Source organism: Prunus avium, chromosome 5, assembly GCF_965620075.1.
Source record: "Prunus avium chromosome 5, drPruAviu1.hap1.1, whole genome shotgun sequence".
Taxonomy (NCBI): Eukaryota; Viridiplantae; Streptophyta; class Magnoliopsida; order Rosales; family Rosaceae; genus Prunus; species Prunus avium.
The window spans coordinates 21121102-21260419 of NC_142288.1; the positions used below are offsets into that span (position 1 = coordinate 21121102).

General features: G+C 36.7%; 14 protein-coding genes, 3 long non-coding RNA genes and 4 pseudogenes across 36 annotated transcripts; 11 read left to right on the plus strand and 10 right to left on the minus strand.

Annotated features, from left to right (window-relative positions):
* The first annotated feature begins 1127 nt into the window (after nt 1-1127).
* Nucleotides 1128-3715, plus strand: LOC110753255 (cytochrome P450 87A3-like). The gene is made up of 9 exons (XM_021954120.2): nt 1128-1344; nt 1450-1771; nt 1863-2012; nt 2185-2436; nt 2513-2602; nt 2693-2771; nt 2859-2965; nt 3060-3187; nt 3290-3715. Exons 1-9 carry the CDS (start codon nt 1151-1153, stop codon nt 3414-3416), a joined length of 1449 nt encoding a protein of 482 aa, XP_021809812.2. The 5' UTR covers nt 1128-1150; the 3' UTR covers nt 3417-3715.
* On the minus strand, nt 3590-11026 carry LOC110753280 (uncharacterized; annotated as a pseudogene).
* A 3573-nt stretch (nt 11027-14599) lies between these two features.
* On the minus strand, nt 14600-22391 carry HAP2 (hapless 2). Its single transcript, XM_021954148.2, has 18 exons — nt 21962-22391; nt 21734-21877; nt 21554-21642; nt 20620-20659; nt 20133-20190; nt 19974-20034; nt 19361-19439; nt 18904-19038; nt 18313-18507; nt 17814-17894; nt 17632-17732; nt 16843-16960; nt 16495-16527; nt 16325-16418; nt 16154-16242; nt 15818-15933; nt 15389-15489; nt 14600-15299 (listed from the first exon to the last, which is right to left on the minus strand). Exons 1-18 carry the CDS (start codon nt 22160-22162, stop codon nt 14902-14904), a joined length of 2133 nt encoding a protein of 710 aa, XP_021809840.1. The 5' UTR covers nt 22163-22391; the 3' UTR covers nt 14600-14901.
* Nucleotides 22392-22747: 356 nt separating this feature from the next.
* On the plus strand, nt 22748-27788 carry LOC110753269 (PAS domain-containing protein tyrosine kinase family protein). Of its 3 annotated transcripts, XM_088252963.1 has the most exons (14): nt 22748-23172; nt 23739-24132; nt 24220-24339; nt 24438-24924; nt 25263-25303; nt 25411-25479; nt 25571-25671; nt 25923-26001; nt 26290-26388; nt 26466-26534; nt 26725-26774; nt 26927-27008; nt 27109-27203; nt 27287-27788. In XM_088252963.1, exons 1-14 carry the CDS (start codon nt 22880-22882, stop codon nt 27387-27389), a joined length of 2082 nt encoding a protein of 693 aa, XP_088109089.1. In that variant the 5' UTR covers nt 22748-22879; the 3' UTR covers nt 27390-27788. The 3 variants fall into 3 exon arrangements, 1 of the variants encoding a protein (XP_088109089.1); XR_015835751.1 differs by lacking the exons at nt 27109-27203; nt 27287-27788 and having other exon boundaries at nt 26446-26534; nt 26927-26998; XR_015835750.1 differs by lacking the exons at nt 26927-27008; nt 27109-27203; nt 27287-27788 and having other exon boundaries at nt 26466-26625; nt 26725-26773.
* Nucleotides 27789-32290: 4502 nt separating this feature from the next.
* IQD22 (IQ-domain 22) lies at nt 32291-36245 on the plus strand. The gene is made up of 4 exons (XM_021954144.2): nt 32291-32901; nt 34339-34539; nt 35179-35256; nt 35337-36245. The coding sequence occupies exons 1-4, from the start codon at nt 32479-32481 to the stop codon at nt 35967-35969; spliced, it is 1335 nt and encodes a 444-aa protein (XP_021809836.2). The 5' UTR covers nt 32291-32478; the 3' UTR covers nt 35970-36245.
* Nucleotides 36246-37333: 1088 nt separating this feature from the next.
* RBL7 (RHOMBOID-like protein 7) lies at nt 37334-40426 on the minus strand. The gene is made up of 5 exons (XM_021954145.2): nt 39821-40426; nt 38831-38994; nt 38257-38420; nt 37865-38115; nt 37334-37678 (listed from the first exon to the last, which is right to left on the minus strand). The coding sequence occupies exons 1-5, from the start codon at nt 40096-40098 to the stop codon at nt 37567-37569; spliced, it is 969 nt and encodes a 322-aa protein (XP_021809837.1). The 5' UTR covers nt 40099-40426; the 3' UTR covers nt 37334-37566.
* Nucleotides 40427-46002: 5576 nt separating this feature from the next.
* On the minus strand, nt 46003-47164 carry LOC110753270 (large ribosomal subunit protein eL24-like). The gene is made up of 3 exons (XM_021954136.2): nt 46854-47164; nt 46612-46760; nt 46003-46319 (listed from the first exon to the last, which is right to left on the minus strand). Exons 1-3 carry the CDS (start codon nt 47040-47042, stop codon nt 46166-46168), a joined length of 492 nt encoding a protein of 163 aa, XP_021809828.1. The 5' UTR covers nt 47043-47164; the 3' UTR covers nt 46003-46165.
* Nucleotides 47165-48424: 1260 nt separating this feature from the next.
* On the plus strand, nt 48425-52282 carry LOC110753282 (E3 ubiquitin-protein ligase At1g12760). Of its 4 annotated transcripts, none has more exons than XM_021954153.2 (5): nt 48425-49243; nt 49790-49909; nt 50000-50132; nt 51156-51314; nt 51524-52282. In XM_021954153.2, exons 1-5 carry the CDS (start codon nt 48672-48674, stop codon nt 51695-51697), a joined length of 1158 nt encoding a protein of 385 aa, XP_021809845.2. In that variant the 5' UTR covers nt 48425-48671; the 3' UTR covers nt 51698-52282. The 4 variants fall into 4 exon arrangements, with proteins under 4 accessions (XP_021809845.2, XP_021809843.2, XP_021809844.2 ...); XM_021954151.2 differs by having other exon boundaries at nt 48426-49243; nt 49787-49909; XM_021954152.2 differs by having other exon boundaries at nt 48426-49243; nt 49787-49909; nt 51159-51314.
* A 939-nt stretch (nt 52283-53221) lies between these two features.
* Nucleotides 53222-66708, plus strand: LOC110753294 (DNA topoisomerase 4 subunit B (DUF810)). 5 transcript variants are annotated; one of them, XM_021954168.2, is made up of 26 exons: nt 53222-53582; nt 53672-53736; nt 54129-54399; nt 54649-54715; nt 54890-55040; nt 55725-55892; nt 56590-56688; nt 56816-57022; nt 57125-57226; nt 57637-57867; nt 58189-58269; nt 58431-58517; nt 58601-58786; nt 58878-59018; nt 59794-59886; nt 60604-60675; nt 61000-61117; nt 61783-61955; nt 62859-62943; nt 63499-63621; nt 64257-64363; nt 64482-64559; nt 64639-64734; nt 65126-65221; nt 65312-65495; nt 66176-66708. In XM_021954168.2, the coding sequence occupies exons 1-26, from the start codon at nt 53402-53404 to the stop codon at nt 66343-66345; spliced, it is 3432 nt and encodes a 1143-aa protein (XP_021809860.2). In that variant the 5' UTR covers nt 53222-53401; the 3' UTR covers nt 66346-66708. The 5 variants fall into 5 exon arrangements, 2 of the variants coding, with proteins under 2 accessions (XP_021809860.2, XP_021809865.2); XR_002526120.2 differs by lacking the exon at nt 66176-66708 and having other exon boundaries at nt 65139-65221; nt 65312-65449; XR_015835979.1 differs by lacking the exon at nt 66176-66708 and having other exon boundaries at nt 64643-64734; nt 65312-65356.
* A 1088-nt stretch (nt 66709-67796) lies between these two features.
* LOC110753289 (uncharacterized) lies at nt 67797-68992 on the minus strand (annotated as a pseudogene).
* Nucleotides 68993-71836: 2844 nt separating this feature from the next.
* AT-HSFB2B (winged-helix DNA-binding transcription factor family protein) lies at nt 71837-74000 on the minus strand. 3 transcript variants are annotated; one of them, XM_021954143.2, is made up of 3 exons: nt 73645-74000; nt 73119-73422; nt 71837-73013 (listed from the first exon to the last, which is right to left on the minus strand). In XM_021954143.2, the coding sequence occupies exons 2-3, from the start codon at nt 73386-73388 to the stop codon at nt 72282-72284; spliced, it is 1002 nt and encodes a 333-aa protein (XP_021809835.2). In that variant the 5' UTR covers nt 73389-73422; nt 73645-74000; the 3' UTR covers nt 71837-72281. The 3 variants fall into 3 exon arrangements, with proteins under 3 accessions (XP_021809835.2, XP_021809833.2, XP_021809834.2); XM_021954141.2 differs by having other exon boundaries at nt 73119-73432; nt 73645-73998; XM_021954142.2 differs by having other exon boundaries at nt 73119-73452; nt 73645-73998.
* Nucleotides 74001-77073: 3073 nt separating this feature from the next.
* On the minus strand, nt 77074-80325 carry LOC110753272 (bifunctional UDP-glucose 4-epimerase and UDP-xylose 4-epimerase 1). Its single transcript, XM_021954140.2, has 9 exons — nt 79857-80325; nt 79386-79435; nt 79167-79302; nt 78613-78714; nt 78228-78455; nt 77887-77968; nt 77689-77771; nt 77506-77597; nt 77074-77387 (listed from the first exon to the last, which is right to left on the minus strand). Exons 1-9 carry the CDS (start codon nt 80049-80051, stop codon nt 77303-77305), a joined length of 1053 nt encoding a protein of 350 aa, XP_021809832.1. The 5' UTR covers nt 80052-80325; the 3' UTR covers nt 77074-77302.
* Nucleotides 80326-81110: 785 nt separating this feature from the next.
* On the minus strand, nt 81111-84384 carry LOC110753271 (transcription factor MYB3R-1-like). 5 transcript variants are annotated; one of them, XM_021954138.2, is made up of 8 exons: nt 84023-84380; nt 83441-83607; nt 83185-83236; nt 82923-82980; nt 82721-82815; nt 82505-82608; nt 82222-82350; nt 81111-81829 (listed from the first exon to the last, which is right to left on the minus strand). In XM_021954138.2, the coding sequence occupies exons 2-8, from the start codon at nt 83575-83577 to the stop codon at nt 81112-81114; spliced, it is 1293 nt and encodes a 430-aa protein (XP_021809830.2). In that variant the 5' UTR covers nt 83578-83607; nt 84023-84380; the 3' UTR covers nt 81111. The 5 variants fall into 5 exon arrangements, with proteins under 5 accessions (XP_021809830.2, XP_021809829.2, XP_021809831.2 ...); XM_021954137.2 differs by having other exon boundaries at nt 83993-84377; XM_021954139.2 differs by lacking the exon at nt 84023-84380 and adding an exon at nt 83712-83986.
* LOC148294496 (G-type lectin S-receptor-like serine/threonine-protein kinase At1g61400) lies at nt 81629-86391 on the plus strand. The gene is made up of 6 exons (XM_088252992.1): nt 81629-81764; nt 82427-82535; nt 84604-84812; nt 85065-85178; nt 85322-85452; nt 85563-86391. Exons 3-6 carry the CDS (start codon nt 84794-84796, stop codon nt 85620-85622), a joined length of 324 nt encoding a protein of 107 aa, XP_088109118.1. The 5' UTR covers nt 81629-81764; nt 82427-82535; nt 84604-84793; the 3' UTR covers nt 85623-86391.
* Nucleotides 85646-87074, plus strand: LOC148294497 (uncharacterized). The gene is made up of 2 exons (XM_088253780.1): nt 85646-85650; nt 86337-87074. Exons 1-2 carry the CDS (start codon nt 85646-85648, stop codon nt 86944-86946), a joined length of 615 nt encoding a protein of 204 aa, XP_088109906.1. The 3' UTR covers nt 86947-87074.
* Nucleotides 87075-88137: 1063 nt separating this feature from the next.
* LOC110753268 (uncharacterized) lies at nt 88138-91746 on the plus strand. Of its 3 annotated transcripts, XR_015835938.1 has the most exons (5): nt 88138-88605; nt 88784-88900; nt 89208-89382; nt 89665-89749; nt 90059-91746. It is a non-coding gene; the product is annotated as an uncharacterized LOC110753268 (long non-coding RNA). The 3 variants fall into 3 exon arrangements; XR_015835937.1 differs by having other exon boundaries at nt 88138-88900; nt 90059-91745; XR_015835936.1 differs by lacking the exon at nt 88784-88900 and having other exon boundaries at nt 88139-88605; nt 90059-91744.
* Nucleotides 91747-91951: 205 nt separating this feature from the next.
* LOC148294498 (uncharacterized) lies at nt 91952-94840 on the minus strand. The gene is made up of 3 exons (XR_015835939.1): nt 94310-94840; nt 92655-93085; nt 91952-92227 (listed from the first exon to the last, which is right to left on the minus strand). It is a non-coding gene; the product is annotated as an uncharacterized LOC148294498 (long non-coding RNA).
* A 3667-nt stretch (nt 94841-98507) lies between these two features.
* Nucleotides 98508-101052, minus strand: LOC148294499 (uncharacterized). 3 transcript variants are annotated; one of them, XM_088252823.1, is made up of 4 exons: nt 99754-101052; nt 99506-99646; nt 99307-99353; nt 98508-98712 (listed from the first exon to the last, which is right to left on the minus strand). In XM_088252823.1, the coding sequence occupies exons 1-3, from the start codon at nt 99868-99870 to the stop codon at nt 99342-99344; spliced, it is 270 nt and encodes an 89-aa protein (XP_088108949.1). In that variant the 5' UTR covers nt 99871-101052; the 3' UTR covers nt 98508-98712; nt 99307-99341. The 3 variants fall into 3 exon arrangements, with proteins under 3 accessions (XP_088108949.1, XP_088108950.1, XP_088108948.1); XM_088252824.1 differs by having other exon boundaries at nt 98508-98715; XM_088252822.1 differs by lacking the exon at nt 99307-99353 and having other exon boundaries at nt 99754-101049.
* A 7283-nt stretch (nt 101053-108335) lies between these two features.
* On the plus strand, nt 108336-109231 carry LOC148294500 (protein P21 pseudogene; annotated as a pseudogene).
* A 12779-nt stretch (nt 109232-122010) lies between these two features.
* Nucleotides 122011-122745, plus strand: LOC148294501 (uncharacterized). Its single transcript, XR_015835839.1, has 2 exons — nt 122011-122351; nt 122498-122745. It is a non-coding gene; the product is annotated as an uncharacterized LOC148294501 (long non-coding RNA).
* A 14875-nt stretch (nt 122746-137620) lies between these two features.
* LOC110748313 (protein P21 pseudogene) lies at nt 137621-138530 on the plus strand (annotated as a pseudogene).
* The last annotated feature ends 788 nt before the right edge of the window (nt 138531-139318 follow it).

Below are 139318 nucleotides of genomic sequence, written 5' to 3' on the forward strand. Positions count from 1 at the left end.
GTCTTAGGCTAGGTGAGTCATCAAGTTAGAAGAGAGTGATGATACAATGAATGGGGAGGAAGAGAATAAGAAAAAATCTTAGACTAGGTGACTCATCACTTTAGACTAGGTGACTCACCTCCAATAGATGAACAACTCATCCCAATTTGGGATAAAAATCAGATTTTTTGAAAAGAAAATAAGAGGGAAAGGGGGAAGAATGGGAGGATGATGGTTTGATGCCCTCCACGTTTCATTTTTTTCTTTGCCTACAAGGGTATTTTGGTAACTATCCACACATAGGGGTATTTTGGTCATGTTTGTCCAACTTGAAATTAAACACACTTAATTTAATAATCTCAATCCAAAATCACTTGATAAAAATATCATAATCATTCTCCACCATTATATTATTTTTCACTAAAATATGAAAATCCACCTTGAATTTTTTAGGGTATTACATGTATTATGCAATTTAATAAAACAAAAAATAAATAAATATGGGCATACAAAGTTTCATGCTCAATCTTTAATTATCTCCATGTAAAGGTGGAAGCAGAAAAAAGCGTACATGTTAAAGGAATGCATAAAATATCCAACATGTTAAACAATGTAAAGTCCCACATCGCAAATTTGACAAAAATATATAATGAGTGGTTCCACTACTTTACTAGGCTTAAAATTTTGTGTGAAAATGTTTCAGCATCATCTTTCAATTTTTTATTTAAAATGTTGCAAGCTAAGTATTCCACTAACATCAAAGAAATGGAAAGATCTTTACATTTAGAATGTGTTGTAAATGAGCACAACGTTTCTCAGAAGAGATTGGAGAATATGGCAGAATAGTTTTCTCCTTACTTGGGTAAAAAAGTTAACTATACTAATTAGTCAGCTAAATAGGATCTAGATCAAAAGAAGTTTCACATAAAGTCTATAATGCTATAAATAAGCCACTAACATTAGTCAGCTAACATTTCCTTCTCAATGGTAAATAGATAACAAGAACAGTTCTTTTGTGCCTATGCTACGAGTTTGAGGCATAAACAAAACAAATTTAAGCCATGATGTGACATTAGTTTGGTCTGGCCTGTCTATTTAACCTCTTCTCGTCTTGTAACATAATATTCAGTAAAAGATCTCCTCCGAAACTTAGACTGACACTTTGTTAAAAATGTGGGCTCTGTGCATGGCAGCATTAGCTATTATAAGCATCACACATTGGGTTTACAGGTGGAGAAATCCCAAATGCCACGGCAAGCTTCCACCGGGATCAATGGGATTGCCACTGCTAGGCGAGACCATACAGTTCTTCACTGCCAACACCTCTTCTGATATTCCTCCTTTCATCAAAAAAAGGATGGAAAAGTGAAGTTTCTGATACTATATATAACAGCTACTTCTTTGTCAATTTTTCAAGCATACTTGTTTTTAATATTCCTTACTAGTATCCTGCATTTTTGGACTTTGCAGATACGGACCAATATTCAGGACTAATTTGGTGGGAAGCCCGATTATTTTTTCGACAGACCCGGATCTGAATTACTTTGTGTTCCAACAAGAGGGAAACTTGTTTCAAAGTTGGTACCCAGATACCTTTATAGAGATTTTTGGCAGGCAAAATGTTAGTAACATGCATGGGGTCATGTACAAATACCTCAAAAACATGGCGCTGCATCTCGTTGGACCTGAAAGCCTTAAAAATATGATCCCTGAAGTTGAACAAGCAGCTCTCAGCAAATTACAACAATGGTCATGTCAGGACACTACAGAATTAAAAGATGCAACTGCAAGTGTAATTTTCAGCCTCACCTTTTCTTCTCTTTAACAAAATATCACTAAAAATTGATATCTTGTTTGAAGTCTGATTAATTTGGTCTTTGCAGATGATATTTGATCTCACTGCAAAGAAACTTATCAGCTATGATTCGAGTAAGTCCTCGGAGAATTTAAGGGACAACTTTGTTGCATTCATACAAGGATTGATCTCCTTTCCTTTGGACATCCCTGGAACAGCTTATCACAAATGTTTGCAGGTAAATGTAAATCAACACTTGTCTCTTTCTTTCACAAGGTCATATTTCTCCATGGATAGGCAAAAGCTCAAAGAGGCATTGAATTAGATCCTCAAAGCTGACTTTAAAACTAAAAAGTTCTGAGAATGTAGTCTCTCCTCTTGGTCTCAATCACTTTCAAATTTTTATGCAGGGAAGGAAAAGGGCGATAGGAATGCTGAAAGACATGCTACAGGAAAGACGAGGAAAGTCCCGAGATCAGCCAAACGACTTTTTCGATTACGTGATTGAAGAACTTAAGAAAGAGGGAACAATCTTGACAGAGGAGATTTCTCTGGACTTAATGTTTGCGCTGCTTTTTGCGAGCTTTGAAACAACTTCAATTGCTATGACTTTAGCCATCAAGTTTCTATCAGACCATCCTCTGGCGCTAAAGCAATTAATGGTCTGAACTCTCAAAGTGTTACCAAACAGTTTATAATATATATATAACCTTATAAACATTTTCTATCTTATGCCAGGAAGAGCACGAAATGATTCTAAAACAAAGGAAAAATGCTGATTCAGGACTTACATGGAAAGAATATAAATCAATGACATTCACATTTCAGGTGAATCTTGACATTTTCATTTTCAGTTCTTGAAAGGAAATCCACTCTATTCAGAGCTCTGTTTTACAAACTGAAATTTTCAACTTGCAGTTCATCAACGAAACGGTTAGACTGGCAAACATTGCTCCATGCATCTTTCGAAAAGCGCTAAGGGAAATCAATTTCAAGGGTATGTAGGAATGACATAGAGTATTGTTTTCCTGTTATAGGAAATCATTCTAATTTGACATATTATTACCATTTGGTGTGGGTCTAGGATATACCATTCCAGCAGGTTGGGGAGTTATGGTTAGTACCACAACGGTACACTTAAACCCAGAAAAATATGACGATCCTGTGGCCTTCAATCCATGGAGATGGGAGGTAGGTTGAATATCTGAGAATGTATTGTTCTAGCTAATCTACCATTTATTCTCAGTCCAAAACTGCAGTGAAAGATGGTTTGATTAATTTAAAGGGAATGGAAACAAATAGCGCATCCAAAGATTTCATGGCTTTTGGCGGCGGACAGAGACTCTGCGTAGGAGCAGACTTTGCTAAAGTGGAGATGGCTGTGTTTCTCCATTGCTTAGTCACAAAGTACAGGTAAGAAAGAACTAATGTCCTGTAATCACAGAGAGAGAGAGAGAGAGAGAGAGAGAGAGAGAGAGAGAGAGAGAGTAACATGTTCACATCCAAAATTTTCAGGTGGGAAGCAATCAGAGGAGGAAATATAGTCCGAACTCCTGGGCTACAATTTCCGGAAGGTTTCCACATTCGTATCCTGGAGAAAGATACAAGTAACAGGAAACAGCCTATAACTCCTGATACTTGAACCAGAAATGTCTGAGAGGGTAGAGCCACCATATGTGCTTTTAGATTGTGAAGCATGGACCATTGAGCTCGCCATTCCCTCAGTTTAAATATTTTCTAAAATAAGAAGCAATTTTCATGGTTAGATTGGTTAGGATTCGGAATTCCTCTGAATGTTCCGGGTTCAGACCACTATTATGAAATGTACTCTGTAATACAATAAAGCCAAAGAAAAAAGATTGGCATGCTTCTACCTAGATCTTTCTCAATGTTTAATGATCTCCATGTAAAGGTGGAAGCAGAAAAGAGAATCGGTTAAAGGAATACAAAAGATATCTAACATTTAAAACTTTGGGCTACTTTATCATTTGTCTGACTGAACCATGTCTCATCTTACCTGCACAAACATATTTTGCAGCTTGATCAGTTGCTGGGTAAAGTTTGAAGGCTCGAGTTGTTGTTTCTTTTGGCTTCATAATAAGGAATTGTTCCTGAAAAACAGTATCATTTGTTAAAATATAATCATCATGTTCAAAACTCAATACATGAGCAGTAGGGAAGAAAGTACCTCCATGAGGGTGACATCACTAGGGCAATCAAACTGCAATACGGGAAAATTCATCACATCTGAAACTACAAATTGCAACAGCCATTCACTGAAGTTGTAGACAAAAATACTTCATGTGCAATAATCACAATCAAATTTAAGCATTAACCCTGTCTCTAAGTTCATTTGCAGCTTCAATAACAATACAAACTGTCACAACATCTATAGTGAATAGACCAACAGTTTTCCATTTTATAAAAAGAGCATGTTAACTCTAGGATCTTAAGTTGGACCAAATCGACTGCTCTGCCCTTTCTCCAAACCTGTGCATAAAGACACCCAGCTTAGTTGACACGCACCTTAACAAGAACCATCAAAGAACTAGTACCTATCAAGAATCAAGATAGTAAAGTGATAGCCCCCTTTGCCCAAGATCTGATAATAACTCTAGCTATTAGTCAACACTATGCAACTTACTTAATTCAGCAATTCATATCCCAAAAACCACCCCAAAAAAAAAAGCATTTATCAAGAACTACAACTAGACTTACATGCCTGTTGGCGAGGATCCAACTCAATTGCCTTATCAAATTCTGCTACATACCCTGAAACATCACCCTTAACAAATAACAAAGTTGTAAACTTTTAAAGCCAAACTATAAGAACATGTCAAATGTGCAGAGAAATTTAGAAAACAGCATTGAATGTAACAAGGAGCAGATTTTACCTGCCTAAAGAGTACCATTCCACGTCGAATTGCGGCAATGGCTTCGCGGGCATTGTTACCACTAGTTAAGGCATCCCAGATGCCAGAAACTGAAGGGAGCGGTGGCTAGTTTCTGTAGTTGTGAATTGTTGAAGTAATTGTGCCAAAGAAGAGGGAGCTGTTCCGGGTTTTGAATAAAACTGAAGGGGAGGCTAGGAATGGTGTCATATACGGTTTTTCTATTTAATTTTTTTCAATAAATAGTACCGCCGCGCGGCTATACTATTTAAACAAAAACAATTAAAAAAACACGAGTTTAGCCGAACGGCTATACTATTATCGAAAACAAAAGGGGGGCCCAAGTGTCAAAATGGGTATCGCCGGGCGGCTATACTATTTTTTGGGAAATAAAATACCATCGTAACGCCGCGCAGCTATACTTTTTAAAATAAAATATTTTTAAAAACCCCGTATAGCCACACTGCCATACTATTTATAGAAAAAAGGGACCCACCTAGTGCCTAGGTACCCACGTGTCAAAATACATATAGCCGAGCGGCTATACTATTTGTTTAATAATAAAACAATATCCGGGTATAGCCAGGCGGCTATACTATTTATAGAAAAAAAGGGACCCGCCTAGGAGGCACCCACGTGTAAAAATCAGTATATTTGATAAATTACCGTAGTAAAGCCGCTCGGCTATACGATTTATAGAGAAAAAAAAGGACCGCCTAGTGTTATGTGGCCACGTGTCAAAATAAGTATAGCCGCGCGGCTATACTATTTAAAAAATAAATTACCGTTGTAAAGCCGAGCGGCTGTAAAAAATAAAAACCCGGGTATAGCCGTGCAGCTATACTATACTGGGGCCATTACCTAAGAGTAGTTTAGAGCATTGTCCATTACTACTACTAGGCCATTACCTAAGTCTCTATTATCCCTTTTTGATTTTTTACGTTCCTAGAGTTATTACCCGTATAAAGAATTTAGCATTTTCTCGTTTAATATTCGTATTATACACATACGTACATATTTTTCAATAATACTTCCATTTTCCTTACACGTCTTAAAGGCTGGGTAAAATACACGTTTAAAAAAAAAAAAAAAAACTTACAATACACGTATTGTACACGTACATACGTATTTTTCATGTTTAATACACGTGTCTTCTACAAAATTGTTAACCCCACCTGCCTCCTTACTTGAATATAGATATCAAATACACGCCTTCCTAGACTTTGCGAAGTTTGTGTATTGCGGCAAGCAAAAACCGTTTCTGCAAATTGCAATGTTACAGTATAAGGTCCATTCTGAAGACCCAGGCCGTAGTATCTCAGTGAACCTGGGGACACTCTTGAAGTCTCGAAAAGCTCTGGTGTCAAATCTGCACCGGAGACTTGCGTAAGGGTGGCTTCCACAAATGATTGATTCAAATTATCAGAAAAACCCGCATTGCTAACAGCCCATTTCTGTGTACTGGTTACATTAAATGTTGCTGGGCCAAGAGCTGAGTCTTCAGCCTCATACAATATGCCATCATTTCCTCTCATTTGTGGTCCTCCACACTTGATTGAGAAGTTTGTATCTGTACAATTCAATGTAATAGCACAAGCTATGATTAGTGAAAAAACTTCAAACTGATGTAATAGCACAAGAGATGCTTACTAGATTTATCAAGACATTCCTGCAATATGTATACATAATGAGATAAGCAATGCCTATTGCTGTAACATGATCTTGCATTAAAGAAATAAATGCTAGTGAAATATAGAAGAAGATTACATCATGAGGTATTTCGATTGCATGGAAAATTCCTCTGGAGGCAATTCAATCCAGGAAGACTGTAAACACAGAGAACAATTATTATTTATAATAATTAAACAGTAGTGGAAGAATCCATTAAACTGCAAAAGTGTAATAGCAATCACTTTATGTTTGAACTATCCGTCTAAAAAAAAAGGTATTTCGATTCAACTCACGTTATGTTTGAACTGTCGAATGTGAAGTTGTTGACCACTAAATTCCTGCATAAAATCATTAATCAATCCACATATGAAGATGAAAATTTCGTGTTCAAGATCTCAACATATCAGTACTTCAAATCCATCCCTTCTAATTTATTGAATTTCATTCATGTGGTATTATATATGCACAATGAAGGTGATTTGGACCATAAATATGAAGGTGAAAGATAAAAAGGAGACATACAGTTGCGATATTGTGGTTACCCATGGGGGAAAGCTTCCTGAGAAATAGTTGTAAGACAAATCTCTGCACATAACAATACAGAATGAGAAGGCACAAAAATACACGAAAGTTCAAAGGAATTTAAGTAAGAAAAAGGCTGCCAGAATGCGCGCGCACACACACAGTACTGGTTTCATTGCCAGTGCATATAGCATACTTTTATGACATTAGGACTTACGTAGTCTGAAGATGATTGCTCTTTTGGCTTGGAAGAGGTCCAGACAGACTATTGTTTTGCAAGAAATCTGGCCATATATCAATTATAGGAGGCACCCAGAAGAAAAAAAAAAAGAAAAAAAAAAAAAGAAGAAGAAGAAACAAAGAAACAAGAAAAAGGTCAGATGAACGACCAAGTTTCTGAGCAGGAAATTCAATGGCATAAGTACAGAAAAGGGGAATAATGAAGGCAAGCCTTATTACAAATATGTAAGAGAACTTATGAAGAACTTGGGAGTTCGCCTGTTAAATTGTTGAAACCCAGATCGCTGCAACATGAGTGATAAGTTGGAGGAACAATTAGAATGATAAGAAAATTAATTGGTATCTTTGGGATTCAAGCTTATATATCTGCTGGAACGTACAGTATCTGTAAACGTTGATATTCTCCAAAATCAGTAGGGATGCTACCATTGATTAATGTATTCTGTAGAACTCTGTTACACCACCAAAAAAAATTAGTGGACAAGTGAATGGAGTAAGATTTTCAATTTGAAAAGGAAAACGAAGTTTGATCACAGTGCGTGAATAAATGAGGTGTTAACTTACAAATCAGTTAAGTTCTTCAAATTTCTTATGAAATCAAGAGACGAGCTCACATAATATATATCACTGATGCGCCTTCATTATCATGCACAAACATAAATGATGCCCAGTAAATGGAGGGGGGAGAGAGAGAGAGAGAGTTTAAAATGAATTAAGCATTTTCCCTTACAGAGACTCCAATGAAGTCAGTTGAGAAAAACTGGTTGGTATTGGGCCTTCAAAAGAGTTCCCTTGAAATCTCCTACAAAAACATTTGAGATGCTTGTGAATAAAAGACCCATCTCAGCCATGCAGATCTGCTTTCATAAACTGCAGAAGGTTAAAAGTTTGCCATACTTACAAAGAAGTCAGTTTTCTCCAATTCCCAATGAAAGAAGGTATCTTTCCTGAGAAAGGATTGTTTGATGCATAGCTAAAATTCAAAAAGTTGACTCATAGTAAGCTCATCCCAGAATAGAAATCTCAAAGTACTGAATAAACAAAAAACTTACAGGATTTTCATGTTGATGAGCTTAGCAAATTTTGAAGGAATTTCTCCACCGAGTCCACAGCTGTCCATGTGATTGTGAATTTAATAAACTGATTGCTACCAATTTCATACGATAAACGCATTCCTTGCTCATCGATAATGAATTAACAAATAAACCGCTCCTTTAAGAGAAAATAATTACACATTGCAACATCTGATTCAAATTCGATGAGTTAAATGAAGCACTCACAATAGCCCGAGATTGACTAAGTTACCAAGTTCTGGAGGGAGTGTTCCGGAGAAATTATTTGATCCAAAGGACCTGCAACAAGTCATGTTGAAGAGGTATAGAATTAAATGATAGGGGGTTCTATATTTAACATGTCCCATAGATCATTTCTCGGTTGTCTTTGCTTACAGCATAGTTAGCTCCTTAAGGTTTCCAAGCTCCTTGGGGATGGGCCCAGAGAATAAATTGTGGGCAATTGACCTGAATGGAAATATCAATTAAAGATATTAGCACCCGTTTATAATTCAGGATAAAAACAGAGTAATTTTATGTATAGTACTATGTGCTTCTTTGGCCATATGGTGTATAACTCACTTGGGAGTCTATGTTTCACTACTTACAATACTGTCAACGCAGACATATTGCCGATGAATGCTGGTAGGGGACCGGTGAAATAGTTCAGATCAAGTTTCCTACAAGAATTGAAACAAAATGCAATGACCAGCGATTAATCTCTAAGTATAAAAAATATTCGTGACAATTTTGAACGGTAAGAAACCAGTGTCTTTTATATGAAAATGTAAACTGCACTAAACCAAACAACAGAGAAGTGGGTTGGAAAAACTTCATAAAAAACGGCCAGATATCTTAAAGCCTCAAATTCTTTTGGAAACACCCCTCAAATTCTAAACTTGATAATTAATTGATTTGCTAGAGTCAACAACACAAGACTAAAGAATATGGAGAGAGAGAGAGAGAGAGAGAGAGAGAGAGAGAGAGAGAGAGAGAGAGAGGGGAGGGTAATAACATACAGTTTGGTGATGTGGCAGGTAGTATTTTTGTCACAAGTACAGTCACAAGTGATGGCTGGATAGCTTTTCAAACTCGCTTCCATTGATGGCAAATCCAATGCATTGCTCTCCTCCACTGATAGGCAGGGCTTGCATGTCCCATTGCTTGAATATTGAGATCAACGCCGGCACTGCATTCTCAATTCAATCATTGCGTACACATCACATAACGTATTTATGATATACCTGAGAGATGGCTAGTACCTTCAGATGGATTGGTAGTAGCATTTTGAGCCATGGACACATGAAACCAGAAGCAACTGAGAAAGCATAGACTGCAAAAGAAGCCAAAGGACGCTGAAAGAGGCCATTGTTGTTTCAGACTTTCAGTCAATTGCAGTGATCGAAAAATCGGCCTAGGCGGGAGGCTAGGGTGCTACGCGGTCGCTAGGTTGGCTCGAGGCGGCTAGGCTGTTGCTAAGAAGGCGCGAGGCGGCTAGGCGGTCGCTAGGCGGGCGCGAGGATGCTAGGCGGTCGCTAGGCGGCTAGGCGGTAGCTAGGCGGGTTGGGTCTTTTTTCGTTGCCGAACCCGGGGGACGAAGCAGCCGAAACCAAAGAAAACAAATCGAAGCTTGAGTTGATAGAGAAGCGAAACGGCTCGACTGCGAGTGCAAGTTCCGTACTCTGTGATGCAAGCTTCTTGTTCGTCTGGAATATATTTAAAGAGTATACTTTTAAAATATTCGAATGTCTTTGAATCAGCAATAAAGAAACAAGGCCTTATTGGATATTTTGGACGACCAAATGTCAAATTGTCAAGGATGATGAATTGCCGAGCAGTTTGATGATGTGGAAACTAAACCCTACTAACATCATCATAGAATCAATTTTTTTAACAAAAATATTCTTTTACCAGATAATTATCCTTCTTTTATTTGACATAAGTTTTCAACCATTAGGTTAGAGTACAATGAATGAATGGCTAAAACTAAACAAACTTATTTTTTTATATATTTTTTTAATATAATGATATATTGTAATTAATTTTTTATTGACTTTCCCATTCCATTTTCTCTCTCTGTATTAATATTTGGCTTATTATTTTTTATACCCCCTGAAAATGTATTTGAGTCTCACTTTGCCCCCCTGAATAAGAACAGATCCATGTACAGGCTACGCTGGGCTCTAGTATGGTGTAAAATTTTTAAAATACTAAACTTAGTACAAATTTTATAAGCTAATCCTACTCCAAAAAATATTAGCCCACAATCTCTTCGTCTCCTGGCCTATGATTGTTTTTTGTTTAATATTAGGTCACCTCTTTTGACTAAAAAAACCACACATTTATGATTGCTTTTGGAACAAATAACATGGTAGTAATAATAAATTACTATCAAAACAAACATGGAAAATATTTAATGTCTGCCAACATGAAAATTTAATAATTTCTTCATGCTCTATGTTCCTTAGTAGTCGTAAACCCCCTTTCCTTTTTTGCCAAAATAAACTGTAAACCCCTCTTCTTTGGCTCTATTTTAAATATTTTTACAAGTATCAACTAATTAAGGTGGTTTTGAAGTTGAAACTCCAGGGCTTGAGGTTAAATAGTGGCTGGTCTGGTCCCTCTGTAGTTTGGATTGCTTATGTTGAATTGCATTTGAATTGCTTCTTCTAGCTGCATAGTATTTCTGAGAGAAGGAGAAAGGTTTGTTTTATATATTTTTTTTAAGATGTTATTTTATTATTTTATTTGTTACTTTCTGATTTTGAAATATTTTTAATGTTATTATATTATTATTATTATTTTACTTGGAGTCCCCATAGCCAAGAAAAATATTAGCCCACTTGCCTGAATTCGTCCTTGCCCCTGAAACTCATTCTGTCTCACTTTACTCCCTTTTCCACACATATTTGCCTCATTTTGCCTCGTTTTCAGTGAGGCCAACAATTTCTGGTCAAAATTTTAATTAAAAATTAAAAACTCAATTTTAAATAAGATTAAATATTTAAAACATAATATATATTAATTGAGTTTTTAATTTTTAATTAATATTTTGACCGGAAATTGTTGGCCTCGCCGGAATCTAGACAAAGTGAGACAAATATGTGTGAAAAAAGGAGTAAAATGAGACAAAATGAGTTTAGGGGCAAAGTGAGACTCAAACACACCTTCAGGGGGCATATCATAAAATAAGCCTTAATATTTCAAGAGCTTTAAGCCCTGTTTGGTATCCTACTTTAAAAAGTAAATTCAAAAACTATGATTCTTGTTAAAAACATGAGTTTTCAAGAGTGATTTTAAGATCATAAACTTGTTTGGTATTGAACTCCAAACTATTTTCAAGATCTAAAACAATGGGAATTAAATGAGCCCAAGAGAACATGTGTTGTATGACAACATAAGTTAAATGAGCCCAAGAAACACTATGGCTAAAATACAAGGATGGGGTTTTTCTCCATCTTTTGTATTGGCTTATATAAGCCACACTAGACTGTTTTCTTTCTAGGGTTTGAAGAATCCAACTTTGGAGTGGGTTTGAGAGGAGAGAAATCTCCACTCTACCATGCTAGAACCGGCCACCAAGAGGAGAGGGCTAGCACCTTACCTCCTCTTAGTCATCTTCTTCATCTCTTACACTACGTTGTGTGTATGAACTAGAGGGTATCTACTTTGGTACCTTGTGAAGACTATGAAGCAAGCAACAAGGAAGAAGGTATTTCCAAAGGTGAAAACTTGGAGACCATCCAAGAGAGCTTCAAGGATAAGAAAGTCTCATCCTTTCCTCCCTTTTCTTTTGTGCATAAGTGAGATTAGACCTAGAAAGATACTTGGAATTTGGTAGCATTAGGCTTAATAAGATCTAAAAGTCGCTTCCGCCTCTTTGAATGTTTGATTCATGTATGTTGTAGCTTAAAATCCATGAGTTTAAATTTAAATGCATGTTTCCTTTAGAGGCTGAGTTATGGAGTCTCCTTAGAGGTTTGCAAATGGCTTGGGCTAAGGGTATTAGGACCCTTGATGTTGAATGTGACTCTTTTATCTGTTGTTTCTTTGATGGCCCGTTTGGTAACGTTTTCAGAGGTTGTTTTCATTTTCAGAGAACAAAATTGAGGCAAAAACACGTTCAGTGGCCCAAAAACAAAAAACACTGATAATGTTTTCATAAAATGAAAACAAGTTTGTGTACTTGTAGAAAACAGAAAAAAGTTGTTTTTATTCTCATGGGAAACATTTTCATAAAAATAACTCACATATTATTATTTCAAATTGTACTACTAGACATGTTTTCATTGTTTTTGTTTTCTGAAAATGTTTTCTAATTAATCTACCAGACGCATTTTCATTTCCTGAAAATGCAAATTCGTTTTCTTGTTTTCATTCTCTGAAAATATTCTAAGAAAACATTCTCCGAAAACGTTACCAAACGGGCCCAAGCTTTCAAGAATAGAATAAAAAAATTTGGATCAAAGTGTTGTAGCGGACTTGCGTGCTAGTTCGGCGATCATCTTTGAGCTTAACAACTTTAAACAAAATGTGGTTTGCACAACTGACAAGGATCAAGAGAGAGTTTTCGGACAGGTAAATACCTTCAGGTGAAATAGCATGAGAAGGTGGAGGAAGCCAAACATGTGTAATCCCGGAAGTAGCTAGTTAAGGTACAGACTGTCTTAAAGAGTTGTACCATCCTCCTTTCTTGCTTGATTCCCAATTGAATCCCTGATCATCAGTCAGCCCCCAGAAAATATATACATTAGTACTACTATAAATACCTGAATTCATGTTTCCTTGTAATGAAACCAGATCCTTTGATGGAGGTGTGAGAACTTGATTGTTACGGTAAATTGAAAACCTGACTGTTTTTAGGCCTAAAAATGTGAAATCTTGACTGTTTTGGTAAGTGATTAAAACCTGTATATACCCAGAGATATGAAACCTGGACTGTTTTGGTAAGTGAATGTCCTGACTGTCATTCAACGCAGATTGTGGACCATTATAGACATGCCTTAATTGCTAATTCCGCTGCTATCTATGGTGCGGCTGACATTAACTTGTCCCAACCAATTGCCAATGATGGAGAATTGGAGATGGAGGCACTTGCTCTTTGCTGAGGAACAACAAGAAATAAATAAGGTCATGTTAGGCTAAGTTTGGTCTCCTAGGACTACTCTCGGTGCCATTTTTACTTTTAACAACTAAGATATTGACGTGTATACATCATTTGGCAAAACAAATTTGGTAAGGAAATTAGGCGTCTCTAATGTTAACCTCTAATAATGACATTTCAATTGAATTCTTCATAGATAAGAGTCCTAAGCAGTTTAATTGCTTCCAAAGAAATTCCACACATGCAAATTGTATTCACTTTCCTGCATCTTCCGAAGAAACCCCAATTTTTATTTTTGGTAGAGGACTACTATTTGCTTTATTCCTTGATAAATAAGCATAAAATACACTTGCAAAAAATCTCCTCTGAACTTGGACTGATAGTTTGGCAAAAATGTGGGCTATGTGCATGCAGCATTAGCTATTATAAGGATGACATATTGGGTTTACAGGTGGAGAAATCCCAAATGCCATGGCTGACCTTATAGTTCAATGGGATTGCCACTGCTAGGGGAGACCTTACAGTTCTTCATTCCCAACACCTCTTCTGATATTCCTCCTTTCATAAAAAATAAAAAATAAAAAGGATGGAAAAGTGAAGTTTCTGATCCTGTGGCCTTCAATCCGTGGAGATGGGAGGTAGGATGAATATGTGAGAATGTATTGTCCTAGCTAATCTACCATTTATTCAGAGTCCTAAGCTGCACTGAAAGATGGTTGATTAATTTACTGGGAATGAAAACAAATAGCGCATCCAAAGATTTCATGGCTTTTGGCGGCAGATAGAGACTCCGTGTAGGAGCAGACTTTGCTAAAGTGGAGATGGTTGTGTTTCTCCATTGCTTAGTCGCTAAGTACAGGTAAGAACTAATGTCCTGTAATGAGAGAGAGAGAGAGAGAGAGAGAGAGAGAGAGAGAGTAACATGTTCACATCCAAAATTTTCAGGTGGGAAGCAATCAGAGGAGGAAATATAGTCCTAACTTCTGGGCTACAATTTCCGGATGGTTACCACATTCGTATCCTGGAGAAAGATACAGGAAACAGGAAACAGCCTATAACTCTGATACTTGAACCTGAAATGTCTGCACAGATGGTAGAACCACCATGTGCTTTTATATTGTTAAACGTGAAACATTGAGCTTGCCATTCCATCAGTTTGAATATTTTCTAAAATAAGAAGCAATTTTCATATGGTTAGATTGGTTAGGATTCGGAATTCCTCTGAATGTCCCGGGTTCAAACCACTATTATGAAATGAATTATGTAATACAATAAAGCCAAAGAAAAAAGATTGGCATGCTTCTACCTAGATCTTTCTCAATGTTTAATTCTCTCCATGTAAAGGTGGAAGCAGAAAAAAGAACCGGTTAAAGGAATGCCAAAGATATCCAACATTTAAAACAAATTATCTAACAAAGAGGCACTAATAACATTCTGTGTGAAAAAAGATCTTTGCATTTACATTCCCCCACGACCCAAGAAAATAGATATAAGCAGGAAAATAAATTCACTGAAAGAGTATAAAACTGTAAGTGCCACTACTCTCTCTGTTTAGCATGCAGATTAAACTGATTGTTATCCAAAAGCCTTTTGTACATACCAAATTCACTCTTGCTTCACTTGATTGCGTCTGGTCTGGTCTGGTCACTATGAATAATCTTTTGTTAGTCTCCTTTCTTTTTTATGGCCGTGGTATCCGGTATTTTCATCAACTTTCTGCATAATACTTGAATGCTTTCTTCTCCCATGCTTGGGCTTGTCTTTGTGGACATGGTGGAGATGGTAGTAATAATCGCTGCCTCTTTCAAACTGGTTATGCCTGTGATCATTGTGAATGTTTCTTCGCTTATGATGAGAACCATGCTTGTGGTTCCTTGCATCATGCCCATGATGTTTATGAACATGAGCATGCGAGTGTTCTACGTCACTTCTGTGCTTCCGAATATCCTTGGTATGCTGATTATTATCCCAAAAATGATCTTCCCACCAATCATATAGAGGATCAAAAAGTCCCTTTTGATGTAGAAGCCACAGTAGCACAACCACTGCACATCCATGCATAATGTTTTATGTATTCGTTGCATCTCTGAAATCATCTGCTTAAATGTAAATTTTCTGGAAAAAGTAGGTTTACCAGTTGGAAAAATTGCCAAAAGTAGACCAAACATCACAACCCAACTCATACATATATACTGTATGTGGCACCGGAAGTCAAAGAACCTGGGGCATTTCCTTCTGCCCACAAAAAGATAAAAAGAGAAATTGACCAGATTTCATACCAATCAAAAGAGATTTAAAATGTGCAAATTCAACTACAATCCAACGACAGATGCATACACAAGAAGAAAAATAATATATATGATAGCTGTGCATAATATCTGATCGTGTGTGCAAGGCGTGGCGTGATTAAGAATCGTTAGAATGCAACCAGCATTTTGAACAGACAAATCCACGTTAGAAAGGTTATCAAAGGACCTTTTCACTGCCATCCAAACCAATACTAAAAATGAAAATTTAGAGCATAAAAAAGTTTAAAGAATAAAAAACTGAACCAGGCAAGTACCTGCAAGTTTTTCCAGTGACGAAATCTACCAAAATATTCCACAGATTGTTCCAAATGCTTTCAACAGAGTCAAAGAAACCCGTTGCGCCTGTCTTTGGTGGATTAAAAGGATTACCCTGCAGCAATTAATGACTTCAGTGGTTCATTCATCACATAAATCAATTTCCACAAGGTTAATTTCATTTCAAAGTATCATTTCTCAGTTGTTGTCTTTAAAACAGACTTAAAGAAATCATGCTGATCTAAAGTGCCTTATACATTGGACTTCAGAGAACTGCTTAACTTTCTTCTGAAAGGAATGAAGATTTACAGGGTAAAACATCATTATGACTAAACCTGTGATCCATTATCAAGGACAGTAGATGTTGTAGAAAATTGGCACTCGGCTCTATCTACTTCTTTATAATCAGAGTCCTTTAGTATAGCTGCATTCAAACTAAAAAAGTTAGTCCTACCATAAATACTTTGGGCTACTTTATCATCTGTCTGAACCATGTCTCATCTTACCTGCACAAACATATTTTGCAGCTTGATCAGTTGCTGGGTAAAGTTTGAAGGCTTGCGTTGTCGTTTCTTTTGGCTTCATAATAAGGAATTGTTCCTGAAAAACAGTATCATTTGTGTGAATATAATCATCATGTTCAAAACTGAATACATGGGCAGTAGGGAAAAAGTACCTCCATGAGGGTGACATCACTAGAGCAATCAAACTGCAAGACGGGAAAATTCATCACATCTGAAACTACATATTGCAACAGCCATTCACTGAAGTTGTAGACAAAAATGCTTCATGTGCAATAATCACAATCAAATTTAACCCTGTCTCTAAGTTCATTTGCAGCTTCATTAACAATCCCAACTGTCACAACATCTATAGTGAATAGACCAACAGTTTTCCATTTCATAAAAAGAGCATGTTAACTCTAGCATCTTAAGTTGGACAAATCCAAAAATCAAAGGGAAAAAGAAAAGAGAATAATTCATTTAAATCTATATTAAAAATTTAAGAATAGTCAATAAGGTACCGTTAAGCTATATGATGCTTCCACTTCACCAGTATTCGTTGCTGTGATTGTCGCAGTTCCAAATTGAGTAAGGGCCTCAAACGTTGGGACATTGATACTTACGATTTTCCCAGGACTCCTACAAATGCATAAAAAAAATCTTTGGCAATAAGTGAAACTTAACAAGGATCAAAAAGTTATATGAAGCTTAAAAATCTTGGTTACTTGGATCCTAGATGTCCCAAGTGAAGACACATTTTAATTATTAGAAAACTACTAAACTCAAAAAGTTTAAGTTGTTAGAGAATGGACCGACAATACATATCAAGTGAATACCTTCCCTCACACCCAGCCCCATCATGTACGTGTAGAGGCAAAGAGATGGGGATAATAGAGACACATAAAGGTGCCTCCCTCAGAACCTCTGGCAAACAGAGATAAGATACAATGTTTAAAACTACTTATTTCCATCAATTACATGAGTGACTTGGCTTAACCGAAAAGAAAATAACCTATACAGTTTTCAGCATATCAGTCAGGACTTTAGCTAATAAAAGTAAAAAAAGGAGCAATGGCATCTTTGTTTTCCAAGTTCATCTCAACTTAACAAATAAATTCTTGAAACTAAAATCAGTAAGAGTGCTTAAGGAAATAATAAAAACCTTGAAAATGAATAGCCTATACATGAAACAATTATTTCAAATACAAGCCAATCAAGCATACTCATTATAGGGAGTTGATGTTCATGCCTTTTGATAAATACAAAAACCTTCTAAAATAAGTCAAATACAGTAGCCAGAAAATACTAACCTTTGGTAGACATATTCTACGTCATCAGCACTTAGTTCTATCAAGAGATTAGTATTAATAACTTCAGTGACACCTATGGAAAACGAATGAGTTCCTGCATTCTGCATCCAATCAGAAATGATAAATAAATCCCGACGATAGAAATTGTTGTGAATGTACTTCTAAAATTGCTGAGACATAACTGGATGCTGGTTTATCCTTTCAAACCTTCCTTCCACACCATAAAGTGGCAACTGATTCCTTTCAATTCGGTTCTGGTCAGCCTGTCAGAAAGAAAAAACTTTTTCCTCAGTTTCCACATCAGCTATAAAATAACCATGCACCAAATAGAAAACAGCCACAATCCTCTGAAATATCGCATTGTACAAAAGGAGAAAGAGACTCCTGCCTTGCTGCCAACGATATATGATAGAACATGAGATTTCAATATAGTTTATGTAAAGAACTTGAAGCACTTATGGAACTTTCAGTACCAATGTCAGCAATGCGAAACTATAGCAATACCAATATGTAACGATAGCAATACCAATATGTAACGATAGCAATACATTCAACAAAAATAAGACTGAAATGAGAAGCATACACTAGAGAAGATACAACTTTCAGGCTGGATGTACAAACCTAACCAAAAAGAGAAGCATGCACGAGACAAGATACAACTTTCAGGCTGGATATACAAACCTCCCAGAAATTCCATAATTGATTATGCAAGCAACTCCAGAATGGTGAAGAGCAAAAGTTTGGCTGCCCATTGAAAGCCTCATAACTGACACCAATTTTATTACATTCAACACCATCTAAAGAAAACCTTACTCTCTCTAGCAGCATCCACATAGAAAGGTTCCTCCCCAAGTTCTGGGGTTGACCAGGACCCCCCTTCCACAAAAGGAAAAGGAAACTCTCAGCAATATAAGAAAATAACAAATACTGCATGGCTGTTTATAAAGAAAAATTAACCGTTGATCTTTTATAGCAACTCTAATATTATCATAGTCTCATAGCAGATGATTTCAAGAATCACACTTATTTAAAATGCGAATGCAAACCAATGAGTGATATTGGAACCTCAGACCAACACTACCCTCAAATCACACTACCGTCCAAGCATAGTGCAAATATTGTAGTGAACTTTTGACCTATTACATTCTCTTTTACAAAACCATTAACATAAAGAATAGCTGTAACTAATTACTCCCGTAAGAAATGCATACTTCAAATAAAGCATATATGCCAATGGTACTAACGGAAATTACATTGGTAGAGCATGCATACCTGCCTCGGAATTACAAGGTAGAAATCCTCGAACGATGGTATATTTGTGTATCCAACAAAATCTCCAATAAGATTAACTCGTAAAAAATTATCATTGGATATCGCTGTTCTATTCTCAGGACCAACAAACACTTCCTGGTGGCAAATAAAGTATCCATAAATCTTTGTTATGAAATGAAATTTAACATTACTAAGGGCAAGATAAGAAGAGGATGAAATGCTGTAAAGTAAAAGGGAAAAGGGAACTTCATTCCATGGGGAAAGGAAAATTGTATATAGTTAGTTCAACATGAAATGAGCTCTAATTTTCGCTTCAGGAAAAAGACAAAAGATTTTCAAACACATGTTACAAGACTGAATTAGATTGTAGTGAGTAATTGTCTACAGCAGAAACAAGCACATTACATTACAAGCAATGAATATAGAAATGGTACACATATGTGGAGAAGCAACATACCGAAACTTTAGATCCTGTCTTCACCTGAATTAGAACACTGAATCCCACTGACCGCTGTCCAATACCGAAAACATGGAACCTAAGTGGATTTTAAAATAAACAAATAAAAATTCACTTCTCGGATAACGGCCAAAGGGTATGAATAAACAAGAACATCAAAAGGAAATATATTGGGCATGTAGAATTGTTTATAGTTGTAGCCTCCATCACATATATTGTCAAACATAAACAATTATTTCAAGCAAAACAATATCAGACTCTTAGTAATCTTAGTTCAACCTTCGTAACTCCCCAGAAGAAAAGAAAAAACAAGCTTCTTCACATAATTTTAAATTTGATAAGATTATTTGACGATAGAAATGTATCATATTTCACAAATTCATGAAAATTTATGAATATGATCTCTATATGAAAACTTAAAATATTGAAAGTAAAACAAAAAGAATATGAGGAAAAGACAACTACTACCACGGAAAATGACATAGCCTCATAAATTTCTATAAACCAGAGAGCTGTGGCATGTTGGCTGGAACTTATTAAAAATCAATTATGAACCTTTCAAGAAAAACATAAGCACAATGAAGAACTTAGAACTTAAAAGCAAGGACCTTACCAATCACCCGGAAAACGGACACAATGGGCGGTATTCGCTTTTCCCTTCATCAACTTATCAACTAACAAAAGAAAAGTCTCAAATTCAATACTCCAAGATGGCAAGAGGCATTGTGCAAGTAAAATTTAAGAAAATGTAAACAAGCTAAAATGCACTTACACACATTTCCACATGATGAAGGTACCCGCCGCTGAGGCCCACAAGGACAGCAGATTGGCTACGCAGAACATAACAGACAAAATGGAAGAAAAGAATACATCACAAACTGATTACAAAAATCTATGATAAATAATAACTGTTAAGCATCAATAGACTACTGAACATATAACTTTGGACATTTTCAACATCAATTCAACACGAGCGATCTACTAATAAATTGCGAGTGACCTTAGAATGTAAGCTAAATAGCAATACAAGCATAAATCATCAGAGAAAATAACCATATGCAACCAATATTATTATGGGATGTCCTTAAATAGTGTGAGAACGTGGAGAAACAATTATTGTGGGATGTCACAAGGCCTAATACGTATACATATAATGCTATAGAACCCCTGATCTATAAGAAAGAATAAAAAAATAAAAAGAAAGCAAAATAAAATGATAACTTTGAAAGTACATATACTAAAGATTGTAGAAATGGCACCTCAGTGTGCTCAATAATGTGATCGTTTTCATCTCGTAACCTACAGAACATGCAACAGAAGTCCACTGGTCATATATATAAACATGGTAAAGAATATGATGTTTTTTTCCTCAGCATGTTAGCTAACGAAACCAAATTTAAATAGATAAATAAATTAAGACTGTAGCTGCTTCCAGAAATACCACTATCACTCACCACAATAAGATTAGGGTTAAATTTGAGTACCATAATATCAAAATTGAAGAGGTTTTTTCTTGCGTATATTGAACATCACAAATCTACCAAATAGATGAAGGTCTTGAACCTTCCTTCACACTGAGTCCTCCTGTAACTAAGTGTCCAACTAAGCATTCAAAACTCTTAAGTGACCAAACAGATATTTTTTTAATAGGTCTCTCTATACAGAGTAAGTACATTTCTAGTGATCCTTTTGACATCTAAGCCCCGTAAAACAAATATAATATCCTTTACTTGGTAACATAAACATAAGAATCTACCTCAGAATGATAATTTCTAAAACAACACTTGAATGTAAATCGGCATCAATAACGACTAGGACTAGCAAGAAGGTGTATAAGAAAACTCAGAATTTTGAGGAGTAAAAGAAGTAAAGCAAACTCATTTCACATGGCAACCAAAGTAAACATGGTTAAGCAGTCATCGCCTTTATATTCTGTCTTCTTTTGCACCCAAGTTTTTGGTCCAATATTTTCACCCGACAAATGGACACAATCTATGATCCTAACTGTAGCTTCCAAGTAACTCTTAAAATGTATAATCCCAAAGGTAAAATCCCTATATTGGCATGAGACAATAAACTATAAGAACCCTTTAACTTGTACCAATCAAAAGCTCAACACAATAAAATTAAAAATTAAAAACCAGTGAAGTAAGAAAGTGAAGGAAACAAACAAAAGGCTAAAAGATTGTTTGCCTCTCACATATCTTCACAACTTTTGCATCTGCATCTCGCTCACATTTGCGGGTCTTAACATAGTACTCTTCCGGTTTAAAGGCAACATCCTATACAAATGTTACAAGTACCAATTAAAACATATATGGAAATCGAAAAGTACCAAGTAAGAAGTTAACAAGAAAGTTTCCGTTACCCTACTCGTATGTACGTAAGCTGATACAATGCATAAGCCGCGGACTTGTTGACAGTCAGAACAGGGGGAATTCGAAAATTTTGCATCTTTTGGCTTGAATTCTCTTCCACCTCTACGATTTCGGCAACAATCGATGCCTCTCCGCCGCTCTGTAATTTCATCAAACATCTCACAATCATTACCTGCATTTAATTTCAAGCAGTGAAATTAGGGATGGTGAGTTTGTCGTTTACCGCGCCGCTAGGAACGGCCATGTTGAGGACGATCTTCTTGGTGCAATTCAAGTTTCCGGAATCGGAAGTCTTCTCGCACTTCTCGAGCTTCGATTTGGAAAGAATCTGAACTGCGACGACGTCGTGTGGAGTGAGAAACCCGATGAAGCACAGAAGGAAGAGGAGGGTCTTGTGCCCTAATTTTGGCGTTTGGGTTCTCATTTTCTTTTGCGATTTCTGTGACTGAAAGTTGGCTTTGGAAAGTGAGTGAGTGGGAACAAGAGCGATGGCGAAGAAGAGCAGTTGTTGGAGACGTTTGGTTTCGAAAAACTGCCGCCAACGGTTTCCTTATTCAAATGACGGTTGGATATTCCAACGACGTCGTTTCTGTTGATGAAGTCACGTGTGTGTATAATGCCCCTCCACGTGGGGCAGGGACACATGGGAAAACCTGATGAGAAATTGAGCGTTGACTTTGAAATGTATTAACATGTGTATGTGTGACATGTACATCATAGATTCATCCATAGTGCATTTATTCCATTGATCGATCACGTTTAGCAAGAAGGTGAAAAAGGGGGCTACGTTGCAAAAAACAATTAAATAAAGTCGTGCAGCCAACCGCTCCCCGCTTCACAATTTGCTTAAAAGTTAAACCAGTGGCCGCAAAGCAATACACCTCTCCGCACCTGATAGCTCTCTTCCGTGCGGTGGGGACACGTGGCGGGTCCCTGCTCGTACAGCGATTCGTACACACAGCGGATTAAAATAATAAAATAAAATATAAAATATTACAACACAGAGAGAGAGAGAGAGACAACCATTTCGAGAGCAGCTCTTCGTAAGGAGGAAAGCCAAAAGCTATATAGCAGCTACAGCTATGCGCATTGCGCACACCCCTTTCTTCTCCACTGCCGCGAGACCTCGGATACGACGGACATGGCGGCCCACGACTCACCGGAGAGTCTGTACCGAGTTCTCTTCGATCGGTGCCAGAGTCTGGAGGCGAGCCACGCCAGGCTCAGAGCAGAGCTTCATGAGCTTCGGCGCCACAGGAGGAAGAAGAAGGAGAAGCGAGAAGAAGACGATGCGGTGCTGACGTCAGACTATTCTGGTTCGAGCTTCCATCTGCCCGGGTTCTTCCTCTCGGGCAGTCCGTACAAGGCCGTATTGGACTCCATGGGCCACGCCGTTCATGTGTGCACAGCTTCCTCTGGAGAGATTAATTACTGGTGCGTAATTGCGAAACTGCGTCGTTTGATTCGTTTTGTTGGTTTCTGAAGTTGTATGTATTTTGACAGCGTGTGTCACTGTGATAGGGTGGTGGTACTGAATATATGATATTGATGAAACAGTTGATTAATTTATGAACTTCAGAATTGTGCGAATGTGTTTTGTTGGCTCTTAAATTTTTTTTGAGGATTTTTGGTAATGAATAGCTAGATTCCTCCATGCTTTCAACATTACATCACATATGATCCGTTTGAGCTCAAGAATTTGAGTTCATGACATATGAATGTAGGAAAAAGTGTTTTATATTGTTAGTTTTCTGTAAATTTTTGTTGTCATACTGGTTATGCATTATTTATATCAATGAACATTTATGTTGACTGAATTGGATTGACCTCTGAAATCCTACTAAAGACGCCGTCGATGATAGCTTGCATGTGTTAGCTCCTGTGAAGTTAAATTGCTTCAACAAATTGTGCCTTGTTTAGTGTTTATCCCAGAAAAGATTGACATGTTCTGCACTATCATATACTATCAGTTTGAGCTCAAGAATTTGAGTTTAATACAGGAATCGTTCTGCTGAGAATCTCTATGGATGGAAGGACTATGAAGTCCTTGGGCAAAGGGTTGCTGAGCTCCTCGTTGCTGAAGATTACCATGCACTTCTAAAGAGAATCATGGAAAGGTTGAGACTTGGGCTATCATGGTCAGGTCAGTTCCCTTTTAAGAAGAGGTCCAGAGAAATATTTATGGCGATGGTGACCAAAAGCCCTTTACATGAAGATGGTGAGCTTGTCGGTATTATCACAGTTTCAACTGATGCGGCATTGTGTAATAGAATAGAATCAGATCTGGGAGCATTCAAGGATCGTGCCAATGCCCAACATAGAGGATGGCAGTTAAAGTACCCGCGACCACCTGTTGTACCAGTGCCACAGATTGCATCATCTGTTTCTAATCTGGTGCTTATGCTACACAACCACAATTCTTGTGATTTCATTCAGATAGCTGAAATTGTGTTTCACTCGTTATACTGGTGAACCAATCAGGCCTCAAAACTTCTATCAAGAAATGGAGATGATGTGTGCAATTCAAGTGTGATGGACAAGGTCAGGGAGGACTCTACAACAGACACTGAAGATGCTAACTTAGAGAAACCTAGTACGCTGGTGAGTCTCCGTCATATTAAATCATGATGTCTTTTTTTTTTCTTCCTCTTCATTACCCTCTAGAGTGTGTCTAAATTATTTGGTTGAGATGGGTGCAGGCAGCAAAGTTCTTGGCAAAGCTGCAAATTATAGGAACCAACAAAGGTGGGAAACAAGAGGATCCTAATTCCCCAAGAAAGTCAAAAGCATCAAGTTCATGCCACTGCTTTGTTGATACAGACAGTAAGGAAGAAAGACCCAAGAAAATAAATTCTTCTCTCGAAGATAAGAGAACTCATTCAAATGTATTTTGGCAAAAAAATCCAATTCCTTCAGGTGAGAATTCTGTTTTAGCCTCTTCAAGGGAGTGCAACGAATGTTTTAGGTTATCCGGACCAGGTTATCCGAAACCTGAAGAACACAACTTGAATGCTTTAGAGATGCAAGATGCAGTGCATGAACAAAATGGTAAACAATTACCAGGTTCTGTGGAGAGCATTGGCAACCATGGTAGTTGTTCAAGCAAAGGGGTTAATGACTCCAATCCCAGGGAGGATTGTGAGATTCGCTGGGATGACTTGCATTTGGGAGAGGCAATTGGACATGGTAAAGGGGGCTATTTGTGCTTTAAATCTAGTACCTATTCAAAAAATTTAAAAAAAGCCTGAATACTTTGGGGGTTGGTAGAACCCACTATCACTCTTGCAGCTTTGTTAGGACATTCAATATATAACTCTGACAGGAGATTTGTTAGTTATTCCATGTTTGACAGTCTGTTAATATAAATGAAATTAGGTGATGTTACCAAAGCTATTTTTCAGAACTTTTTCTTTTCGGCCCTAGTAGCTATCCTTACTTTATGTGGTGGAATTTCTTAAAATGGGAAATGAGTTTGGTGGTCTTTGGTTTCTAAACGTACGTGTTCGTTTGTTCTTGCCTCCCAGGTTCATGTGCCATTGTTTATCGTGGAATCTGGAATGGATCGGTACATGTCTAAATTTAAAGAGTTCCTTAATATCTTACTGAAACCAAAGTTAAATCGATAATTTGAAATTTTGACCCAATATTTTATTTTCTTTTTTGTGTTTTTAGGATGTTGCCATTAAGGTTTACTTCAAAAATGAACACAGTGAGGGGATTTTACATGACTACAAAAAGGAGGTGATATAAATTCTCAATTGACTTTTATTGTTTGTAATTGTTGTTTGAGAAAGAAAGCAGCTGATCTCAGGATCTCTTTTGAATTCTTTAGATTCATATAATGAAAAGATTGCGGCATCCTAATGTGTTGTTGTTTATGGGAGCAATATGTTCACAAGAACGGCTTGCCATCGTCACAGAGTACTTACCTAGGTAATGGAAGTATACTACTTTTCAATGATTAGTCAACAAATCATATTAAGAGTTGACGCATTAGGTTACTATTTCATGTTTTGTTAATTTTGAATTATACCATGTTTATGTCAGTTCGTATTATGCCTTTTTTTTGGGTCTGTTGGTACCGATCTTGTGAAGGCTTAATATATGCAAACCATTTAATACCACTCTCCTCATGATATGGCGATTATAGGCTAATATTAGATTGATTCTGTTTGTGTGGTTAGGGGAAGTCTCTTTAAACAACTTCACAAGAACAATCAGAGATTAGACATCAGACGACGGCTAATGATGGCCCTTGATGTTGTACGTCCCTCTCTCTTTCTCTCTCTGTGTATTTGTGTCTGCACACGGTTGCATGTGTTCATGTCTTCATCACAACAAAAATTATGCTGTCACAGCATTAGATGCACAAAATGTGCGCAAATCCAACTTTGGCTATTGACAGCAGGGTGTGACACTATATGCAATTTGTGTATGAGTTTTGCATAGAAAGTCAGGCGAGGATCAGTTCTTTTATTTTTATTTTGACATAAGAGTGTTTTTAAGCCTTTCAGCTGTCAATAAAATAACAAATCTACTCTTATAATGCAGGCTAGAGGCATGAATTACTTGCATCATAGGAATCCTCCTATAGTTCACAGAGACTTAAAATCGTCTAACCTGCTGGTTGATAAGAATTGGACTGTGAAGGTAATGTGAACTGGCCACTAGTTATTCAAGCAGAATAAGTATATACCCGTCACTCAGACAAGCGCTTTTTCTGTCAGGTTGGTGACTTTGACTTGTCGAAATTGAAGAATGCAACCTTCTTGACAGCAAAATCTGGAAGAGGAACAGTAAGGATCTCTTTCTGAGGTCTTTTAGTTACGAACTGTGCTCACAGATAGGCTATACTCTACAGAAATTTGAAAAAGAAGATATTGAAAAGTGATTAAGTGATAAGCTTCTCTATTGTAATTTTTCTGATTCCTGTGACTGCCTTTATTAAATAATCTTACTTCGATGTCTTTATTTTTCTAAATGCAGCCTCAGTGGATGGCCCCTGAAGTCCTTCGAAATGAACCTTCAGATGAGAAGTAATTTCGGAAAACTGACCTTTAAAAGTCAATTAAATAAACAGTTGCTAAACTTTCTGGGAAACTATGTGTCTGCTGTATACCTGTCGTTGCTCCCATTTTTGTGCAAATGTTTTTTCGCCAATGCATTGAGCTGTCTTCTCTTTAAACAGGTCTGATGTGTTTAGCTTTGGTGTCATCCTGTGGGAACTAATGACCGAATCGATTCCATGGAATAACCTCAATTCTTTACAGGTTCTCTCTCTTTTTCTGAGTGAGCACACAATGTGCACATATAACCTTGATGCTCTTTGGTTCTTAAATCTCATTGAAAATTGTTTATTTCTTTTGGAAGGTTGTTGGAGTTGTAGGGTTTATGGATAGAAGATTAGACATACCAGAAGGCCTCGACCCCCAAGTCGTATTGGTCATTGAAGACTGTTGGCGAAGGTACACTCAGCTAGCTCGTTTTTCTTTACTAAAACTTGGAACTTGCAAATTGAACTAAAATCATTCTTGTCAATAACAAGCAGTGACCCAGAACAACGGCCATCATTTGAAGACATAATTCAGAGAATGAAGGGTCTGGTCCACAGAGTTGCAGCAACATCTGTAATAAGGAGCTCAGAAGCTTAGCTATTTAATATGGTTTAGGTTAGACATGCACCTTTTTGCCAATTGTTAATAAACAGTTCAGAGAGTGCTAATTTAGATAACTGCGTAATATATATATATATAAAATGATTTTTTCTTTTTCTTTTCTACAATTGTATTTATTTGATTTACAAGTGGAACCTGAGGGAAATAAAAACGTGTCACACCCCCATATGTTGGGTAGTGTTGAATTTTACAATCTTTCTTTAGAAGAGGGAACTAATGTCCTTTTGGGAAGCTAAGTTTGGTACCAGCTATCTACCTTCTATTCGGCGCGCCACACATGTAACCATAATCTAGGCACTAGTGTTGTATTAGAATACTGTCATGTGATGTTATTAATCGTAGTATTTCAACATTCCTTGCAATGGTATATGGATTGGATTGTATCACTTGTGGCCACCTTCCGGGCAAATACACTAGTGTTGGAATACACTAGTGATCTTTCTGTCATGATCTCCAAATTTTGATCCATTTTTATATTAAGTCGACAACAATAGAGAAGTTGTTTATATAAGAGACGTAATGTTTAAGCATTGTATATTATTACATGATTCGCATCTTGATTGGGATATTTCATTTCGTAATTTATACAAGAGACGTAATGGTTTGTCTTGACGCTACCCTATCTTCTGATCCTTGGGAGAATTTCATAATTGGCATTTTTCATGCACGAAACATTTATTTTCATTCTCTGCAAAAAAAAAAAATTCATTTTTCATCTGAAAAACATTCATATCATGAAAACCATTTAGTAAACCGTCGTGCTGGATCCGCTCATTTATGAAAATTATTAATTCCAGCTCAAGTTCATAGCCAGAGCCCATACCTGGTCACTAAACGGCCTCCTTATTGTTAAGGAGATACTCATCCTTCATGTAAATCACAATTGAACACATATACAAAAATAATTCATTAAAAATACAAAAAGAAAAACTTTTACATACATGTCACACTGCTATTGACATGAATGTAAGAGCTCCTAGTTACATAGTAAGGAGGGAAGTATTTTCCTAAATGTAATATACTATTATGTTTTTTTTTTTCTCTAAAACAAAGTATAATTGAATAAATTGTCTTTAAACGAGCCGGTCCGTATCATTGGACCTAATTACCTCATCACAGCACGGTCCAAAATTACAAGTCGTGACATGCCAAACCCTCCGTAAGCGGTCGTGCTCGTGTCGGCCCAATCCATTTGACACCTCACCCAACCCAACTGCTCAATATAAAACTTAAAGCAGAATTCCCAACCGTACGAACCAACTGCTCCATTAGATCCCAAAAAAACATTGACCCAGCAGCGAAATTTGAATTTGACCCATCGTCAAACTTCGCACACCAGTCTACAGTGAAATCCAATCCACATTGGTTGCCTCCAAACCATGGTTTTCCTGACATCTGGTGCACGTGGACATAGTTGACCGAGTTTCAGGTTTGATCCGGGTGCCTGTCGGCAGGAAGCTGGGTGTGAATGGTAGAAAACTCGGTGATTTGAGCATTTTGTTGTTTTTCCACCGTCCATCCAAACCACCCACTCTTTTATTCCTTTCTCTTGCGTATTTAATCATTGCCTTAGGGTTTAGGGTAAGCTAGATCGCTAGTGAATTTGTGAAACGACAATGCATTAGGGATTTGATTGGACGTCATATAATTCTAGGGGGCCCTATAAATCTAGGGTACATGCTACATACAAACATGTGATCCTTTTTTCATCATTTTCCTTTGCCTCTATAATCTATTTCTGTCTCTTTTCTGTCTCTCTGTACTCATAGAAGATTTCTGATTTCTGATTTTTCTGGTTCATAGATATGATCTGATCATGCAGTCATTTTTCCACATCTTTTCCAGTGATGCCCGTCTGATTAAATTCACCATTGGTCCAACGGGGAGGTATCATTATCACCAAGATTTTCCCTCCCTCTGATCTGATCAATCAATGTGGTGGCCCACATCTTATTGTCTTATAAAAGGTGGGTCCAATGGCATCTAAGCCATTGGAAAGGCACAAAGATTATTTACCTAAAGTTGGTGGGGTTAATAGAGCAGTGCCTTATAGTTGTAGGGCAATCTGTGTATATATTGTGTAACATGTTTTGATCCACTGGTTTTCTTGCAGACATATAGAGACAAAGAATTCCACTTTTACTCTTTTTGTGTTTTGTTTTGTTTTGTTTTCTATTTTTCTGTGTTATTTTGTAGTTGTAGTTCATATAATTTGGTATCTAATCAATTATCAATCTAATCTCACTTGACTTAGATTCGACGTACAACTAATATATGCCAAAAAGCCATGGGCTCCCATGCATTAGTCATAAACTTGTCACGGACGTTTTGGGCTGTGTCTCTCTATCAATCAATTACTCTTTAGAATCTATCTTTTATCACTCATGATATTTAGGATTTTAGGAATTTTTTATTTTTTTTAAATAACTTTAGTTGAGATGATGCGGGAGAGAGAGAGAAAAAGTTCTGGATTCCAAGCTAGATTTTTAATCCAAAACTAATATATAAATTGATGTTATGTTTACTAATCCGATTACGGATTATGAGGAATTAAATTGATGATGAACTAGATTGACGAGGAGTTGGATTGAGAAGAATTAGATTCCATATTCCTATTGAAGTTGTTTACTAAACCATATGGAATTGAGGTTTGAGTGGTATTAATTACTAAAATGTCCTTGTTGTTTGGATTAAGTATATGAAAATTTTCAAATTTTTAAAATTGTGTGAGGATATAATGGGTAAAAGAAAATGAATTTCTAATAGGTTAGATCTCTAGGAATTAGAATACCACATCCCACCTAAGAATTGAATTCCTCCAAAATCAGGAATTCAATTCCTAATTTTGTGTGAGCCCCACTTACTTTTTAATTCTTTGATGTGAAGTAAACACATGAATCCTCCATACTTGGAATTCAATTCCTGATTCAAATTCTAATTCATGATTTGTAAACACACAATGAGTTAATGTGCTACACCAAAACACCAAAATCTTGTGTCATCCAAATACTCTCATTTGCTTGAGTCCCTCTTATAGTCTAAACTCGTGTTGTTTGTTACCTACCTCTAAATGTGTTTAATGCTTAATGAAAATTGAGGTAATGTGCTTAATGATGATGTATGTCATTTAGAGAAATTATTGAGTGTGACCGTCATATCGTCATGTGTTGTTGAGAAAATCTATGATTGCATTCATAATTCAGCAAAAAAAAGTCACTAGCCACAAATTGCCATTACAATAACCCAAAAAAGAAAAACAAACAAAGCGGTTTAACATCAAAAATTAAGACAATCTGGTACGCATCTACTAACGATCACACAAAATCGAAGAAACTTTGGCATGGACATCCCAATTAAGATTGCAAACTCAGAATAATCAAAAAGAGATCAAGCTTGAAAAAACCAAGTCATAATAATACAAATAAAACTTTCACAAAAGAGAGATGAAAAGCTCTCACAAATGAGAGGTGAAAAATTCTCACAAAAGGAGATGTGAAAACTACTCAGAGAACCCAAATAGTCTCTATAACTTATTCCGAACATAAAGAAACTGCAAAAAGGATGTTGGTGGAGATCCAACGCCGAAACGCAGGTGGAGATCCAATGCCAAGACACAACCATCTGTGATGGTTGAAGGAAAATCATAACAAAACGAAGACAAATAGGAAAAACCTTTATCTCTGAAAATGAGGGAAGAAGAAAGGGAGGAAGAGAAGAGGGGAGGGGGAAGGAAAAACAGTAAATTCCTCCCCCCTAAAAGTGAAAACGGCTCTAAGAGGAATTTTTTTATAGATGTCATATATTTAAGGTATATAATTAATAAATAAATACATATGTCATAAGTTAACAAATTATATTAATATGATGCTAAGTGACTTGAGTGATATAATTGTGGATCCAAAAGAATCATGGGTTAGTTAGAACAAGGAAGATAAATGTAGAACAAATTAATTTTTATCTAGTGGTAGTTGGTAGTAGTTACCACTAAGTTGAAGTAAGTCTCAAATTTGACTTATGTAGATAGGAATCTAATGCCGATTAATTTATTATAACGCAATTTGGAAACATTTTTTTTTCTTCTATTTTTCTTTTGTAAAAAAGAAAACAAAGATAAATTAGAAAATCAAATGTAAGTGAGGATAATACGGAGGGTTAAAGTTTTTTCTTCTTCTTCGGAATGATACGTAGGATTAACGTTAACTTGTGACAACTAAAAACATTTAAAATGAACTTCTCATATTTTCTCACTCTTGTCCTTGTCAAGCAAGACCATCTTCTTTATTTGTTCTTCCCTATAATTTTCTTTACTATTTTAAACACATAATTAGACAAAATCTAGATCATTTCTTTGTCTTGGCAATCCATAGTTTTATGCATATGTATAGGTTCTAGTTTGTAAGAACAATTCAATACACCACAACTAAAAATAGGATGTTCATCACGCGTCTGCATCTGCATGTGACAAAAGTTATCAACAAGAGAAAACACACAAAGCTAGATGATTAGTCCGATGCCAAAGCCAGATTATTAGAACTTAAAAAAGCTTTTTAAAAATTCATTTTAAAATTCATCTTGAGTCTTTTTATATCTTTTATTTATCTTCTTCTTTTAAAATAAACACTAAAAACCAAAACGTTATCAGTGATCCCAATTTATTCCAATCTTTTTGTTCTTATTCCAATTTGTAATTTCCAAAAAACTAAAAAAGTAATCCAACAAAAGAAAAATAAAAAAAAGAAAGCAAAAGACGACCAATGTAATGAACCAAACGCGCCATGCAGAGCATGGAGTTTCACTTCCCTACCAGCATGTGTTTAATTAACTCCCCATCAATGTCCCCTCCTTTGACAATCTCCACCATATAAATAAATTCCCTCTTTTTCCTTCTTTCTTTGCTCCCAAGTCCCAACCTTTCATCTCTCACTCTCTCTCTCTCTCTCTCTCTCTCTCTCTCTTCTGCTCTTCTGCAACTGCAAATGCAACTCCATAACCAAACCCACTTCCTCAAACCACTCCCATCACATCACCCTTAGCCTCTGAGACACTTCTCCGAACAACCCAAAAAATGGGCAAAGCCTCCAAATGGTTCCGCTCCATCCTGGGCCTCAAAAAGCCCGACCCGAACCACCAAACCTCCACCTCCTCCCCAAAACCACCCACCAAAGACAAACGTCGCTGGAGCTTCGTCAAGTCCTACAGAGAAAAAAACCACCACCGCCATCAAAACGACACCCAACCGCTTCCTTCCGACTCCTCAAACGACGCCGTGGTCGACCCCAACAAACACGCCATCGCCGTCGCAGCCGCGACCGCCGCCGTGGCCGAAGCCGCTGTCGCCGCGGCGCAAGCCGCCGCCGCCGTGGTCCGCCTGACGAGCAGCGGACGGTGCCCCAGCAACCCCGCGGCGCACGTTAGCGCCGCCCGAATTGGGGTCCGCGAAGAAGAATGGGCCGCTCTGAAGATTCAAGCTGCTTTCCGAGGCTGTTTGGTTCGTATAACCGCTGAATTATTATTATTATTTAATTTTTTTGTGCAAGTTTTCTTAATTGACCGTTAATTTCTGATTAAGTTACTGGATTAGCATTGGGCCGGGAAGCTGACACGTGTCCCTTCTTTCACATTAGGCTTCGTGCTTAAACTAGTGTTCTTCTTCTATTCTACCACTACACAGTGAAAACTGCTGCACGTTCTGTAACCGAAGGTCCCATACGGCGTCGTTTTAGTCTTTGTAGAATTCTACACAGTTGGGCTACTTTGAGCCGTACATTCCATGTCGTTTTCCTCAAAACGGCAATACGTGCAGATTCTTTTGCACTGCCGTTTCTGGGTCATCTCTCTGTCAAACACTGAAATAGATAAACCCGCTAAAATGCACAGGGGTGCGTACTATACTACCTTCTTCCAAGAAAAACCCGTGTGGACCACTGGACCTCTCTAGGATTTTTCTTACAGCACATGGTCATTTAATTTTCAGAGGCCTTCCATTTTGGTTGTGTTGCCGTTTTCACAGAATGGGTGGGGCAGAAACTTTTCTCTTTGCTTTTCTAGAGTAAGTTGGTTTGGTTTCGTTGCTTTTCTAGAGCAAGTTGGTTTGGTTTGTCCAATGACATTTTTTTTAATGTCAAATTGTCAATGTCTTGGTATTCTTACTGTGGTTTTGGCATTCTTTAATTACCTCACGTCACCTCTCACCTAACACTTAGTTTAATTGGAAGGGAAGGGACTTAATTTCAATTGGGTTTCTTAGTGCTTTTGCCGTTTTTGGTAGGGTTCTTTAATTCCAACAATGTTTGATGTGGGGTTTTATAGTAGAATGGGACTTTCTAAAAGAAACCAAGTTGTCTAATTAACAGTCCCTTTGTAATTGATGCATTTTAGAGGAGTGGATGTGGATGGCCAAAAGTTTCAACTCCGTGCTTGTTGACGTTTCTGCCTGTTGGGTCCTCAACACTTAAAGTTTCGGTGGGTTCCTTAAAAAGAATTTTCTAATTGACTTTCTTAGGAATAGAGGAGGGGGGGGTGTAGGTTGGGTGTTTTAATGCTGAATTAAAATGTTGACAGCACAGTACAGTCAAACAATGGGATGCCTTTTTGCAGGGGCTAGTAGTGAAACGTCCCTGTTTTCTTATTTTTCATGTCAGAGTTATAGATTCATTTGGTACTGGCCTGAAAATAATTTCATTTAGGCGCTTGTTCCATTCGAATTTCTGTGTAGGTCCGCACACCTGCTCCTCGGCGCCATAATTTAAAATGTCATTTAAGTTTTGGCTATTCAATCATTTGGTTGGTACTGATATGATATATCCTGGTTTTGTTGTATTTGACATTTTGTGTTATTACTTGGTTGGAGTTTTAGTATTATCTCGAATGCATTTTATTTGGTTTTTCATAAGTTAAGTTACTTTGTCAAATGGTTATTTTGAAGGCAAGGAGAGCATTGCGAGCATTAAAGGGATTGGTGAGACTTCAGGCACTGGTAAGAGGTCATATTGTGAGGAAGAACACTGCTGAGCGGTTGCAGCAGCTGCAAGTAATCTTGCGTGCTCAGGCGAGAGCTCGAACAGGGCGGTCCCAAATTTCTGAGCTCTCGCATTCAAGGGCCAAGTCTTCTCAATTTCACCAACCTGTAAGGAAAATTTTCCTTTCCCTCCAATATGAGTTTTTTTCAAATAGATTTGAACTTCGAGTGGGGGGGACCATTATTTTTTCAGAACAATGTAGAAGGCTTTTCTATTCATGCATGTACTTTTCAGTACAGACACGTATAATGTTGTGAAGGAGGATTGTTTGGTAGAAATTTAAAGAGCTCCATGATGCATTGATGTGTAATTATATGTTATAAGAAACTTACAAACTTTTTTAGGTTCGTATGGACAGTGGACACTACTTTTGCTGTCAAATAAATGAGAGTGGCAGGTTGGCAACTAGCATAATAGATATAACACTTAATGTCCATATCAAACTTGTAGACAGATAACATGTTAGAGGGGTTGATGGTTAAAAAGCTTACTACTACACAGATGTTGAGCCTTTTCTCAATCACTAGTTTTACCTCATCAGAAAAATAAAAAGACTAATTAGTTATTGATATGATCAACTGAGTTGTGATTGACTATCTGCTAATTAGCCATTATCATCTGAGTTCTAATTGACCATCTGTAATTGATTTGTGTGTTTTATGAATCAGTGATGACCTAAATATATCATCTGCATTCACCAAATGTTTGTTTACTCTTTAAACAAGAAAAATCTCTTCCACATGCAGGGTCCAGCAACCCCAGAAAAATTTGAACATCCCATCCGATCCAGGAGTACAAAACTCGAGCAATTTTCAACACTCAGGGTATGCTCAGATCTTGTATTTTATATGCATTGTCATGCTTTCTACTTATATGCAATCCTCGTGCCTATTACATTCTGCAGCGGAATAGCTCCAGATCATATGGCACTACAGATGATGAAAAGAATGACAGGGTTCTTGAAATCGATACTGGGAAACCATACATCGCAACTAAACGGAGAAACCTTTTCCACTCTACTCATCTTGCTCTGGCTTCAGACCAATACAGCCATAGCTTTACCACTTCAAAAGACTCTACCAGCCATCAAACACTTCCAAGTCCATCTTCTTGCGAGGTCCAATCTTTAACTCCGTTGAAATTCTCTGGAGAGGTTGAGGAAGACCCTTTCTGCACTGCCAACAGTAGTCCCCAGTTTTATTCTGCTTCATCAAGGGGCGGTAATTCAAAGAGAAGTTCCTTCACTCCCACAAGGAGCGATGGCTCGAAAAGTTACCTAAGTGGCTACTCAGATTACCCGAGCTACATGGCATGCACGGAATCTTCAAAGGCGAAGTTAAGGTCTCTTAGTGCTCCAAAGCAGAGGCCTCAGTATGAAAGGTCTGGCTCTGCAAAGAGGTACTCCATTCATGGCTTTGGTGAATCGAAATCAAGTGCTCAAAGGGCGTCCGCCTTGCACGCAAACTTTGCTAGCAAAGCCTACCCGGGATCTGGTCGGTTGGACAAGCTTGGGATGCCTGTGGGTTACAGATACTAATGCGGTGCCCTTTGGGGGTTTCAACCCCTCCACTGTAATTTTGAATCTAATCTGGCTAACTGATGTACTAAACTACTTCATTGTCCCTGTAATGTTAAGAATTCTATTAGCGTAGGGCATATATTTGTGGTTCTGAATCAAAGGCTGCTTCCGTAAAATGCCATTACTTTCTGTGTCAGTGTAAAATTAAGTTGGCAGAAGGTGAAGTGTATGAAATGCATGAAACTTCTAAGAATGAAAAATATATAGAAATATTAAGCGGTATGCCATTTGACCTTTGTGCTCTCATTGAAGAAAAACTCTGGTTATTGTTAAAGTCAATGAATCTGTTGACGTTTCATTCAGTTTTCCCCCCTTAGGAACATCACATGGATAAAGAAATCTGGCCATACAAGAGTGAGAAAGAGGAAAAGAAAAAAAGAGGAAAGAGAAATTGGCTAAAGAACTTCACCTACAAACATCACCTATAGAATTAACAAAACACGAAACGTCATTTACAAGTATGTCTGAACGAACGTGTACGCATGCAAATATGTATCTAAAATAATAATAAGGCACTTGTCGTGTTCAATAGATTTCTGTTCTTTTTTCTATATACAAATGCAAAGTCTTTCATCTCCAAGGAAGAAAACTTCAATGTGCAAAATTCCAGCCAGCATGTCAACTTTGGAATTAGGGACTGGAAAATGGGTTGAATTGAATCAACCTTGCGTTGCACTAGGACCAAATGATTTTGGGTCTGCAGATGGGTCATTAGATCATATGCCAATTGGGCCACCAAAGCTTTTTCAAAGTTTTTGCACACGTGGGTATGATTATATTATTTATTTATACAAGCAATACTGGGAGATGGGTGAACCGAATCTAAGACCTTAAATGCAAAGTACAAATGGCGTGTGCATGATTTAAGTTACAGTTAAACTAGAACGAACATAATAAGAGTAACACATGCGATTTAGACCAATTGACAAAATCGGAGTATGAGTTCAACTTTACATAGATTAGAGTAGTTCAAAATATCACCTATCACCGACATTCATCAGTGCTTGTGATAGAATTACGCATACTGATACTGTTGTAAACCTTGTCGGTAAACCTTACCAAGTAACAATTATAAGTCGCTTGACTTTGTAAACCTTATCAAATAACAATTATATGTAGCTCGACTTTGGCATAGCACCCACATAATAGAACGTCAAAGGGAAGTCTCCTATTGTGTATAAGTCGGTAAATATAGTTGGTTCTTGCAAGTCTTCCCCATACTGAATGGACAGCAGCCTTAACTTATGGTGATAAAAGTTTGACCAAAAGCTGCTCAGAACTCGGGCAACACAAGTCCAACAGAACGAGGAGGAAAATATCCATTTTGAAGGAAAAATCTCATGTATATAACGGAAAGACATCCTCTGTATCAAATATACATATTACTACATATCTCCATGTACCAAGCAAACTAGAATATATCATGTGTTCTATGCATGTACATCAGTGAGGGTTCCCAACGACAGAAACATATTATATAAAAGAAGAAAAGAATCAGAGACAACATGAACAAGTCTAGGTATGGAAGTAGACAAAAGAAGCGGAGGGCCATCTCTCAGTTCCCACATTTCCATCTTGAGGTTGGCACACAGCTTAGGTAATGGCACCAGCTGCAGTGCTTGTTTAAGTTCTCTCCTTTGAACAGCAACACCAATCCCGTAGTTAATCTGCATTTAACAAGAAAATTGAAAACTACTCATCTCGAAACAGTTTCATATGTGCTAATGTGTATACTTAAACTCATCCATGACAGTAGAAATGAAAAGGTAAGAAAAAATAGACCGACACTACGGGGATGGTCTCCGATTTGAACCAGATTAAATAATAAATTAGAATTCAAGCAACAAGCTTACCCAGCAATCAGTAAGGCAGAGGCAACCAACAAAAGAATATATTGATAAGGCTTGTGCTTAGATTTGACACCAGTGTCAGCTGGAAGATTCCGACTCTCCATCCATCCAAACTGGGGACGAAGGAGCAAAATAAAACCAAGGAGAAACCCAGCCAAGAATCCTCCGATGTGGGCGAAGTTGTCAACATGAGGAAGAATTCCAACTGCTAAGTTAATGGCAATAATGACTATAAGCGTCAATAGAGCTGCAGCCTGGAAGGGCAAGAGAAAAGCAAGAGTTAATGACAGTAAAACATTCCGATCTTAAAACGAAATCATGACAAAAATGCAAACATCAAATCCATTTAAAGAATATCAACTTCACTTTATAAAATTGGAAAATCAGTAGCAAACCTTGTTTGTGTATATACTCCAGTTAGTGAGAAGCTCCGATAACATAGCTCCCAGAAGTCCAAACAGAGCGCCAGAAGCACCAACAGAAATATTGCTCTGAATAAAAAGGGCTGATAATATGCTCCCACCAAGTCCTGACAACAGGTAGATTATCCCCACACGCACTGCCAAATCATTCAATCCAGAACTGATGTTAGAATGCAACAAAACCATCATAAAAATATGTCACAAGAAAATACACTAATAACAAAATTGAACAAGGCTTAAAATATCTGCACAATTATCATCAGGGAACAAAACATTTATTTGAATTGCCTTGAATTCAATTTGAATGCACAAATGCATCCAGCACAGTAAAGTGATGCTGGAGACTAGGGATAAAAAAGGCCTCATACATAATTTAGAATAAATTCAAAAGAGTTGAATATAGAAAATTAAGAATGTTCCCATATCCGCACTCTTCTAAATGTAAAGAACAAAAGGCTCCTTTTAATATGCATAATCATGAAGTCCTTAAATTGACCTCATTTTACTTAAAACCTTAATTCAAGGCATGGTAAGAAAAATGGCATACCAAACCCAAATTGCTGTTCAAGGCGGATGCCAATAAAGATCAAGCTCAGCATGTTTGCAAGCAAATGAATGACACCGGCGTGCAACCACATACAAGTGACAAGTCTCCATCCTTGATGCCCATGTACAACCTTGAACCACTCCAGAGCTCCCAATTTTTCCAATCTGCAAAAGCAGGAAATATTTCTCATATGATAAAAACCAAAAAGCAAAAAGGAAAGAGAAATTATTTTCCCATCCAGATACACCTGGAAACCACTTTCATCCAAGTATAACAAGCAAAAAAAATAACTTAAAAAATAAAGAAACGTAAAAACGTTCGAGTCTTTGAACTATGGCTTTTTAATTTCCAGGATTCGATATCCTTTGTTCGAATCACACAAAAGTTCATTACTTTGTGGTCAGAAAAAGGGTCATTCAGAGTCTTGGAGGTAAATTTGTCCTGGCATAAGCTACTGGATTATGAATTAGGATATCAATGAGTTAGAATAACAAAAATTCCAAGCAGAATAACACAAATTGAAAAGGGGGAAGAAAAAAAAAACTAGTTCTACAAATGTAATTAGAAAAAAACTAACACTTAGGATATCAATGAGTTAGAATCTCAGACCAATCTAGCATTATGAATTAGGATTGGAAGTTTAAAAACCAAAAAAGAATAAACAACACAGGAAGAATCAGAAGAAAATCATGCACTTCAAACAATTCTATCAGCCTAAACTCAAGAGAGCATGCCCAATCAAAAACTGAAAAGGAAGAAATATCAAAACGAGAAATTGAAGTATAAACTGCTGCTTAGTAACATACTGGACATCATATAACATTAGAAAAACAGTAAATTCTCAACTTGCACACAACCAAATAAGCAAACCGCAAAATTTGCCCAAAAATCATAAACTTTACAATTAAAAAGCAATCAAAATTTTCAAACCCAAATCCAAAAACCGAGAAAAATCACTAAATTGAGAGATGGGTAAGTCAGAGAACTCACGTGGAAGAAGATGGGCCAAATAGAGGGTTCTCCTGGAGGGGCTGAAATGAAAGCCGACCAAGAAACTTGGCTACACACTTGCCATAAATACCAGTATTGTTCCTTGGACAGTTGTTGACAAACATAGCCACAATGAAGACAACAATATTGGCCACCACAAACATAGGAATCAACCAGGATGTCCATTGATGCTCTTGAGTTCCCACATAGTACTGGTTTGGATTGTAATTGTTGTTAGCTCTGGGTTTTTCTGTTCCTGCTCGTTCTAGATCAGCCATGGTTTGATTTTCTTTTTCTCTCTCTGTTTGTCTCTCAAGTCTCAAACTTTTTCTCTGTACAATGAGAAAGGCCAATGTTTTTTGGGTTGGTGTTTATATTGTGGAAGGAAAAAAAAGGGAAGAGGGATTGAGAAGTGACTTGGAAGCGAGTAGAAGACGTGTTTTTGGATGAAGCAAAAGAAAAGAAGAGAGATTTGGAAGCAGAAGAGATGGGTGGGCAAAGAAAGTTGTAGATTTAACAGTCGAACAAGTAATGTGAATAATGTTTAGGAGGAGAGAGTGCTTTGTATCTCTCTCTCTCTCTGTATTTCTTGTATGTAGGAGAGTGAGCGCTTTGTGCTGGCCTGGCTTGTCTGTCATTTTATGTATTTATATTACGCGGTGCTCTTAATATTCCTTAATTAATAACGTTTAGGAGTTTCCGAATCACATTAGGTTTTTGTGAAATTACATCGTTATCCCTGCTTAAATCCTTATGCTAAAAAAAAACCGGAGCATTTTTCAACAGAAAAAGGAAAAAGAGAGTTAGGGCATATGGACCAGTTCTATACTTCTGTGTGGAAGTTATAATCGGCTACTGTTTTTATTTTTAATTTATTTATTTTATTAGACATTTATGTTTGTAATTTCTTGTGCTTGCCAATTGGAAATGTTTAGTATCACTGGAAGTATATATATATATATAAAACACACGTGATTGATCAAATTTGTTCCCATTCAATGCTTGGTGTGTCTCAAGAATATTAATTTGTTAAGCAAAACATGATAAAATAATGTGGTTTGCTTTATGTAGTGTTGTTGAGGTTTTATTTTTCGGTTCGTTTCACCGAATAATAAGAAAAGAAAAACTAATTTTATTTGCGTCTTTTTTTTTTTTTGGTCTGAACCATGAGATGGTCCTGGATGGGCCCCAACTATGGGTGGCACCTTTAAGCCTTAACCACAACCCAGACTAATCCCCACTCACACCGGGTCGGCTCGTAAGGGATAAAGTGTTGGCCAAAGTGGTGACTCCGTACGAGAGCAGGGATCGAACCCCTGACCTCTCTTAAGGAATGAGAGTGTCGAACCACTCACACTAACCACCTTGGTTTATTTGCATCTTTTTAAATCGGTCATATCCAGCAAGATAAATTAATTCAGCACTTTAACTTCGTTTTCCATTGCGTAATCGAGCCATTTTTTAATTTATTAATGCAATTCAGCTTAGTACAATTAACCTAAAATTAAAATAATCAAATTCAGATTAACTTTTCAATTCCAAACTTGTGAAGGCCAAAAAAGCCAACAGCCACAGAGTAAAACAAATTTTCCATTTTAATATTTTTAAAAATTGATTTCTCATTGTCATGCCACCATCAAAATATTAAGTCCCAAAAAGACGAGTGAAAGGATCATGCCTCCACGTGGCTTCAAATTTAGAAATGCAGCACATCAAGATCGCACAATGGTTTGGGAGGACACATGACAATGACTCAATGACTCAGCACTTTTCCGAAATAAATAGGGTAATGATTTTTCCACTTCCATTTTGACCACTTACATTTCTTTTTCAGTTATAAAATGGAGTGTAAGTGAACAAAATGGGAATGGGGAAATCACCACTCTAAATATAATAATGCTATTCTTATCGCATTTGTATACCACATTCTCATATCAACTTATGTGGTAAATGAGATAGATAGCCACATCAATTAAAATTATTTAACATTTTTTTTCATTTTATGATTTATTAACATTTAAAAAAAAATTATTTATTAAAATACATTTCATTGGATTTAATTGATGTGCCATATGAGTAGACATACCACATCATGTGATATAGAAATATAAGATAAAAATGTGGTAAGTTTAGCATTACTCAAATAAATATATCCGAATAATGCTTTGAATGGATTTTACCATTAAAGCAAAATTACAACAGACAAAATGATTTAAAAGGAAAAATTCATATACAATTTGGGACGATGACCTTCTTTTTTAATTAACCTTTTACTCGATTGTAGCTCTAAATTTCATCATTTGGTTCTGCAAATTTGATTTGACTAATCTTTTTTTCGGGAGCATTTTTGCTCACCACTTTAACCATAGGTGTACCCTCACCACCCTCCTCAATGCTTGACACGTGTCCATAGACATAACTATGATTCCATAAATACAAAGCAAAAGTTAACTATGGTTATGTCTATGGACACGTGTCAAGCATTGAGGAGGGTGGTGAGGGTACACCTATGATTAAAGTGGTGAGCAAAAATGCACCCCTTTCTTAAAAGGTAGTAAGGCATAAGCTTCTTCATGATTCCCTATAAAGGCCACAAATTGGTGGGACTTTCCAAGCATGATTTAACAAAATTTGCTTCTAAAAGTAGAGAAAACCTAAGTTAACAACCGAGAAATTCTTGCATCCATCTGTCATAGACAACAACGCATTCAAAATGATACGACCCATAAAGCCAAATTAGAATTAAATATACGAGTGACCTAATCGCGCAATCGTATTATACCTAAGAATTTTTCCACAACCACCACTGAAATCTTAAGTTTAATACCAAGAGGCAGATTTCACATACGTCTGATTTGCTGTGCCACGAATAACATATATTCCAAGACCCACCATAAATTGATCCCCACTTATATTATTGTAGAACCCTAAACCAGAACTTAGTTTTGGGTACACTAGAATCCTTCCTCAATTTGGAAACTGATAATATATTCTTTGGTTCCAACACTTTTTGCAAATTCCAAAGCTTTTTGTTTTTTGTTTTGGTTTTCACTTCTTAAAAAACTGCTCGAAAGTAGATAAAGTGGCTAAAAAGTAAAAACGCATGCTTCTCATTGCTTAGAGATTATATTCTCAATTTTCACTTGTACGGTATATAATTAAAATTACTTTAAATTACTCTAATTTACAGAAGTCGAACTCAAATACAAAATAGACAAATACAGTGTCTTGAATAACTGTTTTAATTCACGTCCGCTTGAGTGTTGTATTGTATTTGTATCATAAAAGTCAACTATACGAAGTACAATTGTTCGGCTGTTGTCTTTTACTTTATACATTACGTGATACGAATATTGAACAAAGACTCATTCTGTTATATATTAAAATGACTCAACATGTTGCAAGTTGTAGAAAGAAGGGTTCACAATTTCAAGGCCAAATGACACTCCATGCCTAAACGTTTGCTTCCTCTTTCTTTCTTTGTTTGGAGAACTTAGTCAACATGACAACAACATACCATCAAAGTGAAATAAGAAAAACCAACCTACCTGCCGCACAAAATGCGATTATAAAATCAAAATAAGCCAGCACTAAACATAACTTCAACAAATGGATTCACATCTTTAATCAATAAAAAAACCCAACCCAAGTAACGAAAATTGAGTTTTCCATTTTATTCGGTGCCGAGTTATAAAAATAAAAAACCGAAAAATCTAAAACGAATCAATCCTGATTTATTTAGACTTGTATTCTCTACTAAGTTTTTTTTTAACGTTTTGGGTAATTTGGTGAGAAGTAGGCACAAAGTTTAGGTTGAGGTGGTGGACAATGCATGAGCAAAGCTTACGCGGATGCAAGATCCCTTTTGACACAAACAAGACAAAAGCTGGCAACGTACAGCATGGTGTGACATTCTGGTTGTTGGGCTTCAAAGAGTTGAAGGTAGAGACAGTTGCTTAGAAGCTACATGCTCTCCTTTTTGGTCCCTCTTTTTATTCTTTTGCCATCTGTGCCTGCCATTCTTGTGTGTTTGTTCAGCTTGGCAAGTTATTATAATGATGTATTTAATTAAATAATTTATGGTGTGTTTATTAATCAAGAATTAGATTTCACCTATGAAGAATTCTTGCGTTTACTTCAACATATTAAGGAATTGAAAAGTAAGTGGGGCTCACATAAAATTAGGAATTGAATTCATGATTTTGGAGGAATTCGATTCTTAGGTGGGATGTGGTATTCTAATTCCTGGAGAACTAACCCATTAGGAATTCATCTTTTTTACCCATTATATCCTCACACAATTTTCAAAATTCCAAATTTGTCATCTACTTTAACCCAACAACGAGGACATTTTAGTAATTAGTACCACTCCTACCCCAATTCCATATGGTTTAGTAAACAACTTCAATAGGAATCCGGAATCCAATCCTCCTCAATTCAATTCCTCCTAATCCAATTACGGATTAGTAAACATGTCATTAAAGTATTTAATGGAGGAGGAGTATCAAAAGACTGCGTGCTTAATTGATTTAATTAGTATTTTACAGAATAAGAATGGTTCTTCCATGAGCCAAACATGAGATTTTTGTAGATGACCCTATTGGCCTATTTCAAGCTGCTAGCCTTTTGCTTCCATGGAAATTTAAACCTTAAATTTGCTTTTCACCTAAGCTAAGATTGTTGGCTCTTTTCAACCAACAAAATGACTTTCATTACATTGACAATCCTCGCGTAAACAACTAGACGAAAGAGCTAAGAACCACTCACGAACGAGAACGAGTATGTTTAGCAAACTTGGTTTTCACAAAAACTTCAAACGAATAAAAGTTGTTAACTTTCTGTGTGCAATCAAGCAAACCAAACCAAACCACTATTAGTACTTTTCTGCTAAAGGGTTGGCCTTTATTGCATTTGTGTTTTGCCCCTTTTTGCTGGTACTGCAAGATATAGCCGTTGCTTGCTGATATCAAATAATCAAAAATACTATTTGCCCTCCCACCAAGTATTTACACCTTTGCGCAGTATGAGGGCTTTCTTTTTAAGTACTCTAAAATTTCATTTGATGTTTTCTCTCACATATTCTCCCCTCCTCTCTACTGGTACAAGTCCAGAATGACAAGCGTTTAACTATTTCTCTACAGTTTGGGGGGGGGGGGCATATTTTAATTTGTTCATGCTAAGTAATAATTTCACATTTTCTGAAACTCGCTCACATGAGTAACAAGATTTGAGTGTCATTAAGCAACAAGATCCTTGTTCATGCGACGCAGAGATACGGGTCAGTTAAGGAAACCACATTGTCTAATATTAGGGGTCGTTTAGTTTTTAGGATTGGATTAGATAAGTCACTAAGTCTATTGAATGAGGAAATACAGGTAAAGATGAACAAGGATTTGAACTCGAGACATCTTTGATCTTGAATGAAATAGCGTCAACTAGCAACCTAAAACCATAATACATTTTTTCTCATCTAGTATACAGGACTACATCAATTACTCATACACACGTAAGATATTCAACCATTATTGTAGGAAACTTTGTATCTCTTTAGTAATGTGACAAATAAATACATAAGATTATCGGTCTTCACCGATCTATGAACTTTACGCTAAGAGTCGATAGTGGCATCCGAAGTTACAAGCATAAATACAATCTGGGTGGAAACTTATTTGAGACTGCTTGTCGAAAGGCTAAAAGCGACTTTATGACAATAAAAAACACTTTAAAAAGTTCAGAAAATCTTAGAAGTGCTTCAAAGTCTTGAAAACGCACTTGATTTCAATTAAAAATACGGGACCTTAAACTGATTTGCTTCCATCTCATACGAAATAAACAATATTTAGCAAAATAATCCGGTGAAAAATACCAGCTCTCTGTACAAAACATTGGATTTGTATTGCCCAAATTTCGGGAGAAACATAACTCATTTCACCTATTGGTCATGCTTGGTGTCCAATCCAACTTAATCCCAACCTTGGGTCTAATCCATGTTTTTTGACTACCAAACATCCCACCATATAATCCAAACCCACCAGAAAAGTCCATCATCAAGTCATACTCAGAGGGTTTGTACATACAAATTACCAAAACGAATGTTTAAAACGACTCAACTTTTCCAGGTTGACAAAACAAGTTTATCAGCTGTGAATAAAAGATATCTTTTTTTTCTGAACTCAAGGGCATTAAAATATAAATGATAAACTTTCACTATTGCAACAATATCCAAAATTGGAGTGGCCAACAATGCCAATTAATCCATACATAAAATCGAAACAAAAAATATGTCGATCGTCTAGGCAAAATGGTAAGGAGAATAAATATTGAGGATGGGGGGAAGAAAAAAACTTATCGCTTTCCACCACCACCTCCAAGCTTAGGGGCTTTGGGGGCAGCAGCCTTGGGCGCGTTGCCCTTGGACTGACCCTTTGACTTGGACACCAATTCAGCCTTCTTCGCCTTCTTCTCATCCTTAGTCTTCTTAATCCTCTCCTTGATTTCACTGACAAATACGCATAAACACACATCCATCATTGATTTTATACAATACAAAACTGAGTTTGTGAAGTTGATCAAATACCCAAAATTGAATTTATGGAGTCGATCGAAAAACCCGAATTTGATTTAACCAAGCTGATCAAATGACCCACAATTGATTTTATCAAGTTGATCAAATACCCCAAATTTGATGTTATCAAGTTGATCAAATAATCCAATCTACATTTTATCATTGTTGATCAAATAACTCAATAAAGATTTTATCACTGTTGATCAAATAAGCAGCAGAGCATTACCGGAGAGCGGCCTCACGGGCGGCGTCGCGGACCTCGGGCTTCTCGGTCCTTCGCTTCTGAATAACTTCCAATGTGGCACCAACAATGGACCTCGAATAAGGCTTTTTGTTTGAGCGTCGCTTCTTCTTAACAGCCTCAGCAGCAATGTCCTGAAATCACAAACACACACAAGAGCTTAGAATATTCAATCGATTCAAAACGAAACGCATCGTTTCGTGAATGTGTGTGTTTTGGGTACGTACCTTCTTGTGTTGCTTACGGTACATGGCGGTCCAGGTGAGCTTGGAGGGTTTGAGGCGGTTGTGGAAGTACCTCTTGCATTTGGAGTTGGCGAAGAGGAAGACCTGAGAATCAGAGCGGATGAATCTGATTCCCTTTCCGGGGTAAATCTTGGCGCCGCTGAAACGACAGAGCTCGGTCTTCAGAACCATGGCTGCTCTGCTATATGGTGGTCGAAGCTTCAAGCTCTGGTGTCGCCGCCGCCGCTGCTGCTTTGCAAAATCCCCGAGCCCTGTCCAAAGTCTAAAAAACCCTACTGCTTCGGCTACCAATTTAACTTCAACTGACTGACCAAAGGTCGCGCGTTTCTCTGGGCCAGAAAATGGCAACTGAATATTGAGCGGGCTTTGGGCCTCATTGGTAAATCTATCTAGAGTTGTTCCATGTTGTTAGCCCCGATAAAATTTTGTAATCTTAGAAACTCTCTAACAAGTGTGTAGATGGAAATTTTTGTGATAAATGAAGAGTTTTGGAATTAAGTTAAATTATTTTGGATTTATTTTAATTTATTGGAAGTGCTAAAAAAATGTTTGGAATTTTTTTAAAGGTTATTTGGAGAAATGGAGGTTACAGAAAAATAGTATGAGTCCATAGCAATTTTTGGGGAATTTTTTACCAATGATATTGACAAATGCTATTTATTTGTATGACAAAATTGTATTTTATTTTTTTAGGCTTGATTATTAAAAATATAAATTGTTTTTGTTTTACTTTCTATAATAGTTTGATTTTGTCTCAAAAGCTAGGGTGTAGATCCTTTAATAATTAATACATAAAATGATTTAAAAAAAGACATAATGTTAAAATGATCGAGCTCCTCCAAAATTGGACAAACCGGTCCAACAATGACATGAAATAACACTTTATGCCACTGGCGAATAGTGACTGAACCAGTTTGTCTAATTTTTATGAGGTTGGACCATTTTATCTTAATGCCCTCCTATTTGTCCTTATATAGTAAAACCCTTAATAAATATTGGTAAAAATTTAATAATGTACAACAAAAAGGAAAGAGGAAAGAAAGAATGAAAGCTTCGCAAATTGGCTATTTATTCGTTCATATACAAAAAGATATTGGAAAAGGGGAATCAAATCCATGGTCACTGTATAAAAAAAAAAACCTATGATCACTTGCGCTTCGCAAATTGTTATGAGAAGTAAGCAAGTTTATGCGATCACCGTGTTATTTATATGTTGCATTCACTAAAAAGTTTACAACGAATCAAATATTGTTGTATTCAGAAGCTAATTTTGTTTTTTTGGCAAATTGTATTCAAAAGTTAATTAAATTATTGGAACTTATTTATCCACCGTACAGCGAAGCATTTAAGCGGTAAATCTCAACCGCCAAGTTGGCTTCGACTGAATCGACTCCGCTCCCATCCCATACCACAAACAAATATTACCGCTGTTAACTGTAATTACCGAACGAACCGTGTACGGTATGGTCAAATCAATTTACCTAGCCCTGGTCAAAGGAAACAAATTTATTAAAAAAAAAAAAAAAAAGCAAAAAAGAAAAGCAAAGAAAGAAAAGAAAGAAAAAAAGTAATTCCAATTCCAAAGCCGTGTCTGTATTCGAACGACATTATCGTCATCGTCGGCGGCGTTGTCTTATCCAACCTTTTCCATGTTCTCACCGCCACAAAAACTCCGCCCATTTGATCACAGGTTCCGCCAATACGCATTGTTTTGAAGATCTCTGCATGGGCTCACCGAGTTAGGGCATTCAATTCCACAAGCTCGCTGAAAGATAAAAATTCCAATACGAAATTCCCGAAATGGCCTCACCCAACCGATCCGTGGACGACATCGTCGATACGACGCCGTTGCTCAGCAACTCGGGCGGCTCGTCCGACGAGTCCAACTCGGGGCGCCACCGAATCGTGCGCCGCCAGAGCCTGCGCGAAGCCGCGCGGTTTCTACGCCAAGCCAGCAGCCGCCGGCTCATGCGCGAGCCGTCGATGCTGGTTCGCGAGACGGCGGCGGAGCAGTTGGAGGAGAGGCAGAGCGATTGGGCGTATTCGAAGCCCGTGGTGGTTCTCGACATCATCTGGAACTTCGCTTTCGTCGTCGTCGCGGCAACGGTCCTGGTTCTGAGCCGATACGAATTGCCAAATATGCCCCTGAGGCTCTGGATCATGGGGTACGCTTTGCAGTGTGTGGTTCATATGGTTTGTGTTTGTGTCGAGTTTCGGAGAAGGCAGTGCCGACAGAGAAGCAGGGTTTTTGGGGTGAATTCGACGGAGGAAGGAGTAGGGAGTGCTGGGAACTTGAGTTCTGGGTCGAGAGAGGAGGATTCGTCATCGCAGTACGTGTCTTTGGCTGATCATATGAATGAGGAGGGTACCAGGTAACAAATGACTTTTTGTTATGTAATGCAATTGAAATGTTCATGCTTCTATGTGATGTTTGTTGATGGGTTGTTGTTTGTTGCTGCAATTTATGATCTTCTTGTGACAATGCTCGATTGTTTGCTTAAAATGCTGGCATTTGATTTGGAGCAAAATAAAAAAACTTTTAGCAGAATAAGATTTTATGTGTACGTTGACCCATTATGTTGTTTAACATGAATTGCGGATATAGGATATATCTGCAGAATCTATCATGCAGAGTAGAGTAGAGGATTAGTTTTATGATTCTTCTTGGCTTTTTAAGGCTTGTTGATGACGGATGACATTGGTTTTCTTTCGATTAATACTTTCTAAAATCCCTAGTTATGTGTAATATTGACTATATGTATGCATATTAAACTCTGTTGTTGATTACTGAACTGGTTTTCCACTGGAAAGGGAAGCATGCTGGTTTATTTGCAACTGGTACTGTGTGAGAAATTGGATGATTTATTTTGGACTATTTCGTTTATGTGCTCAATGTTTTTGCTTTAATCTCTCAGCAGTGTTGCGAAGCATTTGGAATCTGCAAATACAATGTTTTCATTCATCTGGTGGATCATTGGGTTCTACTGGGTATCAGCAGGTGGTCAAGCTTTAGCGCGTGCCTCCCCTCAGCTTTACTGGTTTGTGCTCTCTCTCTCTCTCTCATCCATTTATTTGAAAATCAAGACATTAACAAAATCTTAACTATGGCATTGTGGCTTTTTCTGCAGGCTATGTATAATTTTCCTGGGTTTTGACGTGTTTTTTGTCGTTTTCTGTGTTGCACTGGCATGTATCATTGGTATCGCTGTTTGTTGCTGTCTTCCATGTATTATTGCACTTTTATACGCCGTGGCAGACCAGGTAGTTCTTGTGTATTCTTACCTCTTTTCTGTGTGTGTTGAGTTCCATGTTCATAACTATCAGTGTCTTCTATCATTACCACTCTGTAGGTTATGTGAAATTAATGCAATACTGTTTGAGAAGTACGATATTTGTATGATGCAAATGGTTACAAATTGAAACCAGAAACTGAATCATTCTCTATTGTTCTATGGAAGGAAACAATATGTACCTAATAATTAATTATTATAAAAATTAATCGGGTTTTGTTAGTTTGAATGGAGATATGAACTTGTTAAGATCCTCGGTTGGAGGATTTTGGACTCTTTAATCGAACTTAACTGTGATGGGATTGGTTCCTATTTAGGATAAATAACTCTATCTGGGGTGGGGGTGCAAAGTCCGGCTCAAATGTTTTGTATAGCTGAATGAAAGAAAGTTGATAGAGTTGATTGCCTTCATGATTTCAATGAAACAAGCAAGTTCCTGTTGTGGTAAAATAATGTGCACTGAGTTAAACCAATGTCTGCTTTCGCCTGGTATATTTATCTTACATTTTGATACTCATCTTAGACAGTTGCATTTCACGGTCTCTCCACAGAGCACCTATGCAACCATTATGATTGAGAGCTGTTATTAGCACTACAAAATAGTAATCATGCACTCTTCTCTAATGAAAAAAATAAGGAGGATGGAGTGTAGAATGACTATTTTGGTGTGCAAATAATAGTTTTCTAATGGTTTTATATCTTTCTCCTTCTGTTGGTGTACAAGGGTTAGAAAACTTGATGTATTGTAGTTGGCCTTGAAGCACTTGGGGACAATAGAATTATTTCTGTTTTATCAATTCTTTTCGTTTGATCCAAGTTTGCTGACTCTGTTTTAATTACATCAACTTTGAAGGGGTTGTGCATGAATTTTTGTTGTTGGAAGTATAGTTTACCTGATCTGTAAATTTACTGTTGTGTAGTTTTAAGAATCTTATATTAAATTTTAATGGCTTTCTTGTCCTCTCTATTGTGTTTCTATGATCTGTTATTGAAGCAGGATGGAGCATCCAAGGAAGACGTTGAACAGTTGTCAAAATTCAAATTCAGAAAAGTTGGCAATGAGAAAGTTGCAGGTGATACACAAGGTGGAGGAGTAATGACTGAATGTGGAACAGATTCACCCATTGAACATGTTCTTTCGCAGGACGATGCGGTGAGTGGGCCCTTTTTTTGGATTACTAATCTTCTTCACTTTCTAAGTTGTGTTAGCAAAAGAGGATGTTGTCTACATGACCTGTTATGTACTTGGTTTCCTTTTATATTCATATAACAAATCCCGGTTAATTAGTGGACTAACAAAATCTTTTTGGACTGCTCAAAAGATTCTTGTCGCATCTAAGTGATGATCATTGTGATTTATAGGAGTGTTGCATCTGCCTTTCTTCTTACGATGATGGAGTAGAGCTAAGGCAACTTCCTTGTGGCCATCATTTTCACTGTTCCTGCATTGATAAGTGGCTTTATATCAATGCTACCTGTCCTCTCTGCAAGTACAATATATTGAAGAGTACCAGCCATGATCAAGTGGAAGTGTAGAATACTTCTAACTGAACAATTGTGCCCGTGCATGCTGGGGGTTTGCATACAATTCTTGCTTGAGTGTAATCCAACGCCAAGCTTCGCACTCGACTCACTGCAGGTTTTCTATATGGTCATTGTCGATGTTGTTTCTTGTTGTAGAGTACGTGTAGCAATTGTCATCGATCTTGTTGTTCCCGTAGTGATGATGACAGTGGCACTTCGTATTTGTTGTTGCTCTGGTATCTTCAGGTGCCTTTGTACATGGGTATTGCCAGGGTGTCTCCGCAGTAGTTATATATCACAAAGACAGTTGTCTTGAGTTACATTTCAATGTGAAGGGCTCTTTGTTGCCAATATTTGCACTCGACGAATGTTGACTTGAAGAATGTTGACTTGATACCTTAGAAATGTTGTAAAAAGTTAATAAGATTCTTGTTCATGAAACTTGTTAGATTGTTTGTAACATGTATGTGGACAGTCACACTGATTGTATCTGATTTGTTGAAAGAGAGGAGCTTGTGATGTGTTGATTTGAACAAGCTATTCCTGGGCACTTGCAATTGGATTATTCATGTTGTTAATAAAGCTTAAATCCGATCATCTACTTGTACATGGCACACTCAAAATGGCTGGCATAGCAGAATTGTCTATTTCTTTCTTTCCATTTCTTTTTCCTTTGCGATTGGAGACATTAAAAACCTTTGAATATTCTAATAATCTGCAATTATAATACGGTTAACATTATTTTTTTAAATATTGGCTTATAAACCATTCTATATATTGTTTCTTCTCTCCCCCATCTATGATCCCTTTTTTCCCTTCAATATTGAATCGAAAATAAAGAATGGTAACCACGAAAATAATCACAACTGCAAGGAGTATTTTTATAAGACTCCAAGGAGTTTGTAGTTCAAGCGACTAAGAGCAAAAAGATATAAATAATTTTAAGAAAAAGCTATGCTAAGCTAACAACTCAATCCTTTATCAAATAAAAAAAGTTATTCCATTATTCATACGGTTATATTAAGTGATTGTGACTAAAGTTCGAGGAAGTGAGGAAAATTCTCATAATTTTCAATGATCCTGTTTGGGAGTGTTTTTTGAAAGGCCAAAAGCGCTTTCTGATAACTAAAAGCGCTTTTGACAGTATTTGACATAAAAGTTTAGAAGCGCTTATGGGTCATAGAAGCGCTTCCTGGAAAAGCACCTACTATGTGCTTCTTCAGGAAGCACTCCCAAGTGCTTTTCCACGAAGCACTTTAATTTTTTATGAAAATTCCTAGAGAAGCAGTTCCAAACGAGCCCTTAGTCTATTTGCGTTTAATATGTTAGGGAAAATTCTGAATTCAAAAATATTTGACTATTAAAAAAAAATCTTCATGCTACCTCATCGAGATTCGAGAGGTATATTTGAGTTGGATTTTAAAATTCAAATGCTAGGCAGCTAGAGAAAAAAATAAAAAAAGAGAAGGGGTCAACATAAAAATTATCAAAAGCCGGAGTCAAAAAGTATAATAAACCTAAAAAAACAGACAAAAAGCATCTGCCGAAAGCAAGAAATGAAAAAACAACATTGTGGGGTGTGTTCGTGCTCTTTTTCGCGCTCCTCCTCCTCCTCCTCCTCCTCCGAATGTCTGTCGTCTGAGCTGTCTCCTTCTCCGTTGGTTTGTTTCGTTGTTTGTCGTCACTGTCCTAAGTAGGAGGAGGTGTCTGCTAACGATGGAGCACCAACCTCTGTTGCAGCGATATCGCCGTGATCGTCGTAAGCTCTTAGAATTTCTCTTGTCGTCGTCGGGTCTCGTTACGGAGCTCCGGACGCCGTCCGGGTCCGCCGCCTCGCTTTCCCACATCGATTTTGATACTCTCAGCGCCGATTATGTCCTCGACTGCGTCAAATCCGGCAAGTCTTTTTTTTTGCAATTTTCCAACAAAATTCAGCTATATAAGTAAATATATTTTTGTCTAATTTTGTTATTGGAATTTGTTTAGGTGGAGTTGTGGATATATCTGAAGCAACCAAGAAGTACTTCCATGAATCTTCTTACCCTCTAATGGTGAGCATGAACACTCTGACGCTCTTTTAGCTATTTCTTGAGTATACATACATAGGCACAGAGAGTTGTGAAATTTTGATTCTTGTTATGGTTTGAAGTTTTGGTTTTGGTGGTGGTTCTGCTTTTGTTCAAGAACTGGTCCAAATGTGAGTGTTTTGAAAATGCTATGTTTAAGAGAGATTAAACATCTTCAGAAGATTTTCAGAAGCTGTTTGGCTGACATAAAAGTGTGATAAGAAGTAAAGCAAACTGACCCAAAACTCATAGAAGCTTGAAATGAATCTCCTCAAGTTTTTATTTTTCTTTACTGCTGCTAGCTCAAGTAGATTATGTTTCTTCTAAAAAAACCATAGAATTCATTTTCGTTTCATAATGCTCTACCTTTTCGACAGATTCATTCCCAATTAGGCAATTCCTTTTTTCTCCTTTCTGATCCAGAATCATCTGGATCACCTCCTCGGCGTGTGCCTTCTCCCATAAATGTGAACCGAACCTCTGAGAATGCATCAAGTTCATCCACCCAGATGGATTCTTTGAATGTTGAGGACATTGCAAAGGCTGGTGATTACTATGGGTTTAAAGATAGAGCCATGCCGAGTGCACCTCTGAAGCCTGTTGAAGATGTTACGAACATGTCATTGGGATTGCCTCATCTGAACACAGGTATGGGTTGCTTTGATGATAAAATAATGGCCCCTGCTATTTGGTATGGTCATTTCTGAAAGAACGTAATGAAATCAGCGTGTCATCAAATGATAGTCAGACTCTTCTTTTTTAGTGATGAAATTATCTCTGTTCCACAACATCAAATGGTTTTTTTTGCTTCTACAAAAGATGTATATATTTGTATCCTGAAGCTCTGGCCTTTCACATTTTAAGTAAAACTGTAACGTAGCTTCAGAATTTTTGAAGGATTGTTGGATGATGACTTGCGGGAGTTGGCCTATGAAATATTGCTTGCATCTATGGCAACTTCTGGGTAATCTCTCTTTTCTCTCTTTCTATGTGTGAGGGTGGTGAAACCCCTGTTTCTTTCATTCAACATATTTGCTACTTTTCAGTTATGGCATTTTGAGATCTTGGTTCGATGTAGAATCAGTCTTTTACTCTCTAGTGCTCTCTTGTTATCTTACTCTTTGTCTTCGTGGAACAGGATTGTAATATGTTCAATTGAGGATAGAAAGAAGCAAAGGAGTTCCAAATTGCTGTCACGATTGAAGAGTAGAAAGGATACAGCAAATGTGCAGTCTCAGCCTCTTGAAAGACATTTACAGCTCCTCAACACCATCCGTGTGCAAATGCAGGTAACTATTATTTTCTCCTCTTCACTTCTGAGCTGTACTTTTATGTGCTCAGTAAAGAGTGTCAGACTTTAAGGAAATATGCAGAAAGCTTTCCAATTTGATGTATATTGTGGATATATCGCAGAATCCATGCCTGGAAAGTTGTTTATATGTATCATATCGAAAACTGAATGCACTCATAATGATCTTTTAACTAAATGCTTCACTTGAAGTCGTCAATTAATCTCTGACTTTGAATTTGAAGCAGTGTACTTTGACATGTCAAATATCAGTAGGAGTGTGGCTGGTTTATTTCATCTACCAGAAAAGATATACGATGGATGTCTTACTCTTAAAATAGTTGGGTGGTGGACATCGAAAAGTACTTTCCAATAAGTTGATGTGAGAGAGTATGGATACATTAATACGAGAGTCTAGCTTAAACCAGTTTGATTCGAAGTTATTCTTCCATAACTTTACCGCTTAAATAAAGTGTTTCTAGAAAGAAGGGGTAAAGAAAAGCTTATGCAAATATTTTTTTCCTTTCTGTTTGTGTTAATAATTTTCCGTGACATAATTGGCCCTGGTAGGGATGACAAACACCAATGTAGACAAGAAGGATATTTCTGTTTCTCACTCAGTTTTCCTTTCTTTCTTAGTAGTTCGACTATTCCATCTCAGAAGCAATTATTTCTTCTTTTGTAGATTTCAGAAGCGATGGATGAGAGCACTAGGCAAAAGTTGATGCTGTTAGCATCAGGGAGAACACGGGTGCAAATTGATGTTCCTCAAGTTTTGTTGGGGCTTTTAAATGGAACTTTTAAGTCTGATTTTCCAAATGAAAAATCTTATTTGCAATGGAAGAATAGACAGGTATGGTCAACTTTGGAATATTTTAAAAATCAATCCTTTTAATATCAAAACTGGCTAAAACAAATAGGTGGACTTGGTAAACTGTCATATTAGTCAGACACCTTTCACATGCTGTAGTTTGGCACAAAATCATTGACTAGGACTCATTCTGAGTGAGACTGATATAACCCATGTACTTTCAAGGACATGCTGTAAACCTTTTACTGATCAGGCTCTGCAGAATGTGATACTGGTTGGGCTTGTGATTCCATGAATCTTAATACTCAAAGCATTAGCCCTGATAGTAGGGTAGACAAATTGCCAAACTTAGTGTGAACATGCTGGCCTTACCATGGCTGTTCTCAGTTTGGGCCTTAGGTTGGTTGTTGGTCAAGAATATTAGAGCTGCCCTGATGTTAAAGGTCGATATATAAGCCACCATTTGGCATTGTCATAGCGACTTTAGCAGTAATGGAAGTTGTTTTTGTGGGATCTAGGCAATGTGTAATTTGTCCTGCCAAACTCTGTTCAGCTGGTTAATTGTTTAATCCAAAATACAGGGTAAATTTGAGAGGTTGAGGAATTTGATAATTGGCAAGATATCGACATAGTTCTTGTCATGTTTGTGTTGTACTAAAGGACTTTTTTACCTCGTTAAATATAGAAAGGATCGTTGTACGCTTTGACTTAACAGAATGTTTTTGTACTAATTTTGTAGGCAAGTATCTTAGAAGAGCTTCTCTGTTTTTCTGCTAATCTTGTAGCACATGATCAACAAGCTATTAAGCGCTCTCTTGCTGTGGTCAGAAATTCGAAGGTGTGTCCTTGTGAGTTTGCAGCAGTATAGCAACAGTTAATTTGACTACTTATTGGGATGCTTATTATTAATTTTCTTAGCTGTTTCCACAGTTTGATTATGGCCCTGATTGGTCTCGATGTTGCAGGAATGGGACTTTATGTCTCTATCTGAACGGGCAGAGGTTCTATCAGTTATCAAACAGGTGGCCTTGAAGTTTTCATCTCTTCCAGGACACTTCGGTATCCAAAGTGAGACCTATTATTGGACTTCTGGGTATCACCTGAATATTAGACTTTATGAAAAACTACTTCTTGGAGTGTTTGATGTTCTTGATGAAGGCCAGCTGATAGAGGTAGATATATCCTTGTATTACTTTCAGTTAAAGATTTTCTGTTTTTGTACTTATAGTTTTACTTTTGGTTGAAGCTCAACTCTGCTGCTTTCGTTCTTTTAGGAAGCTGATGAGTTCCTGATGCTTATAAAGATGACATGGCCTACTTTAGGCATTACTCAAAAAATCCATGATGCACTATATGGGTGGGTTCTTTTCCAACAGGTATACATATTATCTTTTATGTTTAACGTCTATGGAGCATGTTTTGTGATGCAACTTTATAGCTGCATTCTTCAATCATGATAAAATTATAGTAATCATTTACCCTTCTCTAAATATATGTGTACTTGATCATGAATGTTAATTTTGTAGCATTTTATAGTGCACGGGGTAAATTTAAGTAAAATAAGCAGTAATCTATAGTATTGTGGCTGAGCAAATGTCCTCAACAGTCCTGAATTCCATATATTGCATTCTGATGGCTTCAAACCTTTTCTAATTTTTGGAGTAGTAGATTGAAAGAATATTGCACCATTGTTGTTTAGGTTACCTATACCATTGCCTTTCACTTGCCATGTCAATACTAAGTACCATCCCTAAGCAGTTATTTGAGGCAAATTTCTGTGCTGAAGTTTGTTGCGACAGATGAGCCTGTGCTATTGGAATATGCAACACTAGAGTTGCAGAAAATTATATCAGCTGAAGATGATGATGAGAAGTTGAGGCTATATATGAATAGCCTGTTATGTTCAAGGCAATGCAATGGCAGTGAGATAAAGCTTAGTTTGGTAGAGGCTGTCTTCTACTTGATAAGCATCTGGTGCGAGAGTAAATTGGAAGATTATCATCTGCATTTTAGTCAGGTTAATTGCTATTCTTTAACAGTGTTGTTATATTATATCCCATTTGGTTTTAGTTTTTACTTTTACGAAGAGACAACTTGTTATATCTTGCAGCATTGTCTACAAGATGATCATAATCTTTATAATTGCTACTCAAATATACAAAAGAAATGATAATAATCTAAACTTTGTAACTTCTTGTTAAATAATGTTGACTTATTTCATTTTTCTTTTGCATCCTTGGATGTCATATGCAAGTGAAATTTACATATTGAAAAAGGCTTGTAGAATGGTTTTGCATTTCCAGATATTTTCTTTCTAATTTTGAAATTTTTATTTCAGCAACCTTGTCACTTAAAGAAGGTATGGAGCTTAGTGTCAGTAGTTGGCATTCATACTTTCCGCGATGGTGGTGATATGAAGGTTAGCTTATACTGCTTCAATGGTCTAATATGGTTCCACTTGTTGCTTGATTAAATATTTAACTACACACATTAGTTTTTGGATAAAGAAGCTTGGTGGTTGGATCTCAGTTGAATTATTCGAACGGACAAATAATCTTATGAAAACTTTCATACTTGCAGTTGAGCAGGCTGAATATTCTCGATGAGGATGCTTCTACAATATTTGAATCTTATGTGAAAAGGTCCATTGAAGCTGCATACAGACGGGTGAGAGATGTTTGATTTCAAGTTTGTATAAGATTCAGTTGGCCTTTCAGTTTTGGATGACACTTATTTGTTCATACTTTTAGGTAGCAAGTAACATAGATCATTTATCCAAAGTGGAAAAGAAACATCCCTTAAATGTGCTTGCAAATGAACTGAGGTTGATTTCTGAGAGAGAGTTCAATGTGTTCTACCCGAAGCTATGTAAATTGTGTCCTCAATCTGTGATGATCATGGCTATGCTATTGCACCGGGTTTATTGGGAAAGACTGGTCTGCTTTTGCACCTCTATAAATGAATTATCAATTTCCTTGCAGCCTGTAGGCTGTGAACTTGTGATTAATTTGTTGTATTAATATGCAGAAATCATTTATTGATGGAGTATCATCTCTTTCTGAAGATGTTATATCAGTGCTTCCAGCTGCTGATTTATTGGATCAAGGCCTAACTCAGCTATATAATATTGGTAATGGAGCAAACAGCGGAGATCTGCACCATTATCCGGTTAGTTTATGGTTAATGTATTTATTTTTTAAAGTTTTTAATGTGAGGATATTGTATATTTGTTTTTATTTATTTATTGCATCTCATAAATACTGTTGTAAATATACTGGAAACCAGAAAAAATATGCAGATGTTCAGTTCCATTCTTGTCTCTTTTTTTCTTTTGGGCAAGAATGCTGTTATTGTCGCGTTTTCTGTTTGAAATGCATTTGGATTAGCAAATCTACTAGCTTAAGTTGTCACTTAGGTCCTGAGTTTCTGAATTTCAATTGCAGCCGATGCTCAATTTTATTAAAAAATTATTTTGCTTTATTCTGTGATCTTCCTTATCTTTTTCTGATTTGTTTTCTGTTGCGTATAATTTTTTTGTACTGCTGATGATATAATCATTCTGTTCTGGGATTAACACACATTGAGTTCTTTTCTTCTCTATACATATTAATGACTTAATGGCGAGGTGATCATTGTGGTCTGTAGACTTTAGGAGCTTTATAGCATTCAATTCAATTTCTGCTGTTCATTTTGTTTGGTGCTGGGTCCAATGTAAGAAGAAACTCAAGAACTGACAATGTCAGTTTTGAAAAGATTTGCATCATGCATGCATTTTAGAGCTTATGATTGTGATTGAATTTTTCTTTGTTATGTAGTTTACGATGTACCGGATTACTTCTTGTGTTCTTCAGCTTTAGGTTTTGTTTTTTCTTAAATAATTTCTTCGGCTTTAGTTAGATGAGATGTCAAAGAATGATCTGTTTGGTCTTTCTTTTTTGGGCAGATTGGTGAGGTTGCTAAACCTATCATTCTTGATTGGGTGATTGCTCAGCATGCACGTATATTGGAATGGACTGGACGCGCATTTGATCTTGAGGTTGGCTCTATGTGGACTTGGATGGTGTTGTTTAAAAGTGCAAATTTAGTTTTTTCCTTCCCGTCTGACTAAACAGATGCACTAAGTTAACAAGGAAATATAACAAGGAAATAGTATATAGCTTATCAAACATACTGATAGTGTGATTCTAGGCAACCAGTGGGTACAAGAAAGTAGATACATTGCTGCTTCGTGATGTGTACAAATGCATTTGTCAAAAAATAATGTATTTACTTTTGATCAGTTGTCTTGCTGATCAGCCTATAAGACACTTTAGCATGGACCTTCATGTGTGCTTGTGCCTGTGAGAAGAGAACAGATGATGAGGGCAAGGGATAACTTGTTGAATTTTGTCTTTTATATCTTTCCTCTCTTATTTTCCATGATTTTAGCCTGTCCTATTCCTTGCGAAGTGTAACATCAACAATCCTAATCAGTTGGGATCTAGGATTAGTTGGGTTGTGCCATATAATTTTAGCAATATGTTACTATGTCAGCACACAAATGAATGAAAATGTGCCTCCAAGTTTTGAATCTGTTGGTAAATTTTTCTTTTTCTTCTTTCCTAGTTGTAGATAAGTTTGATATCTGATGTATGTGTTGACTATCTACTTGGTAACCACCTAACGTGTTTTCAAGTTTGGATATGCTTTAAGAAGAGGACGTCTTCTCTTTAATGGTCGGTACTTTATGTTTTAATTTTTTTGGAATGTGCAGGAATGGGAACCTTTGTCATCTCAGCAAAGGCAGGCACCATCAATAATTGAAGTTTTTAGGATTATAGAGCAGGTAATTACAGCCAAAACATGATTTGTTGCATTTTATTGAGCTGAGATCCAACTGTTTGCAATGTTTTCATGATATTTGTGATAGAGGTTCACTGAACTGTCATGACAGACAAATAGGTGGGAAGTTCAGAGAATGGAAGTTGCTTGATTGAGCTCTTTGCACTTGTCTTTTTCTTTCTCCTTCCACTTAGAAATCTCCTTCAAGTTTCCTATGATTGTTATATTGTCCCAATCCAGATTACTGTTCTAATTGTTTCTCTAAAAGTATATCTTATACCAGGTTTGATATTTGCTTCATTCCATTGTTTGTAAATCCAAATTGCAGACTGTGGATCAATTTTTTGGTTTCAATCTCCCAATGGACATCACACATTTGCAAGGTCTGTTATCTGTTGTCTTCCACACCCTGGATGCCTATTTGCTGAAATTGCTCGACGAGTTAGGTATTACACATCTCTGCATACTAGTATATTTAATGGATTCATTTAATTATTATCCTATATGCTTCCTTGACTTTCACTTGAAAAAAATCAATCTTAACATAACTTTACTATGGAATTTGATTTTGGTGTTTTGACTTATTTTATTTTGGGGTTGGGCCATGTGTGAAGGCCTGGATGCTTGTTACTAAAGAATGATATTGATAGTTTTATCTTTTTATCTCTCTGTTGATATGTTTTAAAGCATAATGTTGATACTAGAAAAATACCTTAACAAAAACTTTCTGAATTATCTATCAAGTTTCTATATGGACATGACTGATCAGAAAAGAAAAAAAAAGCAAAAGTTTTGCTTATGGACACTGTTTGTGTAGCTGTTACTATAATGAGACGATTCTTCTGCCTGATCAGGCAAAACAAGAGAGTCGTACAAGATGAATTGAATCAACTCCATTCATTTGTGCCGAATTATGTGAGGCTTTTGAGAACTTGACAACTAAAACTTTTCGCTAATGATACCAGGTGTCAATATATATGTGTGTGTGGCTTGATGATACACAGTATATTTTAGTAAGTTTTGAGTCTGCATGAGTGGACGGATAATTTACTGTTAGTCATTACAAGGAGATCTAGTTTCTTGTATTAACAGTCACAGTGCCTCCATGCAGTTGAGAAGAATCATTTATATCCATCACCTCCTCCATTGACTCGTTACAAGGAGACGACTATTCCTGTGATGAAGAAAAAGTTGCTGGAGTGTGTGCCTCTGGATGATAATGTGTATGACAAGTTGAATAGTTTGACAATACCCAAACTCTGTATCAGACTGAACACTTTAAAAGTAAGTGAATGTTGTGATTTATAAATACTTAAATAATCAGTTTATTGTTTGCAATTTGTATAAATAATTTTGCAGGAACAATTGAATCTTTTTCTCTGATGCTATAGTGTTTTTTCCTTTTATCTAATGATTGTAATTTTCAAAATGGACCACGTAATTATGTCATCATTCATATCAAAATATTGAAGATTTGGATAGTTAGAGAAAGATTAATATCAAAGGTGAGTAGTAACCATCATTCATAAGTCTACTTTGATGAAGTTTATTGGCCAAAAAAGAGACATTTCCAGTTTATATTCGAACGCCTGGTGACAACAATTATTTGGGACATTTGAGTCCTTTGAACACAACAGAAGACTACAAGCCCAATTTTGATAATAAGACTGCAATCTGTAAGAGTGTGAAAATCTAGAAATATATTGGAATGATGAAGGTTAAAGTAGAGTTGTAATCCCCCCTAATTTAGTGTGCTGATGTTGCATGCATAGTATAAATACTGATTACAAGACATGGATGCAAAGGAGAACTGATATGAGGATTATGGGGGTGATGACAGACAATGATTTAACTCAGAAGCTCTATATTTTGATACCTTTTTGCCTTATAATATCGGCAATTATTATTGTATTATATACCATCTTACCAATTCTGGTAAACTAATTTAAATGCCTGTGAAATATTTTATGTAGTAAGCTCAAGTCAAGGTCTTTAGTGGGATCATTTGTTACTCCCATATCCTCGGTTCTTATGATAGAACCTCAACTTTGGTATTGCAGCATAAGTTCTTGAGCCCATTTTGAAAATTGTTTGCATTTCATTCTTCCTCCCTTTTCCTTTAGATGGTGCTACTTTTGTTAATTATTTGAAAGAATACAATATACTGATATATGTTTGTTCCTGCAGTATATTCAGAAACAAATAGACATACTAGAAGAGGGGATCAGAAAATCTTGGGCACTTGTCAGACATTCTTCTGATAAAAAATGGGGTATGCTACTTTGTATATTGATACTCAGTGATGTCCTTTGTATCTATTGCAGTTAAGTTGTAGGTTTCGTGCTAGGTATAAAAGTTTACCCATAAGGACAAAACTAGAATTGTGGCATTACAGAGGAAGTACTTACTATTATTGTGGTACTCTTTTTCCTTTTACTACTGTGCATAATAGCCATGGTGCTGACCTTGCCTAGTCTTTTATTAGGACAATGCTTTGCAAGATGGACCAACCAATCAACTGATTCTGGTTGGTGCTGTCACAGAAAAGGGCAGATCTTAAGACTTGAATGTGTCATGCTTTATCAGAACTTCATTCTTTTTTTTTTCCACACAGAAGGTCCAATTGCTTAGTTAATGGATAATCAAGTTGAGGACATTATAATCACATGTAATATCATTAACAAGAGTTATGCCATAGTTAAACAAATGCTTTGTTTCCTTTAACTGGAAGATGACGAGCAAAGTCAGAGTAAAATGACAATTTTCCCAAGTAGTACAACTGAATTGATTGATATTTACACGCTTATGGTAATTTTTATTTGATCAGACAAGAAACAGTCTCTAGGAACCTCAACATGTAATGAACAAGTTGATGAGCTCTTTGCCACCACCTTTGAAATTATCAGGGATACTGCAGCAAATGCTATCAGCAGACTTTGTGACTTTACTGGTGAGTTAGCTTTTTCTATCAACTCACTAAACGTGCTAATAATATGCTATCTAAATTCTGTATGTCTCAATTCATCCATAACATTATCATTCTTTTAATGAAGATATTTGTCTGCATATGTTGAAAGTCAGGTCCCCTCATTTGTAATTGTCTTTCTTCTGCTTGATTTGTGAAACATCACCATGAAGCTCTATCTACAGTTGGTTTTACTGATGACCAGGCAATGGATAATCCCTCTTACAGAAATGTGGCTACATTGAAGTTTGTTATACAATGACCAAATATGTGGCTTTCCTATACACTTCTAGCAATAGGCTTTTATGCTTAGCTTCACTTGAAATTTTGAATAGAGTGTATGTGAATGTTAAGTTTCATGCTTCAAGGGAGGGGGTGATAATTGATGGTCTAATATAACTTGTTCGCCTAACCTGCTCTTGCTCACCATTCTGTATTATTATAATATTATTATTATTATATTTCCGTGAACTTATTTATATCTCATTGTCGCTTGGTGAAATTAAGGAACCCACTTAGTTTTCTCCATTAAAATAAATTTAAATTATATAAGTGTGTGGATGTGCATGATGATAGAAGACAATTATGCTCAATCATGTTTGTTAAAATTCAAATTCTAGGTGCAAGAGTCGTGTTCTTGGATCTCAGGCATGCATTCCTTTTCGGTTTATACTGTGGTAATGTTGAAGGTGCTCGTTTGGATGGTGTTCTCACACATATTGATACTGTAAGATATTAATCTCTCTCTCTCTCTCTCTCTCTCTCTCTTTCTGTGTAAGTTTGTGGTTATGGTTTCATCAAATATTGTCAAGTGGATTCTCTTCATCTTAGAGGCATTTTTGTAGGTCCTTGGTCATCTATGTGGTTTAATTGATGATTCTCTTCGAGATGTCGTGGTTTTAAGCATCTTTCGGGCATCACTGGTATGTCTCATGATTAGAAACTAATCTTCTGTGGTCTGTTTCTTGTGGTGGTTTTAATCTTGCATCATATGTGGTTTAGGAAGGCTTTGTATGGGTGCTGCTTGATGGAGGGCCTTCTCGTGCATTTTGTGATTCAGATATTTTACTGATGGAGGATGACCTTGCCACACTAAAGGTATGGTGCTCTGTCTCTGTCTGTTTCTGTGTATCTCCAACTAGCATTGAGAGAAAATCACTCTTAATTCTTAGATGCTTAGGTAAATTTGTTCAGAAAGAAATGGTCAAATGTGTTGCCACTAACTTTAATATCAAATTTCTTTCAAACTCAATGACCTAAGAGAAGAATTTCCAGAACTCTGGAAGTTGCACTTGTTTATGTCACTCATGCTTGCGTGCATAAACTTGAGCTCATAAACAAATACCACTTGATGTACATCCCTAACTTATGGAGATAGCTTGGGTCTGTAAGTACCTGGGGATGGTTTACGCTACATACTCATTACTTTTTGTCACAACACATAACCATATATTGGTTGCTAATGGAGCTTTGCTGCTAAACGTCCTAGGAATTTTTTGTAGCTGATGGAGAAGGCCTTCCTCGATCACTAGTGGAGCAGGAAGCAAAATTTGCTGAGCAGATACTGAACATGTATTCTTTTCAGGTTTGGTCTCTTGTAATGAGAATTGTATACCCTCTCTGTTGAACTTGAAAGGCTGAAACTGGCAGCATGACACGACCTCTGTTTCTGTAGACTGAAAGTATTATCCAAATGCTGATGGCTGCAAGTGAACAAATATCATCAGGCTTAGATTCACATGATCACAATCATGTGCGCTTAAATAATGCTCACACTTTGGTGCGGATTTTATGCCACAAGAAAGATAGAGAGGCCTCCAAATTCTTAAAAAGGCAATATCAGTTCCCCATGTCTTCAGGTGATTTTTCCTCTCCATCTATTTCATTGCATGAAAGATAGGGTTATAATGCAATAATGATCTATATGCTAGTGGAGAAAGTGCGTTTTGGTAATTAAAAAAAAATTGGAAAAAGTGGGGATGGCGGTTTGCTCTATTATGTTATACTGGAACTCTGAGCCCATCCTAGCGTCCTAGAGATTAACCTAAGAAGATCTCCACGAAGATTGTGTACAGGAGGAAGTTCTCCCTTTTAAATCTTGGAGAGGAGCATGTTTACGTCATTGAACAGCAAATATGTTGTTAAAGCATTTGACACAATTGCTTCTGAAATGATTCTTTATTTTTTAAAAGAATGTGCTTCAAGAATGATAGTCAAACTATTTTATCTTCAGAATCACAAGAAACAGAAAAACTTAGTGGAAACATGGCTTGGAACTGTTCGCTTTTTATTTAGAATTTTTCTTTGAAGACATTATATTTCCAACTAACATCAATGTGATGATGTTTCTCTATTTTGATTTTCTATTTCTGGTTTAATAATTGGAAAAAAAGGTAGCTTACATAATTCTTGCTTCTGATATTTTATGGTCTAACCTGCAGCTCTACAACCAAATTTCTCTGGCTAGAAATAGTCAGTTTATATTACACTCATGTCAGCATTTCTCTTTGCTTTTCTTTTTCCCTTTTTTCAATTGCAGAGTATGAAGACACTCCGTCAAAGGATCCAACTTCCCGGTCACCTCTCAGATCAGATCTAACGAATCGAAGCACGTCATTTCATTGGAACAAGATGAGCCCTACTAGTTTTAAGACATTTAAGAAGAAACTTCAAGATGCAACATCTGAAATCAGGAACGTGGCGTGGTAGTGCGCAGCAAGAGAACGGGCTGTAAGGCAACTTGTTCTCAAATAGATGCCGAAAGGGCATCGAGTTGGCTCTCCGGATCGGTAGAAGAATGAGGCACCGAGATTTGTGTGCAGCCAGCCAATTTTTTGTATTCCGGTATCCGTACAGCTTATTAGCAAACTACCACCTCCATTACGATGCTAGTTTGTGCGTTAATTTATTCGTTGAACATAGGGGGGCAAAACAAAAAAATAGCAAAAGACTATCAGTTCTGTTATTCTGCAGCGGCCCAAAATTGGGAGATTTTAAAATAGTTTGCCCCTATATTGCGAGTAGAATACATTCCTAAAACTTTAAATCAAGTAATTTCGTATTAAAATCCAATTGCATCTTCCACATAATATGGTAATGAATTACACCTTTATGTTTTAAAATCAGCACTCATAATTTAAAATTAGAGTCCCGACATACCGTCCATGTCCTCGGTGCAAACAACACGCATCTCCAACAAGAGATCCCACACTCAAGTACTTCCTCAAATTTTACTTTTTCTGAGACGTAAAATATACTCAAGTGATAAAGAGTTTATAGCTGTAATGATTAAGAGCATTTAAACAACTTCAAATTGTTCAAGATAGGAAAGCACTAATAGACTCAATAATTTTCTCTGGCATTCAAGATTTTGTGTTGTATTCTTTCGTTTCTCGATGGAAAAAGAGAATATTTTTGCTAACCACTTTAACCGTGTACCATTACTATCATTCTCAACACTTGACATTTGTTTATGGGTATAATTATGGTTCCACAAATACAAAGTAAAGAATTAACTATGGTTATACCCATGAACACGTGTCAAGTGTTAAGAATAATAGTGAGGATACATATTGAATTAAAGTAGCGAGTAAAAATATTTCCCAAAACTCTAAAGAAGAAAGAAAAAAATAATCTACATGATAGACATGGAGGGGATAAAACTTTGAGAAAAGACAAACACAAAATACGGTCTCAGGTGGGCTCTTGATTGCTTGAGTCACCACGGTAGTTGTGAATTAGATAGCCCATCACACTCAAAGCATTTTGATAAAATCATGGGATTTGCAATGATTGTAGGTAAAGATGAGCATAGAGTTGCCATGGGTTTACACTTGGGAGGAATGTGGAAGGATGATGCATGAGTGGTGATAGTTACCTCATTGGATTTTCATGAGTAGCTTTACTCACTTTATCTTCCAATACTTGTACTTGACAATTAGTGACAATTAGTGCTAGTTTGCTTTCTTGGTCCCCTAAATTAACACCTCCCTTCTTTTCTTTTTACCTTTTTCCTCTTTTTTCTTCGCGATTGTGATGGTAGATGCTACTACCATCACAAACAGTGTTTATAGTGAAAGATGCATATTTAAATGACAAATCCTAAACCAAAAGTTAAGCTAGTTGGTACATAAAACACGTATTTTTTGAAAACTTGATCCAACGTCAATAAATGAATAATTCAAATTTGCGATATCTTTCAATATTTAAACGACAAATACTGAACCAAAAGCTAAGCTAATTGGTACATAAAACACATATTTTTCGAAAACTTGATCAATTAATGTAGTGGTAATACTCGCGCGTTGAGATACTCTCTCAATTTCTTGAAGGGTCATCAAGTCCTTCAGAATCACACGTGGCCCATCTATGTGCCTCTTTACAACCAAAACCCACGTGATCTAACTGCCCGTCACAACTCACAGAGCACTCACCCAAAGGTGGCAGTAGAGCTGTCACCGGTGTACCAATGACTGTGCCACACATGCCAAATGACGGCGCATCGACGGAGTTTGGCTGCCCATGACCGCTGACCGGACCGAAATTTTCCAACATCACAGAAAGGTTCACAATCCCATTGGTCCTGGAACCGTCTCTAGCCCGTAGCCGGTAACTCAAGTACCGTGCTGAACCGGCCGGCGGAAACCCAATATCTTGGGCCAAGATTTGGCACCAGCCCAACTGGGTCCGGCCCATTATGAGCCGCTTGCTGTAAAGCTGCAGATATATGCAAGAGTACCTGTTTGTGAAGAAGCTTGTGTCCAGAGGGACATGAAATTTGTCACCCCATGTAGGGTTGATACCTCCTTCATCATCCACCCCTGTGCTGTACACGTGGCACTTGTGATCACCGTTGGTGGTGGTGAGAGTAATGAAGGGTCTGATCTTGTTTGAGAAGAGAGTAGGGGAGGTGGTTTTGAGGCCTTGGGCTGATATCACTGTGATCTCCATCTTCATCAGTGGCTAGTGATTGTACTCCTTCAACATGATGATATTGAACTTGGGTTGGAGTTGATTGGTCTAATTATATACATATATACATATATATATATATGAGTTTGTGTATATATATATATATATACACATATATAATATATGTGAAAGTGTGTAGCAGTAATAGGAAATTAAATATGAGAGAGAGAGAGAGAGAGCGAGAGAGGGTCCTTGGGAGCTTCAAGGGGTTTGAAGGGGGTTAATTACAGTGCAGTTTCCTTGTGGAATAATAATGGAGAATTTTGGAAATAGAAATTTGAAAGGGTGGATGATGCAGCTATATACGACTCATACACTCAACAAAGCAATGGAATTTTCACGCTTGCCCAGTCAACTTTAGTGGGACAGTTTTTTGTGTTTTGATGTTTTGCCCTTACACACATGCCTATCACTCACTAAACAAAGTGTGCCAATCATTTTTAATGTTTTTCTCGAAAGCAATAGAGCCTAAGCTTCGCTACTTCTTGATGGATTCGGATTTCTGTTTGAATTTTCTTTGTCATAATATGCTTGGTTTTTTTATTTTCGATTACAAATAATTGTAAATATTTAAAGGTATTTTATGGTTTGCGACAAATCATTTTTATTATAAAACAAAAAAAGGCACACCCATACCAAGGTTGTTTATTGTTAATTATTTTGTTTTTCTAGCAAAAATAAAATTATACTAATATTAATTTCTTGTATTGAATTTGATAGTGGCTCAAACCATGCATTTAATGTGGGGTCGAAATTGTTGTCAAGTAGCAAAAGGCAGCTTCTTTCCTCGATTTATTTTTCCACCAAGTTGTCATGGCAGTATACGGCGGATGCACAAGTCGTTTTGTTATAATTTTTGTCTTTAATTTGCAAATTGCAAGTGCCATCTTTGGTCGTCTGCATTAATATTTTTTCCTTGCAAATTAATTTGCAGAGCAATTTCATGGTGGAAGTTTGGAAAAATATAAACACATGGCCATGGAGTGGAATTGAAGTCAACCCAATTTTGGTGATCGCATACAAATTCCGCTGAGCTTTTCATAATATTATTAGTTGTTGTCGGCACAAATATAAAAATAACAAGACACGTATCAAAACCCATCTAGAACTAGGTACTGCCCAAAAGCAAACAAGAAAAAAAAAAGCTTTGCCACTTTACTTTATAGATAGGTCCCAGCCCAGCAGCAGCAAGAATTTCTAGCTGAGGTGAGGGTTCACATTCACATAATGTTCTTGGCAGATTGTGTTGACTTTAGAAACCAAAAGTGAAGCACTCGTTGACTCACCACAAGATCGGGATATCCATTTACTTCTCAATTTTCCATTTTTGTTCCATTTTTGTGTGTGTATATATATATGTATTGTAATAAAACAAGGTTATCACACCCTATGTGGGTGAGTGGGAGATGTAATAAAACAAGGTCATCACACCCTATGTGGTGAGTGGGAGATGTAATAAAACAATGATTATGCACTAATCCTTGTTTTATGGCACTACACAAATTAAGGCACTTAGCCTTGTTTTATGGCACTACACTAATCCTTGTTTTAAGGCACTAAACCTTGTTTTAAGGCACTACCAACTTAAGCACTAGTGTATGTTTTATGCTCTCTTGAGATGAGCTAAAACAACTCCTATAAATAGATGGAGTGTGTGCAAGTGAAAACAAATGATGAGAAGCATTAGTGCATACTCTCTAAGTTGGTGTGTGTGAGACAAGAAGTGTGAGTGCATATCAAAGAGTTGTAGTGAGTTTTACACCCACAAAGAGAGAAACCTCATATCTCCCTAAACACTCTCCTTTAGGCAATTCACCAAGAGCCTTGGTCTTGGGTACGTGGAATCAATGGAGTAACTTTCATAGCCAATCCAACGACCTTGGAGACGAGGAACGTGTAGAATCTTGTTGGCGTGTTCGTGACGTGGAAGCATCTCGGCGGGCTAGTAATTGCAAGCGGTTTTTCACTTGGAATCTTCCGCAAGGTATGCAGTACCTTATTCCGAATATATATTAACGATTATTAACATGTATAAAGAGAGCCAATTAATTAGGATCCTTAGAGAATCTTGCTTGTAAGTATATTTGTTATAGTTCTCGGCACTTTCCAAGTAGTGGACTTATAAGTCTAGATTGACTCTCAATAATTTCACAAGGACATTGCAATAGACAAAATTCGGAGAATAACGAGTCAATTTGTCACATATCAATGAACCATGAGGAAAGTTGAGTGGTCACATTCCAAACAGAAAACGAAATATACAATGATATTATATAACAAACTACATTTATCTGATTATGGAGGATTGGTTTCGAGTTGTTTTAGTTTTTGTGTGGAGGAGCTTTGTTTTTGGTTGGGTGATGGGCCTCCCTGGCTTCTAGATGGTGTTTGACTCTTATGATTAGTCATTAGCATGAGAAGTACTTTATATTCTTGGGTTTTATTCCATGTGGTTTTCTTCAAGAAGATTTTAACGGGACCACCGTTAACATGCTTATTTTTATCATGTAATGTTCCATTTGAGTGGTCGCACTAGTATACAGAAAACAAAATTTACAGTGAGATTATATAACAAACTACATTTATCTGGACCCAAAACTCTCTGTTTCAATCCATAAAAGTAGAATTTGAAAACTAGTAGTAGAAAGGGCAAGGACATCCAACTCATAAATTCAATTCATTTTGTAATGCTTTTCGATAAATTATATGCAATTGGGCTTATATCCAAAGTAGTTGCCTAGACAGAGAAAGTTGAATTCAAGAACAAAGTCCTATTTCCCATTCAATGTTACTTACCTTTTTGACAACGCGTTGATGATGGGGATCAAAAGTAAGAAAAGCTTCAATGGAAACTTTCTTTTTTGTGGCCCAAAAGGCTAGAAGAACCCTTAGTCGGCCCATTTCTGTAGGCATGCATGCATGGTCCATAAATTTCAATTAATAATTTAGGACCGCATAACGGGTCTTTTGCCATTTTAGGGCCAAACAATTATCCTTACGGATAACGAACATCCAAAGAATCTTGTAACCTAAGATGAAAAGTCCATTGTCAGTCCTCAATCAACCATGAGAAAGATGATGGATGACTCACATTGCCAAGCCAAGGACCAAATTACGTGATTTTTTGTTTTTGTTTTTTTGTTTTACAAAGTGGCATTCTAGATTATACGAAGAGGGGATCGAATTCAGGTGCAAAGGAACGGACGACATTGATTGGACACTAGCAAAATGAAAATGAACGAAATCATGCTAATCTTGAAATTAGCTAAATTATCACTAACATTAACATACATTCACCAAACTAGTCAAAAGTGGCGTGTTTCTGTTTGTCCGTCTGCTTTTGAAACAACAAACAATAATTCATTGATAAAAATTTTAAGGAATTAATTTATACAAGCGGCGGGCTCACCATTTTGACTGTTCCCGCCTAACTCTTCTGGCGCTTCATGGATCAAGGAAAAATTTCATCCGCGCCCAAACTACAACAAACGGCGTCGTTTCGCGGTTTCCAGAACACACTAGAAAATCTGATCCTTTCTTTCCACAAACGACGTGGCGCTATCACAGTCATTTGACTTGCACGTGCGCACTTTTCTCCTCGTGCGGTGCTGTCCACTCTTCCATTATCCGGAATAACAAATCATAATATCACCATCGTCATCCGATCAAGTCCGTCACTTTCCGAGCTCCAGCCACGTGGAGTCCTGATCGCGCTTCGAGCTCCCATCTGACGGCTCTGATTTCATCGCCTCAGACCCTTCCCGATGCTGCTCCTCTTCCCCCTCGTCTCTCCGCACGCGCTTCACCCCAATCGACACCCCAAACAGCCTCGGCCTCATCTCCTCCTCCTCCTCCTCGTCTTCCTCTTCCTCCGCCGAAGCTTCCGCCTTAGACCCCTCGCGAACGACGCCGTTTCCAGACGGCTCAGCCTCCTTCACCGGCGACAGCTCCAGAGGCTTACCCTCATCCAATACACTCCCACCGCCACCGCCGCCGCCCTCCAACTGACCAGAAGCGTAGTTCGTCATCAAAGCCAATATATTGTTACACAAGCCGCGCAGCTGAGTCAGCTCGTGACTTAGCTGCATGTTCTCTTTCCTGAGCCGCTCGTTCTCTTCCAGAACGTCCGACGTGGTGGTGCAGCTCCGGATTCGGCTCAACAGCGTAGCCGGAGGCGCCACCGGCGACGAGTTCGACGAGATCACTTGCTCGTCGCCGGAGTTCGACGGAGATACCCCGGGAGCCACCGCAGACACCGTCGCCAACGTCGCGGTAATCGCCGCAGGCGACGCCGACACCGACGGCGAGATTTTCCGGCGCTGAATCTCACGTAGGAGGCCTTTCTCACCTCTTTTGAAGCAATCGTTCGCGAACTCCCACCGATCCGGCACAACTTTCCGAAATCCCTGCAAGTACAATAGCAATCGATTAGAAAATAGAATATTTACGTGCTCAAGCTTGTTCGGCTGCCGATAAAGAGGAGGAAAGTGAGGAAAACAGAGAGGGCTTACGTAAGTGTTGAGCTGGCGGACGAAGCTAGAGAAGTTGTTATGCTTGAAATACTTGGGGAGCAAATCTCTGGCGAATTCGGCGGGTCGCCAGACTATGAAGGCCGATCCGTCTTCGCTCCACGAGATCAAATCGTCGACGGACGAATCGTCCACCAGCTGATACGTTTTGGTCAAAAATGGCGTCGGAAGCGTCCTTTGTGAGTCTCCACCTCCTCCAGCGCCGTTAACCGGGCAGGAGTCGCCGTTCTGGTCGGCCTGCAACGACGCCATGGCCTCTAGGCCTTCGGCTTCTCAGATCCGAGCTCTAATAGCAACTGATTTATCAAATAAGTAACTGTTGTTCAATATAACAAATAAATTAAAATTATTTAACGTTTCATTTGGTTGCAGAGAAACCGTGGAGCAATTAAAATAAAATAAAAAATGAAGAAAGGAAAATTCTGGAGGAATTAATTGATTTAATTTCATGTATGAAATGTCTAGCAGCTTCAGAAAAAAATAAATAAATTAAAGGAAACGTATGTACCTGGAAAGTGGAGCTTTGGGATGAACAAAGTGTAGGGATTTTCCCACCAACCAAACAGAAAACTGGAAAAGAAAGTTCGTTTCCTACACGAAAGCTAACTCTATCTAGAACAGTGCTTGGTCTGTTGCACCAAGGCTTAACCAGAAGAAGCCGCAGCAGCTCCTCTAGAGACAGAGAGAGAGAGAGAGAGAGGCGGGGAGAATTTCCCTGCTCTTTTTGTTGTTTCTAGAAGGTTCTGGGATGGGTGGAGTAAATGATAGGAGCGAGACGGAAAAAGGGAATGCGTGGGTTCGAGAAGGAAAGAGAGAAAGTAATTGTTTTATTTTTTTAAGGAAAAGAAGATTGGAAAAGGGCAAAAACTGTGGGGGCCCACGGACAAGAGGGAGTGATTAAACAACGGATAGGAAGGCGCGAGAAGTAGGGGTTAAGAGAGAGAATTAGTAGGTTTTTCTTCTAACGTCTTTTCCAGAAGCTTCTCCTATTCCTTCATTTTCTATTATTTTATTATTATTTTTTGCCCAATTTACGTTTTGTTCCCCGTAACTTGTTTAGTTTTTCATGTTGGTCCCTGTTTTCTTTATTTTGACAATTTTCATCCATTGCTTTTGGAAGGTTGGCAATTCTAGTCCAAATTGACAAACGGAAATCATTAAAAAAAATTAATTGTACTAAAATTATCAATTCACATGCCATAAGTTTACGTAAGTTCGGATTCTACTCATCCTCAATTTACTTCATTCTCAATTAATTCATCCTCACTCGATTACAAATTAGAAAACATGTCATAAATTTAAGAATGCTGCTAAACGAACCCTAAAATTAACTAAGTACACCCTACTATCAAACTATTTATTGAGTTACTAATTTACCCTAATATAAAATGACCAAAAAATAAATATTGAATCGTAAAACAAATGTAATTTTAATAAGTACACCCTACTCACCATATTCAACTGAACCCCTCCAAACCCTCCCCTCCTCCCCCATCCAAATTCTCTTTATGTACTCTAAAAGGTTTGCAATGAGTCGGAATCTTCCATGTGTATGTTACTTTTGTCCATTAGAGTTGGTTTTCCCATAAAACGCATTCAACCCACCCAAAACAATAATAGATTATTATAAATAAACCAAATCCTAGACATGTATTTATAAAAAAACCTACACACTATTTAAACATAGAAACACACCCAAAAGCAACCCCAAAATCAACAATTGTATATTTTTTGGGTGTGTTTATAAATGGGTCTTGTGTGTGTGTAATGATGGGTTTTGGGTGTGTTTATAAAGTGTTTTGGGTGTTGGGTTTTTTTATAATTTCAACCCCCATTTTGGGTGTTTTAGTGAAACTCCCAAACAATAATCATTTTATGTTCATCTACGGTGTTGGTGGTTTCAATACAACCTATTTCTTCTTTGAATTAGATACCTTGGGGTTTGATAGCAACCTCAACAGTCTAAGAAAACCCAATTTGGCATTTCCCTTCTTCCACCAGTTGAAGGGAGAGGGGTTCCAACATGATATTCCGCGCTTATTAGAATCTTATGTTTGTGGGGTCCGAGTTGGCTGTCGGTAAGCAAGGGAAGGGTGAAGTTGGGCTGTGTTAGAGAGAGAGGGAGAAGGGTGACGTTGTGTTATAGAATGTATTAGGGTGTACTAGGGGTATTTTTGGTACTTAAATAGGGTGTATTTAGTTAATTTTACATTTTAATTTAAATATTAGAGTGCACTTAGATTATAGGGTATACTAAGTTAATTTTAGGGTTCGTTTAGCAACACTCTAAATTTAATAGATTGATTGGCGCAAAAAAGTCTTTCCATTCCATACACTCTTGGGTTGTTAGCTGTTTTCTACCTAGTGCTGCTCCTGAGCTTCAATGAAGTTAGGTTTGTGGATGCCTTTGGAGGTAGGGAATATTAATTTGGACACCTATTACAGTTTGAAAGGTTGAACTTTGTATGTTTAGTTATATAAAACATAGAACCAGTCCAAAACAGAGGCATGTAGAAGTTGTTATTGGACTTGATGAATTGACATGTTCTCAAAATAAGACTAAAACACCTTGTGACAGGTACATTACGAAGTTGCAATGGAAAAATCTGTGAGAAAGGGGGACCCAAAATTATTTTTTATGGGTGTCTTTATATGACTCTTTGAAGTACAAATAATTCTAAGAGCATTCACACAACACAATCAAACATAGACTCCAAAACAAAATTAATAATTAAAGGGTCCAAACAAACTATAAGAGATTTCGATGATCAGCAATACAACCTTTACACCAATTACTAGAGATGGGAGATTCGAACACAGGACCACAAGTGTAAGAATAACTACTCTTAATCACTTGAAATACAAGTCCTTTATCGTTTGATTTTTTGTTAATTACACTGCATTATCGCATATTTTAATCTCAACCATTTTCCCACGAACCGTAGCCACTTGGCTAGCCCAAAGGGTTTGACCACTTGAGGTTGTCCAAATTGAAAGGAGCTGGCTTTTGAGGGCAACTCTCACATGTGATCTTCCTCTATGTCTATTTGTTTGGAGAATCTCAATCATCAGCACCATGGATGTTGCAAAGAGTTTCATGGTAACTAAACAACACAGAAACCAACAACAGAGCTGAAACAAACAATCAGAATGAAAAAAAGAATAAGTTCTAGAAGCTCCATCTTGATCCACATCACCAGCCTTATCTTCAACTGATCCTCATCTCCCAAGATCAGCAGAATGATTTTGACTAGAAATTACCTCAATTTAAAGCATTTCTTAGGGCTTCAGCATGACCCATGAGCAGCAGAACTAATGCCTTCAACAGAATCCCCTATACGTTATCATGTGTTATTAATTCACATGTTATGCTATATGTGAACGATATGATTTATACAGGTATAAAAACATGAGTGGAAATGAGTGGACACGGTGTTACATTCGAAAATCTTCCCCCATTTCACATCCAACTTCCACTTAATTTAAGTAGGACCAGTCCGATGCTGCCACTGAAATGCACAACATATTAGAGGCATCGTCTCTTTTTTATATGGAATTATACTGTACAAATATTCATCTTTTTTATGTTTTCCCCCTTTCTTTGAAAATTATTGCAGGTTGGCCCGTAAACCTCCTGTTGAAACTTTATTAATTCGTGGGTTCTTCTAGTAGCCCTTAGCCAGCTCTCTCTCTCTCTCTCTCTCTCTCTCTAAATCAAAACGTTTTTAATATTGCCCCCATTGCTTAGCTGCTTAAAACTACAAACCCGCACGTCTCTGTGCTAAGAAAATTATCACATCCTGAAAACTGGTCAAATTCCTCAGACAATTCAGATACGTTTATTCTAAGAAAATTCCAGACAGCTTAATTCCAAGACCCAAGTAAACATTTCTCGAAGCAAACGCAAGTTTATGCTTCAATTTGTTACCACACAACATGCATGGCATAATTCTTTTTCAATATTTATATATACTTGCCAGAAAAGGAATTTATTCCCAAGATGTGGCCCAATTACATTTCTTTTAAATGGAAAAGATAAATAAAGGAAAAACATTTTAGTAGATGAACATATCTAGCAGGACATCAAATAATACAGTTTTATTTCTTAAGGCAGTGGGAGGTAAGTCACTTAGACAAACTTCCGTGCGCATAATATACAATTCCATTCAATACTTGGACTGGTAACCTCGTGGATTGTTTACTGCCCACTTCCATTGGTCCCTGCACATCTCTTCTATTCCGTATTTTGCCCTGAAACCGAAGAAATAAAATTAGTGAAGAAGAAAAATTATGCGGCGCCAGTCATCATCTTAAAGGATCATAAAGAATGTTTTGCATTTGCATAAAAGAAGAGATGAAATCTACTTACTTCCACCCGAGTTCCCTTTCAGCTTTCTCTGTTGAAGCATAAACAGCAGTAGCATCTCCCGGCCTCCTTGGGCATAGTTTGATGGGGATTTTCTGGGATATAAACAATTGAGAAAAAGTTCCACAATGAAAAATTGATTGAGAAAAAGAAAGAGATAGTGATATGAAGGAATCGCACAATCACCTTGCCAGAAGCCTTCTCGAAGCCAGCAACCATTTGAAGCACCGACGTACCTTGTCCAGTTCCCAGGTTGTAGGCAACACATCCTAAGACATGAAATTCTATTTAGAACACCCAAATGCCAAAGAAAATTACCACAAATATTTCTGACGTGATAGATTCATTCAGAAACATGGCACTCAAGATAATAAGAACAATCACCTAGATTCTCTGTAGTAAAAAGCTTCTGAAGAGCAGCAATATGACCGTCCGCCAAGTCCATAACATGAATGTAGTCTCTGATCTGTGCATAATGAAGAGAAAAATAAAACTGGTAATTAGGAAAACATGTGGATTTAATTGATTGCATAAGACTAACAAGAAAGTCGTGTATTAGCAGCATGCTGAAGGATGATTCTGTGAGTATAATATAAAACCATATGCAGTCCAAGCCAAAATAAATTCAACAAGGGACTAGTAGCTGGATGTCAAGGACCAAGTGAATTCTTGCCAATCCTACCCAGTCATCTTGAAGAAAAACAATCTTGATGGATTTTACATACCGCAGTACCATCTTTGGTGGGATAATCATGACCATAAACATTAAGCTCAGGCAATCTTCCAACAGCTACTTGCTGTATGTAAGGCATGAGGTTGTTTGGTATGCCTTTGGGATCTTCACCAATTTTCCCACTCTCATGAGCCCCGACAGGGTTGAAGTACCTCAGTAGAATAATTTGCCATTCTGGGTCTGCTGTATGTATATCTCGAGCAATTTCTTCAAGGAAAAGCTAGTAAAGTGGAGCAAATCCTATGTTAGAGAAGAAAGAAAGAAAGCTGCATTCCTTTTTACAAAATATATATATCAGCCATTCCCAGTCAAGTAGGCTATCTAATTTTTAACTCAACATTAATTCAATGTTTTGTGGAAGAAGATACGTTGTATACCTTTGTACGGCCATATGGATTCAAAGCTACAAGGTCAAAATCCTCAACACAAGGAATTTTTGAAGGTTGCCCGTAAACAGTTGCAGATGATGAGAAAACCATCTACACTCACACAACATCATATTCATCATGTTAGTAGGGGGAAACATGGGAACATTTTACAAAATCAATGTCTCAATGTTCAGATGCTCAATTCCTCTATCAAGGTTCAACAGTAAATGAACGTCAGAAGTAGTTTAGAAAAGAAGAAAATAAATAAGTTTCTTTCTCTAAACAATGAAGCCAATAATTCAGAACATCAGTCCTTTTCATGTTTATAATCCACTTTGTCCTTACTTCTATTTTGTTTTAGTGGGGCAAAAGAGGCAGTGAGAGAAACCAATCGCCAGCACAGGCACATGGGGGAAAGAATGAACATTTAAAACATTGGTCCAAGTTCCATTGGTTTCCGTTCCACATGGTTGCCAACATATGGAAAACAAAATAGTAATCTCTGAAACTAATTTGAGGTCCAACTGCAGAACTCAGAAAAAAAAGAAGTTGAGAGATCAAACCTTTTTACAATTGTATTTTGTCATGACCTCATAGAGATTAATAGTGCCAACCAAATTATTATCATAATAACGGCGTGGGTGAGCAACACTCTCTCCTACAGCTTTCAGGCCAGCAAAGTGGATCACAGCATCAAATCTGTCTCATTATAATCCAACAGCAAAGTCAAATACTTGAACGTTGTAATTACATACTATGATGTAATTAACAAAATTACTCACTTTGTTTGAGAAAACAACCTCTCCAAATCGTCCTTATTTCTGAGATCACCCTGCAACCAAAAAAAAAAAAAAAAAGTATAAGGAATTGAATTAATGAGAATGAGGCCAAAGTGAAAACACAAAACGCAGTGTTAGGCTTATAAGAAACTAAGAATTTTATTGTAATAATTGGAGACGATTCTAAAGCAACTGAGCCAAGCAAAACTATGTTCAACTTAATTTCAAGAAACGAAGCACAGTATCAGGAATCCAAAATTCCCTTTCACTCTAATTCCCAAAATAAGTAACAGAGCATCAAGAAGTCAAAATTTTCTTCTCCAATTTTAAAATTATCTAGGGAACCAAACAGAGCAGCGTAAAGCCAAAGCAGCAAGTCCACTAAACAAGAAAAAGAACAAAAAGACAAGAAAAAGAAGAAAAAGAGAAGCGGCCATAGCCAATGAACAAGTGAAAGTGAGGATAGCGATATACCAAATTAAAGTGGAGCTTCTGAGAGAGCTTAGGGCCGACCAAGTCCCGAACGCGATCAACAGCTTCAATGACGGAATTGTCAAGATTGTCAATGATGGAAACCCTAAACCCTGCTTCGAGAAGCTGAACCACCGTGTGGCTCCCAATAAACCCCGCCCCGCCGGTCACCAGAATCGTCTGCTCCATAGACCCCATGCTTCTTGCCTCCTCCTCCTCACACACTCACCACAAACAAACTCACAGAGAGAGAGAGAGAGAGAGAGCGAATCAAGGAGGGTCGTTTGGGAATTTCGGATAAGCAAGAAAGTGAAGAAGAAATTTGAATTGGAATTTATGAGATTATTATACTACATATATATAAAAGAAAAAGGGGGAAAATTCAGTTGATTAGGGAATTGGATAAGAATGAATAATTGAATTGCGTAATTGATGATAAACACCGAAAAAAACAAAAAACAAAAAAAAGGTAAAAATGAGAAAAAAAATTGAAAAGGGTGAGAAGTTCAGTTGAGGTGAGTAGAGAGAATATATGGAATCAGTACAGTTTGTTTTGCTTGGCGCGTTTTTAATAGATCTTTCCTTTTCTGTTATGGCGGAGCTGTGACCGTTGCAGTCGCGCGAGTAAAGCGCGTTTCGTACTCTCCAGTCCCAGTGGTATTGGCGAGGTTTGCGGATTTGAAATGGGTGTGATTAGACTCTGACGTGGTCTATCCACTTTCTGTTTTTCCAGCGAATTTGGATATTTTTGTTTTCCTTAAATTGCTTTTTCTTTTTCTTTTTTCTTTTTTCTTTTTTCTTTTTTCTTTTTTCTTTTTTCTTTTGAAAGCGATATTTTTTTTGTAAAGTTTGTAACGAACGAATTTGACATGGTTGGTTGGCGTGCCGAATATCGTATCCTATAAATCCTTTTGGAATATAACGATAATTAATAAATAAATATGGGAATTTTGGCTTTTACCTTTTGGGAATGAGGAGATAGAGGACCTTTAGATTTCGGAACATTTTTTATTTGACAAAGCAATGTTTCAAACTAGTCTAATGTACAAAGAGTGTGATAGAACTCGGATTCAAAGGACGAGCACACTACCTTAACTAAGTGACCTAAACCACATCTACTTACTTAGAACGTGGGAGAGTTTGAACAACTAAAATGAAAGAAATTAACGCCTTCAATGTGAAGTACAAACTAAAGCACATCCATTTTGGCAATTTGAACCATGGAAATTTGGCTTTTCCCCAAAGTGTCAAGGTTAACCTATGCACCAACGTTAACGTCTGATGAAGTAGCATATGCAGAGAAAAGTTGGCCACATTTAGCAACACCTGAATCGTTTTCGGCGTCGAATTCACGTTCCAGGCACCTTCCTAGAGATTTAACGGCAGCTGAAGAAGCATCAGGTCTTCTGGAACTTCTCTTTCTTATGATGGAAGGAGTATTTTTGAAACTCAATGCCAAGTTCTTCAGTCTCGACCCAGGACTGCTGCCACTGCTGAGATTCACGTTAACATTCTGCGCACGGCTTTGGGGTGTAGAGTAGCAGGATGGACTCTCAAGGGGGGAGGACCTGGTAGAAGCAGACGCACCCACGAAAACAGATGAAGAGGCTGATAAAGGGCTGTGTTTGGAAGATCCACTTGTGATTAGATTTGTCAAACTATTTGCTCCTCTATCTGATGATCTGCATTTCTGCACTTTGACAGGTTTCCATTCTGAACAAAGTTCATGTCTATAAGAACATCCAAGAGTCAACTCTGTAGAGCAAGCGTTATCACTAATCTCCAACCCTGTTCTCTGATTGAGTGAGGCCAGTCTATCAGAAATCTGTCCGGCTGGGTTAATCTTGACAAGGCCCGATCTTAATTCACCGTTCCAGACATCAGGATGCATTTCCACATGACAACCATTAGGTGAGTATGAATCTAATTTTCTCTTCAGTGTGCAGTTCCAGTGATTTTTAATTGCATTGTCAGTCCTGCCAATTTCAATACAGATGAGATGAGTGAGTGCATTCAACAGAAGGAGCCAATCTCCCCATTTGAATTGTGTTAATAAACATAAATTACACAATCATTAATGATTTATCTATGTTCATAGTAAACTGTATCTTCACCAGCATATAGTACACAAATAGTGCATGTCTAAAATCCAAATTTTGACCAATTTAATATATTAATCGCTATCCAAGAGATAAACAATCCAGATTTTTACCTCATTTGCACCACATACAATCACAGGAAAAAAAACCGAGTACATATATGTTCAAGTTCCCAAAATATGTTGGTCAGTCTTCAATTAATGAATTCATCATATACAAAAAAACACAAAATCATCCTTTCATCCCATCAGCTTTCAGTTATTGCATACCTTCCAGGTAGAAACCTTGCTATTTCTGCCCACTTGTTACCAAAGAGTTGGTGGTAGTAAGTAAGAACCCACTCCTCTTCTTCTGTCCATGCATTTCTATTTATAGCCGGGCATAAGTGATTGTACCACCTGAAAGTAATTATTAACTTCATTATTGTGTAGTCTATAATCTGCATAGCTAACTATTACAAGATGTGAACCACAGATTTGCAGAACAAATGTTGATTGAATGGTACTTGATGCCAAAAGTTTGATGCACTGACTAGAAATCGTCGCTGCCTACCTTTCTCGGCATTGCTTGCCCATTCGACCTGGTAAGAACTTTGCAATAACAGACCATCTTTTAGCACCATGACTCTCAACTTGTTTGATTATGCAGTCATCTTCCTGAAATCCAGATAAGGGAACAAATAAACCATGATCACATATCAGTTTAGCATAAAGTAAAAGCATGATTTCCCCATTGTTATAAAAGCATGCAAGAGTGTTTTTTTTGCACCTCCTTTGTCCAGGGTCCCTTCACAATTTCAGGATTTAGAACCTTTTGCCAGCGCTGCAGGCACTGAACATCTGTGCGCCCAGGGAGACATGCAGCTGCAGGACATAAGGAAACAATCAAATCACAGACTTTGCATCAGGCAACTTTCATAAAACTAAAAGCACACTTTTGAAAACCAACAGAAAGACAGTGGCATGCCCACCTATTTCCTTCCAATTACTCCTGTTAAACTTTCTGACCAGCTCTCCTAGAAGATCGTCCTGCCATAACAACATGTCAATTGATTAATAAAGTGATTAATTTCTGAGCAGCTGAGGAGACTAAAATAAAGCCTCCACGTAGTCTAAACCAACATTATAAATATAAGAACTTCAGTATTTCCTTCTTCATTGACAATGTATCTAAAACTTACATGCTAAACTGGCATTACAGAACTACCAAACTAAGGAATTTTCACTACTGACCTCTTCCTCTGTCCAGCATTTCGCTGACCGTCTCATTGGACCAGTGGCTCTCCTAGAACAGCAAAGCAGACCATTCATCACAGTAAAATATCAATTAAGCATTTACCCAAAACCAGAAAACTCATGACCAAAGAAAAAATTAACTCAAATGGGGATAAGGCATAACCAAGTAATATGAGGAAAAAGGTTAATTGAAGAATCAGATGCCTTCATAAATATGCCCCTTTCATGTAAAAAGTTAATTGAAGCAACATACCGAGTAGCAGAGCTTGGCTTGGACGCAGGGGAGTCAAAACAGCCTTCAGTTTCATATAATGCTTGCAAAAGGAAACCCATTTTCTCGTGTGGATCCATAAGCACCTCCTGCAGCTGCTCCTTTTTCACTTTCTCCATGATCTCTTAGAAAAATCAGTTTTCCTCAACCTTGAACATATCACAAGCAGAAAACAAGCCCTAAATCAGTTAAAGTTAAATTTTTTATCGTACTAGAAAATTCAACGTTCTGTTTGGATCATGAGAAAACATACTAATTGAAGGAAAACTAAAAGCGCCAATTGATCTCACAATTGCATCAAAGCCAGTAATTTGAGTGGGTATAATGAAAAAGCGACCAATTTTTCTCATATTTTCCCACATTTTCTCACCAACCAAACAGAGCAGCAGAAATTTCAACGAATTGCAAAATGAACGATCACCAATTACACAATGAATCACATAATTGAACCAAAACAAACACAAAAATAAGGATAATGCAAGAAACTTAAAACCACAAAATAAAAAAGGGTTTCTGAGTGTGTGAGAATCTAACCGCCAAAATTACAGAAAGCAGAAAGAATACCGAGCTGGTTTTAAGTAAGGGCAGTGTGAAATGCGAAGGGCAGGAATTTTGGCGGGAAAGTTGGGAGCTTCAGATTCTGAGCGAGTGGAAGCGAAAGCGGTTTTTGTTTGTTTTCTCAGTGGTCAAACTCTCTTTTCTGAGAGAGAAAAGTCAGAAATGATTGAGTGAAAGAGAGAGAGAGGATTTGTGGTTGTATTTATTTAAGCGTTTTGGAGAAATAGCTTACGCTGGAAGCTTGATGGCCAAGAAGGAAGCTTTGGTGTTGTAATTGAAGCGTTTTCAAGAAGTGGATTGCTTTGGAAGTTTGATCAACCAACGGACGGTGATCCAACGGCGGTTGTTTCATCGCGTTTTGGAGGGTAGGAAACGTTTGAATTCGTTAAGTGGATATGGGCTTGTAGGCGGACTCCATTTGGGCCCAATACAATTTTGATGTTCCTTGAATTAAAATCTCCATAGTAATAGCCTGCCCCTTTAATTAATCCTGCCATGGTTTAACTTATTTTCAACTAACTTTATTGCATGCCATTTGTCAGATTCGAAAGCACAATTTAATATATATATATATATGAACAAAACAGACTGCAAATGATGGATATTCTGCAAATGATGTATCTGGGTTTAACACAAGTATGGAACTCAAGGAATGTGAGATGTTGTGCATGAACAACTGCTCCTGCACCGCTTTTTCAAATTTGGATATCCGAGATGGAGGAAGGAGGTGCTTGCTGTGGTTCAGCGATCTGGTTGATGTAAGATATTCACAAAAGAATGGCTTCATCAGAACTAGGTATGGAATCATCTTGCTGTTTAAAACAAAGTTTGAAAGAAAAATAAAAGCCACCAAGGAAAAAAGAAGAAAGAAATCTTCCAACAGTGACATGATTAGAAACAAGATAGAGCCAGAAATTATTAGAAATATATTTCTTTAGAATTGTCTCAGAAACTAGCATTTATTGTTCGTTGGATGATAAAAAGTAAAGATTTTTTTCTTTATGAATTTCTGAATCCTCAATCTTCTGCTTTCAAACTTCATTCCTAGATCAAGGACACAATACAAAGATCATAGTAACCAGTACTGTGTTGTATACTGGACTGCTGATCCTGGGCCTTACCCTGCTATTATATGTGAGGAAGAACCAGCAACAAAAATATGGTAAGCTATTTGATTTTGTACTCTTCTGCCCCTCCATTTTCTAAGATAGGTAGGTTCAGTTCTGTAGAAATTTTTTGCTGTTGCCTCTCGGGTTTCTAAGCTAAGGTTCCATGCTACATTATTTACTTCACTACGTATCACAGGAGAACTGAAGCCCGGCCAAAAGGAAGATCTGGAATTACCATTATTTGACTTGGCCGCTGTTGTTTGTGCAACCAAAAACTTTTCAAACAACAATAAACTTGGAGAAGGTGGTTTCGGATCAGTCTTTAAGGTAAAATCAAATATAGTCCTCCCTACAGTTAGCTTGACAGTTTCCACATGTCATTTGGGTCAGGACTATGGATACAAGTCCTATATTGAACGTTTGCAAATGGATTTCAGGGTACATTAAAACATGCATGGACAAGAAAAAGCTGCGAAAAGGCTCTTAAAACATTCTAGACAAGGACTCAATGGGTTGAAGAATGAGGTTACACATGAAGAGAAACAGAGGATTTCAATGAGTTGAAATAATTGAACTCTCAGATTGATTTACCGTGAAATTTCCATTTTTTCAATATATGCTTTGGATATGTTGAAACTAGCATATTAATAACTACAAAGTATAAACTAATGGAAGTAGGCCACATAATTTCAAAATTTCTAGGGCACCCTTCTTTGCAAACTCACCAACTACAAAGCTTATGTTTTGCTTCCAGCGTAACCTCTCTTTGTTAACTGTCTTTCCTGAGCAGAAGGGTACTTGCAATACACTTATAGTGGGAATTCAAATCATGTCATTCTCTTATGAGAAATTCATCCTATTTATCTGTCCTTGAAACTTTAGTAATTTGCCTCCCCACTATTCGACTTTAGTATTGATAGCTTACTAACTGTCTTCCCAGCTACTCAACTTAAACTATATACTGTAGGGTTTCTACTTTCTAATCAAGTTTCCAATGATGCTAATTGTGAGATTTTTTAAGGTGAGAGACAGTTACTGAAAACTTTATCAAATTAATACAATTATCAAACTCTCCATATATAGTGCAGACTAAAAGAAACACACCCCTCACTGGTTCATCAAGTGTACTCAAGGTGAGCAGCCCTGGAATTCTTGTCCTTGTTGACCATAAGAAAAACAAGTTAATTTTCAAAACCCTCAAGTATACTCAGTTTAATTTTCCTTGTAAATGTAAATGTAGCATTTTTTTTGTTGTGGAATGTGTGCAGGTGTCCTGGCCTTGTGACTTTGAGTTTACCAGTAAATTTATTGGACAGCAAACACATGAACCTAGAGCTGATTGGCAAGTGGAAAAATTTGGAGGTGTTATCATTGGGTTCATGCTTAAATTTGGCGAAAATACTTGCAAAAACACATTGCAAGAATTTTTATGGTTTAGATTTGTCCAAAGGCTATGTTCATGGGCGTGAGGCATTGTCAATTGTGAAGTTGGTGCCTAATATCAAGTACTTAAATTTGAAGGGTGCAAAAGTTATTTGGGATGGTCTTGTCACGTTGCTGTGCGGATGCAAAGATCTGGTGACGTTGGACGCTAGAGATTGTTCTGGTTTCAATGAGAACGACGATGAAATATCAAAGTTTGCGTCTCATATTAGCAAATTTATGTGCGAGGGTTCTGAATTTCCTGAATTTCTTCGTGGTATGGACAATTTGGTTCTTCTTGTTGATGGATACTCATTTCATCTGCATGTGGAGGAGACATGGGATGAAATGCTTAATGATTTGCACGATGCGTTCAATGATTTGGGCAACAAGGAATGAAGAACTATTTGATTGTACTAAGCAATATCTCATCTTTTTTTATATTTACAACACTAATGAGCAATTATGTGTGTTGAGTGTGGCGTGGTGTGGTGTTCATCTTGTGTTTTTGGACATTATACTCTAAGGAGGGCTTGTTATAAGTTCTTATCTTGATTTCATTATAAGATGTGTGCTTCATTTGGAAAATGGCCATTCTAAATTCCTTCGCTACATTTTCTGTACTATCACATGTGCTTGCGATTGTTCTTCAGCCTTGCCTCTTCCCACCAAAGGTTTTCCTAGCTAAATTTCTTTGAGGTTGAGGAAAAATTTCTTGGTGAAAGAATGTTGGTTGCACCAGCTTAACAATAGGCACAACCAGTAGACAAATGAAATAATATGTTATATTTAAGAATGAGATGCTACTTCTCATCTAACACATCTTTGAATTCTCATTTAGAATAGTTCATATATCAATGTCATATGACCTCTGATACCTTCAATTAATTTCAAAACAGAGCTGCAAACTTCTCTTCGTTGTCTTGTTAGATTGTTTTGTATCCAATTTTTCATCTACATAGAATACAGCGTGAACTAATATCTCTAATAGCAGAAGAGCGTGATTGTGAAGTGCAATGAGAAAAAAGGTTGTAATTGGGTTTAGTTCATTATTACAATGGATAAATTTTAGAAAGTAAATTGCTATACAAGCAATTTATACTATAAAATTCAACATTCTTTGATCCACAAAATGTTGACAGGTCCCTATCCTTTTTTTTTTTTTTTTCTCTTTTTCTTTTTTCTTTTTTTGTTTTTTTTTGTTTTTGGTATTTATGGGTTTGACTTGTATTATTTGTTATAAATAAAATTAATTTTTTATTCTTGCCCAAATGGGCTAATATTTGAAATCATTAGAATGGGAGGTATCAGAAAAAATTTAAATTCTCATTCCCTAATATCGCTTTTATAAATAAAATACTTGAAGAAATAACTCTAGCCCAATGGGCTAAAGTGGTATTTTAGCACTAAAACCTAAATTGATATGACAAAATTGTATATTTAAAAAGTATAGCCGCGCGGCTGTACTTTCTAAATGCATTCGGATATTTTAAACGTATAGCCGTTCGGCTATACTCGTTAACTATTAATATATTCGAATATTTTAGGAGTATAGCCGATCGGCTATACCCTTTAAATACATTCGAAACGAACACGAAGCTTGCACTCGCAGAAGACGGAGCTTGCAGACGCAGTCGCAACCATTTCGCTTCTCCATCAACTCAAGCGGTTTCGGCTGCTTCGTCCTCCCTGTTCGACACCGAAAAAAGACCCAACCCGCCTAGGAGGCCCGCCTAGCCGCTAGCCGCCTAGCAGCCCGCCTAGCAGCCTAGCGCCCGCCTAGGCCGATTTTTCGAACACTGCGACTGACTGATAGTCTGAAACCCGAAATTGAAAAAGTTTAGCGGCGAATTTGAGCTCGAGATTGAGATTGGGAAGCCAAAGCAAGCACAAGTCAGGTCCATAGAAGAAGAGATCATGAGACTCTTTATTCATCTAATTCCATTCCTCTCCCTGTTTCCGCCTTATTCTCTTCTCTCTAGACTCTCTCCCAACCAGGTTTTTGAGGTTGAGGCAATGACCCTTCAATTTTGAAGGGTAGCAAAGATTATTCAAAAGGTGACAAATATTTTAACAAAACCCTCCATTTTACCTATCATGCTTTGATTCTATGAGCCACATCATCTCCATTCTCCCCTTGTATATATGGATGATTGAGTACACGCTAGATGGTGAAAGTTTTTTCTTTTTGATATACTCTTAGTGGTGCAATTGGTTGTTCTTATGTCTTCGTCAGAACCAAAGGCTCCTCTTGGTTAGCAGAATTCAAAGGAATATGGTTCCAGTGACCATCTAGTAGATGCAACTTTGCCTGCTACTGAAGTCAAATCATCAGAACTGAGTATAAGGAATGGTACAAAAAATCTTCACTATTATTATCAACAGTGTCTTCTGCATCACGATTCTCTTTCTTTGTTTTAATGAAAGTTTGTAACTTAAATTTGTGTTTCTTTTAAAAAGAAAAATTATAAATTGCTCTTATTGTAGAGTTCATGCAATAGAATTTGGTTAGTAAATATGTTGAGACAGACTTGTTGTACCTACTCAGCTTTTTTTTTGTTCAAAATATTTTGGATGTGTTATTAAAAGTGTGAAGGCAACATTTTATTCCTCTGGTAAATGGATGGTATATGTGCAATGCTTATGATTTCTTATCTCAGTTATAGGAGAAACAAAGACTTCCGTAGCTTCTGGAAATGAGCATACTGGGGAGAAGCAATTAACGGATGTCTTAGTTAATTGGCGAAACTTCTTATAAGAAGATGGAGTCCAAAATAGTAAAGGAGCCACGCACAGTTCCAACAATGAGGCACTCATCACCTATTTCCAGTCCAGGCAAGGGATATGACTTACAAATTATTATTTTATTTATTTTGGAACTGCAGAATTGGTTATACTTTAAGTCTTCTTTTAAGTTTAATAAAATTGGTAATATATTTAGGTGTTATTTTTGGGTGTCCAATTCTTTCCTAACAAGTTAAGAGTATACATCTTCGCAACATCGAAATTGTAGCACAGTTGTGATTGTTGTTGGTAATTTTGTTGCCTTGTCATTTATTGAACCTACCTTCCTTCCTTCATGTGGTAACACTTGTGTTGTTGAACATAATCATGCAGACGGTGAAGAAAGAGATCTCGTGAATATTTTTGCTAGTCTCAATCTAAAGCCTTCGAATCTTCCTGCTCGAGATGCTCCTTGGAAGTGGGTAACTTCTCCTTTTAAGATGTTACATATGTGTATTCTATCATGATTTCAACAACTCATGTTGTGATTTGAATTAGAGTTAATATATTGTTTGGTATTAGAAGATGATCAGAAAAATGTTGCTTAAGAATACGTGTGGTTATTTATTTATTTATTTTTTCAACTTAAATCTTCTAGTGGGATCGCTTTTGCATCCTATGTTGATGTTCTGAATGCACTGTTTCGTCATGGCTGCTGTTTTACATATTTACATATGTCAAGTTAATTAAGTGCTCTCAAAAGCTTCATTGATGTTTCTTTCTTTAGGGGAGGCTTCATCCTTGATGCAGCCACACCGGGAGAATTCATTGGTAGGTTCCAAGCACGACCTTCATGTAAGGTCCATCCTAAAGCCTATGCATTTTCACAAAAAATGCCTCTCATCCTCAATGCTAACTGGTTTCCTCGATCCAATCTTTGGACTGATATCTTCCAAGACGATGACCCGTCCTTTAAGATGTTGCCCTTTACTTTTTCCCTGATGAAAACATTGAGAGCTCTTTTCTGTCTTCTGGTTGCATGGTTTTGATATTTGAGTTATGTGGGTGATGCAACTATCATAAGGAGATGTTGCCCTTCTCCAATAATTTGTTCAAGTCCTTCTTGGATAACGATGGGGAAGTTGGCCATTATCATGTCATGGGGAAGTTGGATCCACAATCCCCATGACATTGAGTAGAGCAGAGCCTAAGCTGCATAATTTGGGGGATGACATTGACAATGATTCTCTTATGTCCAAGTGCGCCTCTGTACGGGGAGGATGGTCTGCGGCATGGAAATTGATTTTCGCAAAGTGTTTGATATGATTCTCCAAGTGGCTATGGATGGGAATTTGAGGCCGGATCAGATGGGCAAGAAGGTGTTTGTGCTCACCCGTTTGGAAAACTTTGATAGGGCTGGTGGTAGTTGCTGGGAGTCGGATTATGAGGCATTACAAAAAAATCTTAAGGAGAAAGGCTACGGTGATGCAGTGCCACATATTGTGTTTTGGCATCTCGACCCCTATGAGACGGTGCCCGTGTCTTGTCGTCGGCGACCAGGGGTGGCCGTAATTTGTGCAAGTCCTTCTTGGATAATGATGGGGAAGTTGGCATGCACCATGTCAGGGAAGCAGCCCTCTCTGGCCTACGGTATCAAAATTTGGTTGTAGTCGATTGAGAGACTCCTTATTGTGACAACAATTTCTAAGTTTTTGCATTCTATCAAAAGTTTTTCTCATTAGATCAGCTTTTAGCTTGTAACTTGCTTGGTTGACTTGTCTCACATAAGATCAATGTTCTTAGTTATGATGACAGTATGGGGCTGTGCTTCTTTCGGGCATGAGTTTGGAAGCCTTTTATCCAGCTATTGATGATGGTTTCTGTACTATGATTGGAGAAGGATCAGGAGCAGGTTACCACATTAATGTCCCCAGGGAAAATGGTCGGTGTGGGGATGCAGACTATTTTGCAGTTTGGGACCATATTTTGGTTCCTGACTTAATTAACCATTCAATGATTAGCAGGAGTAACTGATCTGGAGCTCCATTACGTAAGTGATCAGAAAGTGCAAGAGCGTCCATGAGTTTTCCTTCATCTATCAATTTGTTAAATGACAGCAATCAGTGACTGGAAATAGTAATACCACCTTCAATTGTAAGCATGATGACAAAATTATCTGAAAATTAGCAAACAACAGGAGAACAGAATTGCAGCCAATAACACACCCTCCCTTCCCTTTAAAAAAAAAAGGCAATTCCAGATAACTATGCTCTCCAAAACCAGATAATTTATGCATAAAAGTCCATTGAAACTAAAGTATATTTCTCCTAAATTTCCTTATTTTTAAACAGCCTTCTGTCAATCCATTGTTTTTTCAGCACTAGAACCAGTCATACGATCGATCATGCTTTCTTTCTAGTGGAAGATCCCCGAGTATGAATCTTAGTTGGTCATACAATTTGAAAAATTGACTTAGCAATGTGAGTCCCACCTTAGAATTTAAAGTAAATATGCCAGAATGTATAGCAAACATTCATACAGAACACCGGAAGAAGATAACAATAGAAGTCAACTGATGAAGTGATCAAGTAATTGTCCATTTGAATGAATTTTGAAACCAGACAGAACTACAATACCGCTGTGCAGCTTTCTCATACGGTTCTTTTTTTTTTCCAATCAAAAGAAAGGAAAACTGAAGTGTCAAGCTCCGCAACGTCAGATTTTGAAGAATCATCCCAAGGTTCAGTAGCTGCACCATCTTGCCCACTGGCGTCTGGTAATGCTGTTGAAACACTGCTGCTACCAACAATGTCATCAACTTCTGACTCTGTATCACTATCAATCTCACGTAGTCTCTTGATCCACCGTCACCATCAGGTGCCTGCAGCAATCCACTGTCCAAGGAGCTCGATATAGACTTAACACTCTAAGCACTTACTGCAGCCAGGAGACCTAACTGGGAGCACAATGAAGAAAAATCCAGATCATGTATTGTAGAAGCCTCACCATCAGTAGCACAAGAGACTACATCTAGAGAAACTAGAAAAGTGGAGCCATCTTTGCATGCAACTGAGACATATAAGAACACCTATAATATTTACCTTCAGAAAGTAAGATGTCAGCAATTTCATATTAACTGATTATGTGCTATCAACTTCAAATATCAGCATCTATTTCTATCATTTGGAATAATGAGGTCATCATATTTTGTTTGGCCTGGGTAATCATTATAGTTTATAATCGTTATAAACTACCATTTTCTTATGGGATAAACTACCATTTGCAAACCAGTGATCTATAACCAATATCCAAACAACAATTCATGCACAAGAACCAATTGATCATCATATAAATTCCCAGAGAAGAAAAGGCTTGTAGCTCACAGGTTAAGTAGCTTAGATGGTGCGGGACGTAATACAGTTAATGCCTCCTTCCACTGCCACTGGCGTTCAGATAACAGAAGAAGACGCTGCCAAAATTCACAACTGCCATTCCCACTCTTCAATGAAATGTTTAGCAATTGATGCTCTCCATTCCAATGCTTGTCTTCCACCCCTACTTACGCCATTACTTAGAGCATGATCTAGTTCAGTTATAAACTTATAGTTGAAGGAAGACAGTGATGTAATATATCAAGTACTTTCCCCGTGAAAGATACAACTAATCTGTTTCCCTCTTCACTTGTTAGATCTGTTTGCTCTGAAGCACATGTGTAATGTGATTCAGAATAGCTACATGGTGAGGCACAATGAGACTAATTGAGATAAAGATCATCCATATTTAAAAGCAAACTTATGACATTCGCCATCATGATCTGCATCATTCCAGAAGGTTTATAAAATAACTACAATGAAGAACAGGAAAAAAGATGCAGAAAACTAATAAAACTGATGATATATATCACAAACAAATTGAGAGCATTTACATTTCAAAATCACTATCTAGCATGTACTCGATCATCCATATATACAAGGGGAGAATGGAGATGATGTGGCTCATAGAATCAAAGCACGATAGGTAAAATGGAGGGTTTTGTTAAGCATATATATAGTGTGATCATCATATTTTGCTAGAATTGAAAGCTAAGTTTATAGAACATCTGTCAGACCAGCCATGCTATATGGGACTGAATGCTGGACAGTTAGAAAACAGACATATTCATAGTTCCTGTAGGTACATATTAGCCAAATGTTACAACCAGCACAGTGATATGCACACCTCTATCTCTGTTTCTCTAATGGCATATTAGCCATTATTAGACACAAATTGTTAAGAGATCAGATTAAAATATTTGTCACCTTTTGAATCCTTCAAAATTGGAGATGTTTGCTGAATAATCTTTGCTATCCTTCAAAATTGAAGGGTCATTGCCTCAACCTTAAAAGCCTGGTTTTTATAGTGAAAGGGATGTCAATGAACTTGAGGTCAATCCTTCTTCTAAAGCATTTTCAGCTAATGAAGTCACAGTCCTTTTACACTAATGGAGGCTCGATAAATGATATTTCATGTTGGTGTGTTAATATGGTGCTTTTGAAGTCAGTTTGAAAAGTTAAATATAATTAAGAGATTCCCAACCCATTCGTTAGCAAATGCACCCTCTAGTTTTTTTAATTTGTTTTCTTTGGAGTTGAGGTGGAGTTCACATAACAGAAACACAGATGCTGATACAAGAACAAATATAAAAGCTTAAATGAATTAGATTTTTCACTTGAGGTGGTGTAATATTTCAATTTTTTTTTTCTGTTCTTTGGCGGGTTGGTTTTGGGTTCCCATGCAACTTGAGCAGGAGACAAACCTTTCTTCTTCTTTTTTTCTCTCAGCAAACAAGAGGGCATGATGAAATGTCAAAATCTATAACAGAAATGCAATATCCAAAGAATGAAAAGCAGTCCAACCATGAAGAACCATCAATGGATGAATATTGAATGCATAAAGATTTATCAAGTTTCAAGCAAGAAGAACCAAACCAATCAATCTATTGCTTAACCAAACTAGAAATAAATAGTCAGAATTTGAGATTGGGGCCTAAAAACCGAACCTTGTTATTGGCAAGACCACAGAAACAACATGATAGGATAGCTTCATCATTTCCTTCCACTGAAGACAGACACCAAGTCAGAAAATTTTGTATTTTTTTCTTCTGCGCCATGCCGTCAAGCGAAGAGAGAAGAGAATAAGGTGGAGTTGGCAGAGGGAGGAATTGCCGTAGCTGTCGTTTGAGAGAGAGCCTAGAGAAAAGAGAATAAGGCAGGAAACAGGGAGAGGAATGGAATTAGATGAATTAAGAGTCTCATGATCTCTTCTTCTATGGACTTGACTTTTGCTTCACTGCTTCGGCTTCCCAATCTCAATCTCAAGCTCAAATTTGCAACTAAATTTTTTCAATTTCGGGTTTCAGACTTTCAGTCAATCGCAGTGTTCGAAAAATCGGCCTAGGCGGCCATCTAGGCGGGTTGGGTCTTTTTTCGGTGCCGAAAGCGAAGAAAACAAATAGAAGCTTGGGTCGATGGAGAAGCGAAATGGCTGTGAGTTCGACTGCAACCTCCGTCCTCTGCGACTGCAACCTCCATCCTCCGCGCGGCTATACGTTTAAAATATTCGAATATATTAATATTTCGAGCGTATAGCCGAGCGGCTATACTTTTAAAATATTCTAATATATTTGGCCGGTATAGCCACTCGTTAAATATACAATTTTGTCATATCATTTTAAGGTTTGGGGCTAAAATACCACTTTGAGCTAGAGTTATTTCTTCAATTATTTTGTTTGTATAAGCGATATTGGGGAATGAGAATTTAAATTCTTTCCAATACCTCCTATTCTAATGATTTTCAGCTATTAGCCCATTGGGCAAGAGTAAAAAAATGGATTTTATTTATAACAAATAACACGGGTTAAACCCATAAATACAACAACAAAAAAAAGGGATCCGCCAACATTTTGTGGATCAAAGACTGTTGAATTTCAATGTATAAAATTGCTTGTATCAGAATTTACCTTCTAAAATGTCCATCGTAATTATGAACCTAACCCAATTACTGCCGTTTTCTCATTGCACTTGACAACCCTACTGTTCTCTTATGAGATATATCAGTTCGTGCGGCTATACGTTTAAAATATTAAATAATTTTGCCTTTAGCAATTCTCAATGTACTTTGGAAACACCATTCACAGTATGGGAGCATACAATCGCCAAGTTTGCCATTTGGATACTCTATTAGAGCATCCCCAAGAGTCTCCAAATTTTACCCAAACTCTAGCTAAAATAGCTAACCACTTAAAAGGTGGTTCCTCCAGCAATGCTCCCTATTTTAGCTAACCTCAAATATTTTATTATTTTAAATTCATTAAAAATTTAAATAAAAAAAACCAAAATGAAAAGTAGCCCACCACCGAACCTTTCTTTTTCTTCTCTCTCTCTCTCTCTCTCTGGCGCAGCTTCCAGCCATTTCTTTTCTCTCTCTCTCTCTTGGGCAGCTTTCAAATTTGGTGAGCCTTGAATTTCTCTCTCCACCTTGCTAAATGTCGCAAGCCAAAATGGCGAGAGAGGTTGCGACGCTGCTGGAGCATTGTTTTTCCTTCTTTTTCCCTAAAATAGCTAGGGATGAGAGAGTAGAGAGTCTCCTGAAGATGCTCTTGGTTGTTTATGTAAACATGAAATCTACATCTTAAAGTCTTTACTTGAGGCGATAGGTATACAACCTATACATCTTAAACCCTTTAGTACCCTTTCATTGCCACAGGCTCACAGTTGATAATCTAGAACAAATATGTTATTGGAAAGCTTATTGATCGTTGATTCATATATGTAAAATGTTGCTACTAGTGTGTATGGATGAGGGTGAGGGTAAGGGTGAGCTAGCCATCAAAGGGAATATGCATGGTTCAGTTCCCCAAGTCTTCTCAGTAAGTTATACAACACCAAACTCAGACTACATATATATGCTTTGGGTTGGGATCGCCAAGTAAACAGAAATAATTACTTGAGCCTCTAAATAGCTTTCAAAATAAAAACCAAGCAAATAGAAGTCTTTACCACAGTCCACAATATCACATAGAGATTCAAAATAGTCTTTAAAGTCGAAATAGCCATCTCGGACTACACATAATGGTTAAAAACGACACAAACACATGCTTAAAGAATCTGAAAATTCTGGACTGGTTTCCCTTATCACTAATTGGCTAAGTGAATATGATTGAAGTGACTCTAATTACATACCTTATAACACGTGCACATTGCAAATGGCATTTTAGGAGATCATTCCTTACGCAATTTGGGAACTTCATGAATATTTGCCCCAAATATGAAGCACTTGCGTTCATTTGTTGAAAATGCTTTAAAAGAATGACCAACTTCGAGTTCATTGAGATCCCTTTCACTATAAGAACAAGGTTTTTGATATTGAGGCAATTACCCTTCACCACTTAGCATTAGAACTGTAATTGGCATGCTTGGTCTATCTACCTGGTTACGCTGCACACATTAAAGACCTACATGCATGAAATAATCTCACAATCTCATGTGGATCACCTGAGTCCCCTATTGATGTATCAAGCACTTCAATGGACCAGCCTTCTGTGTATAGCATCCATGCCTAAAAGAATTTATCAAGAGTTTAAAATCATTGTGCTTACTTAAAAGAGGAAGAAAAAAAAGCAATGAGTAAATCCTATGTTTCTCTTCACATTCACTACCTCAAGCACCAACCCACCAAAATTATAGACATCGGATTTTATCGAGTAGAAGTCATCAATTGCGTATTCTGAGGACATGTAACCACTACAAACCAGTCAATCAAGAACTAAGTTCATAAGCAAATCAAGTATACTATATGTATGTATTGGTTCTTTTGTGATATATACTTACTATGTTGCAACCACTTTCATGTGTTTTTAAGAGCACAAAATAATTCATAAAAATTAATTACTATTTGATAAGTAATTTATGAAACAAATAATAACTAAAAGCTAATTAGTAATTATATTGATTAAATAAGACTAAGATATTATTCAATTAAAAATATTAATTAATTAGCTATTCCAAAAAAGAAAAAAATTTATCCCTATGAAAATTAAAGTCCAAAAAATATTAAAACATAATAATTACTATTTATTAAGTAATATAATTTATGAATTTAATTAAAATATTTAATACTAATTGTTCACTAAAGAAATAATAATTAAAACATACTTACTAATAAAAGTAATTAAAATAAAGCAAAGATATTGTTTAATTACAAAAAATAAAATAAAAAAACCTAAAGAAACTAATTTTATATTCCATAGAGCCGCCTAGGCCGCCTAGGTGGGCGCCTAGCCCGATTTGTCGAAAATTTCCTTGTGATTCTGTATGCTATCGACTTGATCTTGCCTCTTCTGTTGCCTGCGTCAATTCTGGTCAAGCGTGGAATTGAAAATTATCCTTGATGTTGTCTGCTAAAGAACAAATAGCATGCGAAGATCACCTGTTAGACTCTTTTGTTGAGAATTTCGTACCAGAAATCAAAGTCCACTTCGGGTAAGTCCTCAAAATCCTCAAAATAATCTTGTTCTGGTCTTTTTCTTTGTTGTTTTTACAAGGAAAACTGTATCTTATTCAAAACAGAGAAAGAAAACCTACATGAAAGATGGGCTAGAAAGAAAACAGAGAAAGGAAAACTGTTTCTTTGTTGTTTTCGTCTTCAAAGATATCTTGTAGAAAACCATCAAAATCAGACCAACAATCATGACATGACGTATGAAATCAGATTACATTCAGCTCAAAACTCTGTCCAATCAACATGAGTTACACCAAAGTAGTCTTTGAAATGCTTTAACTTACACGCCCCAAGAGAAGGTAATATAATATTTCTGTTAGTTTTGATACGTTAATATAATCACTACAAGAAAAACACCCTTTCTTGACGGCTAAAAAGCGTCACGATAACCGTTAATTGACGGCTCGGAAAGCGTCACGGATGCCACTGTTAGGAAAGAGGTACCCCCATACTTGACGCTTATTATCCGTCACGATTTAATGTTTCCTGACGGTTATGAAACGTCACAATCTCTTCTCTTGACGCTTTTTAACTATCAACAAATATATAAATTTTTTATACTTGAGAGTTGTTTCTTGATGGTTTTTAGCCGTCAAGAATAGTGAAGGAAAAAAAAATTAAATCTTCATAAACAAAAGGTACAAAGAAATAATTAAATTGCTAAATAATTACATAAAACAAGAAACTGAAATCTCACATCCACTAAAATAAAATTATTGTATATATAAATTTAAGTACTAAAAAAATGTTCATGTCAACTATCTGGGCAAACGATATTAAAAACATATAAGCATAGGGAAATAAACAAATTGATCTATATAGAACTTGTCACTTGGAAGCTTGACTTTGCTTGATGGGCCTAAGATTGCCTTTGTGGTATGAGCCCGCACTAATCACATCAATCTGCTAAGATGTAAACGTATGAATTAACAAGTTAATAAATGTCGACGGAACTAAGACTAAGCAGAATTCAGATTATGCCTTAAATAATCTCTAATCTTTAATAATATATATAATGCTGAGATTATGAACCTGTTAAGTCCTCACTTTGTTAAACATACATATTCTTTGATATTTAAATAATGTAAAGTTAACAAAGATAATATCAAGCAAAGAAGTTCTATGATCAAAAGTATTGAATGATAGCCTAGTATTGAATAATAATCAAAACACAGAAATCAGTGCACCTAAATAATGAAATACAAGTCTCATACAACAAGATCAGTCACATGAAAGTATATGTGAAAGGATATAAGAGCACAATTGCATATTTCACTCTAATGTGTTACTAGGATTAACATTTACTTACATGGGGTTGAATAGAGATTGATAAAGATATCAATTGACCAATAATCAAATGTACACATTTATGGCAGCATGTTGATGCACATTTAAACAGAAAGTTAGAAATCATGAAGTATAAATATTTATAAAGCAAAGTTCACTCAAATGAAACTCTAGAACAGTTAGAAATATTTCTAAAGCCAAGTCACTCACATGAGAAGCTGCAACTTTTACTTTCAACAATGCTATTAGAGCTTCTTCTGTACATACATGAAGAGATTTTTTTAAAAGAAAAAACCTATATTTTTAAATGATGTAACACAAGTAAACAAGGATAAGCATGCATCAAGGAGAAATGTAGACCACTAAATTAGCAAAAATAATCTTTAAATTCCACAAGACCTTATAATACCTGAAACAAGTCAGGGGCCTTCACAAATTCCACAATTGTGCGCACAGTTTCCTCATTGGCTTCACTCAATATATATGCATCTTCAACAGCAAAAGTAGCTAAGTACTCTTGCTCAGGAATTTGAAAGACTCCTTTGCCAAGCTGAAAATACAACACAAAAATTAATCAATTATTCCTCAAACCATTTGAACAGGCGTACACATACAAAAAAATATTATAGTTCACAATTTCCACATAGCATAACATACCTTTTGTGTTCTTTTAAAACATTTGAGATGGTAAGAAATAGTTGCCTCTTGTCCGAGATCCCAATATTCCACTCTTTCAAGAAACTTTCTATCTTTTTGAACTAAGGGATGACACATTCAGTGACCTTTCCATTGATTGCGAAATTTAGAGAACTCAAGTAGACAAAGAACCAGTTGTATGGATTCTCCAACAAGTTATATATAGAATACAAACAGAGCCAAAAGCCCAGACAGCAAGACACAAGAACTGGGTGGCCATCAAGACACAAGAACTAGCCAAAAGCCAGGGCTAGAACCAAGCTTCTCACCCAGTCAAAAATAAATACGAAAATGAACAACATAAAAGAAAAACATAAAAACCCATAAGACAAGGAATTAAAGACAGAACAAGAAATTGACTCCTTAAAATTCCTAGAAATGAAAATCAAGCAATTCATAGAAAATTGCAACACTAAGGAATAATTTTTACTAGCATCCAAGACTAGGAGAGAGAAAGAAATGACCAAAAATAATGAGAACCATAAAACCCATACTAGAATCCAAATACTCAATTAGGAAAACGATCCAAATATAGAAAACAAATTAAATCTGTATCAGATTCATGTTTTCAGACTTGAACTTTTAAATAAAATGAACCCAAATACAGAAAAGAGATCGAATCCATTCTGGTGTATTATAATCTAGATTTCAAAGAAAACGACCTCAAATTCTAAAAAGTGATGAAGAAACGCACCTCAGTTTGCAGTTGACATAGGAAAAACTCGATTCCGGTGATGCCGCTGAACCAGAGCAAGAAAGATTCTCCAACATCATGTCCTTCATCTCATCTCCTCTGTCTGCAGTCGGATCGATCACCCACACCATATTTCATGGGTTCCACTGCCGCTCGTGAAGCTAAGGTCTCCGATCGAATCGGGTCTCGGGTCTTTTTTGTGATTTTGCAGATGGTTGTGAAATGGTTATGGATACTGGTGTTTATCGGGGTCTGAGTGGTCGAGTTGAAGCTAGTGTTTGGTAGGGGTTGTGCTCTCGTTAATGCTGATTTGTGGGTTTTGCAATCTGCTTAGAGTGGCTGAAAACCCAAAGATACCAACAGAAAAATTGGAAAGAAACTGAGAGATCTTGAGCAAGAGAGTAAGAGCGGAAAGATGATTAAGGAGAACATAGAAGAATTGAGCGAGAGATTGAGAGCAGAGAGACGAGTTGTGCGACACAGTGATCTTGAGAAAAAGAAAAGGTTGGGCGGCGCAAGACAGTGAAAGAGAAGGGAGAAAAATGGAACCGCATAGTGCTTAGGGTTTTCTTCTTACATTAAAAAACAAATAAAAGATTAATTGTCGGTTTTTTTGGAATGGTAACTGACGGTTTCTAAAAACGTCAACAAAATGGTGTTTTACCTGACGTTTTTGAAAAAACGTCAAAGCTATGGTGCATTAGCTGACACTTTCTACAAAATGTCAGGGAAAACGGGAATATAGTTGACGTTTTCTAAAAAGCGTCAAAGCTTTGTAGAATAGTTGATGGTTTTTTAAGAAACGTCAACTATGAAGTGTCAACTAATGCCTATTTTCTTGTAGTGAATAATACTATCATATTGTGTTGTAACTCGCAAGTTTGTGGGAGTCTTTTTTGTTTTGTGTGCATTATGCATCTTGTTCTATCTGTGTTCTACAAGAGCTTAATAATATAAGGGAAAGAGGTGCTAAAACAATCAAGATGGTGCAAACCAAACAGTACAAAGAGAACAAATACAAAGCTATTGCTACTGGAAAAGAAAAGGAATTTAATTGAGTGACTGGAAAATATACATTGATTTCAGATGATTGATTGTGTTTAAACATTTTGAATCCGAAATATTACCTTATGTATTTAGTTGTATTATACCCATGCAACACACTAAAATGTATAGCAAATGTGGACAGAAAATAATTCAGTTCTTGAGGTACCTTTCTTTTCTTCTATCTCTCTCAGCCTCATCAAAACTCATGTTCAATTCATCATCATCATCCTTATGGCCCTTGAGAATCTCACATGAGAGAAAAGAGAGTAAACGTGAACCGAGGACAACATCCTAAAAGATATACGACCTTGAAGAAATCCCGAGGACATATATGCCTTGAAGAAATCCCGAGGACATATATGAACCGAGGACATATATGCCTTGAAGAAATCCCGGCAAGTCATCCTCGGCTCATATCTACTCTCCTATATATCTCTTCATGCAAGACTCTTAGACAAATGGAGTTATTAATGATCACCACTGCATTTCATTACTTTCATGCATGCAACCTTGTTATCCAATTTATAGGCCTCTTCGTGGTTGCAGGAGTTTCATAGTCTGCTCTTGGGTCAATCACCTTCAGTCCCCCTTCAGCCTATTCACAGATGGATTGCGCCTAGGGACGGATTTGCCAAAGTCAACGTCGGTGGAGTGTGGCTTGCTGCCGATCGTTGTGGGGGTATTGGGGTGGTGATCCGCAACGAGTCAGGGAGCGTTCTGGCGGCTTGTTCTAAAAAACTTAGGAATATTGGGTCTCTTGATCATCTTCACGCTGTGTCTTTGCTGGCGGGTATCCGGTTGGCTGTGGAGTTGAATCTCCAACGGGTTTGTTTCGAGTGCGGCTCCGCCAAGCTTGCTATAACTGTCTCGCAAGATACCTCTGTTGCTTCTAGTGGGGGGGTTTTGATTGATGACTGTTGTGTGCTCCTCTCTCACTTCCAGTCATCTTCCGTGGCCAATGTGCCTAGGCTTTGTAACCGTGTCGCTAACAGGCTTGCCTTGTTTGCTTTTCATTTGCACCAAGATTGTTTTTGGTTTGGTGAGGCCCCTGAGCTTGTTCAGGAACTCCTCACCCAAGACTGTTGCCTCAGCTAATCTTCATTGCAATGAAACGGTTTATTTCAAAAAAAAATAGCTAGGCATATATATTGCACACGCCATGTTTGCAGTTAGGTTATTCCATTCAACGTGTCACTACATAGAATGCTTTCTTTTCTAAGTATCTGAAGCATATCGCAAAGAAGAATCGAGCAATAGTGGATAAAATCTTAGCAATTTTTGTGGGTTTGGCCTAAAATTTTAGTTCAGTTCAAATTTAATTGTCTCCATCTCTACCACGCCTTCCTTCCTTAGCTTTTTGGAGAAGGCTCTCTTGGTTGGCTTGACGAAGCAATCATTTTGATCATATCCTTTTGGTCGATCAACCATATATGTTCCTTGGATTGTCCAACTGGGACATTCAATTTGTGCTTTATTCTATACGCTCAAAACATGCATGCATGCCAACAGTTTTTATTTTATTTTTTTAAATATATATAACAAAGGAGGTAAGGCGCAAGGAGGTGCAGCTGCACCTCCCCTCGCCGGAAAAACCATTGTAGGTGCTTCAAATTGCCCCTTTACTCAACTGGTGTATAGATTACCTTATTTCCACATTTTCAACATTGAAGTAAATGTATTTGTCCTTTTACTTTCATTTATTTTTATATTACTCAATTTACTTAAGTTTACAACGTAAATAAGGAAGTACCTCCTATTTGGATTCAAATAAAAATACTAGAAAATCAAATTCCCACCAAATCAAAATATGAAAAATCGGTTTTAGTGCAAAATATGATTTATGCTAAAAATGATAGCTCATTAAGTCAATATATACTTCATACTAAAATCCCAAAAAAACAAGTTTTCTTATGTGATGTGTAAGGAATAAAAGCCGCCAAAAATTATCTTGAGAAAATGATTATTCCAAAAAACCATTTTTCATATTTAGTCAATATTGCACATCCATTAAAAAATTTCTAGATCTGTCAGTGCACGTGAGAGAGTCGTTTCGTAAACAAGTGTATGCAAGTTTTTCTTACTCTTTGAGATGCCATATCAAAGAGTAATGGTGAGAAGTTTCTTGGCTCTTTATTGAGACTTGCTATTGCTAGTTGGATTCCCATCGATACTGCCTGCTTAGTGCTCCTTAATTTAATCAGGTCAATTAATTAACAACTGGCCTATCCCATAATTTTGTGGTGGAAAGAGTAGGTAGAAAGAGCTGTACGTTCATAGCCAGCCCAAGTATACTCCAACTCTAAAACTAAGCTTTACCAAACTAATTAATGGGGTGACTGGATCTTCTTAGATATAGATCCATTTTCCTCAAGATGTAATGGATGCAGTCCACGTGCTCTCTCTTTTCAATTACAGTCCAGTCTCACCAATTAAGCAATTAGTATGTTCATAATTTTTTAAAAATTTACAGGATATGCCACTATCATAAATGGAATTATATGAAAACACTTTCCTAAAATTCAGTGTTTCCTTATATATATGTGTATGTGTATGCATTTCCTTATAAATATAATGCGTTTTCCTTGTTAGATTAAAATAACTTTTAGGGGTTCTTAGATCTAGGTCTAAAACGATTAGTTGTCATTGGGTCTAGTGCTCGTGTTTTTTGTTTTAGATGTAGGTCCTTTGACATTTATTACTTTTTTGTTGTGTCGATTTTACCCTTTAAGGTAAATAAGGAAAACACATTGAAAATCTAAATTTAATGCATTATTTCCTTGAAATTGAATTCTAAATTTTGAATTTTGAATTTTTTTCCCTTGATAATATTCCTAATATATAGATAAAATACAATTTAATCAATAAAAAGTAAAGACTCACATATTATACCAATCGATCAGACAAGCACCCACATTAAATTATGTACCTGACATACAGATAAATAATGTTAATACATACAGGTATATATGTACTTGCCTCATAGGTAAGTGTTTTTTTCTTGAGTTTTCTTAAGCAATTTTTTCTGGAGGTTCATATTTATATACATACGTACATGTCTTCCATGTAATAGTGTTTTTTTTTTCCCCAAAGAAATTTTGTATGAATTTTTATCTCAGTTGAGTTTAAAGATCCATACCAAGATATTATATGAGTTCAATTAGCTGGGCTAGAGGGTATAACTACATAGACTAGAGGTAATTTATGGATTTAATTACCTGGACCATAGGTAATTTATGGGTTTAATTACCTGCATACTGCATACGAGGTGTATGCATAGGTACCTTACCTATTGTTAAGGTATGAAGTTTTTATGAACTCTTATTACAAATTTTGATGTCGGTATACCTTGGGAAAATTTCAATTAAAAAAATAGATTTGAAATTAAATTAAATTCAAATATGATATAATTAATATCCTACAAATCAATAACTTACCAGTTTTAGGAATTCATAATTAACCTTATTTATGTTTTAGGTGCATAACTGGAACAAAAAATAAAAAATAAAAAAAAGTAAATATCAATAAATTGAAATAGGCATGTAATCTTATGTGGCGCAAAAGTCAAAGGATTTGGATCAACAATAATTTCTACGTGGATTGCACCCAAAATCTCTCCTCATAATTGGACTTATGCCAAGTTTTCAGTAACTTTTAATGGTTGTTGTCTTTCGTACAAATATTGGAGTGAACTAAATATGGTTGGCAACTGAGAGATTCATATCAAGCTTTTTGAGGTGTAATAGGGGAATGCAGTTCTAATTCACAGTTGATAATTGTTGATAGCTCAATAGGGAAAACAAACGATAATTTACTAGAGCTTGCCATGGCACTTTTCCTATGAAGTGCCATGTCATTTGTCAGATTCAAAAGTTTTAGCTTCATAGAATATTGATTCAATCTATTCTCCAATGTTTGTGATAAGGAACACAAGTTTCCTTGACAAAATATAGCCCACAAAAATGAATTTTGCTTTTTATGAGAAAATCCAATTAGAGATTGTGATACGCCAAGCATCTTGCGCATTTCAACATTATCATCAACTCGTTGACTGATTCAACTAGTTATCTGGAAATTTTGTATGAATTTTTATCTCAGTTGAGTTTAAAGATCCATACCAAGATATTATATGAGTTCAATCAGTCCCGGCCCTGCCCAGGGGCAGTCAGTGCGACTGCCCTGGGCCCATTATTCAAGGGGGCCCCAAATTTTTTTATTATAATAAGTGTTATATTATATTATAATAAATTGATTTAATATTTTTCCATAATTTTTAGGAATAGGATATTGAGATGAATCTGAAATTTTGGAACAAAGGATCCATAACGAGAGTTTTAAATGAAATTCTTTGACTCATTGGTATCATGGTATGGTATCCATAGTTGGACATTTGTTTTCATTATTTAGGAATATGGAAGACATTGCTCAAAGTCTAAAAATATTTTCAAATAAATACTTTCTCAAAAAACCCAATGCTTAGTTGATAAAACAAGAAGTATACTAGTATTAGTGATTAATGTGTGTAGGGCATATTTTAGATTTTCGCCCTGGGCCTTTGAAAACTCAGGACCGGCCCTGAGTTCAATTAGCTGGGCTAGAGGGTATAACTACATAGACTAGAGGTAATTTATGGATTTAATTACCTGGACCATAGGTAATTTATGGGTTTAATTACCTGCATACTGCATACGAGGTGTATGCATAGGTACCTTACCTATTGTTAAGGTATGAAGTTTTTATGAACTCTTATTACAAATTTTGATGTCGGTATACCTTGGGAAAATTTCAATTAAAAAAATAGATTTGAAATTAAATTAAATTCAAATATGATATAATTAATATCCTACAAATCAATAACTTACCAGTTTTAGGAATTCATAATTAACCTTATTTATGTTTTAGGTGCATAACTGGAACAAAAAATAAAAAATAAAAAAAAGTAAATATCAATAAATTGAAATAGGCATGTAATCTTATGTGGCGCAAAAGTCAAAGGACTTGGATCAACAATAATTTCTACGTGGATTGCACCCAAAATCTCTCCTCATAATTGGACTTATGCCAAATTTTCAGTAACTTTTAATGGTTGTTGTCTTTCGTACAAATATTGGAGTGAACTAAATATGGTTGGCAACTGAGAGATTCATATCAAGCTTTTTGAGGTGTAATAGGGGAATGCAGTTCTAATTCACAGTTGATAATTGTTGATAGCTCAATAGGGAAAACAAACGATAATTTACTAGAGCTTGCCATGACACTTTTCCTATGAAGTGCCATGTCATTTGTCAGATTCAAAAGTTTTAGCTTCATAGAATATTGATTCAATCTATTTTCCAATGTTTGTGATAAGGAACACAAGTTTCCTTGACTAAATATAGCCCACAAAAATGAATTTTGCTTTTTCTGAGAAAATCCAATTAGAGATTGTGATACGCCAAGCATCTTGCGCATTTCAACATTATCATCAACTCGTTGACTGATTCAACTAGTTATCTGGAAATTTGTTTGTAGTTAGAATTCAATCCATGAGGAGCCTATGAAATTTTAACATCTGTTTAGCAAGTAGGAGTTGTTTGTCTTTCTAAAGTCATGATAAGCATATTATATTTTAAGATTTGGAATATGCCAATATTGACTGGCACAGTGAGGATGTGGTTTTCTGTTTTTGCTCCAAAATTTAAGCTGGAACAACCACTCTAAATTAAAATGCTAATTAGATTTTTATTATTGTTATTACTAGAAAAATGACGTGTAGGGAAATTATTGTAAAAAGAAAACAAAAATGTGAAGAAAAATAGATATTTGAAATGGTGAATTATAATAGGATAGTAAAAAAAAAATACATATTATAATATAGATGAAATAGGAAATCTGTCACAGTGAAAAATTTCTTGCGCTTTAATCTAGTTTTGCTTCTACAAGAATTAATGAGAAAAGTTTTGCTTTAATCTAGTAGGCACGTGTGCCCATTTCATTAAATTTGTGCAAGTGTAAATGTTGATCAATTCAATCGTTATCTACGTCTAATAACTACAAAGAGGAAAGGACATTTTGGTTGCGAAACTATAAAGTTTCCACACAAAAAACCAATACCAATTGGGACTCTTTGGGATCTTTTTCTAATGGCATTAATTATATATATGTACAAGAGGGGAAGAGTTTTTTAGACACACACACTATCAAAGTACCATGAAAGTTCAAATATAAAACCATTGGTCGGCAAAGGCCATTTTCAACTAGACTATACCCGATTGACGTAATATATGCTATTAGTTTTGAGTAAGACTAACTTGGTTATGGACCTATAGCAACTAGCAACGATGATAAGATCGTAGAATTGTATGCCATCATAAGGGCGCACGGGGTGGAACAATATTCTGGAATATCCCGTCTCTCATGTGAGAATTTTCTTTGCTCCTTTAGTCAATTAATTAACAACTGACTTATGCCTTAAAGCTAATTAATGTCACATTAATACACATGTTTTAACTGTTTCCCGCCACACAATTTTTGCTTAGTCACATCTTGTCTCATAATTGACTTAATTTGTATAAAATTACATGTGTGACATTACCTAATTCTGAAGTGATAAATAACGCAAAAGTTCTACCATTTCGTGGAAAGAAGTCTCTCATCACTTTTTCTCCTTGTGGTTGTTTGGGGGGCAGGGGGAGTGAATAAATATTGGCCCTATTTCCATGTGTGCATGGAACAATGAGCTAAGAAAGGACGTCATTTTTCAAAATTATGTACGTCATACACTGCCCCTTGCCCATTACCCCGCTCTATATAACCTTAAGACACCTTCTCACAGTTAATAAAAAAAAAACCACCACCTCCAAAATGAGTATCCTCAGAAACCTCCTAGTCTTCTGCATCCTATGTGTCACTCTCTTCTTTGCATCAACCAATGCAGCTCATTTTGATATCCTAAACAACTGCGCCTACACCGTCTGGGCAGCCGCCACACCAGGAGGCGGACGCCAACTTAATAGAGGCGAAAGTTGGGCCCTAGACGTGGCTGCTGGAACCAAAGGGGCTCGCATTTGGGCTCGGACCGGTTGCAGCTTTGATGGAGCTGGACGCGGGAGATGCACAACAGGTGATTGTGGGGGTGTCCTCCAATGCCAAGCCTATGGCCAACCCCCAAACACCCTAGCTGAATATGCCCTTAACCAATTTAACAACTTGGATTTCTTTGACATTTCCCTTGTTGATGGCTTTAATGTTCCCATGGACTTTAGTCCCACGTCTAATGGGTGCACTAGGGGTATCAAATGTACGGCTGATATTAATGGACAGTGTCCTAGCCAACTGAGGGCTGAAGGAGGCTGCAACAACCCTTGCACTGTGTTCAAGACTAATGAATATTGCTGCAATTCTGGGAGCTGTGGCCCTACAGATTTTTCTAGGTTTTTCAAGAGTCGGTGCCCGGATGCTTACAGCTACCCTAAGGATGACCAAACAAGCACATTTACATGCCCTGGCGGGACCAACTATAGGGTTGTGTTCTGCCCATGAAGAAGCAGATACATCTTCTAGTTTATAATATCTATGAATAAGTCTGACGCAATAAAATTAGTTTGGGGGGGCTTTGTCATCAGCACATGTAATGGTGTGCATTATGTAAAACAAAGCACCTGTACTCTCTCACTCGGTTCAGACATCATAACGAAATGAAAGTCTCAGTTTTTCATTTTCTATTGAGTAGCACCATCTTTAATTTCGATCTATTCGATGAAAAATGATTGAACAATAAAGTGTGTCAAACAAAGTAGGGTAAATATTTAGTTATGCTCAGATACGCTCATATTTTTATTCTTCTCCAATATGGAGGTATTTATATAAGTACAATCCTAAATAAAATAGGAAATAAATCTAAATTACAATAGAAAATATATCTAAATTACAATAGGAAATAAATCTTAATTATAATTGGACTAGACAAATAGGTAAGTAACTAAAATCCTAACATAGTAAGGAACCAAAATCCTAACTAAGTAAGGACTCGCCAACACCCCCCCTCAAGTTGGGCAAAGATATTTCGCATGCCCAACTTGACAAGCGAGTCATAGAACACCATACTTGAGAAGCACCAATTGTAGAGAAGGTCTTTTTGTCAACTACGAGTGAAACAAGTGACAAACTAAAGCAAAGTTCGCAGCGGAAACACAAGAGCAAACCCTAAAAAATAGGGCACATAGCAGAACACAGAAACCCTGTGAGCACGGCAGTAGATAAGGCAGAACACAGAAGCCCTGTGAGCACGGCAGAAGATAAGGCAGAACACAGAAGCCCTGTGAGCACGGCAGTAGATAAGGCAGAACACAGAAGCCCTGTGAGCACGGCAGAAGATAAGGCAGAAACCAAACCCTAAAAAATAGGGTAAGGCAAGGCAAACACACTAGCAAAGGCATGAGCAACAATACTGGCACCATAACAGGTAGGAGCAACAAGGCAGAGACATAACAGGCATCATCAACAGCAATACAAGGCATTGGCACCAGCAACAACAGAGACAACTTCTCTTCACTCCCCTTCTCCCCCTGAAGAGAAGGGGTCGATGAAGCCATATGATCAATGGTACTTGAGAAACATGCACTGACTAACACTGAGATGTAGCATAATCAGCCATGGTAGATAGGTGGTTAAATTGCAACGGAATAGATGAGCAGCGGTGACAATAGCAAGGTAGGCAGCGATGACGGTAGCAAGGTAGACGGTGGCGGCGGCAGACTAGGATTATAAGCTAGATGTATAGTGCAACGGAAATAGGTAGTGTCTAGGGTTAGGGTAGAGACAGATCAAAACACAGTAACATCATCGGCAATAACCATAGCAACAGAAAGTGAAGTAAACAAAGGCAACATTAACGGCAACAATAGCGGCAACGGTAACATCAACGACAGTAGTAGAGGTAATGACAACGACAACAGCAACAGCAACAGTTCTTCCATATCAACTTTAGCTAATTCACACAGACAACTTCTCTTCACTCCTCCTCTCCCCCTGAAGAGGTCATCGGAGTCAAGAAATAGGCTATATCTTCATGGGAATACATCAAGGTAATGGGGATACGTCAATAAACATATCCTTTTCACTCCCCCTCCCCCCCTTGAAGAGGAGGGGAGGAGAGCACTTCAATTGCAAGGAGAACGCAAACACAGGTCACAAGAAAACCTAGGCTCTTATACCATGTCAAACAAAGTAGGGTAAATATTTAGTTATGCTCAGATACGCTCATATTTTTATTCTTCTCCAATATGGAGGTATTTATATAAGTACAATCCTAAAAAAAATAGGAAATAAATCTAAATTACAATAGAAAATATATCTAAATTACAATAGGAAATAAATCTTAATTATAATTGGACTAGACAAATAGGTAAGTAACTAAAATCCTAACATAGTAAGGAACCAAAATCCTAACTAAGTAAGGACTCGCCAACAAAGTGAAACTCTTACGATCATCATTCATGCTTTATTTTTCTTAATGCTGGGCGATTTTGTTTCATATATTACCTAATGAATGTGAAAATTTGGTTACCTAAATTCGAAACTAATGTTGAAGCTCAATGGGTTATAGCTCTTCTATCACAAAAGGTATATCATCAGTGGCCATTCCTAGTAAAAGTATTCATATATGAAAAAGAGACCTATAAATCGAAAGCAATTCATGTTTCAGATGCAGTTTGAGGGCTCTAGGGAAGTTTCTCTTAGGGTCCGTTTGATAACTATTTCAATTTTAGTTTTTTATTTTCATTTTTTGTGCTAGAGTAGTGAGGGTAAAAGAGGGAGAATGAAAGTGAGAATGAGAGTGAAGATGGGATTGAGAGGGAAGATGACAGGGGAGGATGAAAGTGAGGAGTAACAAAAGTGAAAACAAAAATTAAAAACTGAAAATCTATTTGGAATTGTTTTCACTTTTGTTACTCCTCCCTCCCATCATCCCCTCTCATTCTGTCTCTCAATCTCATCCTTACTCCCATTCTCACTCTCATTTTCCTCTGTACTCTACCACCAAAAATAAAAACTAAAAACTAAAATTGAAATGGTCATCAAACGAGCCCTTATTTTCTTTGGTTTATTTTTCAGATTTTAGAGTGTTTTGGTTCTATCTCTTTTGGAATGCAATTGTCCCTTCACCGTTTGGTCAGCAAAGTATTGCAAACTTTGACTATAATATTCCATTAATAATAATAATAATAAATCAGGCGCAAGTCTGATTCTTAGAAATTCTCTTATACTCTTTGAGATTTCTATAGCAAATTGGATAAACCCCATCACCGGAGGCTGTGCTCTGTGCTCTCTTAGTCAAGTCCATACGTTTTTTCTTTGGAGTATTGACAAATTTGTATGTTTACTTTTGCGCATTAAGCCAAAAACAAATCTGAACATAAATTATGTATACGACTCTATCGTTCTATTGTAGAATTGTTCTGCGACCCAAACCGCAAAAAATTAGTGGTTCTCTTAATGAGGAAACTAGTCTTCGATTTTTTAGAATTAGAAGAAAAGCTAATAGATCAATTATCATCTCGATATATTCAAGGGCGGAACCAGGAATTTTTCAACAGGTGGGCTAGCTAAAATTATTAGCTTAAAATTTAATGATATATATATATTTTATTGTACTTACAATTTCTATAGTCTTTCTAAAAATAAAAGTAAACATTAAATCATATAAACCACGCTAGTTCATAGTTCCATAGACTAATTTTCAGTAAGTTTTAATATAAACCAAATAGGGTTTAACACCATAGTGGATTGAACATCTAAGGCTTTTTATCTAAATTGACATTAGGTCCCTTCATGCATTCATATCATACATGAAAAATTGTTTTATGTAAAAATATTGAGTAAGTATGAAAAATGGTTTTTAGGAATAATCATTTTCTCAAGATAATTTTTGGCGGCTTTTAATCCTCACACATCAAATAAGAAAACTTGATTTTATGTGATTTTAGTATGAAGTATATATTGGCTTAATGAGACATCATTTTTAGCCTAAATCGTATTTTACACTAAAACCGATTTTTCATATTTTGATTTGGTGGGAATTTGATTTTCTAGTATTTTTATTTGAATCCAAATGGGGGGCACTTCCTTATTTACAATATTGTAAACTTAAGTAAATGGAGTAATATAAAAATAAATGAAAGTAAAAGAACAAAGACATTTACTTAAATGTTGAAAATGGAAATAATTAGGTCACCTGGAGTATTGGACTAATATTGAAAATAAGTTAAATATATAGGTTTTATATTTTTTTTCTTAAAAAACCACACTGGGCTACAGCCCACTGTAGCCCTTAGTGTGGTTCCGCCATTGGATATATTGTTAATATCGACATCATCGATAGTATTCCATTATATTGATAGTAAATAATTTCAGTCTTTATATCACATAAGTATCGATAATAATAATCTTATTTGAGAACGATGTATGAAACTAAATACGTCTTAGTAAAAAGTAAGGATTTTTAAGGCCCTTAATATTCTTAGTCCAAAAGATGCCTAAGGCTAAGGGAGGGGGAGGAAGCAAGTCAAATTCGATTTTCTTTAAGAGCTATGGACTACCTATATCTTTTTAAGTGCCGTATGCTGTCTTCTTGTTGATTGGTCAAAAGGAAAAACTTGGTCATAGCAGTATAGGGTAGATATTGTATATAATGACAATTTATTGAAGGTGGAAAATAATGTCCTGTCTCCTTGAGAAGCTGTGGACAGAAGGCGTAACTATAGGGTTGTCCTCTGCCCATGATTTATTGAATTAACGACAAACATTGCCGGTCTTGAGTTTTCGAAGGCCCGAGCAGTGTACTAATTTTGTTTTTGTCTTTCCAGGATAATCCATTGTAATAATACCATCGCTTTAAGTAATACATAATTACGTATAGATCCCTCCTCCTTTTTGTTGAATACTTTCTAGAGCCACTCAATTGTCTTCACCCCATTGTCTTGTTAGTATATTTTTCGCTTTCATGAATCATTCACTTTACAGGGGCGATTTTGAACCCTTGATGTGGATGTGTGCCTCACTGTCTATGAGGCACACATCCATCAATAAAAGTTCGACCCTATTTTGATTTTCCTAATCCTAACTTTCACTTTATATCTTATTCTTGGTGTTTTTTTATGTAGTAAATTTTATATTTATTTGTGTAAATGTAGAATCTTTATTTTCAATGAATATAGCGTTAAACCCTAATTTTCCAACAATGTTGGCCTCAAATCCCTTCGCAATTAAAGGTGAAACTGGAGAAAAAACGACCCACCACAAATAGAGGGTAGAAATATTGCATGTAATTGAGGGTGGAAGAATATGCCAAAATAGCATGTCTCCTAACTTCTTGCGAATATAGGGGAGGACTTTTTTTTCAGCGTGGACTGAGCATCGATATCGACCCATGATATATATATATAATAAATCACAACAATTTATAGGGTTGACACATATATTGTGCCAGCCTGCTGCTAAATTTAACTGGACCGGCGTTTCTGAAAGCTCAATATAAATCTGGGTGAAGACTCTGCATTATCTTGTTAACCTATGAATCAAAACGACATATTTAATATATAATTGGAAATTAGAAAAGAAAAAAAAAACACCCTAATAACTATATAATTTAGGGATTGATTATATTAGTACCATCAGTTGATCGAGTTGCTGCATAAAAAAATAAAATAAAAACATTCTTATTTAGAAATATTTAACAACCCAAGTATTTGGTAAAAAGAGGCTTCTTAATTTAAAAATGAGGGAGTTTAGGAAGCTTTGAGAAGCAACCGGCGGCTGCTTAAAAGATAATTTGGTGTCTCACTGATTTAATTTGTAAAATGATAATGGAATCATGATCACAATTTGTGAGACATTACAGGTTGAGATGTTATTTTTGATATCCCAAAAGCAAGATGTCAAATGAATATTTTATTTTATTTTTCTTTATTTTTCTTTTTAATTAAAAATAAATCAACACTAAAATGTAATAAAGTAATAATTTAATTTGATGCAATAATTAAAAACTTAACCAATTTAACACTTAGATTTTTTTGATATTTCTCTGGTTGATGAGTTCAATGTCCCCAATGGACTTTAGTCCCACGGACAATGGATGCACTAGGGGGATACAATGCACGGCTGATATTAATGGCAGTGTCCTAACAAATTGAAGGCTCAAGGAGGCTGCAACAACCCTTGCACTGTGTTTAAAACTGATCAATATTCTGGGAGAGCTGTGGCCCTACAGACTTCTCTAAGTTTTTCAAGGATCGGTGCCCAGATGCTTACTCCAAGGATGACCAAACCAGCACATTTTACATGCCCTACTGGGACTAACTATAGGGTTGTGTTCTGCCCATGAAGTAGTTGTTCACTTTGCTCTGCTATAGGAGACATAAATCTGCTGGCAATAGCTATAATATCGATTGTATGTTTGTGATGCAATAATTAAAAGCTTGAGGGCTTTGTCACAGCATGTACATGTGGTAGTGTACATGCATTGTGTAACACAATATTAATAATATTAATGTACTCATCCAAAGTACTATTATAAATGGTTCGCTCACGAGTCTTAATTCAAATGACATGAGATAGATAGCATGATGATAAAAGTAAGTTCAACTATATTGTCCGATAAGAAAATAAGAGTTTGGGGAATGACATTTTTCGCACTCGCCCTTGATGATAAGTGTGTACATTTGGTGTTAATCCTTTAATTTGGGGACCTCCCATTCTTGCATCCAACAACAAATTTGGTACATGTTAGAAAGAGAAGAATTTGAGCTCAATAGAGGAATCTGGTACATGTTTATTAACTTTGTTTGTTTATCAAGTCTCTCGCACTAGTATAAGGGTGTGTGTAATATAAAAAATCAAAGCAATTCAAAGCCTTAATTAAACTGCACCTGCTATGACCCTATTGAGGATGATTAACCATCCCCACCAACGTAGCTAATAAAATCATGCGTAATGGTAGTTTAGCTAATGAAGGCGGTGATTGCATATGTAGCCTTGGACTCTTGGGCTAGAAAAAGCTGAGCAGCCTGAGTGAATATACCGCAAAGACCCACTCCTTGTTTAGAGAAATTGAAAACTCATACTCCTTTTATGGTTTTTTCACCCCGATTGGGGTATTCATCAGTGGCCATTTGAGATTTGACTGCTGGGTTGGGTTTTTAATTGGGCCAGGAATATTGTAAGTATATTGTAATGGCAAGCCAATCTCATTATACATTAAGGACCAACACAAGTATGACAGACAGGTCAAGACGGATCGCTTTTCTAAATTGATTTTTTGTTTGTGCATCTTTGAATTCAAAATATGAAAGACCGGCATGTTTTTTGGGGGTGAGTTTCCTAACACACTGCATTGCAGTTTTCATTTAATTATAATTGGCTAAATTATCTTATTATTGGATATTAGTATGATTTTTGAAGTTAAAAGAAAATTATACAATTGTGTCATCAATGGATATGTTTTTTTGACTTTCTTTAGTTGCTTTTTTTATGATGGCTTTGCTTTTTGTTTTTGTTTTTGTTAGTATGGTTGCAACTTGAACAGAAATTGCAGCAGCGCAGTTTCTGATTGTTTGAGTTGAATTTTTTAAGTCCCAATGATGATTTGATTTTAGGAAGAAGTCCATCTGATTTTGAAGCTATATGTTCTTTTGGCTTAATTTTAGTAACTTTGATAATGGCGTTTGCCTTTTTGTTAGGAAGGCACGCCTCCTTTTCCAGCACTCACCGCACTACAACTGGTAGTGGTCAATTCTCGGATCCAAACATATGGTTAATAGATAGTGGTGCTACAAACCATATGACCTCAGATCTTAGGCTTCTCTCCAACATTGCTCCTTCCACCTCCACCGACAATGTCATTATAGGTAATGGTACTGGACTAAGTATTGCTAAAGTTGGTAGCTCTTCTCTTGTCTCTGGTCATCAAGTCTTTAATCTACCTGAGGTTTTGCATGTTCCTAATCTTGCCACTAATCTACGGTCAGTTCATCAATTTTGCCTTGATAATCACTGCCAGATTTTATGTAATGCATCGTGGTTCCAAATTTAGGATATGAAGGGGAGAATTCTGTATCAAGGAAAGTGCAGTAATGGTCTTCATCCACTTCCAACAAGGGCACCTCCCATTTCACCTAGCTTGGCTGCTTTTCATGTTCAAAAAGTTTGTCATAATACTTTGTGGCACTATAGATTTAGCCATCCATCTCATGATATCACTAGTTCTATGTTAGCCAAAGCTCATATTCCTATTTCTCCTAGTTTACAACATGTGTGTAGCTTCTGTTTACAAGGCAAGATGTGTGCAAACAACCATTTCCTTCTTCACATGTTGTGTCTCAAATACCTTTTGAAGTGATACACTTGGATGTCTGGGGTCCTACTCCTTATTCCTCTATGCATGGTCATAAGTACTATGTAATTTTCCTTGATGAGTGTACCAAATTTTGTTGGTTGTTTCCCTTAACAAAGAAATCAAATTGCTTCTCTACTTTTGTTCATTTTCTTGCCTATGTTGAGAATCAGTTTGCTACTTCTATTAAGACTTTCCAAACTGATGGCGGGGGTGAATATGTTAGCAAAGAATTTCATACCTATCTTAGTTCAAAAGGGATTTTGCATCATAAGTCTTGTCCTTACACCCCTGAGCAAAATGGAAGGGCTAAAAGGAAACATAAACACCTAGGGGAAACTGCTGTTACACTTCTCACTACAGCTGCTCTTCCATCCAAATACCTATTTCATGCATTATCCACAACCAATTATCTTATTAATAGGATGCCACGTAAGCTCTTAAGTATGTAATCTCCATTCTCTAAACTGTTTCACAAATAACCAAATATTACCCTTTTGAAGGTGTTTGGATATGCATGTTATCCTCTATTATGACACTATACTCAATCTAAGGTGCAACCTAGGTCTGAACAATGTGTATTTTTGGGGTATACTTTGGATTATAAAGGCTATCTTTGTCTGGAACCTAAAACTGATCGCATTTACATATCTCGACATGTTATCTTTGATGAGGATTATTTTCCTTTTAAGAATACTTCTCTTTCCCTAATCAATACCAAACCCCCAGATTTGATACCACTGAGACCTTCCCTTTCTCATAGACCTCATCTACCCTCTTCACCTTTGTGTGTTACTTATAGACTTGATGATTTACCAGAGGCTACTTCTTCTAACAATTCATTAGCAAGTCCAGTACCTAGTGCAAGGGAAGTCTCATTTTCTGTTGATGTTATTAATTCCTCTACTGAGTGTGTACAAGATCAAACACCAGAATGTTGGTTGCACCAGCTTAACAATATGCACAACCAGTAGGAAAATGAAATAATATGTTATATTTAAGAATGAGATGCTACTTCTTCTCTAACACATATTTGAATTCTCATTTAGAATAGTTCATATATCAATGTCATATGACCTCTGATGCCTTCAATTAATTTCAAAACAGAGCTGCAAACTTCTCTTCGTTGTCTTGTTAGATTCTTTTGTATCCAATTTTTCATCTACATAGAATACAACGCGAACTAATATCTCTAATAGCAGAAGAGCGTGATTGTGAAGTGCAATGAGAAAAAAGGTTGTAATTGGGTTTAGTTCATAATTACAATGGATACATTTTAGAAAGTAAATTGCTATATAAGCAATTTATACTATAAAATTCAACATTCTTTGATCCACAAAATGTTGACAGGTCCCTATCCTTTTTTTTTTCTTTTTCTTTTTGGTATTTATGGGTTTGACTTGTATTATTTGTTATAAATAAAATTAATTTTTTATTCTTGCCCAAATGGGCTAATATTTGAAATCATTAGAATGGGAGGTATTAGAAAAAATTTAAATTCTCATTCCCCAATATTGCTTTTATAAATAAAATACTTGAAGAAATAACTCTAGCCCAATGGGCTAAAGTGGTATTTTAGCCCTAAAACCTAAATTGATATGACAAAATTGTATATTTAAACTGTATAGCCACGCGGCTGTACTTTCTATATACTCGTTAACTATTAATATATTCGAATATTTTAGGCGTATAGCCGAGCGGCTATACCCTTTAAATACATTCGAAACGAACACGAAGCTTGCACTCGCAGAAAACGGAGCTTGCAGACGCAGTCGCAACCATTTCGCTTCTCCATCAACTCAAGCGGTTTCGGCTGCTTCGTCCTCCCTGTTCGACACCGAAAAAAGAACCAACCCGCCTAGGAGGCCCGGCTAGCCGCCTAGCCGCCTAGCAGCCCGCCTAGCCGCCTAGCGCCCGCCTAGGCCGATTTTTCGAACACTGCGACTGACTGATAGTCTGAAACCCGAAATTGAAAAAGTTTAGCCGCGAATTTGAGCTCGAGATTGAGATTGGGAAGCCAAAGGAAGCACAAGTCAGGTCCATAGAAGAAGAGATCATGAGACTCTTTATTCATCTAATTCCATTCCTCTCCCTGTTTCCGCCTTATTCTCTTCTCTCTAGGCTCTCTCCCAACCAGGTTTTTTAGGTTGAGGCAATGACCCTTCAATTTTGAAGGGTAGCAAAGATTATTCAAAAGGTGACAAATATTTTAACAAAACCCTCCATTTTACCTATCGTGCTTTGATTCTATGAGCCACATCATCTCCATTCTCCCCTTGTATATATGGATGATTGAGTACACGCTAGATAGTGAAAGTTTTTGCTTTTTGATATACTCTTAGTGGTGCAATTGGTTGCTCTTATGTCTTCGTCAGAACCAAAGGCTCCTCTTGGTTAGCAGAATTCAAAGGAATATGGTTCCAGTGACCATCAAGTAGATGCAACTTTGCCTGCTACTGAAGTCAAATCATCAGAACTGAGTATAAGGAATGGTACAAAAAATCTTCACTATTATTATCAACAGTGTCTTCTGCATCACGATTCTCTTTCTTTGTTTTAATGAAAATTTGTAACTTAAATTTGTGTTTCTTATAAAAAGAAAAATTATAAATTGCTCTTATTGTAGAGTTCATGCAATAGAATTTGGTTAGTAAATGTGTTGAGACAGACTTGTTGTATCTACTCAGCTTTTTTTTGTTCAAAATATTTTGGATTTGTTATTAAAAGTGTGAAGGCAACATTTTATTCCTCTGGTAAATGGATGGTATATGTGCAATGCTTATGATATCTTATCTCAGTTATAGGAGAAACAATTAACGGATGTCTTAGTTAATTGGTGAAACTTCTTATAAGAAGATGGAGTCCAAAATAGTAAAGGAGCCACGCACAGTTCCAACAATGAGGCACTCATCACCTATTTCCAGTCCAGGCAAGGGATATGACTTACAAATTATTATTTTATTTATTTTGGAACTGCAGAATTTGTTATACTTTAAGTCTTCTTTTAAGTTTAATAAAATTGGTAATATATTTAGGTGTTATTTTTGGGTGTCCAATTCTTTCCTAACAAGTTGAGTATATATCTTCACAACATCGAAATTGTAGCACAGTTGTGACTGTGGTTGGTAATTTTGTTGCCTTGTCATTTATTGAACCTACCTTCAATCCCCATGACATTGAGTAGAGCAGAGCCTGAGCTGCATAATTTGGGGGATGACATTGACAATGATTCTCTTATGTCCAAGTGCGCCTCTATACGGGGAGGATGGTCTGCGGCATGGAAATTGATTTTCGCAAAGTGTTTGATATGATTCTCCAAGTGGCTGTGGATGGGAATTTGAGGCCGGATCAGATGGGCAAGAAGGTGTTTGTGCTCACCCGTTTGGAAAGCTTTGATAGGGCTGGTGGTAGTTGCTGGGAGCTGGATTACGAGGCATTACAAAAAAAATCTTAAGGAGAAAGGCTACGGTGATGAAGTGCCACATATTGTGTTTTGGCATCTCGACCCCTATTATGAGATGGTGCCCGTGTCTTGTCGTCGGGGACCAGGGGTGGCTGTAATTTGTGCAAGTCCTTCTTGGATAATGATGGGGAAGTTGGCATGCACCATGTCATGGAAGCAGCCATCTCTGGCCTACGGTATCAAAATTTGGTTGTAGTCGATTGAGAGACTCCTTATTGTGACAACAATTTCTAAGTTTTTGCATTCTATCAAAAGTTTTTCTCATTAGATCAGCTTTTAGCTTGTAACTTGCTTGGTTGACTTGTCTCACATAAGATCAATGTTCTTAGTTATGATGACAGTATGGAGCTGTGCTTCTTTCGGGCATGAGTTTGGAAGCCTCTTATCCAGCTATTGATGATGGTTTCTGTACTATGATTGGAGAAGGATCAGGAGCATGTTACAACATTAATGTCCCCAGGGAAAATGGTCGGTGTGGGGATGCAGACTATTTTGCAGTTTGGGACCATATTTTGGTTCCTGACTTAATTATCCTCTCTGCGGGATTTGACGGAGGTTGGTCAATTAACCATTCAATGATTAGCAGGAGTAACTGATCTAAAGCTCCATTACGTAAGTGATCAGAAAGTGCAAGAGCGTCCATGAGTTTTCCTTCATCTATCAATCTGTTAAATGACAGCAATCAGCGACTGGAAATAGTAATGCCACCTTCAATTGTAAGCATGATGACAAAATTATCTGAAAAGCAAACAACAGGAGAATAGAATTGCAGCCAATAACACACCCTCCCTTCCCTTACAAAAAAAGGCAATTCCAGATAACTATGCTTTCTTTCTAGTGGAAGATCCCCGAGTATGAATCTTAGTTGGTCATACAATTCGAAAAATTGACTTAGCAATGTGAGTCCCACCTTAGAATTTAAAGTAAATATGCCAGAATGTATAGCAAACATTCATACAGAACACTAGAAGAAGATAACAATAGGAGTCAACTGAAGAAGTGATCAAGTAATTGTCCATTTGAATGAATTTTGAAACCAGACAGAACTACAATACCACTGTGCAGCTTTCTCATTCGGATTTTTTTTTTTTTCCAATCAAAAGAAAGGAAAACTGAAGTGTCAAGCTCCGCAATGTCAGATTTTGAAGAATCATCCCAAGGTTCAGTAGCTGCACCATCTTGCCCACTGGCGTCTGGTAAAGCTGTTGAAATACTGCTGCTACCAACAATGTCATCAACTTCTGACTCAGTATCACTATCAATCTCACGTAGTCTCTTGATCCACCATCACCATCAGATGCCTGCAGCAATCCACTGTCCAAGGAGCTCGACATAGACTTAACACTCTAAGCACTTACTGCAGCCAGGAGACCTAACTGGGAGCACAACGAAGAAAAATCCAGATCATGTATTGTAGCACAAGAGACTACATCTAGAGAAACTAGAAAAGTGGAGCCATCTTTGCATGCAACTGAGACATATAAGGACACCTATAATATTCACCTTCAGAAAGTAAGATGTCAGCAATTTCATATTAACTGATTATGTACGATAATCTTCAAATATCAGCATCTATTTCTATCATTTGGAATAATGAGGTCATCATATTTTGTTTGGCCTGGGTGATCATTATAGTTTATAGGGGCTCTTAGATATGGGTCCAATTTCAAGAATACAATTTGATATCAGGACAGTAATTGTTACCTATTAATCCCAGTCCTAAACCCCAATCGTGCAGCCACCTAAGCAAATAGTGTGGCCCCAAATTTTAATTTATTTACGACTACTGCCATTATATACAAATGGAAAGTAAAGGACGCTTAGCCAAATCTGATATCTCAGATCCTCAAATCGCAGAAAACCCAAAAGTCATGCTCTGTCTTAGCCAATTTTCATTGATTTTTTGTTTCCGTAATGGGAAGATTTGTGGGTTCCTTCTACTGCCATTATCATAAACTGTTTCGTCAATTGAAATATCTGTATCCCAGGTAAATTCTCTCATTCATGATATGTTCATCCTTTTTGGTTATGGTTTGTTCCTGATGCTTTCTGATAGTCTGTTTGTTGTTGCTTTTCTCAATCATTGGTTAATGGTATTGCTGCAAATTTGTTCTGGCTTATGAATCTGTAATAGAGAAATATCAGTACTACGTTTAATCATCAACTACAACCTGTTGTATAGGTAATTTCTGAAACTGTAACTATGCTATAGGTACGTTGTGGTAAAATCCTAAACATCATGTGTTTTGATTTGTGGCCGTCTGTTATAGTTGTAGAGTGTTGTAGAGTGTTGTTGAATGATTATTAACAACTTAAGATTGTGAACGTTGTAGAGTGTTGGCTGTTGCCTTTCAATTATGCTAAACTTTGCTGGTTCTCTCATGTCTATTCATTACATAAAGCAACTTTAGTACTCTTTTAATCGATTTCTGGAATACTTGCCAATCTTGGGCTGAAACAGGGATATATGACCCAATTAGAGTGCTATTTACATAAAGCAACTTCAGTACTCTTTTAATCGATTTGTGGTATAAAGCACCTTCAGTACTCTTTTTAATCGATTTCTGGTATAAAACAACTTTAGTATTCTTTATTCCTTAAACTTCCGTCATATATGACCCAATTAGAGTGCTTTTTGTACCTTTCATCAAAAGCCTCATTGAATGCATTGAGCAGCGTGTTATTCATTTCCTGTTGCTCAAAAGGAAATGAAATTGAACCCTTCTGGGTTATGAATATGTAACCAAGAATCTCCCATTGGACCCAAGCTGTAATAGAGAAATATCATGTGTATGAATCTGTAATTAAACCGTTCTGGCTTATGAATCTGCAATAGAGAAATTTCATGTCTATTCATTAGATAAAGCACTCATCCATAAGAGCATATAATGAAGTGTTTGAAACCTTTGGTTATAAAGGTTATGCATGTGCTCTAGTTTTTCAACCGAAATCTGTCAGTGGTAACAACTATCAGTTTGTGATTGGATATGGCACTTCACGTAGACCTACCCTACAGGTAACCCATTGAGTGTGTACCTATGGCATAGGTACTATACACAGTGGGTGTGATAGAAATTCGTTCAGGAAACAGGTTCAGTTATCGTCAAAGACTAATAGGTTCAATTACAAAACAAAAACAAAAAGAAATTGGTTCAGGAACCAGTAGTTACATATATAAATTCGTTCAAGAAGCAGGTTTCGTTCAAGAAGAGGTAGATATACAACATACCTGGAACACAGGCACTGCAATTGATGGAGAAGCAAGGTGAGAATCCCCAAACAACGGCAACTTCCACCGGTTGCAATTGAAGAAGACGAAAGGTAAATTCAACTCTAAAATGAAACCCAAAACCCTCGGCAATTAAGAAGCATGAAATCTACAGAAATCGGCTTGACAGGACCATAATTGATTGTGGAAGATTTGATTTCTGCGATTCTTTCTATTCTTGGTGTCTGATGATTTTTAACGCAATTTCTGATATTCTGCTGTATTTTAGGTTACCCGATTTCTATCTTAGGGGCAAAATTGGAAGCACAACATAAATTAAAAAAATAAGAAAATAAAATATAAACCTTAGAAATTTAAAAAAGGTAAGTAATCCTACATGGCACAAAAGTCAGAGGACTTGAATTACTAACAACAAATGTGTGGATTGGACCCAAATTCTGTCATAAGAATTGGACTTATACTGAATTTTCTATAGTTTATAATCGTTATAAACTACCATTTTCTTATGGGATAAACTACCATTTGCAAACCAGTGATCTATAACCAATATCCAAACAGCAATTCATGCACAAGAACCAATTGATCATCATATAAATTCCCAGAGAAGAAAAGGCTTGTAACTCACAGGTTAAGTAGCTTAGATGGTGCAGGACGTAATACAGTTAATGCCTCCTTCCACTGCCACCGGCGTTCAGATAACGGAAGAAGATGCTGCAAAATTCACAACTGCCATTCCCACTCTTCAATGAAATGTTTAGCAATTGATGCTCTCCACTCCAATGCTTGTCTTCCACCCCTACTTACGCCATCACTTAGAGCATGATCTAGTTCAGTTATAAACTTATAGTTGAAGGAAGACAGTGATGTAATATATCAAGTACTTTCCCCGTGAAAGATACAACTAATGTGTTTCCCTCTTCACTTGTTAGATCTGTTTGCTCTGAAGCACATGTGTAATGTGATTCAGAATAGCTCCATGGTGAGGCACAATGAGCCTAATTGAGAGAAAGATCATCCATATTTAAAAGCGAACTTATGACATTCGCCATCATGATCTGCATCATTCCAGAAGCATTATAAAATAACTACAATGAAGAACAGGAAAAAAGATGCAGCAAACTAATAAAACTGATGATATATATCACAAACAAATTGAGAGCATTTACATTTCAAAATCACTATCTAGCATGTACTCGATCATCCATATATACAAGGGGAGAATGGAGATGATGTGGCTCATAGAATCAAAGCACGATAGGTAAAATGGAGAGTTTTGTTAAGCATATATATAGTGTGATCATCATATTTTGCTAGAATTGAAAGCTAAGTTTATAGAACATCTGTCAGACCAGCCATGCTATATGGGACTGAATGCTGGACAGTTAGAAAACAAACATATTCATAGTTCCTGTAGGTACATATTAGCCAAATGTTACAACCAGCACAGTGATATGCACACCTCTATCTCTGTTTCTCTAGCGACATATTAGCCATTATTAGACACAAATTGTTAAGAGATCATATTAAAATATTTGTTACCTTTTGAATCCTTCAAAATTGGAGATGTTTGCTGAATAATCTTTGCTATCCTTCAAAATTGAAGGGTCATTGCCTCAACCTTAAAAGCCTGGTTTTATAGTGAAAGGGATGTCAATGAACTCGAGGTCAATCCTTCTTCTAAAGCATTTTCAGCTAATGAAGTCACAGTCCTTTTACACTAATGAAGGCTCGATAAACGATATTTCATGTTGGTATTTTGAAGTCAGTTTGAAAAGTTAAATATAATTAAGAGATTCCCAACCCATTCGTTAGCAAATGCACCCTCTAATTTTTTAATTTGTTTTCTTTGGAATTGAGGTGGAGTTCACATAACAGAAACACAGATGCTGATACAAGAACAAATATAAAATCTTAAATGAATTAGATTTTTCACTTGAGGTGGTGTAATATTTCAATTTTTTTTTCCTGTTCTTTGGTGGGTTGGTTTTGGGTTCCCATGCAACTTGAGGACGAGACAAATCTTTCTTCTTCTTTTTATCTCTCGGCAAACAAGAGGGCATGATCAAATGTCAAAATCTATAACAGAAATGCAATATCCAAAGAATGAAAAGCAGTCCAACCAAGAAGAACCATCAATGGATGAATATTGAATGCATAAAGATTTATCAAGTTTCAAGCAAGAAGAACCAAACCAATCAATCTATTGCTTAACCAAACCAGAAATAAATAGTCAGAATTTGAGATTGGGGCCTAAAAACCGAACCTTGTTATTGGCAAGACCACATAAACTCCATGATAGGATAGCTTCATCATTTCCTTCCATTGAAGACAGACACCAAGTCAGAAAATTTTGTATTTTTTCCTTCTGCGCCATGCCGTCAATGCGAAGAGAGAAGAGAATGAGGTGGAGTTGGCAGAGGGAGGAATTGCCGTAGTTGTCGTTGGTGTGGTGAGGTGAACATGTCGTTTGAGAGAGAGCCTAGAGAGAAGAGAATAAGGCAGGAAACAGGGAGAGGAATGGAATTAGATGAATTAAGAGTCTCATGATCTCTTCTTCTATGGACTTGACTTTTGCTTCACTGCTTCGGCTTCCCAATCTCAATCTCAAGCTCAAATTTGCAGCTAAATTTTTTCAATTTCGGGTTTCAGACTTTCAGTCAATCGCAGTGTTCGAAAAATCGGCCTAGGCGGGAGGCTAGGCGGCTGGGCGGGCGCTAGGCGGCTGGGCGGGCGTCCTAGGCGGGTTGGGTCTTTTTTCGGTGCCGAAACCAAAGAAAACAAATAGAAGCTTGAGTTGATAGAGAAGCGAAATGGCTGTGACTTCGACTGCAACCTCCGTCCTCTGCGAGTGCAAGCTTCGTGTTTGTTTCGAATATATTTAAAGAGTATAGCCGTGCGGCTGCACGTTTAAAATATTCGAATATATTAATATTTCAAGCGTATAGCCGAACGGCTATACTTTTAAAATATTCTAATATATTTGGCGAGTATAGCCGACGGCTGTACTCTTTAAATATACAATTTTGTCATATCATTTTAAGGTTTGGGGCTAAAATACCACTTTTGTCCATTGAGCTTGAGTTATTTCTTCAATTATTTTATTTGTATAAGCCATATTGGGGAATGAGAATTTAAATTCTTTCCAATACCTCCCATTCTAATGACTTCCAACTATTAGCCCATTAGGCAAGAATAAACAAATGAATTTTATTTATAACAAATAACACGGGTTAAACCCATAAATACAACAACAAAAAATAGGGATCCGCCAACATTTTGTGGATCAAAGACTGTTGAATTTCATAGTATAAAATTGCTTGTATAGGAATTTACTTTCTAAAATGTCCATCGTAATTATGAACTAAACCCAATTACTGCCGTTTTCTCATTGCACTTGACAACCCTACTCTTATCTTATGAGATATATCAGTCCGCGCGGCTATACTTTTAAAATATTCGAATGTATTTAAAGAGTATAGCCGTGCGGCTATACGCTTAAAATATTGAATAATTTTGCTTTTAGCAATTCTCAATGTACTTTGGAAACACCATTCACAGTATGGGAGCATACAATCGCCAAGTTTGCCATTTGGATACTCTGTTAGAGCATCTCCAGGAGAGTCTCCAAATTTTACCCAAATTCTAGCTAAAATAGCTAACCACTTAAAAGGTGGTTCCTTTAGCAATGCTCTCTATTTTAGCTAACCTCAAATATTTTATTATTTTAAATTCATTAAAATTTTTGAAAAAGAACCCAAAATGAAAAGTAGCCCACCACCGAACCTTTCTTTTTCTTCTCTCTCTCTCTCTCTCTCTCTCTCTCTCTCTCTTGCGCATCTTTCAGATTTGGTGAGCCTTGAATTTCTCTCTCCTCCTTGCTAGATGTCGCAAGCCAAAATGGCGAGAGAGGTAGCAACACTCCTGGAGCATTGTTTTTCCTTCTTTTTCGCTAAAATAGCTAGGGATGAGAGAGTAGAGAAGTCTCATGGAGATGCTCTTGGTTGTTTATGTAAACGTGAAATTTACATCTTAAAGTCTTTACTTGAGGCGATAGGTATACAGCCTATACAGAATAAACCCTTTAGTACCCTTTCATTGCCATAGGCTCACAATTGCTTATCTAGAACAAATATGTTATTGGAAAGCTTATTGACCGTTAATTCATATATGTAAAATGTTGCTACTAGTGTGTGTGGATGAGGCTGAGGGTAAGGGTGAGCTAGCCATCAGAAGGGAATATGCATGGTTCAGTTCCCCAAGTCTTCTCAGTAAGTTATACAACACCAAACTCAAACTACATATGTATGCTTTGGGTTGGGACCGCCAAGTAAACAGAAATAATTACTTGAGCCTCTAAATAGCTTTCAAAATCAAAACCAAGCAAATAGAAGTCTTTACCACATTCCACATTATCACATAGAGATTCAAAATAGTCTTTAAAGTCGAAATAGCCATCTCAGACTACACAAAATGGTTAAAAACGACACAAACATATGCTCAAAGAATCTGAAAATTCTTGACTGGTTTCCCTTATCACTAATTGGCTAAGTGAATATGATTGAAGTGACTCTAATTGCATACCTTATAACACGTGCACATTGCAGTGGCATTTTTGGAGATCATTCCTTACGCAATTTGGGAACTTCATGAATAATTGCCCCAAATATGAAGCACTTGCGTTCATTTGTTGAAAATGCTTTAAAAGAATGACCAACTTCGAGTTCATTGAGATCCCTTTCAATATAAGAACAAGGTTTTTGATATTGAGGCAATTACTCTTCACCACTTAGCATTAGAACTGTAATTGGCATGCTCGGCCTATCTACCTGGTTACGTTGCACACATAAAAGACCTACATGCATGAAATAATCTCACAACCTCATGTGGATCACCTGAGTCCCCTATTGATGTATCAAGCACTTCAATGGACCAGCCTTCTGTGTATAGCATCCATGCCTAAAAGAATTTATCAAAAGTTCAAAATCATTGTGCTTACTTAAAAGAAGAAGAAGAAAAAAAAAGCAATGAGTAAATCCTATGTTTTTCTTCCCACTCACTATCTCAAGCACCAACCCACCAAAACTATAGACATCGGATTTTATCGAGTAGAACCCATCAATTGCGTATTCTAAGGACATGTAACCACTACAAACCAATCAATCAAGAACTAAGTTCATAAGCAAATCAAGCATACTATATGTATGTATTGGTTCTTTTGTGATATATACTTACTATGTTGCAACCACTTTCTTGGTTTTTAAGAGCACAAAATAATTCATAAAAATTAATTACTATTTGATAAGTAATTTATGAAACAAATAATAACTAAAAGCTAATTAGTAATTATATTGATTAAATAAGACTAAGATATTATTCCATTAAAAATATTAATTAATTAGCTATTCCAAAAAAGAAAAAAATTTATCCCTATGAAAATTAAAGTCCGAAAAATATTAAAACATAATAATTACTATTTATTAAGTAATATAATTTATGAATTTAATTAAAATATTTAATACTAATTGTTCACTAAAGAAATAATAATTAAAACATACTTACTAATAAAAGTAATTAAAATAAAGCAAAGATATTGTTTAATTACAAAAAAGAAAATAAAAAAACCTAAAGAAACTAATTTTATATTCCATAGAGCTGCCCAGGCCGCCTAGCGCCTAGCCCGATTTATCGAAAATTTCCTTGTGATTCTGTATGCTATCGGCTTGATCTTGCCTCTTCTGTTGCCTGCGTCAATTCTGGTCAAGCGTGGAATTGAAAATTATCGTTGATGTTTTCTGCTAAAGAACAAATAGCATGCGAAGATCACTTGTTAGACTATCTTTTGTTGAGAATTTCGTACCAGAAATCAAAGTCCACTTTGGGTAAGTCCTCAAAATCCTCAAAATAATCTTGTTATGGTTTATTTCTTTGTTGTTTTTACAAGGAAAACTGTATCTTATTCAAAACAGAGAAAGAAAACCTACATGAAAGATGGGCTAGAAAGAAAACAGAGAAAGGAAAACTGTTTCTTTGTTCTTTTCGTCTTCAAAGATATCTTGTAGAAAACCATCAAAATCAGACCAACAATCATGAGATGATGTATGAAATCAGATTACATTCAACCCAAAACTCTGTCCAATCAACATGAGTTACACCAAAGTAGTCTTTGAAATGATTTAACATACACGCCCCCAGTGGCGGATCCATGATTATATGGCCAAGGGGGCTTAGTGTAAAAGTTCCAAAATTTTTCTACAATGAAATTTTTTCTACAAGATGGTGGTGATCGGCACTGGGCCACCGGCGAAGAGTTGATGGAGGTTGATGGCAGTGGCGAAGCCAGGATTTTATGTGTGTGGGGGCCTCTTACAAATTATAAAGAATCAAAAATTCGAACTCACAATACATACGAAAAATAGTATATATATCACATATGTCAAGAATTATATTGCTTATTGGTTGCAATCATAATTGTCCTCAACAAATGGATAGAAAAATACATTCTGAGCAAGAAAAATTGCAAGAATAGACAAATAGTAGCGATTTAGCAAATATCTTTAAAGCTTTTCTCCCCCCATTAAACCCAATAGAAAGAAAAAAAATCAAAATTTCACAAACTAAAAAAAACCTTACGTCCCTTCATGCATTCATATCATATATGAAAAAATATTTTATGTAAAAATATTGACTAAGTATGAAAAATAGTTTTTCGGAATAATCATTTTATCAATATAATTTTTGGCGGCTTTTATTCCTTACACATCAAATAAGAAAACTTGATTTTATGGGATTTTAGTATGAAGGATATATTGACTTAATGAGCCATCATTTTTAGCCTAAATCGTATTTTGCACTAAAACCGATTTTTCATATTTTGATTTGGAATTTGATTTTCTAATATTTTTATTTGAATCCAAATAGGGGTACTTCCTTATTTACATTGTAAACTTAAGTAAATGGAGTAATATAAAAATAAATGAAAGTAAAAGGACAAAGACATTTACTTAAATGTTGAAAATGAAAATAAGGTAAGTGATGGAGGTTGGGAGGTTAGGGTTTGAGAGGGGGTAAGTAATGCTGTTCGTTTATTTTTATTTTTTTAAAACCTGGCCCAAAACGACGTCGTTTTGAGGCCAGGTCAATTAAAAAAAAATTGACTGAGCCTTGGACCAAACGACGTCGTTTGGCAAGGCTCGTTTTGAAAAAAAATTAGCGCGCAGCAGCAGAGGAGACTTCGCCTGGGACTTCCATCGAGCACTTGGTGTGCATACAAGGGGGCTTCTAGCAGCAGTCCAAGGGGGCTTTCATGGAGTCCCTTGCCAAATTTCCAGCCTTCCAAGGGGATGTCCGACCCCTCTTGTCCCAAAGTCGGTCCGCCCCTGCACGCCCCAAGAGAAGGTAATATAATATTTCTGTTAGTTTTGATACGTTAATATAATAATACTATCATATTGTGTTGTAACTCGCAAGTTTGTGGGAGTCTTTTTTGTTTTGTGTGCATTATGCATCGAAGATTATGCATCTTGTTCTATCTGTGTTCTACAAGAGCTTAATAATATAAGGGAAAGAGGTGCTAAAACAATCAAGATGGTGCAAACCAAACAGTACAAAGAGAACAAATACAAAGCTATTGCTACTTGAAAAGAAAAGGAATTTAATTGAGTGACTGGAAAATATACATTGATTTCAGATGATTGATTGTGTTTAAACATTTTGAATCCGAAATATTACCTTAAGTATTTAGTTGTATTATACCTATGCAACACACTAAAATGTATAGCAAATGTGGACAGAAAATAATTCAGTTCTTGAGGTACCTTTCTTTTCTTCTATCTCTCTCAGTCTCATCAAAACTCATATTCAATTCATCATCATCATCCTTATGGCCCTTGAGAATCTCACATGAGAGAAGAGAGTAAACGTGAACCGAGGACAACTTCCTTAAAAGATATACGACCATGGAAAGGACATATGCCTTGAAGAAATCCCGGCAACTCATCCTCGGCTCATATCTACTCTCCTAGATATCTCTTCATGCAAGACTCTTAGACAAATGGAGTTATTAATGATCACCACTGCATTTCATTACTTTCATGCATATGCAACCTTGTTATCCAATTTATAGCTAGGCATATATATTGCACACGCCATGTTTGCAGTTAGGTTATTCCATTCAACGTGTCACTACATAGAATGCTTTCTTTTCTAAGTATCTGAAGCATATCGCAAAGAAGAATCGAGCAAATGGATAAAATCTTAGCAATTTTTGTGGGTTTGGCCTAAAATTTTAGTTCAGTTCAAATTTAATTGTCTCCATCTCTACCACGCCTTCCTTAGCTTTTTGGAGAAGGCTCTCTTGGTTGGCTTGACGAAGCAATCATTTTGATCATATCCTTTTGGTCGATCAACCATATATGCTCCTTGGATTGTCCAACTGGGACATTCAATTTGTGCTTTATTCTATATGCTCAAAACATGCATGCATGCCAACAGTTTTTATTTTATTTTTTAAATATATATAACATTAGATAAAATCCAACCTCCTTTTTCCCAATCGATCACCCAAATGCAAATCATGCGTCCAGTTAGTATTGCAAATATAACATGCATTCTGTTCTGAATCTTGTTTTTATTTCCTTTTTCGTTAAAGTTCATGTTCTCTTATTCCTCATGTTATTCCTTCATTTCCTTTTAGATCAATCATGAGTTTCATTATTATTCTCAACCAAATGGATAGACATAGACAGCTACCCTAAAAATAGAAACAAAGAAAAAATGGAAGAAGATCGAATCCAACTGAATTCTGATAGTGTACGGACTGTGATTTGTACCGTATCAACTAATAACATGTTATACCATCACTCTAATAGAAGTAATTCATTAGGGTCCTAAAGCATTAGCTGCATAGTTGTCCCTAAATCACCACACCGCCCAAACATGACTATGCAACTCGCATTGTGGAACCTATGAAAGAAACTCCCTTTATTAATTCCAGTGGGATGTGAAGTGGGCCCAAAGATCGTGAGCTGGGGCCTGAGTTTGTTATCTCTTTCTTTCTTCGTTTGATTGCGAAGTTTTGGTCAAAGTGAGAACATAGTTAAGCATCGCCTGCTACGTCACCATCACCAATCTCTGTCTCTATACGAGTGCCAAACGCATCATATATGTAAAATTTCACATTTTCTTTGTTTTATTTTTTCTTTTCCAACCCAACCCCACGTCCAAAACCAAGCCCACCATCAAACAATGAAAGTGGAACTCCATCTGTTAGGAAAAAAAAACACATACACACACACATAGTAAAGTGTTTGTGTTGAGAACGCACAAAATATGACCAGATATTTGTTAAATTCAATTTGTTGTTTGCAACCCATCAAGCTTATAAACTTGCTAGTAGGTTGAATTCAGTTTGTGGTGCTCTATGATTGAATATTGTGGAATTCTCTAGACAAAGCCACAAACTTGTCGGTGGACTTGGTGATGTCGGCAAACATGCATATTACCAATCTAAGATGGAGCTAAGGCCAATTAGTCTACACAAAGCTATGTAAGCTCTTGTAGGGTAGGTGTCATCAACTCAGATACACTGGCTGCATGAACCTCCCTTGGTTCTACAATGCCCTGGTAGTGTCTTGATCATCAAATATAAGCGCAAGTGCATGTCTTCTCAAGTCTCACCAAAAGTCATAAAGAAAGAATCAATTGTCCTTCTTTCAATATGATTTGTAGCTAGGATCCTTCATCGTAGATATGATTCAAACTCATGAAACTATTGTCTTATACTTCCTAAATCCCTTCACTTACAAACCAACAATGGTATCAGAGCAACATGACTCCAAAACCAACACATATGCACTGCTCTATTTAAAACACAAACCTACCTATTGTAATTCATCTACATCACACTCTCCATTAAGAGGGTTATATTTGAATTGAAAGGGTGAAAATTTACGAACTGAATCTTACATAAAAAGTAGTTAACATGAGTAAAGGCTTCATCGATCAGATCAAGCCAAACTGATCTTATAAACGTGTAAAGATCTGTGCTTATATAAAAATAGAGTGCTGCTATTTCCACCCACCTGTCCTATTTTTCCACCCACTTTATAATCAAAGTTTTAAAGACAAATCTACCTCTTTGTAAAATTACTTTTAAGGACTTGGAGAAAAAACCTCAAACTCTCCTTAAAATAAAATAAAATAATAAAATAAGATTTTCATTATGAAAAAAAATCTCTCTCCCTATGTCTCCCCTTCCCAAGCCACCCCCAACACATCCTTGGAATCTCTACAGCCACCCCCTAAGCAACCCTAGCCACCATTCCCCAGCAGCACTTATTTACAAGTCTTGTTCAACAGACTAGGAAACATTATATTTAAGATTGTTGGAGCTTTTGGTAGCTGAACCAAATCTTGAAGGAAAGCTTAAGATGATGTTGCCACCATGAAAGCTTGAAACTTTACTCGATTTTTAAGCAAGACCAAGTCAGGCACACATAAGTACAACAAGTAATAAAAGAAAGAAATTTTAATTTTTCTCTTTTCTTTCAAGAAGAAAAAATTGCCCACAATTTGAATTTTTTGAGAAAAATTGAAGCTCACTCTTCTAGAATCCAAATTCCTAAGAGGAGGAAGACAATGGAGGCTCTGGTTTGCAGAAAATTGGAGGACCCAACAATACCCATTTCAGAAGAAGGAGCAGAGAAAGCAATAGTAATAAAAGAAGAGTTATCTAATGCGTGTAAAGAGAGGGAATTATGGAGGCTGAAGGGGGTGGGGGAGGGAATGATGGCTAGGCTTGAGGGCTTCAAGGGTTGGGGTGGGTCGGGAAGGTGAGGAGAGAAGGAGAGAGACTTGTTTATATTTTATTTCTATGTTTTTATTATTAATATTTTACTTTATTTTGGTTGAATTATAATTAAAATGGCATTTTAGGAATAATGGTGGGTGAAAAAATAGGATTGTGTTTTTTTCAAATTTACATGGTGGGTTGGAAGATAAGGTGGGTGGGAAAATAAGACAGGGGGGGTGGAAATAGCAGCACTCTAAAAATATCACCTCTTTATTAGTTTTGTGTACCGAATGTCAACCACGTAATCACACCTCCACGAGAAAAACTTAAAAAGCATAAACTTAACATAGGGAGACCTCTATCCACCTCCCTATTATAGGAAAAATACAACTCCAACTATGCTCCCTATCCACCTCCTAAAATAGGGAGACCTCTAGGAGCTCCTAAATCTGAGGAGAGAGAAAGGACTCCTAGTGGCTTCTTATAATTTAATACTGTTTTATTTTATGAGCATTTTAAACATTTAATTAATGCTAATTATTTTTTATTTTTTATTTTATAGAGATTGATCAATTAAAAAATAGTTATAGCATTTATAAGTCCCTAAACTAGAGAGTATGATGGGAGTTAAAATTTTATAGAGAGCTCCTAAAATAGCTTTTGTATGTTTTTAGTTAAATATTAACTAAAAAATAAAGAGCATATTTTATTGTATGATTGGAATGATAAATTTGTCACACCGAAAAATTCTAGTTTTCTTCTAAGAGAATTAATTGATGAAATACGATAGACCTAAAAGAAGAGCCTACGCAACGCGTGCCCATTTGATTAAATTTGTGCAAGACTTAAGTGCGATAGGAGCTAGAATTTCTCTTATCTTTATTGAGATTTTTGTTAATGTTGATTAGTGGTTGACTAATAATTATAGTGGAGAGGACATTGTGGTTGTGCATAGTGGATGGGACCCGAAATTATAAACGCTTTATGAAATTGGTACTACGGTGACGAGGGGTAAATTAAATGACACAAACACAACCACAACAAGCTTCACACACTTTAGTCCTTGACCAAAACACTTATGACTAGTCAACTGCTAGTCATGAACAACCACAATCAAGAATACACACAGAGCATGCCACAATGTACCTGCAACCCTAGAAAAATACTAGTGACAGCCTAGGCACTCAGAAGGACCCATCAATCTAGGCATCCCCTGTGCTAGCAACAACTATGGTGGAAGTGTGTGAAAACATTATAATCAAGTAAATACCAAACAGCAGATAATGATGACTAGTCAACCACCAAGAACACAAACCCAGAAAAATTACAGATATGCAAACCAGATTTTATTCACCCAGAAACCCACCATTGGGAAAAACTGGAGGTCATCAACCGACCAGGCAATCCACTAAGTAGAAAAAGATTCTTACAAAGGAATACAAGCAAGCTCAAGCAAAACCTAAATTTATTTAGAAAGATGAGCTATACCTCCTTTGTGCAATCTTCTTCTCCAACTTAGCAAAGCTTGAAGCTCAGTTCTTCATGGCAATGGCAGCTCCTTCTCCAGCTCGTTCATCCCATGGCACTAGCTTGCAAGCTCCAACTCAAACCGAAACCAAAATTTGGATTCAAAGGAGAATGACCAATTTCTTCAAGAAACCATACTCTTGAAGAAATCAATCTTGAATCTGACCTAGATATAAATGAGAGAGTGTTTTAATTAGCTAGATGCAGATTTTCATTTTTCAAATGCAGTTTTCAAAAAGAAACAATTTGGAAAACTCAAAGATGAAAAATATGAAGATGGCTCTTGAGGAAGAAGCAAAAGTTTTCAAAGAAACTTTCCAAAACTTACCTACAAAAGTGACGGCTACCAAATGAATAATTGGTTTCCTTTTACACCAAAATTCCTAGGTTAGAATCGTTCAATGACAACTGGGAATTTTGCAGAATAAGACAAAAACATATGGGTAGGATCCAGCTGGAATTCCTACTGAGGCAGAGGTTGACTAGTCATAATCTTCAGAAGTTGGAAAATGCAATGTAATGCAATGCAAAATTTACCTTTGTCAATTTGCTTGAACCTCCATAGGATAGTTGATAGTTAAGAACACCTAGAGAAGCTATTCTTAATCTAAACTTGAGCTTGATAAAAACAATAAAAATCCTATTACAAAATTGTCAAGGGAAGCCAAAAGAATTAATCAAAATTCATACATTAACACTTTATCACCAAACTATAAAGTTTCCAACACAAAAAACCAACACCATTGGCCTTTTCCCTTTTTCCAAACGGCATTACTAAACTAATTATGATAGAGTAGAATTGTATGCGATCATAAGGGCAAGCAATAGAACAATATACTAGAATATCCTCCTTGCGAAAATATAAAAAATTTGCAAACATCCATTTTATAAAACGACTCTCTCACATATAACTTTATGTATCACTCACATAATATAATACATGTGAGAAAGTCGTTTCACCTGCACAGCAATGCCTAAATACTCCACTATCAATCAAATCAAACTTTAACTAGTCATTTCATAAATGGGTGTATGCAAGTTTTTCTTACTCTTTGAGATGCCATATCAAAGAGTAATGGTGAGAAGTTTCTTGGCTCTTTATTGAGACTTGCTATTGCTAGTTGGATTCCCATCGATACTGCCTGCTTAGTGCTCCTTAATTTAGTCAGGTCAATTAATTAACAACTGGCCTATCCCTTAATTTTGTGGTGGAAAGAGTAGGTAGAAAGAGCTGTACGTTCATAGCCAGCCCAAGTATACTCCAACTCTAAAACTAATTAATAAGCTTACCAAACTAATTAATGGGCTGACTGGATCCTAAATGCTGGCCGACTAACTTCATCAACTTGTACAAGCCGAAGTAAACCACACCATGTCGAAACTTGGTGAATTTTCACCTTTTTTCTTTTTCTAAATCAATTGTGACGTTTAAAGAAGATTTAAACTTAGAAAATCTAACTTGTCTTTGGTGGGGTTTTTCATTTTTTTATTTTTATTTTTAGACATGCAATATTGTATTGAATGAGGGGAAATCGAATCTAGAACCTCGATGCAAGGGTAATGCTTTTAACTAATTAAGCTACAAACTCCTTATAACTCCTCTTTGGTGGTTAATGAATAGCTATGTTAACAATTTTTAACTATATTTTCCGTTTATTAATATGTCATATATGTCGCCATGCCCCGCTCTATATAAGCTTAAGAAACCTTAACAACAAATGCATAAAAAAAAAAAAAAAAAATTGCATTATGAGCATCCTCAAAAACCTCCCAGCCTTCTGCATCCTATGTGCCACTCTCTTCTTTGCATCAACCAACGCAGCTCAATTCGATATCCGAAACAACTGCCCCTTCACAGTCTGGGCAGCAGCCACGCCAGGCGGCGGACGCCAACTTAATAGAGGCCAAAGTTGGGTCCTAGATGTGTGTGCCGGAACCCAAAGGGCTCGCATTTGGGCCCGAACCGGATGCAGCTTTAATGGAGCCGGACGTGGGAGATGTCAAACAGGTGATTGTGGGGGTGTCCTCCAATGCCAAGCCTATGGCCAACCCCCAAACACCCTAGCTGAGTATGCCCATGACCAGCACAACAACTTGGATTTCTTTGACATTTCCCTTGTTGATGGCTTCAACGTCCCTATGGACTATAGCCCCACGTCTAATGTGAGTACCAGGGGCATTAGATGTATTGCTAATATTAATGGGCAGTGTCCTAACCAACTGAGGGCTCAAGGAGGCTGCAACAACCCTTGCACTGTGTTCAGGACTGATCAATATTGCTGCAATTCTGGGAGCTGTGGCCCTACAGATTTCTCTAGGTTTTTCAAGAGTCGGTGCCCGGAAGCTTACAGCTACCCTAAGGATGACCAAACAAGCAAATTTACATGCCCTGGCGGGACCAACTATAGGGTTGTGTTCTGCCCATGAAGCAGATATATCTTCTAGCTTATAATATCTATGAATAAGTCTGTGATGAAATAAAATTATGATCTGAGGGCTTTGTCATCAGCACATGTAATGGTGTGCATTATGTAAAACAAAGTACTTGTGTGCATTATGTAAAACAAAGTACTTGTACTCTCACACTTGAGTTCAGTCATCATAATTAATATCAAAGATGAATGTATCCTGCTTTTGAGAAGTTTTTTTTATGCTCTTTGAGACTTCTGTAGCTAACCTTGTCACTGCTGCCTCTGCTCAGTGCTCTCTTAGTCAAGTCAATACGTTACAAAGTTGTATAGGACTCTTAGGATATACCAACAAAATGAATAGTTCTGTTAATGATGAAACTATTCGATTGGAGGGTAGGTCCCACAATGTAGTCCTCGATTCTTTATAGTAGAGGAAAGGCTAATAGACTCATCATATCGATTTCATCTCGATACCACTTCAATAGTGTCCCATTATATCGATAGCAAATAGTCCTACATAGGTTATGGTGTCAATATTGTCCCTATAATCACATATTCCCTAATAAATTCCAAAAAGGAGAACTATTTTCTCTTATAACAGATTTCTTATCCAGACGTTCAGAATTCAGATTGTTTAGCATGCGGACACCCCAATGTTTCTTCAGTTTTCTTCTCTTATTATATGCTGACAAATCAAGCCACACTGCTATATAAAAACATCTGGTCAGTGATGTAGAAGTTTACATCTTGAAATCTATTTTTATAATGAAAGGCAACTGCAAACATTAGGGTCTGCATGCTAAACAATCCAGACGACCGGATAAGAGAAAAACTTTATTGAGGGATTTTTTAAATAATTTTATTTGAGGGACACCTTTTACGCTCCTCTACAATTTTTTTTTAATTAATAAAACTAGTCTTCAATCATAGATCATCCTTGCCAAAAAGTAGGCAAATTGAAAATTATTAAGGCATCTAGTTGGGACCAATAAAATACAC

Coding starts and splice junctions, on each gene's coding strand:
- LOC110753255 (XM_021954120.2), top strand. CDS start 1,151: ATGTGGGCTCTGTGCATGGCAGCATTAGCTATTATAAGCATCACACAT. Junction 1,345..1,449: donor ATCAAAAAAAGGATGGAAAA/GTGAAGTTTCTG, acceptor TGGACTTTGCAG/ATACGGACCAATATTCAGGA. Junction 2,772..2,858: donor AAGGGAAATCAATTTCAAGG/GTATGTAGGAAT, acceptor GTGTGGGTCTAG/GATATACCATTCCAGCAGGT.
- HAP2 (XM_021954148.2), bottom strand. CDS start 22,162: ATGAGAACCCAAACGCCAAAATTAGGGCACAAGACCCTCCTCTTCCTT. Junction 21,878..21,961: donor TGGCCGTTCCTAGCGGCGCG/GTAAACGACAAA, acceptor ATGAAATTACAG/AGCGGCGGAGAGGCATCGAT. Junction 19,039..19,360: donor AGACAGGATCTAAAGTTTCG/GTATGTTGCTTC, acceptor ATTTGCCACCAG/GAAGTGTTTGTTGGTCCTGA.
- LOC110753269 (XM_088252963.1), top strand. CDS start 22,880: ATGGCGGCCCACGACTCACCGGAGAGTCTGTACCGAGTTCTCTTCGAT. Junction 24,925..25,262: donor GGGAGAGGCAATTGGACATG/GTAAAGGGGGCT, acceptor CTTGCCTCCCAG/GTTCATGTGCCATTGTTTAT. Junction 25,672..25,922: donor GTCACAGAGTACTTACCTAG/GTAATGGAAGTA, acceptor TTGTGTGGTTAG/GGGAAGTCTCTTTAAACAAC.
- IQD22 (XM_021954144.2), top strand. CDS start 32,479: ATGGGCAAAGCCTCCAAATGGTTCCGCTCCATCCTGGGCCTCAAAAAG. Junction 32,902..34,338: donor CTGCTTTCCGAGGCTGTTTG/GTTCGTATAACC, acceptor GTTATTTTGAAG/GCAAGGAGAGCATTGCGAGC. Junction 34,540..35,178: donor CTTCTCAATTTCACCAACCT/GTAAGGAAAATT, acceptor TTCCACATGCAG/GGTCCAGCAACCCCAGAAAA.
- RBL7 (XM_021954145.2), bottom strand. CDS start 40,098: ATGGCTGATCTAGAACGAGCAGGAACAGAAAAACCCAGAGCTAACAAC. Junction 38,995..39,820: donor TTTGGCCCATCTTCTTCCAC/GTGAGTTCTCTG, acceptor CTGCTTTTGCAG/ATTGGAAAAATTGGGAGCTC. Junction 38,116..38,256: donor GGAGTATATACACAAACAAG/GTTTGCTACTGA, acceptor TTGCCCTTCCAG/GCTGCAGCTCTATTGACGCT.
- LOC110753270 (XM_021954136.2), bottom strand. CDS start 47,042: ATGGTTCTGAAGACCGAGCTCTGTCGTTTCAGCGGCGCCAAGATTTAC. Junction 46,761..46,853: donor ACCGTAAGCAACACAAGAAG/GTACGTACCCAA, acceptor TTGTGATTTCAG/GACATTGCTGCTGAGGCTGT. Junction 46,320..46,611: donor GCCCGTGAGGCCGCTCTCCG/GTAATGCTCTGC, acceptor CGTATTTGTCAG/TGAAATCAAGGAGAGGATTA.
- LOC110753282 (XM_021954151.2), top strand. CDS start 48,672: ATGGCCTCACCCAACCGATCCGTGGACGACATCGTCGATACGACGCCG. Junction 49,244..49,786: donor ATGAATGAGGAGGGTACCAG/GTAACAAATGAC, acceptor TTAATCTCTCAG/CAGTGTTGCGAAGCATTTGG. Junction 51,315..51,523: donor TTCTTTCGCAGGACGATGCG/GTGAGTGGGCCC, acceptor TGTGATTTATAG/GAGTGTTGCATCTGCCTTTC.
- LOC110753294 (XM_021954168.2), top strand. CDS start 53,402: ATGGAGCACCAACCTCTGTTGCAGCGATATCGCCGTGATCGTCGTAAG. Junction 54,716..54,889: donor GCATCTATGGCAACTTCTGG/GTAATCTCTCTT, acceptor TTCGTGGAACAG/GATTGTAATATGTTCAATTG. Junction 57,227..57,636: donor GGTGGGTTCTTTTCCAACAG/GTATACATATTA, acceptor TCTGTGCTGAAG/TTTGTTGCGACAGATGAGCC.
- AT-HSFB2B (XM_021954143.2), bottom strand. CDS start 73,388: ATGGCGTCGTTGCAGGCCGACCAGAACGGCGACTCCTGCCCGGTTAAC. Junction 73,014..73,118: donor TCCGCCAGCTCAACACTTAC/GTAAGCCCTCTC, acceptor TTGTACTTGCAG/GGATTTCGGAAAGTTGTGCC.
- LOC110753272 (XM_021954140.2), bottom strand. CDS start 80,051: ATGGGGTCTATGGAGCAGACGATTCTGGTGACCGGCGGGGCGGGGTTT. Junction 77,772..77,886: donor TTTTACTACAGAGAATCTAG/GTGATTGTTCTT, acceptor TTCATGTCTTAG/GATGTGTTGCCTACAACCTG. Junction 77,598..77,688: donor TCGAGAAGGCTTCTGGCAAG/GTGATTGTGCGA, acceptor TTTATATCCCAG/AAAATCCCCATCAAACTATG.
- LOC110753271 (XM_021954138.2), bottom strand. CDS start 83,577: ATGGAGAAAGTGAAAAAGGAGCAGCTGCAGGAGGTGCTTATGGATCCA. Junction 82,816..82,922: donor GAGTAATTGGAAGGAAATAG/GTGGGCATGCCA, acceptor TATGTCCTGCAG/CTGCATGTCTCCCTGGGCGC. Junction 82,351..82,504: donor GGCAAGCAATGCCGAGAAAG/GTAGGCAGCGAC, acceptor AATTACTTTCAG/GTGGTACAATCACTTATGCC.
- LOC148294496 (XM_088252992.1), top strand. Junction 85,179..85,321: donor GAACCAGCAACAAAAATATG/GTAAGCTATTTG, acceptor TACGTATCACAG/GAGAACTGAAGCCCGGCCAA. Junction 85,453..85,562: donor GTTTCGGATCAGTCTTTAAG/GTAAAATCAAAT, acceptor AATGGATTTCAG/GGTACATTAAAACATGCATG.
- LOC148294499 (XM_088252822.1), bottom strand. CDS start 99,870: ATGTGTCATCCCTTAGTTCAAAAAGATAGAAAGTTTCTTGAAAGAGTG. Junction 99,647..99,753: donor GTTTTAAAAGAACACAAAAG/GTATGTTATGCT, acceptor TTGTATTTTCAG/CTTGGCAAAGGAGTCTTTCA. Junction 98,713..99,505: donor AGGCCCCTGACTTGTTTCAG/GTATTATAAGGT, acceptor ACATCTTAGCAG/ATTGATGTGATTAGTGCGGG.